The sequence below is a fragment of the Pseudophryne corroboree genome, chromosome 2 (genome assembly GCF_028390025.1).
Source record: "Pseudophryne corroboree isolate aPseCor3 chromosome 2, aPseCor3.hap2, whole genome shotgun sequence".
Classification (NCBI taxonomy): Eukaryota; Metazoa; Chordata; class Amphibia; order Anura; family Myobatrachidae; genus Pseudophryne; species Pseudophryne corroboree.
Window position 1 is genome coordinate 610887798 of NC_086445.1, and position 144179 is coordinate 611031976.

The 144179-nt window shown below is 44.9% G+C and overlaps 2 protein-coding genes across 2 annotated transcripts; both read left to right on the plus strand.

Annotated features, from left to right (window-relative positions):
* Positions 1-26482: 26482 nt before the first annotated feature.
* Positions 26483-27883, plus strand: LOC135003878 (paraneoplastic antigen Ma3 homolog). The gene has a single exon (XM_063951768.1). The coding sequence runs from the start codon at positions 26483-26485 to the stop codon at positions 27881-27883; it is 1401 nt and encodes a 466-aa protein (XP_063807838.1).
* Positions 27884-46173: 18290 nt separating this feature from the next.
* On the plus strand, positions 46174-108097 carry LOC135050428 (uncharacterized). Its single transcript, XM_063956923.1, has 17 exons — positions 46174-46330; positions 46520-46666; positions 63915-64142; positions 71410-71691; positions 73394-73588; positions 87658-87714; positions 91079-91105; positions 94498-94515; positions 95113-95304; positions 95434-95535; positions 101160-101380; positions 102326-102480; positions 102613-102855; positions 105536-105692; positions 106820-106883; positions 107096-107125; positions 107793-108097. Exons 1-17 carry the CDS (start codon positions 46174-46176, stop codon positions 107852-107854), a joined length of 2337 nt encoding a protein of 778 aa, XP_063812993.1. The 3' UTR covers positions 107855-108097.
* Positions 108098-144179: the final 36082 nt, after the last annotated feature.

The following is a 144179-nucleotide window of genomic DNA, read 5'->3' on the forward strand; positions in this document are numbered from 1 at the left end:
CCTAATGGGATACATATGATATCCCGGCAGACAGGATGTCGGCTGTCACTATACCAACAGGGGCATCCTTTCTGCCGGAATCCCGGCTTTACTGGCAACAGGTTCTATTCACACTCGGCTTAGTGGAGTGGACCCACCAACCCAGTGAGAATACACGATGGTGGTCGGGATTCCGGCTGTCTGTATTTCAACGGCTGTCCGGATTCCGGCGTCAGTCTCCTGAATGCTGGGATCCTGACAGCCGGCATGTTGACTGCATCCCATTTTAATGGGTAAGTGCAGTAGTCACATAAACAGGAATATTACATGCCTACAATGCATGCTTAAAAGTGTAAATTCGCTCCAGTAATTTATCAGTTACACCCAGGGGTTAAAGTGAGCCGGAACGTGGCGGAACTGCGTTCCGTCAGTTCCACTTGGAGAGGCAACGCAGTTCCGCCTCCCCCGGCTCACCTAACCCGATGTCCCGGCGCTGCAGGGAGATGCCGGGCGGACGCTGTTATCAGCGGCGCCCGGCTCTCCCCGCACAGCGGCAGCCAGAGGCAGGATCAGTACTGAGCTCCTGCCTCCGGCTCTGTCAGTATGCGCTATGGGAGAGACATCATGACGCCTCTCCCATAGTGCCGAGGAGCGGGCGCCAAGAGAGGACTGCGACGGGAGTGGGGCTTGGTAAGTATGGGGCCTCTCCCCCCCCCTCCCATATGTGCACTACTAGCGGCGCTGTTATTGGGGGTCTATACTACTGGGGGCAAACTACTGGGGGGCTAGACTACAGAGGGGCCAAACTACTGGGGGGCTATACTACAGAGGGGCAAACTACTGGGGGGCTATACTACAGAGGGGCAAACTACTGGGGGGCTATACTACAGAGGGTCAAACTACTGGGGGGCTATACTACAGAGGGGCAAACGACTGGGGGGCTATACTACAGAGGCAAACTACTGGGGGCTTTACTACTGGGGCAAACTACTGGGGGGCTATACTACAGAGGCAAACTACTGGGGGCTTTACTACTGAGGCAAACTACAGAGGGGCAAACTACTGGGGGGTTTTAATACTGGGGACAAACTACAAAGGGGCAAACTACTGGGGGGCTTTGCTACTGGGGGCATTACTACAAGGGGGCAAACTACAGGGGGGCTGGGGCAAACTACTGGGGGCATTACTAACGGGGCTAAACTACATGGGGCAAAACTACTGGGGCCATTACCACTGGGAGGCTAAACTAAAGGGGGGGGGGGGAGTAAATTACTGGGGTCATAACTGCAGGGGCATTACCAGTGGGGGTATGACTACTGGGGCTAAACTACAGGGGCCTAAACGACTGGGGGCATTACTACAGGCAACATTACTACTGGGGGCAATACTACACAGGGGCATTACCATTAAGGGCATTACTGATGGGGTGCACTGCTAATGAGAGCATTGTAAAGGGGGCACTTCATAAGGGGCACCACTCTTGGGGACATAAGGGGCACTACTATTGCAGGTATTGCATAAGGGGCACTACTATTGCAGGTATTGCATAAGGGGCACTACTACTGTGGTCATAGTATAAGGGGTGCTACTGCTGTGGGCATTACTGTATGGGCTGACAAAGAAGCTGAGCTCCTGGTCCGCCCTCCGTCGCTCCGCCCCTACCATCGCCGCCGCACTGGGAGCCCTGGTTCCAGACTCCCAGCTGCAGCGGATCTGGGACCAGGCTGGCTTTATAATCCCTGCAGCCGCATCGCTCTCCTGTGACTGCGGCGCTACTAGTTCAAATCTGTCGCTGATTGGCTGCCGGTCCGCAGCAGTTTTGAAATATTAGCACCGTGGTCACAGGAGCTCGATGCGGCGGCAGGGATACTAAAGCCAGCCTGGTTCCCGATCCACTGCAGCCGCCCTCAGCCTCCTCTGCCGCCCCGCCCTCGGACCTCTGCATGCCCACAGCCTCCTCCTCCGCACTATCTCCGAGGCCCACAGCCTTCTCCACTCCACTCCTACCACAGCCTACATATCCACAGCACCGTAGACCACCGCCACTGCTAAACAGGTAATCTTACCCTGCTGCCTTTCTCTCTCTCTAGTGCCTACTGTATGCCCCTGCTGTCACTCTCCATGTCCCTGCTGTCACTTTGCATGTCCCTGCTGTCATTTTCCATGTCCCTGCTGTCACTCTCCCTGTATCTCTGTCACTCTATAATGAATGTGAATTTAGGCTCATTCTGTATGCTATAATGTGAATGGCGGCTCATACCGTGTGCTATAATGTGAATTTTGGCGCATACCGTGTGCTATAATGTGAATTTCGGCTCATACTGTGTGCTATAATGTGAATTTCGGCTCATACCGTGTGCTATAATGTGAATTTCGGCTTATACTGTGTGATGTAATGTGAATCTCGGCTCATACTGTGTGGTATAATGTGAATTTCGGCTCATACTGTGTGCTATAATGTGAAAGGGATCCTGTTATTGTGGTGTATAAGGGGTATATGGTGTGGTAAACTACACTGAAGGGCACACCCCCTTTTGCGTGGCCATGCCCCCTTTTCAGGAGCGTGCACGCCATCGGCGCGCACATAATTACAACCTTCACTTTTCCATACCCCCACTTCAAAATTTACACTTGGGTGCTACTACTGTGGGCATTATTACTATTGTGTGACCACGCCCCTTTCTTTTTGAGACCACCCCCCCTTTTTTGCCGCGCGCGCCTATGTGCCGTAGGTCCGCGCGGCAAAAAGGGGTGGTGGTCTCAAAAAGCAATACCTTTATTACATGGGCGCCGTGGGGAGGGGGGTGAGTTCCACCACCTCTCTAGGACCACTTTAAGCACTGGTTACACCCATGTCATATGTCACATTTCTAACACTCACAACCCCCCCCCCCCCTCATTTTTCTGTCAGTTAAATGGTAGTTAAGCATTAAAAGCAGTCACAAGCCTGTCTGGAGCAGCATGTTAGTACAGAAGGTATGATATTTAGCTAGAGTCACAATGGACACACCTTACCCTGGCGGCATAAATAAACCAAATAGTTATTATTTTTGTATTTGTCAAAGGCTCTCCTTTATATGTGTGTTTGTGGTGTATATACTTGCATTTATTTATGCCTTCAGTAATGGTTGACATTTTAACAAATAGTTTTCCTCAAGGTGAGGAGTTCTACGTCACTAGAAATTTTTTTGAGATGAGATAAGCAGTGACTTACTTCAGCAATGGCATAATCTATGAATTTGTAATTCTTGTATAAAACAAAATTAAGGGGAAATATTAATGTATAATTTAAGGACAGTTGAGTTTTAACAAATCGAATGTTGTTGGCCTGATACAAAATGGATGTCTGTTAATTTGCATAGTAGATCTTGCTTAAGACTGGTCTGTGCATGCCCAAGAAGAAGGCACACACATACTGTAAATAAGTTTAACTGTACAAACTTTGAGATTCTGAGGGAGATGCATCAAATTTTTCAGAGAAATAAAGTAGAGAGAGATTAAGTACCAGGAAATCAGCTTCTGTCATTTTACAAACTCTGGGGAAGATGCACTAAGCCAATCAGCTCCTAACTGCCATGTTATGGGCTGTGTTTGAAAAAATACAGCTAGGAGCTGACTGGTTTATCCATATCTCCAGTTTATCTCTCTCCAAGCTTCGATACATCTACGCCATACTTGCCTACTCTCCCGGAAGCTGCGGGAGGCTCCTGTTTTTTGGGGTAGCCCCCCGCACCCCCGGAAGAGTAGGCAGGTCTCTCGCATCCTGCTCGCACCTTAGTGATGCGGGCAGGATGGAGACATACTCTCCCGTATTCGCAGGTCCGTGGGGAGGGGAAGGGGTTAAAATGACGCAAATTGCATCATGTTAGCCCCGCCCCCTTCCCGCGGACCCGCAAATTGCGGCATTTTCCCGATGTGTGGGCGGGACTTGATGATGTCACAGCCCACCCCCTTCTCCCGGAGAGGAGTGATTGAAAGTAAGTAAGTATGATCTACGCCTTTGCAACTTATAAACGAGAACGGTAGTTCTAACATAAGTACAGTAAAGTTGAATTTTGACTGGATCTTGTGATAAATGCTGATAATTTCAAAGAATTGTCACTTGATGAGCTTTGAATAAATGAACCTTTATTATTTGGGTCTTAGAGTTGGGCACATATGGGCACAGGAAGTACACTGGGAAAAGACAAGCATATAAGAAGTGCTTGTACATAGATACAGAATGTCGTGCCTTGAGATGTGTCCACCTAAAACAACTAGCATTTGCCCCAGTAGTACATCAGAAGTACCTCTGATGCACTTCAAAACAAAAAACACATGCATTTCTCAATAAAGATATCTCAAAAAGTAAATACATTATTGTCTCTTGTATATTGACATATCATTACATTATATTGCATACATACAGGCTAGTGCTGCATTAACAATGTGTGTAAATTGTGAATTTTGACTAAGTTGTGTCTTTAGTAGTGATGAGCGGGTTCGGTTCCTCGGAATCCGACCCGCCCGAACTTCACCTTTTTTTTACACGGGTCCGAGCGACTCGGATCCTCCCGCCTTGCTCGGTTAACCCGAGCGCGCCCGAACGTCATCATCCCGCTGTCGGATTCTCGCGAGACTCGGATTCTATATAAGGGAGCCGCGCGTCGCCGCCATTTTCACACGTGCATTGAGATTGATAGGGAGAGGACGTGGCTGGCGTCCTCTCCGTTATAGTAGAACACAGAGTGACTTAGTTAGTTATAATTGGGGGGACGGGGAGCAGCTGTTAGGGAGTACAGTGCAGGGTTTTGATTAGTTTAATCCTTTGTTTCTCTGCCTGAAAAAAAGTCTCCACCATATCTGTGCTCACTCAGTGTGCTGCACTGCTGCATGATATATCTGTGCTAAGTGCACTGCTCACACTGCCTAATTGTGGGGACTGGGGAGCAGTTATAGCAGGATTACAGTGCACAGTTTTGCTGACAGTGACCACCAGTCCAGTATACGTTTGTCTGCCTGAAAAACACTGTGGTGTTTTTTTTTCTTCTTCATGCTAGTTTGTTTAGCAGTCTGCTGACAGTGTCCACCAGGTCCGTTATACAGTATATTATATATATATAAGCACTAAGCAGCAGTACGGTAGGCCACGGCTGTACCTACCTCTTTGTCGTCAGTGCACTCGTCGTCCATAAGTATAAGTAATACTATACTGTCCATCCATCTACATTGTATACCTGTGGTGTTTTTTTTTTCTTTCTTCATACTAGTTTGTTTAGCAGTCTGCTGACAGTGTCCACCAGGTCCGTTATACAGTATATTATATATATAAGCACTAAGCAGCAGTACGGTAGGCCACGGCTGTACCTACCTCTGTGTCGTCAGTGCACTCGTCGTCCATAAGTATAAGTAATACTAATACTATCCATCCATCTACATTGTATACCTGTGGTGTTTTTTTTTTCTTTCTTCATACTAGTTTGTTTAGCAGTCTGCTGACAGTGTCCACCAGGTCCGTTATACAGTATATTATATATATAAGCACTAAGCAGCAGTACGGTAGGCCACGGCTGTACCTACCTCTGTGTCGTCAGTGCACTCGTCGTCCATAAGTATAAGTAATACTAATACTATCCATCCATCTACATTGTATACCTGTGGTGTTTTTTTTTTCTTTCTTCATACTAGTTTGTTTAGCAGTCTGCTGACAGTGTCCACCAGGTCCGTTATACAGTATATTATATATATAAGCACTAAGCAGCAGTACGGTAGGCCACGGCTGTACCTACCTCTGTGTCGTCAGTGCACTCGTCGTCCATAAGTATAAGTAATACTAATACTATCCATCCATCTACATTGTATACCTGTGGTGTTTTTTTTTTCTTTCTTCATACTAGTTTGTTTAGCAGTCTGCTGACAGTGTCCACCAGGTCCGTTATACAGTATATTATATATATAAGCACTAAGCAGCAGTACGGTAGGCCACGGCTGTACCTACCTCTGTGTCGTCAGTGCACTCGTCGTCCATAAGTATAAGTAATACTATACTATCCATCCATCTACATTGTATACCTGTGGTGTTTTTTTTTTTTCTTTCTTCATACTAGTTTGTTTAGCAGTCTGCTGACAGTGTCCACCAGGTCCGTTATACAGTATATTATATATATAAGCACTAAGCAGCAGTACGGTAGGCCACGGCTGTACCTACCTCTGTGTTGTCACTCGTCGTCCATAAGTATAAGTAATACTATACTATCCATCCATCTACATTGTATACCTGTGGTGTTTTTTTTTTCTTTCTTCATACTAGTTTGTTTAGCAGTCTGCTGACAGTGTCCACCAGGTCCGTTATACAGTATATTATATATATAAGCACTAAGCAGCAGTACGGTAGGCCACGGCTGTACCTACCTCTGTGTCGTCAGTGCACTCGTCGTCCATAAGTATAAGTAATACTATACTATCCATCCATCTACATTGTATACCTGTGGTGGCTTTTAGTTGTGCGCAAAATATGGAGAACAAAAATGTGGAGGTTAAAAAAATAGGGAAAGATCAAGATCCACTTCCAACTCGTGCTGAAGCTGCTGCCACTAGTCATGGCCGAGACGATGAAATGCCATCAACGTCGTCTGCCAAGGCCGATGCCCAATGTCATAGTAGAGAGCATGTAAAATCCAAAAAACAAAAGGTCAGTAAAAAAATGACCCAAAAATCAAAATTAAAAGCGTCTGAGGAGAAGCGTAAACTTGCCAATATGCCATTTACGACACGGAGTGGCAAGGAACGGCTGAGGCCCTGGCCTATGTTCATGGCTAGTGGTTCAGCTTCACATGAGGATGGAAGCACTCATCCTCTCGCTAGAAAAAAGAAAAGACTTGCGGCAAAAGCACAGCAAAGAACTGTGCGTTCTTCGAAATCACAAATCCCAAAGGAGAGTCCAATTGTGTCGGTTGCGATGCCTGACCTTCCCAACACTGGACGGGAAGAGCTTGCGCCTTCCACCATTTGCACGCCCCCTGCAAGTGTTGAAAGGAGCACCCGCAGTCCAGTTCCTGATAGTCAAATTGAAGATGTCAGTGTTGAAGTACACCAGGATGAGGATATGGGTGTTGCTGGCGCTGGGGAGGAAATTGACAAGGAGGATTCTGATGGTGAGGTGGTTTATTTAAGTCAGGCACCCGGGGAGACACCTGTTGTCCGTGGGAGAAGTCAGGCACCCGGGGAGACACCTGTTGTCCGTGGGAGGAATATGGCCATTGACATGCCTGGTGAAAATACCAAAAAAATCAGCTCTTCAGTGTGGAAGTATTTCAACAGAAATACTGACAACAGGTGTCAAGCCGTGTGTTGCCTTTGTCAAGCTGTAATAAGTAGGGGTAAGGACGTTAACCACCTCGGAACATCCTCCCTTATACGTCACCTGCAGCGCATTCATAATAAGTCAGTGACAAGTTCAAAAACTTTGGGCGACAGCGGAAGCAGTCCACTGACCAGTAAATCCCTTCCTCTTGTAACCAAGCTCGCGCAAACCACACCACCAACTCCCTCAGTGTCAATTTCCTCCTTACCCGGGAAAGCCAATAGTCCTGCAGGCCATGTCACTGGCAAGTCTGACGAGTCCTCTCCTGCCTGGGATTCCTCCGATGCATCCTTGAGTGTAACGCCTACTGCTGCTGGCGCTGCTGTTGTTGCTGCTGGGAGTCGATCATCATCCCAGAGGGGAAGTCGGAAGACCACTTGTACTACTTCCAGTAAGCAATTGACTGTCCAACAGTCCTTTGCGAGGAAGATGAAATATCACAACAGTCATCCTGTTGCAAAGCGGATAACTGAGGCCTTGACAACTATGTTGGTGTTAGACGTGCGTCCGGTATCTGCCGTTAGTTCACAGGGAACTAGACAATTTCTTGAGGTAGTGTGCCCCCGTTACCAAATACCATCTAGGTTCCACTTCTCTAGGCAGGCGATACCAAGAATGTACACGGACGTCAGAAAAAGACTCCACAGTGTCCTAAAAAATGCAGTTGTACCCAATGTCCACTTAACCACGGACATGTGGACAAGTGGAGCAGGGCAGACTCAGGACTATATGACTGTGACAGCCCACTGGGTAGATGTATTGCCTCCCGCTGCAAGAACAGCAGCGGCGGCACCAGTAGCAGCATCTCGCAAACGCCAACTCGTTCCTAGGCAGGCTATGCTTTGTATCACCGCTTTCCAGAATACGCACACAGCTGAAAACCTCTTACGGCAACTGAGGAAGATCATCGCAGAATGGCTTACCCCAATTGGACTCTCCTGGGGATTTGTGGCATCGGACAACGCCAGCAATATTGTGCGTGCATTACATCTGGGCAAATTCCAGCACGTCCCATGTTTTGCACATACCTTGAATTTGGTGGTGCAGAATTATTTCAAAAACGACAGGGGCGTGCAAGAGATGCTGTCGGTGGCCAGAAGAATTGCGGGCCACTTTCGGCGTGCAGGCACCGCGTACAGAAGACTGGAGCACCACCAAAAAAACCTGAACCTGCCCTGCCATCATCTGAAGCAAGAGGTGGTAACGAGGTGGAATTCAACCCTCTATATGCTTCAGAGGATGGAGGAGCAGCAAAAGGCCATTCAAGCCTATACATCTGCCCACGATATAGGCAAAGGAGGGGGAATGCACCTGACTCAAGCGCAGTGGAGAATGATTTCAACGTTGTGCAAGGTTCTGCTGCCCTTTGAACTTGCCACACGTGAAGTCAGTTCAGACACTGCCAGCCTGAGTCAGGTCATTCCCCTCATCAGGCTTTTGCAGAAGAAGCTGGAGGCATTGAAGGAGGAGCTAAAACAGAGCGATTCCGCTAGGCATGTGGGACTTGTGGATGGAGCCCTTCATTCGCTTAACCAGGATTCACGTGTGGTCAATCTGTTGAAATCAGAGCACTACATTTTGGCCACCGTGCTCGATCCTAGATTTAAAACCTACGTTGGATCTCTCTTTCCGGCAGACACAAGTCTGCAGGGGTTCAAAGAACTGCTGGTGAGAAAATTGTCAAGTCAAGCGGAACGCGACCTGTCAACATCTCCTCCTTCACATTCTCCCGCAACTGGGGGTGCGAGGAAAAGGCTACGAATTCCGAGCCCACCTGCTGGCGGTGATGCAGGGCAGTCTGGAGCGACTGCTGATGCTGACATCTGGTCCGGACTAAAGGACCTGCCAACGATTACTGACATGTCGTCTACTGTCACTACATATGATTCTCTCACCATTGAAAGAATGGTAGAGGATTATATGAGTGACCGCATCCAAGTAGGCACGTCAGACAGTCTGTACGTATACTGGCAGGGAAAAGAGGCAATTTGGAGGCCCTTGCACAAACTGGCTTTATTCTACCTAAGTTGCCCTCCCTCCAGTGTGTACTCCGAAAGAGTGTTTAGTGCCGCCGCTCACCTTGTCAGCAATCGGCGTACGAGGTTACTTCCAGAAAATGTGGAGAAGATGATGTTCATTAAAATGAATTATAATCAATTCCTCCATGGAGACATTCACCAGCAGCAATTGCCTCCAGAAAGTACACGGGGATCTGAGATGGTGGATTCCAGTGGGGACGAATTAATAATCTGTGAGGAGGGGGATGTACCCAGTGAAAGGGGTGATGAATCAGACGATGATGATGAGGTGGACATCTTGCCTCTGTAGAGCCAGTTTGTGCAAGGAGAGATTGCTTCTTTTTTGGTGGGGGCCCAAACCAACCAGTCATTTCAGTCACAGTCGTGTGGCAGACCCTGTCGCTGAAATGATGGGTTGGTTAAAGTGTGCATGTCCTGTTTATACAACATAAGGGTGGGTGGGAGGGCCCAAGGACAATTCCATCTTGCACCTCTTTTTTCTTTCATTTTTCTTTGCGTCATGTGCTGTTTGGGGAGTATTTTTTGGAAGGGCCATCCTGCGTGACACTGCAGTGCCACTCCTAGATGGGCCAGGTGTTTGTGTCGGCCACTTGTGTCGCTTAGCTTACTCACACAGCTACCTCATTGCGCCTCTTTTTTTTCTTCTTTGCGTCATGTGCTGTTTGGGGAGTATTTTTTGGAAGGGCCATCCTGCCTGACACTGCAGTGCCACTCCTAGATGGGCCAGGTGTTTGTGTCGGCCACTTGGGTCGCTTAGCTTAGCCATCCAGCGACCTCGGTGCAAATTTTAGGACTAAAAATAATATTGTGAGGTGTGAGGTGTTCAGAATAGACTGAAAATGAGTGGAAATTATGGTTATTGAGGTTAATAATACCATGGGATCAAAATGACCCCCAAATTCAATGATTTAAGCTGTTTTTTAGGGTTTTTTTGAAAAAAAACACCCGAATCCAAAACACACCCGAATCTGACAAAAAAAATTCGGTGAGGTTTTTGCCAAAACGCGTTCGAACCCAAAACACGGCCGCGGAACCGAACCCAAAACCAAAACACAAAACCCGAAAAATTGCCGGTGCACATCACTAGTCTTTAGCAGGTCTTTGATCACTGTAATTACCCTGTTGTGTGTTACTTATGTATCTCATACATCATTACTTTTATACAGTGGGGGTCATTCCGAGTTGATCGCTCGCTAGCAACTTTTTGCTATGCTGCGCTCAGATAGTTGCCACCTATGGGGAAGTGTATTTTCCCTTTGCAAGTGTGCAAACGCTTTTGCAGCTGACGGTACAAAAAAGTTTGTTACAGTTTCTGAGTAGCTCTGGACTTACTCAGCAGCTGCGATCACTTCAGACTTTTTGGTCAGACACCCGCCCTGCAAACGCTTTGACACACCTGCGTTTTTCCAAACACTCCCAGAAAACGGTCAGATGACACCCACAAACGCCCTCTTTCTGTCAATCACCTTGCGATCTGCTGTGCGAATGGATTCTTCATTAAATCCATCACCCAGCACCGATCCTCTTTGCACCCATATGACGCGCCTGCGCATTGTGGTGCATACGCATGCGCAGTTTTGCCGAGTTTTAACCTGATCGCAGCACTGCAAAAAGTTGCTAGCGAGCGATCAACTCAGAATGACCCCCAGTGTTCTACTCAGGTATTCTACTCCTACTTGGGTATTGCAAGGTATGCAACTCTAAATCACCAACTCACTGTATTTATACTATTCGCTTGTGCATCTCATACCTTATTACAAATACACTTTTTCAATTTGGGTATTGTGATGTATGCAGTTCTATTATGTTAGCCAAGTACTATAAAGTAATGTACAGTACTGCATGTAAAAGAATAAAATCAGATTCGTACTGAAAGAAGACCTTTTATTAACAAAAAACAAATAAATTAATACAAAAATAATTATTACAATTTACAACATAGAACTTTGGCCAGCAGAAAACAAATTACACATTCTCAGGGCCAGCAACATAATTCTTGAGGCCCGTCAAACTCATGTTTTTTGAGCCCCCTATACATTCCAAGTAGATATATGCAGGTTGGCCATTGGCTCAACCCTCTGTGTCTCTTTAGCCTCATCCTTACCTGTGTCTCTCCACACCCATTGAGTCTCTCCAGCACCATCCTTGTGTTGCCAGCTTCATCCCCACCACTCCAGTCTCATCCCCCTTGTACCTCTCCAGCCATACATTCATCCCCTGCGTTGTTTCTCTTAGCATCACCCAGCTGCCCCCCTTCCCAGTGTCATCACTCCCCCATCCTCCGGTGCCTCATTCTCCACCCCCTGTGTCTCTCAGTCTCACCCCCCTCTGCCTCATCCTCCCCTGTGTGTCGCAACCTTATCTTCCCCCGTTCTATGAGCCCCATCATCCTGTGTCTCTCCAGCACATCCTCCTGTGTATCCCTAGCCCAGTGTCTTCAGCTCCATCCCCCCAGTGCCACTTCATCTCCAGCCCCCCAACCCTCAGCCAACCAGTGTCTCTCCAGACCAGCTCAGCCTACACTTACCTACTACTGCCTGCCGAGGCTGCTGCTTCTCTTCGCAGGCAGTTTGGCTCTTCTCTGACCCATCAGCGCAATGTCATGACATCACATGTGTTGTGGTGGCACCAAAAAAAACTTTATTGTGCCAGGCTCCTTCTCTTTCTGACTGTGGCTGTAGCTGCTAAATACAGCAGCAGCACAGGCAAGGGGGACACATGAACTGGATTCCCTTAATTTCTGAAGGGCCAGAGTCCCGCAGAATCTCGGGGCCCTGTATAAGTGTTGGAATTCCCTGTTGCCAGACCTGCACATACTCTAGGAGCTCCTCCAAATACTAATTGCCTAATTATAGACCAAAGCCCTTTCTTTTTCTTTGTAACCAATATACAAGCACCCAGTGGCATAACTCCCAGACAAAATGGAAGCATTGGCTTCCAGGCACCAGCTGTTGGAGAGCACTGAGGACTCTTCTCTGTCCATGTCTACTATTGCCCCGGTATCGCTCCTTCAGCTGCATGGATGATGAATCCGACTCTTGGCTTTGCATGACAGTGGCTTTGATAAATCCCTGGCAGAACAGTCCCTGGTTCCTGCTGCATTATGTCATGTGACTGCTGCAGTCACATGGTAAATAGCGTGCAGGGCAGGGTGGCTGTGTGATCTCCTGGTATTCCTGTAACTGAGGGGCAGATGTATTAACCTGGAGAAGGCATAAGGAAGTGATAAACCAGTGATATGTGCAAGGTGATAAAGGCACCAGCCAATCAGCTCCAATATGTAAATTAACAGTTAGGATCTGTTTGGCTGGGGCCTTTATCACCTTGCACATATCACTGGTTTATCATTTCCTTATGCCTTCTCCAGGTTAATACATCTGCCCCTGAGAGTGGGTTGCTACCTGTTTCAGGTATAAGTCCACTGACAGAGCACTGCAGGAAAACCAGGTAAAAGTAAATGAAGGCTAGTGTGGTGTTTAACAAAAGTTGGTGTGCAGCAGTAAAGTGTGGTGGGGAGAGGCAGGTGAGGCAGAGCCTTTCCTGTCATACTAACGTTTGTGCCAGAGTTTTCACTGTATAAAGTATATGAAAAATACAAAGACTGTATTAGAAATACAATATCTTCTTTACATTATTCTAATCATATTTATAGTCAAAACTCTGAAGTAAAAAGTCTTATGGCAGGGGAAGCAGCGCCTTCCCTGCCTATCTTTTCTGCACATCACTAATCAAACCTCATCAAATTTCCAGCAGTATACAGTATACTGTACTGCTGCTACTGGGTATAATGCCCACATGAACACTTTGGCTCATAAACTGTGTGTAAATCTGGGTCTGGTGCTAGCCAGTGCCTCTTGAGCCATTTACCTCACCGCACGTCCCTGGTGTGCAGAGGGGCATGTTTTCTAAAAACTGCTGAGTAGGTGGATAAAATGGGGGGCATGTTTCTTAAAAGCTGCTGAGTGGGTGGGGAGGGGGGGTTGGGTGTGCATTTTTAATAAGAGCTGCTGAGTTGGGGAGAGGCATGTTTGATAACTCTGCTGAGCAAGAGGGCTTTTTTGAGAGCATTTGGTGAGCAGAGGGGTAGGGGCAAGTGTATAATAGGTTGGTGGGCAAGCATGGCATACTTGTAATAGTCTGGTGTTAAGGAGGGCTTTTAAAAAATAAAGCTGGTGAGTAAAGGGATGTGTATAAGAATAGCTGGTGAGCAGGAAAGACGTGTGAAAATCTTGCTGGGTAGGGATTCATGGGTCATATGTGAGAAACGCTGCCTGCTGTGCACTGCCCTTTGCTAGATTATTTAAAGCTAAAAAGGCAGTGTAGGACTGGAGCGTGAAGGGCCCGCTGAGGGAATGCAGTGGTAGGGGCCCATGTATATAGGTGTGGCCAGTCTATAGAGGGAGTATTGCCAGCCACCACATATTTGATATATTTATTTTTTGACTCACTTGCCTCAGGCATGGTTCCCAAAGACTGGCGTATAGCAAAAGTAGTGCCGATATTTAAAAAGGGAAGTAAATCTGAACCAGGTAATTATAGACCAGTAAGTCTTACATCTATAGTGGGGAAAGTACTGGAAGGTATTTTAAGGAATAGAATACAGGATTTCCTTGAAGCCAATAAGGTTATTAATAGGAACCAACATGGATTTGTGAAGGATAGATCATGTCAAACTAACTTAATAGGCTTTTATGAAACAGTTAGTGTGAACCTATATCAGGGTAAAGAGGCGGATGTAATATTTGTAGAATTTGCTAAAGATTTCCATACAGTACTGTACCTCACATGAGACTTACAGTGCATCTGGAAAGTATTCACAGCGCTTAACTTTTTCCACATTTTGTTATGTTACAGCCTTATTCCAAAATGGAATAATTTTATTTTTCCCTCAAAATTCTACACGCAATACCCCATAATGACAAATGTGAAAAAAGTTTTGTTGAGATTTTTGCAAATTTATTAAAAATAAAAAAATAAGAAATCACATTTACAAAAGTATTCACAGCCTTTGCTATGAAGCTCAAAATTGAGCTCAGGTGCATCCTGTTTCCACTGATCATCCTTGAGGTGTTCCTACAGCTTAATTGGAGTCTACCTGTGGTAAATTCAGTTGATTGGACATGATTTGGAAAGGCACACACCTGTGTATATAATGTCTTACACTTGACAGTGCATGTCTGAGCACAAACCAAGCATGAAGTCAAAGGAATTGTCTGTAGACCTCCGAGACAGGATTGTCTCGAGGCACAAATCTGGGGAAGAGTACAGAAAAATATCTGCTGCTTTGAAGGTCCCAATGAGCACAGTGGCCTCCATCATCCATAAATGGAAGAAGTTCAGAACCACCAGGACTCTTCCTGAAACTGGCCTATAGTAGGTCTAGAGAGAATAGTGTCAAAGAAGTGAAAAAGAAGTTTACAGCTTCAGGATATCAAAAATGCCAAGTGGAAGAAACTATTAATTGGGTAGCCGAAGTAGATAGGAGGGATCTACTGTTAAATAAGACAAAATCAACCACGAATTTGCCAATACACAACGGGGCATTCATCACAACCTTCAACAGTCAATACAAAAATTTAGAAGAAATAATAAAAAAAACATTGGGGAATTTTGAAGAATGACCCCATTATAGGGGATCACTTACCTAATATACCTAGGTGTATATATAGAAAAGCACCCAATATAGGTTCCAAGGTGGTTAAAAGCATGCTTCCACCAAAAAGTATGGGATCAAATGGAAAGTCGAAAGGATTTTACAGATGTGGGACATGCATTGCGTGTAGATAAATTAAAGGTGATAATAAAAAACTAACTGAGGTTGTGATCAATAGAAAGACTAAAAAGATTTATGAGTTTATAACTTGTAATGTAAAGAATGTAGTGTATGGAGTGGAATGTTCCTGTGGGCTATTTTATATTGGCCATACGTCCAGACCAGTGATCTCCAACCCGTAGCTCGCGAGCTACTGTTGCTCGCCGTAGTATTTTCGGTAGCTCACAGAGCGCACGGGCTTGGGTAGTCACTGGCACTCCTCCTCCCTTCAATTTTAATATGGTGCCAGCCATCAGCCAAACAGAGCTCGTGGACCAGTAGTGGCGGCACCTGATTGGCTGCCGGATCGCGAGTTTGGATTGGCTCACTTTCCGGCACCATATTTTAAATGCCACCGCCGGATACTCTGTCACATTCACCGCAGCCGCTCCCTGGACTTTACAGGAGAGGAGCGCACTGCGCTCTCCTCCCCTTCCGTCCCTCATGCAGGAGGAGCAGCACCAACAGCAGTAGAAGAAGCCAGCAAGGGTTAGCACTGTGTGGGGCACTGTATCGGACACTGCGTGGGGGGGCATTTTATCTGGCACTGTGGGGGGAATTGTATCTGGCACTGGTGGGGGCATTGTATCTGGCACTGCTGGGGGGCATTATTTGTGTATCTGGCACTGCTGGGAGGTATTATTTGTGTATCTGGCACTATGTGGGGGGCTTTACTTGTAGTTGTGAGGCCACACCCACTTTTGTGTGGCCACACCCACTTTCGCGGGAACACACACGCATTGGGGGGAGGGGGTAGCTCCTTCAGAGGTTTTATTTTCCGAGAGTAGCTCACACCCCAATTAAGGTTGGAAACCACTGGTCCAGACCATTGAAGGTACGTCTGGGCGAGCATTTACGCAATATCAAGAAGGGCTTACAAACCCATGCCCTCTCTGAACATTTCAGACAAAAACATGATAAAAATACTGCAGAAATTAAAAGTTTTTTTGGCATAAAGTGGATATCAGGTCACTAGAGGCAAATGGACCTAGCTAGCCAATTAGCTAAAGCTGAAATGAGACTTATTTTTGAATTAGGCACCTTAAAACCAGGGGGGTTAAACTCAGAGTTTGAAATCAAATGGTTTTTATAATTCTTCCATCTTTTATCCATTTAGATTTATTTGTGCTGTTCATGTATAGATTTTATCCTTTCAGATTGCTATTTCCTCAGTATCTTATCGAGACATCCTTTTTGGAACTTTTGTTATAGCTTATTTATTTGCATTGTGGTTTTTATAAATTCTTTTTATGTTTAAGGGTGGAGCTAACATATGGATATGTTTAACGTTTGGAATCCCTGTGATCATGTGTTGAATACTTAACAGAGACAGCTACATTATTTGAATGATATGAGGTGCTGGAAAGCATACGTATATTAATGAACATCTCGGTCGCGTCACCATGGCAACGATACCGGACGTGACGTATCGGGAGTAATTTACCGGATATGTCATGACATTGCCATGGAAATAGATGCCAGCCGCAGCTAAGGGTCATGGGACATGTAGGAAATCATTGTATAGGATAGGCTGTGGCTGGCGCCTCTCCATTGGACCAGACTGTCTTTAAATACGTTCTTGGAAAGAATGTTCCACATACATATTTGTGAACAAATTGGCCGCGGTATCTTGACAACAATACCGGATGTGATGGAACTCACCGGATGTGACATGACATTGCCATGGGAATAGACGCCAGCCGCAGCTAAGGATCATGGGAGATGTAGTAAATTATTGTATAGGGATCAGCTGCGGCTGGCGCTGCTCCATTGGTCATGCTTTTGGAAGGAATGCTCCACATACATACAACCAGGACTCCTTGAAAAAGACCTCAGTGCCGGGGTAGACGCATCGGAGGCAGTGACGTGCGGTGGGGTGAGGCAGAGCCTTTCCTGTCATACTAACGTTTGTGCCAGAGGTTTGACTGTATAAAGTATATGAAAAATACAAAGAATATGTTTGAAATATCTTCTTTGCATTATTATAATAATTTTTATAGCCAAAACTCTGGAGTAAAATATCTATGGCAGGTGAGGCAGTGCCTCACCTGACTAACTTTTCCGCTCATCTCTGATCTAAACTCAACAAATTTGCAGGAGTTTATACTGCTGCACCTGTGTATAATGCCCAGATGTACGTTTTGGCTCATATGTTGCATGAAAATCTGTCTCCGGTGCTAGCCAGTGCCTCCTGAGCTATTTAGCTCACCGTACGTCCCTGGTCAGAGGTAATAATGAACGCCCGCCGGCAGTTGCTGTGAACAGTGGACCCAGGGGATTGAAAGAGGTGTGAATAAGATCAGTGTATAACCGGGACACACTTCAAACACGCTGATTGTGAACTGATGCATCAGTTCATAACCCTCTGGTAATTTCATGTGACACAGTTGCTCCGGCGACCTTCTAAGTTATATGTATATGTGTGGAGCAAGATTGTGTTACTTTTTATTGTGGTTTTTTATTGTGATTTTATGGTGTTATACCTGAGTGATTTATTGTGATATACCAATGTGAATTAAAATTGTACTTCACTATATATAATTTTTTCACTTGTTTTTGGGTTGATCTGGACTGAACCCCGTTAAACAGAGGGATTACTACAGGATAACTATACAAGGACATCATCCAGATAGTAAGTCTTACCAATTTTTCTTTTTTGCACATTGTGGTGGAGGTTTTGAGGAATCCTCTTTGCGGTATAGAATATATCTGGCTGCATACTATTAAGCACACCTGTGTTAATTTCAGCTTTTTTTGGTATATTTTTTCTACTTGCACCACTGTATATAATGTATAATTCAAGTACACAGACTGGAACCTGATCCCTAGAGGAGGAGGAGGAGGAGGGGCCCCGGGCAGTGTGGCCCACCAGGGGTTTCCCCTGTACACCTGTGGGCCAGTCCAACCCTGTAGAGAAGGGGGTCATGACGGGGCTCTAATGCCAAAAAAAGCAGCATGGAATATGTGGGTGTGTGAGAGAGTCATATCTTAGCAGCACCGAAGCAGCCATCCGCGGCGCCAAGTAGAACTCAAACAGTGCACATAATACAGAAGATTTAAGTATTACATCAAAAGATAAACCACACAGACAAAAGAAAAAAAAAGGACACAGAAACAATAATGCATGATCGGTAAAATACTATATATTTTTGCAATGACACACAGATACAGTACATGCAATTAATCGCACAAAATTTGTCCAGATAACAAATTCCCCTGTTTTCTGGGCTTTCTCTGGCCCTAGCTGTTATTCAATCGCTGCCAGATGCCCAACTTCTTTAGGTGTAGTTGATGCAATTCACAGAGCAGTAAATGCTGGCTCTTTGGCTGTCTTCTGTGGTTCCTGTCCTTTTCTGCATCTGCAGTGTCTTTGTCTTTGTCTTTGTAAGTTGTTGTGATTACAACTTCACCAGCTTGTGTCTTTTCTGTTCCTGCTACGTGTCCTACTTATTCCATATCTATAGTTCCAGGAACTGCAGCTGCACTTGACCAGGGTTCCTATGCCAATATTGTCAGTCGGGGAAAGCCTGGTGCTTTTTACATGCTAGTCTTCCTCCACTAATTGCTCTAATTCTTGGTAGCTTGGTTTGCATGAAACAAAGAGAGTAAAGCATTACAGGGGTGCTACCAAGTCACAATCTATAAATGCCCAGGGGCTGGCTGGCAACTTTTAGCCTGGGGAGTGGTGGGGTGGGGGGGGAGGCAAGTCCAGAGAACTGGCCCGTAAGTAATGGCGCCATCTTAAATGGAGGGTTTTTTGTTTAAAAAATATTTATTAATAAAAAAAACATTAGGCCTGGTGTAAATTATCCCAAAGATACTTTATTATAAATTTGTCAGTGCGGCTGCGGCTTCAGCAGAGCTGTGTAGTGCAGGGGTGGCCAACCAGTCAGTGGCAAAGAGCCAGAAAAGATCTGTAGGGTAAGAGCCATAACATGCGTGCGCCGAAAACCACGGAGAGTTGAAACGGCCGTCGGGCTGTAGTACTAGGATCATGTCCAGATGTTTCTTCTGTAAGGAATAAACCCCTTTTTTCTTTTCATCATCAAAACGTGAGTGCTGGTCTTTTTTTCTTATCTTTTGCAAAAGTGAGTGTCCGCAAGCAAAAACGGGGGCATGGCATAGTTGTAACAAAGCCACACCTCTTTTTTATGCGCACACCTTTCGGTTTGATGTTTGTGGGAGTATGACCTTGTGTCATAACCCCATTTTTAGTCATGTTGTACAGTGCCACATACAAATAAAGCCCCTGTACAGTGCCACATACATATAAAAACACCAAAAAATGGTTGCCTCCACAGTGCCAAATACATATATGCCCCCACAGTGCCAGATACATATATGTCCCCACAGTGCCAGATATATATATTCCCCCACAGTGCCAGATACATATATTACTCCACAGTGCCAGATACATATATGCCCCCACAGTGCCAGATACATATATGTCCCCATAGTTCCAGATATGCCCCCACTGCCAGATACACATCTCCCCAGTGCCAGATATGCCCCCACTGCCAGATACACATCTCCCCAGTGCCAAATATGCCCCCAGTGTAAGATACACATGTCCACCCAGTGCCAGATACACGTCTCCCCAGTGCCAGATATGCCCACAGTGCCAGATACACATGTCCCCCCAGTGCCAGATATGCTCCTAGTGCCAGATATGCCCCCAGTGCCAAATATGCCTCCAGTGCCAGTAACACGTCCCCCCAGTGCCAGATACACATGTCCCCCCAGTACCAGATATGCCCCAGTGCCAAATATGCCCCCACTGAAAGCTACACATCTCCCCAGTGCCAGATATGCCCCCACTGCCAGCTACACGTCTCCCCAGTGACAGATATGCCCCCAGTGCCAGATACACATCCCCCCATTGCCAGATATGCCCCCAGTGCCAGAAACACGTCCCCCCAGTGCCAAATATGCCCCCAGTGTAAGATACACATGTCCCTACACTGCGCCCCCCCCCCCCAAGTGCTGCTTACCGCCGCGCTACTGCTCTGCTCAGTCTGCTGCTTGTGAGGGGAGGAGAACGCAGCATGCGCCTCTCCTGCCCCTCAGTCTCCCCTTTCCGGCGGCGTTGATTCTCTTTAATTAGGCGCCGGTCCGTGAGCGTCAGAGTTCATGGACCAGCAGCTAAGACGCCTGATTGGCTGCCAGTCCGCGAGCTCTGATTGGCTCACAGGCCGGTGCCGGGCACTGCAAACTAGGGCAGCGGGAGGTGCCGCGGGAGCTTACGAGCTGCATGCGGAGATAGAAAGAGCTGCATGCGGCTCAAGAGCCACAGGTTGGCCACCGCTGGTGTAGTGGAAGGTGGCGGCCGGCCTGTGACCCTTGGCAGTAGTGTGGCCCGGGGGGCACATGGCACCCTGCCTCCCGGGCCAGCCCGCCTCTGTAAACACCTGTCCAAACCAAACCCAACCCTCAGGCGTGACATCCATCACTCATATGTCTCTAGTAGAAATGGAATGTCGAAGTATCTTCTTCCTCTCTTTCTTGTTCATTGGTGTGGTATAGCTGTGGTCACTGGAAGAAGACTGATCATTGTAACTGTGCTTCCCGTCTGGGGCCCTGACATTAGTGTGGCTTGGACAGTACAGTAGTTGCACTAGTGACGTAACTAATTCAAATTGTTACACCTCAATGTAACATGGTTTGAAGTGGAGGGTGCACAACAGAATTCGTAAGGGAAAATATATTGATCTACTGCTAAAAAAAAAAAGGTAGGGGCATAAATGCCTCTTTTGTCTGTTATCTGGAAACAAGGCCATGAGCATATGATTGTGCTCTGTTATTTTCATATAATTCACAGACTCTTCCACTTGACTAGATGTTTAGCATGGTATGCTTAGGACAAGGAGTTATGTCGAAAGCAAGATGGGATGATGGTGAAGGATTTTGTCTATTAGCATGTAGCGTGATATTGTTCATCCTTCTCAGCCCCTTCTTGAATCATCTGGCACATGGAGCTTTGCTGGTCCATATAGGCCAGTGTAATTTCTCACACCACAGGAGACACTGTCATGTATTTAGCAGTGGCCACTGCCTCAGATGAGTGGGGTCTTATTTTTTTATACCTACATGTCTGCTGTTAGGGAATGAATCTTACTACAAAGTTAATGAAGTTGGAGAGGCCAACCATGCTCAGGGGTCCTAAGTAGGGAGGACACCATGGGGTGCTAGCTGTCTTGGTACCCTGCATGGGATGATTCATGGTTCTTGTATGCTGGCTTTGAGGAGAGTTTCAGTTGCCTATATAAAGTTTATCACTAGGTTTGCTGCTGTAATTTATGCTCATCAGTTAAATTGCCATTGGTACTGAAGGACAATATTATGAAGGAAGTACAACTGGGCCATATGGGAGTCACATCTAATAGTGTACTTAGGGCTTTTGCTGGTAAGCTTCATTCCCAAAAGGTGCCAGGTGAGTATCACCTAATATAGTGATCCCAGCAGAGCTGTGTTGAGTTGGCTTTCAGACCTTTTGATAATGTGCTTAATATGTTCAACTTATTCAGCATCAGTACTTTCCTGGATCCCCTGCATCCTAAAACTTTCAAATTCATGGCTTTCAGCCTGGACGACAGCTCCGTTTTCTTCTTATATTGAGAAATTCAGTATATTTCTCCATTGATGCAAAGTTACAAAGGACCGGAGAGCACTGGGTAGCTTACTACCTTGATGATTTCCTTTTTTGTAGCGCTTTCCAGCTCCCTCTGTTGTGCAAATCTTTTTTCAGGGCAGGCTTTGTAACATTTTGTGTCTGCATTACGAATGATGGAAAGTCAGGCTTCTGTGGTGTGCACCTGTGCATCAAAATCAATACTCATAAAATGTCTCTTCCAACAGAAAAATAATTGGGCAAATTGTGGCTAGCTATCTTTGCTTGGCAGTGCTGAATTTCACCTGTTGGGTGTTCCCTATGGTGAAAATCTTTTGTAGGAAGCTTAAGAAGCTTGATGTGGCCATTGCTGGTGTGTCCTTACCATTACATTCATTTGTCTGCTGAAATAAACCTTGATTTGATTGCTTGGGATGCCATTTTGATAACAAATTTAAATGGTATCCTATTCTGGCTGTCTCCTGTACTTCCTATCACTCAACTTTAGCTCCATATTTAGGCTAGCTTTGGGGCATATTGCATTTGGCTGGTACTTGGTGTGCTGCATTTTGGTAAGCTAAGTGGGTGCATGAAGGGTTGGCCAAGAACTTGCTCATGCTTGAGCCTTTTGTTATTATAGTGGCACTGAAGCTATGAGGCAGTCAGTTGGGGAATGAGAGCAAATATCTGCCAGTATTTAAGGCTTAGGCTCCTGATATCACACCCAATGTACCTCCCAGGTGTATCAAATCACTTGGTTGTGATAAGAGAAGTTTGGGAGTTCAGATGATATAGAGGTGGAAGTGGGGTGAGCAGTTAGTTTCCCGGCTGTTGGGATCCCAGCGGTCAGGATATCCACGCCAGAATCCCGACAGCAAAGGGAAACCCAATGGTTGGAATCCCGTGAGGTGACATGCTGTACTCGCCGTCGGGATTCTGGCTTTTATCTTATGACCGCCGGGATCCCTACTGTCAGGATCTCATACTAAATCTGTAAGTGTGCATCCACCAATACAAACTTTTATTTGAGGAGTCTTCAGGTGGCCTCTCTACTCATTTGTCAGGGTTTATTTTCTCTGCACTTTATATTTCCAAGCAGACCAGACCAAACCTTTTTCAGTGGTAAAGGTCTTCAAGTTTTGGATTAGGAGCCACCCTGTTCCCCCCAGACACTCAACTGCTCATGGTTGTTGTCTTTTTATCCTTGTTTGCATGGTCGTGGCTTCCCCCTTTGAAATTTTGTAATTACAATTGCTTTGTGCTGGTGTTCCATGGGGTGCAGCATGCATCATTTAAGGTTGTGGTTTTGTAATACATTTTCACAATGTTCTTTGGGGTTCTGATTTTATTTTGTTTAGCCCAACCAGTTGGGTAGAGGCATATTTTTTGCACTGTGGATTAGGCTAGTAGAATTTGCTGCTTAGGTTTTCAGGGGTATTGTTGGGATGGTTTGAGGGATAGATTGAGTGTGGCTACCTTAAACTTAGGCCTCTCTACCTTGTTTGACATTCAGCCTGTAAGATAGCCTGTTCCAAAATTATCCCATGTCAGTTTTGGCAGTGATGTCAAGGCAGGGTTGCTAATGATGAGGCTAGGTGGAAAGTAAAAGCTGCCATGCCTCACTTTGTGAAAGACAAAGGGTACATCGTGGAAAGACACCTCACATTCTGTTTTGTCATCTAACTTTATCACCCTTGCCAAAGTCCACGCTAATGAGAAGGGTCATTTTATTTTCCTCTTGCATTTTTTTCAGGATTTAGGTTTTCTAGTTTAGTCAAGTGTTTAGCTTAGTATGTTGGTTATGATCCGATCAGTCACCCTTGTTGTACTGGACAAGTGCGGCCTGCCTGTAGCATTATTATTATTATTATTATTATTATTGTAACCATGTTGGCTGAGTTAGAAATATAAATTATTTATTTATTAAATATATAGTGTTTTTATAATAAATGATAGAATTGATATAATTGTATATTTAACTCAGGAAAGTTAGTGTCTTTATTAAGAAAAAAAGGGACATGTATATAGTAATATATTAAATATGGTGGTTTAATCACATTGGTGGGCAGTGTGTTGGTGGAAGTTTCCAGAAGCCAGCTGCGGGAGCCAGGGCACGTGAACGGTAGCCTGAGAGAGGAGAAGGACAGCGCGCGGGGAGAGCGTTGGTGACGAGGAGAGAGGGCGCATGAAGAAAGAAGACGGGGACAGTGGAGCCGCTGAGGGAGATCCGAGAGCCGGGGGAGAGAGGCTGGACGGACTGGCCTGATCGGGCGGAGAATCACGGAGAACCAGGGTGGTGAGTGACAGCCGGCTGTTCCCAGTGGGTCCGGAAGAAACCCCCACCTGCAGTGACGAGTCGCATGGAACGACAAGCGACTACTGGTTGAAGACGGAGGGGAGATGGTGAAGACGCTGGAGAGTGCAGGGCGGACCTGAACAATGACGCAGGTGGTACAGAGGCGGACCTCAAGCGATGTAAGGTACCGATCCCCTGCCCCCAGAATAAACAGGCCGCATAGCACTACATTAATTAGGACGGACAGAGCAGTGAACAGACAGTGCAGCACCGCAGCATACTGCATGGAGACATTGGCAGCAAATATTAATTAATAATAGTTCATCTACCATCTATACTATATGCCATACTGTGACCCCTGGGAATAATACCACTATTGATAGTTACAACGTACTAAATTCCTATCCTCAGTATCAATAGACAGAATATGAAGGGTGAATTGGACAATTGAACTCATTTACCTCAACAGACACCTTTATTATAATAGCTTCCCTAGCAGTAGTGGTCCTGTGAGGGAACCGAGCCTGAGCCAGTGACAGTGGCTGGGGGAGTGAGGGTACCTGAACCTCCAAGGCTCTAAGGGACTCTAAAAAAATTATAAGCGTAATACAGACATTGCTTCACGTTACTGTCAATCTATAAAGTTTACAGAGTGAATCGCCGCTCACAGATCAGCCAGAAGTGTCCGAGGCATCCGTCCACTCTAACGCTATAGAAAGAAGAATACACTGCTTACTTTTCAGATGTTATAGTCGTAATAGCCACTCAAATGGACTGTGCGAGTATGCTGAAAGGAGACAGCCATTGTTAGGCAATGTAATGAAATGACTTTTCTGAACAGAGGCGCTTTGAGAATCTGTCACAGTGGAAAGCATACAGTGTATAGAAAGGAGAAGCGGTCAATATAAATTGTCCAAGATATTTCGTTAATCAAACCAAGAGAATAACCGTAGCCTATTAGGTCTGATTGCTTCAAAAGGTAGATCTCAGAAATCCCTCATCTAAGCCAGTAGAAGTTGTCATCGATTAGGTCACAAGTCGATAGACCTCGTCTTTCCCACTTAAAAGAATTATAAGATTACCGTCATGGTATCTGTTTCCGGAGAACCAAAGTACTAAGTAAGGGTACCGACTCAACTGAAGGCAGTGACCTTCAGGTATTATAGTTACAGTAGTGATGGTGACAGTGGTGATGGTACATGCTAATTGCAAGGGAATGTATGGCACAGCTCTATATGCCAGCGATTGCCCTCATTGCTCGTGTGATATATAGGGAGAGACTGCCAGAGATCGTCAATTGTTACTAAAAAAGGCTAAAGAGTAGGGACTACAAGGACCGCATCAGTCCTCCCCACTGATTGGGTGAGGTGTCATCGGAGGGTTATAAACACGCCACTTACCTGAGTAGGATCATTACAAAGTTCAGACTACGGCATAGAGTTGAGCTCAGGTAAAAGACGCTATTGATCAGATAATATAAGTTAACAAGAAACAGTCTACAGAGGATCCACTATTGTCTAATAGCCCATTAAGGGTGAAGGGTAATACAGGAGGAGCCCAGGAAAGACTACTGCATGAGATAGATTATATCAACCTTTCAGCCAAGCAAGGAGCTGTCATCTGTCATAAGCCCATTGTGACATTAACTGCTACTAGTACACAGTACAGCCTTGTTCACCATTTCGGAAGGGTATTGGCAGTATTTGCTAAAGTATACACACTTTTGAGATATAATGAACTCTACTTGATGTGGATATTAGTAATAACTGCCTCTTAAGCGGAACAAGGTATTTTCCGGTTTCAGAGTTAGGTTGCTCAGAGGGAAATTTACAAAACCCCGGGTCCATAGTCATAGTGAATATGGCTATGGTAAACTACATTTTTTTGTAATGCATGCAGAACTATTGTACATTAGAGTCATAGTGAATAAAACACAGTATGTACCTGTATGTGATGAATATAGAGAAGTGGTGTTGTAGAAGCTCAGTAGTCATTTAAGTTATATTCTGAATATTTACTATATAAAGAGATTTTACTTACCGACTGTAGTTGGTTTTTTCCATCTTGGGAGGGAGACCTAGAAAGGGAACCTAAAGTAACGAGAAGAACAAAGGACGAGGTCAGTCAACTGGGAGATTCAGGTGAGGACAGTTACCTATGTTACACTAATTATATACCTATCATTATTACACTTGAGTTGTACATTACAATATTACCATCTACACTCAATATCCAAAATTGGAACGGCTTACCCAAGCAAGCCAGAGTGTATACCCGCTTGGGTGGAGGCATGCCAGCGGAACTAGAAGGCTCGACCCGGGCGGTAGTGCTACATTTTGGAGGCACTGCTGAGATCCCACCGTGAAGTGACTCAGAGGGATTTCCTGAATATTATCACAGAGACAATATGGAGGAAGTTACTTCGGCTGACATCTATAGTTGGTGTAAGGAGAAAGAAGTGGAACCCTGGTGCAGTTTTGGACTGGTAGGGCCCCTGTCTTTTGCAAGTGACAAAGTTGTGCTAACCTCCCTGGAGAAGTTGTACGGACTTAGTCAACCCTGTGTGGTAGATAGGTGGAAAGGGCAGACGGGTGCCACATTTGCCATACTTATTAGTAATCGGAATCCCTTAGACCCAACATTACTTCCAAGTATGATTATTATGGAGGGAATTCCAGGAAGAAAGATACACTTGATTTGGCCCGAGGGGAGGGATAGTGTGGAGGAAGAAGCCCCATATGAAGAGGATCACGGTGATACCGCCCTTCCCACAGGGGAGTGTTTTCACACTACCAGTGTGAAAGTGGGAACCTCATTAAATAAAGCAGGAGCTACGGATCCAGGAGTCGATGCAGTGGTAGATAAGATGGTCAGTCAGATGGAACGATGGCATTATGAAGGTGGATATCGGAGGTTAAGGATATTCTCTGGGATCACTCCGGTGCCCGCGGGTGAAGAGACTTATGATACCTGGCGGGAGGCCGCTGTGCAGCACTCAGAAGAGTGGCAATGCCCGGAGCATATCAAGAAACAACGTATTGTGGAAAGCCTGCGTGGACCAGCCATGGGGGTGGTACAGGCCACCAGGCGGAGTAAGAAGACCGCGACCCTCAAAGATTATATTGAAGCATTGGACTTTTCCTACGGAACACTCGAGGATGTGGGGGATCTACTCGCCCGATTGACCCGCACTTACCAAGAGCCAGGTGAGACCCTGACTCAATATATCTATAGAGTGGACCGCCTGCTGTACAAAATTGTAGATAAAGGAGGAATTGATAAGGACGCAGTCGATGCCAGTAGGATGAATCAAGTGCTTAAAGGAGCGTTGACCACCAATCCTGTGGCGCAGAGGCTCAGATGTACACGGGCGACTGGGCCACCACCTACTTTGACTGACCTGGTAAAAGAAGTTAAGCTGGAGGAGGTCCAGATCGAAACTCGGGAGAGAAGTATAAAAAATGTCAAAGTTGTGATGCCAACAGTCACTCCTCCACCGATAGATGATAGGTTACTGAAGTTAATTGAAGAGCAGAATAAAAAAATTGATCAGTTGATTGCCCTGCAAACCCAGAATGATACCATTCCCTATTGGAACCAGGGAACCGGGAGGGGAATAAGTCGGGGCAGGGGAGGACGAAATCCCATTATATGTTACAGCTGTGGGCAGCCAGGACACCGGTCGTTTGAATGCCCAGGTAATGGGTCACAGAGAAGGGAATACAGTGGATTTGTGAGGAGAAGAACAGCACCGTTGGAAAACCCCCTCGGGAGCTCTGTGACCCCCGCACAGACTCCCCAATCATAAACGTTCGAGCAATGGGGAGCGCCCAGTGGTCAGCTACAATTCCAGACAGCATAATGGGCCAGACACCACTGGTTAGAGCGATGATAAACGGCCATGATTGTAATGTACTAATGGATAGTGGGTCCCAGGTTTCCATTATTTTTGAATCCTGGTATCGCGAGCACCTGTATGACATACCCATTCATCCACTTAGCGGCCTTACGGTATGGGGGCTAAGCGAGCAGAAGTACCCGTACTTAGGATATGTCACTACGCAGATCACTTTTGAACCAGGGCTAATTACTCCCAATGAAACCGTCCCCCTTATAGCCCTGGTTTGTCCTGATTCTCCAGGGGATAATGGGCAGCTTCCGGCTATTGTGGGCACTAATACCCAAATGTTCAAGAATCTTATTCGCTGGTGTGACAAACAGGATAACGATAATAAACGTCACTTGGTTGACCCGCCCAGAGAAAGGGATTACAGATGCCTTCTGATAGAAAGCCACATGGAAGACAGGAGTGGGAACCTGGCACAGAGAGTAGATGAACAACCTAAGACTTTTGATATAACCTCATGATTCCAGGGAAGTGATATCTCCTGTGAGAATAAGAAAAGATTGATAGAGCAGCTCCAGTTGAGGAAGGCTGTTTTTTCCCAAAGCGACTGAGATCTAGGGACGGCCACTGGGGTCGAGCATCATATTACCTTGACTGATGACACCCCCTTTCGAGAATGATCGCGAAGGCTAGCACCAGCGGATTATGAAGATGTCCGAGCACACTTACGCAGTTTATTGGAGAACAATGTAATAGCTGATTCACAGAGTCCCTATGCTTCACCCATTGTGGTAGCACGCAAAAAGAGTGGAGAAATACGGTTATGTATAGACTACCGCACATTAAGTAGTCGGACCGTGCCTGATCAGTACACGGTACCGAAGGTGGATGAAGCTCTGGATTGTCTACAAGGAAGTACATGGTTTTCGGTACTTGACCTGCGTTGTGGATATTACCAAATACCCATGAGTGTGGATGATAGAGCTAAAACCGCTTTCATATGCCCCATAGGATTCTTTGAATTCCTCAAAATTCCGCAAGGTATTAAAGGAGCCCCCGCCACTTTTTAAAGGACAATGGAACAAACGGTAGGGGACATGTGCTACCGGGAAGTACTGGTGTCTTTAGACGACATCATTGTCTTCGGAAAAGATCTGGAAGAGCACAATGAGCGCCTCCTAAAGGTGCTGGACCGGCTCCAGGCACGAGGACTGATGCTGTCTAAAAATGTAAATTCTGCCGGGCCTCTGTCAAGTACTTAGGGCATATTGTGAGTAGACATGGGATAGCTACCGACCCAGACAAGGTGGTCACCATGAAAAATTGGCCAAGACCGGATAACCTCAAAGATCTGAGGTCCTTTTTAGGGTTCTGTGGCTATTATCGGAAATTCGTGCCCCATTACTCCAAAGTAGCTCAGCCTTTAATGGAATTAACCCGAGGGTATCCTCCTATCAAGAAGAATAGTAGCAGTTGTCTTATTACTGGAGAAGGACAGAGACATTATTATAAGCCCCGGGAATCTTTTGGAGCCTGATGGACCGACCAGTGTGAAGACACCTTTAATAAATTCAAAGACAGTTTAACAACATCACCAGTACTAGCCTATGCTAAACCTGATCTTCCCTACGAAGTCCATATAGATGCATCTTTCGAAGGATTGGGGGGAGTGTTATATCAAATGCAGGAGAAGCAATTGCGGCCCATCTCCTATGTCAGCCGGGGTTTATCTAGGAGTGAAAATAACTACCCGGTCCATAAATTGGAATTTCTGGCATTGAAATGGGCCATCAGCGAGAAGTTCCACGACTACCTGTATGGAGTCCTGTTTATAGTGCAGACGGATAATAATCCCCTTACCTACATCCAAACTACGGCTAAGTTAGATGCCACTGGGCACCGATGGCTGGCTACGTTAACAAATTATGATTTTACTATCAAGTACCGACCGGGAATTAACAACCAGGATGCGGATGCATTATCTCGGATACCAAGGGAAGATTGTTATGGTGTCGGAGATGAATGGATCGAGGTACCCGCCGCTGCAGTTAAAGGATTATGCCAACAGATAAGCATCACTAGGCAGGTTGAGTCGGCAGCTATAGTGGCATTAGGCGCTTTGGATACAGCAATTCCCCCTGCCTATTGCAGATTAAGTCGCTTGGACCTCGAAGGAATTGATTTTATTCCCAGGGAACAAATGGCGCAGGCACAACAAGAGGATCTGATTATTGCTCCTATTCTGAGGATGCTAGAAAACCCCACCGTAATGGTACATCGATCACAGCTGTCCAAGGAGTCAAGAGTGTTATGGCAGCAACGAGGAAAATTGACCTTAAAAAAAGGGATTCTATATCGAAGGGTTCAGCGGAGTGAGGGAGACTGTAAATTTCAACTAATATTGCCCAATAAATACAAGCAGATGGTATTGGAGGCGTTGCATGACCAACATGGGCATCTGGGATATGACAAGACTCAAGGATTGATTGCAGATAGGTTCTTTTGGCCATTTATGAACAGGGATATCGACCACTTTTGCCGGACTTGTGGAAACTGCATCCCCAGAAAAACTTTACCAACAAAATCCATTCCACAAGTGAATATTCAGAGCTCTGGACCATTGGAGTTGATATGCATCTATTTCTTAACATTGGAGGGCCCCGGGGGGAAAGACAGTCATATCCTGGTGGTAACCGATCACTTTACCCGGTACGCACAGGCATATATAACGGCTAATCAGACAGCCGCCACTGTTGCAAACACGTTATGGGGAAAATTCTTCGTCCACTATGGGCTACCTGCGAGAATACATTCAGATCAGGGGTGTGAATTTGAGAGCCGGTTGATTAAAAAACTGTGTCAATGTTGTGGCATAAAAAAATCCAGGACCACTCCGTACCACCCTCAAGGCGATCCTCAACCTGAGCGCTTCAACAGGACCTTGTTGAACATGCTTGGTACCTTGAGCTCCAAACGGAAACAGCAATGGAGATGCCACGTATCACCTCTAGTACATGCATACAACTGTACCAGAAATGAAGCCACAGGATTCACGCCTTATTATCTTATGTTTGGCAGGGAAGCCAGGTTACCGATTGATGTATGTTTAGGAACGCACATTAAATCGAATGCAGCATCGTCTCACTCTCAATATATACAGCAACTCCGACAACAGTTGAATGAGGCCTATCAGCTGGCTCAGACTTCTGCGCATAGGCTGGAGTCAAAGAATCGGTCTCAAGGAAAAGGTAAAGTTAAAGAACAGTGCTTGAAGTCAGGGGACCGAGTGCTCCTGCGATCCCTCGGATTATCCAAGAAACAGAAATTGCATAACCTATGGAGGTCGGAGCCGTTTATTGTTGTAAAACAGTTGTCTAATATTCTGGCATATCAACTGGTGAGGGCCTATGGGTATGGACCCATGGTAACCTACCATAGACAGCATTTACTCCCCATTGCACAAGATATCCGCTGGGAGGATAAGGAGAACCCAGAAGCTGTGGAGGAATGGGGAGATAAGATTAGAGCTCGAAACCCGCGGAATAATAGGATCAAGGATGAGAAGGATGAGGCCAACTTAGATGAATATACTTATGGCTACTACTATAAGGATAATGACTGTTGGGGGGAAGATCAAGTGGGGTATCAGGATACCCCTGACCCTAGTTCTGAGCCTGGGCTATCAAGACTCACCCAGCAGTGGGAGTCTGCTGCTGAAGAGAGAAGGGCCACTGAGGGAGATTGGTATCCTGGTAGTGATACAGAATGTATAGATAGTTTTGACAAGGGCGAAGGAGTTAGGTTGGATCAAGGTGAGCAGCCACACCCTAGGCCTCAAAGAATTTGTAAGCCCCCCAAAATCCTGACCTATGAGAGATTGGGAACGCCGATGGACATCCCGTTGGTAATACATCCTAACATAGTGATGTCATGGCCATCTTTTGGGTATGTTATGTGACATGGGTGCACAAAAGGCTCCAAAGATATAAAATGAATAAGTGGTGATATACACCAGAACTATAAGTGTAGCCCTGTGTAATAACCAGGGGGAGAGTGTAACCCTGTTGGCTGAGTTAGAAATAGAAATTATTTATTTATTAAATATATAGTGTTTTTATAATAAATGATAGAATTGATATAATTGTATATTTAACTCAGGAAAGTTACAGTGTCTTTATTAAGAAAAAAAGGGACATGTATATAGTAATATATTAAATATGGTGGTTTAATCACATTGGTGGGCAGTGTGTTGGTGGAAGGTTCCAGAAGCCAGCTGCGGGAGCCAGGGCACGAGAACGGTAGCCCGAGAGAGGAGAAGGACAGCGTGCGGGGGGAGCGTTGGTGACGAGGAGAGAGGGTGCATGAAGAGAGAAGACGGGGACAGTGGAGCCGCTGAGGGAGATCCGAGAGCCGGGGAGATAGGCTGGACGGACTGGCCTGATCGGGCGGAGAATCACGGAGAACCAGGGTGGTGAGTGACAGCCGGCTGTTCCCAGTGGGTCCGGAAGAAACCCCCACCTGCAGTGACGAGTCGCATGGAACGACAAGCGACTACTGGTTGAAGACGGAGGGGAGATGGTGAAGACGCTGGAGAGTGCGGGGCGGACCTGAACAATGACGCAGGTGGTACAGAGGCGGACCTCAAGCAATGTAAGGTACCGATCCCCTGCCCCCAGAATAAACAGCCCGCATAGCACTACATTAATTAGGACGGACAGAGCAGTGAACAGACAGTGCAGCACCGCAGCATACTGCATGGAGACATTGGCAGCGAATATTAATTAATAATAGTTCATCTACCATCTATACTATATGCCATACTGTGACCCCTGGGAAGAATACCACTATTGATAGTTACAACGTACTAAATTCCTATCCTCTGTATCAATAGACAGAATATGAAGGGTGAATTGGACAATTGAACTCATTTACCTCAACAGACACCTTTATTATAATAGCTTCCCTAGCAGTAGTGGTCCTGTGAGGGAACCGAGCCTGAGCCAGTGACAGTGGCTGGGGGAGTGAGGGTACCTGAACCTCCAAGGCTCTAAGGGACTCTAAAAAAATTATAAGCGTAATACAGACATTGCTTCACGTTACTGTCAATCTATAAAGTTTACAGAGTGAATCGCCGCTCACAGATCAGCCAGAAGTGTCCGAGGCATCCGTCCACTCTAACGCTATAGAAAGAAGAATACACTGCTTACTTTTCAGATGTTATAGTCGTAATAGCCTCTCAAATGGACTGTGCGAGTATGCTGAAAGGAGACAGCCATTGTTAGGCAATGTAATGAAACGACTTTTCTGAACAGAGGCGCTTTGAGAATCTGTCACAGTGGAAAGCAGACAGTGTATAGAAAGGAGAAGCGGTCAATATAAATTGTCCAAGATATTTTGTTAATCAAACCAAGAGAATAACCGTAGCCTATTAGGTCTGATTGCTTCAAAAGGTAGATCTCAGAAATCCCTCATCTAAGCCAGTAAAAGTCGTCATCGATTAGGTCACAAGTCGATAGACCTCGTCTTTCCCACTTAAAAGAATTATAAGATTACCGTCATGGTATCTGTTTCCGGAGAACCAAAGTACTAAGTAAGGGTACCGACTCAACTGAAGGCAGTTACCTTCAATGTATTATAGTTATAGTGACAGTGGTGATGGTACATGCTAATTGCAAGGGAATGTATGGCACAGCTCTATATGCAGCGATTGCCCTCATTGCTCATGTGATATATAGGGAGAGACTGCCAGAGATCGTCAATTGTTACTAAAAAAGGCTAAAGAGTAGGGACTACAAAGACCGCATCAGTCCTCCCCACTGATTTGGTGAGGTGTCATCGGAGGGTTATAAACACGCCACTTACCTGAGTAGGATCATTACAAAGTTCAGACTACGGCATAGCGTTGAGCTCAGGTAAAAGACGGTATTGATCAGATAATATAAGTTAACAAGAAACAGTCTACAGAGGATCCACTATTGTCTAATAGCCCATTAAGGGTGAAGGGTAATACAGGAGGAGCCCAGGAAAGACTACTGCATGAGATAGATTATATCAACCTTTCAGCCAAGCAAGGAGCTGTCATCTGTCATAAGCCCATTGTGACATTAACTGCTACTAGTACACAGTACAGCCTTGTTCACCATTTCGGAAGGGTATTGGCAGTATTCGCTCAAGTATACACACTTTCGAGATATAATGAACTCTACTTGATGTGGATATTAGTAATAACTGCCTCTTAAGCGGAACAAGGTATTTTCCGGTTTCAGAGTTAGGTTGCTCAGAGGGAAATTTACAAAACCCCGGGTCCATAGTCATAGTGAATATGGCTATGGTAAACTACATTTTTTTGTAATGCATGCAGAACTATTGTACATTAGAGTCATAGTGAATAAAACACAGTATGTACCTGTATGTGATGAATATAGAGAAGTGGTGTTGTAGAAGCTCAGTAGTCATTTAAGTTATATTCTGAATATTTACTATATAAAGAGATTTTACTTACCGACTGTAGTTGGTTTTTTCCATCTTGGGAGGGAGACCTAGAAAGGGAACCTAAAGTAACGAGAAGAACAAAGGACGAGGTCAGTCAACTGGGAGATTCAGGTGAGGACAGTTACCTATGTTACACTAATTATATACCTATCATTATTACACTTGAGTTGTACATTACATTATAACCACCTACACTCAATATCCAAAATTGGAACGGCTTACCCAAGCAAGCCAGAGTGTATACCCGCTTGGGTGGAGGCACGCCAGCGGAACTAGAAGGCTCGACCGGGGCGGTAGGGCTACATTATTATCCTTTATTACGGTGAATTACTTGGGTCCACTCTCCTTCCATTACGTGTGTGGCTGATATCACCCTGCCAGAGGGTCAAAAAATCATGGGTTGACATCCACGGGCATGGGCCCTGCCTCTCTATTTTTTTTAGTCCCCTTTACATTTTTCCTTCCTCAACACATCTGATAGCTTATTGAGGTGCAACTACTCTCACAATGAATGCAACAATTGTATTGATACTTGAACCCTGAGTCACTCCTGGTGCAACCGTCCTATATCTGTCACCATAGTTATATTATAAATAAATATTACTTATTTCATTCCACACTGTGTTGTCTTATTTATTTTAGTAGTTAATTGTTAGGTTGAAATTGAATATGTGACGATTTGTTAGTGTGCACAGATTATATAATTTTTATATCTTTAAAATGTACATTTTTTTTGTCACAATAATCTTATTGTGATTCCTTTCTTATCAGTGAATATAGTGTTCTCATTCATTAGTAAAGCACCTTTACATGAATTTTTTAACATCATGCTTCTTCAATGTAAAGTAATTTTTATTTAATTTACTGCTATTATTCTAATTACATGAGTTATTGTAAAATTTCATAACAGAAACATAGAAAATCATAACATTTTGTATACTAAAGCTTCCCGTACACTTTAAGATGATCAGTCCAACCATACAACTAGCTGGCTGGTTGTAACGAAAATACGGTAATGCACTGAAGTAAATGGCAATAGACCATATGCTCTCATACACCAGTACAAAATGGTTGTTAAGACAAACTTCCGACAAGTTTTGCGACGTTTTTTCCGACAAGTCGGAATTGCCGACCTGTCGGAAAAACGTCAGCTCCATTAAATAGGTCGAATCACTATTCGACCTGAAAAAGTCGGAAACTGACGTCTTTCCGACAAGACGGCAGTTCCGTCAAGAATTAAATACACCCCATTGTTTGTTTTCCAGCGTTTGGGAGCAAATGGGCAATTGTCTTTTGTTCACATACATTGCCAGATTTAATTTCAACCATCTATTATTATCATCTGTTTAACCAACCAATGGTTGGACAGATAATCCTAAAGTATATGGCCAGCTTAATTTATGGTCTCTCTAAATTATAAGGTAACATTTTAAGATGGTTTAAGATGGTCCCGAATCGGGTCTTCCTGCCTCACCTCCAGCTCTAGGCAAGCATCAATTATCCTGCAGTCGGATCTCACATGTTTTAGATTTTTCCGGAGTTGGATCATGAGTTTCAGATATCATATAAAGGTTCCTCCCTTGTGATCAGGCAACATTTCACACTGGAGAGTGGTGGAAGAGGATTTGGGGCGGGTCTGGAACAGTGTCTTACAAAAAAAACACAGCAATAGCACACCAAAGGGGGCCATGAGGGTGCTATTAGGAGTTTACACAGGAAGTTTAGCTTTACATTTTTATTTGTACAATACTTACTACTGTAGGTGCAGGTTTTCGGGAACCTGGGAAGGGTGAGTGGCTGGCTTCAGGCATCATTGTCAGTGTTTGTCTCACACACCCACACACACAAATGGCAAACTATGGGCCTAATTTAGACCTGATCGCAGCAGCAAAATCTTTCTCTAATGGGCAAAACCATGTGCACTGCAGGGGGATTGCAGATATAACATGTGCAGAGAGAGTTAGATTTGAGTGGGTTATCTTGGTTCTGTGCAGGGTAAATACTGGGTGCTTTATTTTTACACTGCAATTTAGATTTCAGTTTCACCCACCCATATCTAACTCTCTTTGCACATGTTATATCTGCCCCACCTGCACATGGTTGTGCTGCTGCAATCAGGTCTGAATTAGGCCCTACAGTATGTACGGTACTGCAAAAGACAAGTTAAAAAACTAAAGGTGAACCTGCACTTTTCTTATTTTAACAAAAAGAAATGATTCTGCAGTATTTGCTTGTCACTTGTATATGATCCTGGGCAGAGATTGTGTTGATTAGCTTATATGTCAAAATATTTTGTTGTGCCGGAGCTGCACCCCAAGAAGCCATCTTTTTAGTGTTTTCCTGAATTTTATAAAAAAAATATTTTTTATTTATTTCTGTAAAAAAAACAAAAACAAAGCTTATCATTAAGAGTGATACAGCGCATATTGCAGGGCCGTGTTACCGGATGTCTACCTGTTATGTACCACCTATGTGTACTATAGAATAGTTCTTATAATTTAATGTTAAAGAAGACCAATTATTTCTGCTGTTTAAAATGTAAACAATAATTTTCTGTCATCTTTTTTTCTCATATTCGTATCAATAATTCACACAGTGTGTTATAAAGAGTGGCACATCATATATTAGCTGGGTTGTGTTACAGGGTACCTGCCTGTTACGTACCCCCTATCTGTACTACAAAATAATTCTTATCATTCATTATTAAAGACCAATTGTTCCTACTCTTTTAACATTTAAACAATTATAGCCTGTCATGATATTTTTTCTCATACTCAAATTAAATAATAATTTCCACAATGTGTTATATTATTAATGTGATGTAGCATATATTAGCTGGGCTGTGTTACTGGATATGTAGTATCCCCACCACAAAATTATAAGTGTAAAAGAATTAAATGAGTTCAAATATTGCCACACTAAGGCAAGTGATTCCCTTAATTAATCTACTGGACAAGCAGCTAGAGAATCTGAAGGATGAAATGAAATATAGTGATTCCGCTAAGTTTGTTGGACTTATAGATAGTGTTCTTTTTCAATTTGCCAGGACATAAGGGTATGCGACATCATGACATTGGATGATTACATTTGGGCAACCAAGCTAGATCCTAGGTTTAAGCCCTATATAACATCTTTCTTTCAGAATGACCCAGACTTTAAGAGATGCAAAGAGCTCCTTGTAAGTAACCTGTCATCTTGAGTAGCACATAACATGATGATGTCTCCTGCTTCAGCTTCTCCTGCTGTAACTGTTGTTGCCAGGAAAAAAAACGGACCTTTTCCAAGAGTGGTGATGATGAGTCAACTCGGCACACCAGAGTGAAGCAAAATTATGACATCTGGTCAGGATTAAGATAATTTCCCAATCTTTTTGACCCCTCTACAGTGACTCAATCTGATACAGTCAGCATCAATAGGATGGTGGTGGATTATTTTAATGACAATGTACAAATTAGCATGTAACACAGGGGGTCATTCCCTTTGCACTGCAAGAGTAGCTCCCGGCCAGCGCAGCTTTAGTGTGCTGCCCGGGAGCTACTTATCGCTCCTTGGCCCACAGCGGCTGCGTGTGATGTCACGCAGCTGCTGCGGCCCGCCCCCGTTCAGTCCGTCAATGCCTGCGTTGGCTGGACCAAATCCACGAAACGGCGGCCAAACGCCACCGTTCTGCCCCCTCCCACCCAGCAATTGCCTCTGCCTGTCAATCAGGCAGAGGCGATCACATCCCTGCTATGGCCTTCGGCCATCTGGCATGCGCCGGCGCACTACGGTGCTGGCGCATGCGCAGAAGGGACCCGTTTGCGCGACTGCGTTAAAACACAGTGGGCGAACGGGTCAGAATGACCCCCAAAGTCTCTTTGAATACTGGAAGAAAAAAAAAGCCATTTTTAGCCCCTTATACAACTTGCTTTGTTTTAATTAAGCTACCCACCTTCCAGTATGTATTCAGTAAGAGATTTTAGCACAGACGGAAACATTGTGAGCAATCAGCATAGGAGGCTACTTCCAAAAAATGTGGGAAAACTGATATGTATTAAAATGAATTACATTTTTATGAGGAAGAATTGTGCTGCCAATTAAAAAACAAACATAAACTTCTTCTGTAAGGGTGGATTCCAGTGGGGATGAGTTATATTGTGTGATGGTTACACTGATATTAATAACAGTGAGGATGATGATGATGATGATGATATGATGAGTCTGACATGTTCCAAATGTGACTATGAATAACAACACTGTTATATGCCTTAAACCGATTGGCAGCTTCTTTTACCCAAAACACAAGGATGTGTTCTTCTATGAGAGCCTAAACAAACCAAGCACTTCAGCTACAAAGTGGCTGTTCCTGTCGCTGAAGTACTTGGTTTGTTAAACTGTGCATGTTCTTTTTAATATACAATATAAGAGGAGTGGGAGGGCCCAAGCACAATTCCATCATGAACCACTTTCCTTTTAATTATGGGCTATATTTTTTAAGAGTATTGTTGACAGTCTTCTGTCTATCCCAAGACCATTTGAATCTCTTGTATTGTTCTGACTCCTGAGGCTTGTGATTTACTGCATGGATAAGTTTGCAATTACTTTAGAATTTAATAATTTAGATATCAAACCTAACATTGGGAAGCTTGTTTTTTTTACTTTCCTAATAATTTGTTACAGAACTCTAATTTTCTCTTTTAAATTTTAATAATTATTCAATCAAAGTCCATCAAATTTAATAAATAAAAAATCATCAATCAAAATTATATTTTAATAAATAAGATTTAATCAGCAATTAATTAAACAATAAGAATTAAGCAATGAGAATTAAGCAATCAAATCTCATGTCTGGATGATTGTTTTTTATAATTTGCTTCACATTTCTCTCTTTTAGTTTTCTTTTTTTAATCAATCAATCGATCAATTCATTGAATAATCAATCAATGCATCACCTATCTTCTACTACATACTCCAACTTTATTTCCTTGTAGTGCCCTCTGACCTCTGATCTAGTTCTTGGTTAACGAAAACATTCTATGGGGTTGTACAGTTTATTTAACTGCCATCCTGTCTGCCACTGCTGTGCCACAATGTTTGATCAATGTGCTATATACTTTAAAAGTAACTGCTGTAACAGCCAGCTCACTGCAGCCTTTGCCCAATATTGTGATGTGGTCAAAATTACCTGCACATGAGTGGAAATTAATTATATTGATGTTAAGTAGGTACAGAAATATGTCCAAATTACAAGATTATATCTGTAATCTTGTAATTTGGACATATTTGGACATGTAATTTGGACATAATTTTCAAGAAATCCAAACCCAAAACCAAATCTGAATGGAAACCAAAACACTTGAGGGTGGTTTTACCAAAACTGAAAAACAAAAAAATAAAACCACTGAGGGTGGTTTTGGCAAAACCAAAAAGCCAAAACCAAAATGGGAGTCAGCACACATCTATACACATGTATACAGTATATGTATTTTTAGTGTGCATGGGCAGTACAACTATACATATCATATGCAAAACAATTGACATATGTCGAACTGTAAATGAGGAACTATATGTGAATATCTGAAAGTTGTTTTATGTTGTATTTCCTGAGTGGCAATAGGAGAAACACAATTTTAAAGTGTGTGCTTAATTCAAACAACTTTTAATTTGCAGCACTCAGCAAGGATGCCCTTGATCCACCCAACTGCACCCAATAACCAGTGCATAGCTTTTGTAAACCCCTTGATTCAGGGCTAAATTAAGGCCGGTTTGGGGTTTTGGGTCATTTTTCCACTGGTTTTCAAAGTGACCATTTACTAAAGGCAAAAAGATGGAAATTAAACAAAAACTCAACTTTAGAACATCAGACCATAAAACCAGCACTAGGCTAAACCAGCCAGTGGGGACAATGTTATAGTAGGGAGACACACAGCATGGGGTCCCCCTGCTAGAAATCCTCGGAACTGGGGCCTCCAAAAACTAAACTGGAGTTCCTCCTCCTGAGGAACTACTAGCCCTGGCCTGAAAGCAAGTAACTTTGCACCTACAGTAGATAAACCATCTTACACTAAGAGTGAAAAGGGTAGGATTACCACCCGTCCGGGATTAATCCAAATAGTCAAAAAACAGGAAAATCTGTCTAGAGTCCGGGCAAACCTGGATGACAGTGTTCAGAAATCACAGACATCTGTCCCTGCAGTAGCTGATCAGCCTCTGCCTGCCCTACAATCTGTCTCCTCTAAACCTTCTGGAACCCACAGCTGACAAGGCAGTACTGCAGTGGATAGATTGTCCACAATCTGGAGATGTACCTCTGAGTTTTTGTGACTCAGCAGGTCAAGTGACAGGTCAGAGTCAGGGGTGTAAGTTGATGCTGATGATGCTTATGAATAAACCTTCAGTCTGATGCATATTTTAACACCCCTTCTCAACAGACTAGGTTTCTTCAATTAAACCCATCTTTGCTGTAAGTTTCCAATGTCTCTCTCTGGCAAGAGGCTTAGTCAGGATATCACCAGTCATATCCTCAGTTGGCCAATAGTTCAACTCTATAAGACCTTCTTCTTGTAGAGCCCTCAGAAAATGATGCTGGCCATCAACATGCTTGGTTCTTGGATTTACTCTCTGTTTGTGCTAACTCAAGGCATCCTTGATTATCTTAATTTATCTTGATAGGTTCATCTTGATGCATTCCTAGGTCTGATAGTAGTTGATTAACCATATCATTTCTTGACTAGCATGAGCTGCCGCGATATATTCAGCTTCTGTAGATGACAGCGCCACGGAAAACTGTTTCTTGCTTGTCCAGCTGATATTCCTTCTCCAATTGAGAATAAATATCCACCTGTGGATTTTCTGTCATTTGTGTATCCAGCCTAGTCCGAGTCAACATGTCCTGTTAACTTGTGACTTGTGCTTGCTGAGAGTTTAAGCTTCTTGTTAATCATTCCTGTTAAATAACAAATTACTCTCTTAACTGCGTTCCAGTCCATCTGTGTTGGTTTGGAAACCTTTCTGCTAAGGATCCCAACTGCTTTGGAAATGTCTGGTCTGGTGACAGTTGCAATGTATAGCAATTTACCTATAGCTTTTCTGTATAGATGATTATCTTGTAACTGTTCACTCTGATCATTTGATTTCTTTACATAACTTGTCTCCATGGGAGTGCTTGATATCTTTGCATCTTGCATACCAAACTCCACAATGGTTTCCTGAATCAAGCATTTCTGATTTAATGTGAATGTTCCATCATCTTCTCTTGAGATTTGCAATCTCAAATAATGTGTTACGTGACCTAGGTCTTTTGGTTCAAATTGACTGTTTAGTTCTTGTAGTAGTTCAATTTCATCCCCTTCTTGTTTGAAACAAACTAGTAAATCGTCCACGTAAATTAATACATAGATCCATCTTTCTTCTATTAACTCTGTATAAAGATAGGGGTCTGCTTACTTCTGTTGAACCCATTCTCCATCAACACTTCATTTATCTTTGTATTCCATGCTCTTGTTACTTGCTTAAGGCCGTATATCCTTTTGTTAAGCTTACATACATGATCTGGTTCTTCAGAATTCACAAAACAAGGTGGTTGTTTCATGTTTATGTCTTCCTTTAGTTCGCCATGTAAGAAAGCTGTCTTCATGTCTAAATGTTTCACCTGCATAACTTTTATGGCTGCTGTTAGAAGTAAGGTTCTAATGGTGGTGTGCTCTACAACTGGAGCAAACGTTTCATCATAGTCTCTTCCAAATTTCTGTGAATATCCTATTATTCCCTGTTACTGAAGTGCTTGGTTTGTTTAACTGTGCATTTCCTTTTTAATATTAAACATACAAGTGGGTGGTTGGCACCTCTTTTCTTTTCTTGGGCTGTAATTTTTTGGGGGTATTAGGGATGGTCTTTATGCATAGATATTTTTATTGGATATACTCGGACATATTATTATGACCACCATATTATGATGGGCTGGGAGTGACGAAATAAGGTGCTTATAGGTTGGCACAGGTTCATTTTGATGTTGAGCTGCTCTAATGTAGCGTATTGGTTGGCCTTCAAGCACCTTTGTAGCTTACATTCACCTCTCAAATCAATGGCATGTGGTGCTTTGCAATTGTTGGTTATTCACAATGGTGCAGTTTGTCCAGTCACAATACACCTTCACCACATCAGCACGCGCACAGTTCACAAACTGCGCTGTTTCAGATATACTGCCACCCTTAGCTCGAAAGCCGATAATCATCCCTTTTTGCAACACAGATAAATCACCCCTTTTACCCATGAAAGCAACGAGTGATATGTGTGCAGACGGACTGTCACACACCTTATATACAGGGCCGGTATGAGCCCTTTTTGTGCCCCGGGCAGGACATAGGGGCGTGGCGTCATACAGGGGGCGTGGTCAGTTACGCCCCCTGTACAGTAGTAGCGCCGCTGAAACGCTGAGCGGTGCACGATGACGTCATTGCGCACTGCACAGCAAAGGTCCTCTCCACGAAGGGAAACTAGACGCATAGTGTCTAGTTCCCTTCGTGGAGAGGACCTTTGCTGTGCGGGGTGCGATGACATCATCGCGCACCGCACAGCAAAGGTCCTCTCCATGAAGGGAAACTAGACGCGTAGCGTCTAGTTCCCTTCACAGGGGGACACAGCCGGGGGACACAGGGGGCAGCGGAGGGCACAGCAGTTGCGGATCTTGCCATGGTGCGGCGCCCTCCGGATGGCGGTGCCCCGGGCAAAAGTCCTGCTTACCCGTGGCAAGATCCGCTACTGCTTATATACCCACTAAACCAGCGCATAACATGTGACATACTTCATGGACTACTCGTTGCCGACGTCAAATGTAGGAGGTGGTCATAATAATGTGACTCGATCATGTATGTAGCTCTATTTTCATTATGGGCTGCATTTTGGGGGGGGAATTTGTGACTGTCTTACTCTTTTGCTGTCTATTTCCTGCTAGGCCTCACCTCACAGAGAATATGGACCACACATTTGCCAGTGCCTACCAGAATCAATTAATTTATTCTTCTTTTAGTGTCTGTTTGTTGCTAGGCCTCATAGAGAATAGTTCATTCACATCAAGGTCTTCCCTAGTGGACCGTACAGTTGCCAATGCCTACCATAATCAATCTTTTTTTTATTTTTATTTTATTGTTGACATAATAAATATAAGCAGGGTGATTCATCGCTGTGAGTTTTCATTTGCAAAAAAAGTAAAAAAGAATTCCTTTTTTTAATTGTACAACTTGTGTATGCTGAGTTCATCGATATTGATAACGTGTACCATATAGTTGCCTACCATAATCAATTAAACAATCAATCTTTTTTTAATACTCCTTTTATTGTCTATTTGCTGCTAGGCCTCACCTCGCTGTCACTTAACTTACTCAGCCAGCTAGCTCAGTGCAGCCTTTTGGCCTAAGCTGTAGCAAAACAATATTGTGAGTTTTGAGGTGGTTAACATTGAGTGGAAATGACTGGAAATTAATGTAATTGAGGTTAATGATACTCTTTTTGAAAAAAATGCAAAACCAAAACCATTCACAGCAAAAATCTAAACCGAATCCCCCCAAAAAATGGATGGCAAATTAGAGCCAAAACCAAAACCAGCAAAAATGTCCAGGAGCACATTTCTAGTGTTGACCCTATACAGCAGGGGTGGGGAACCTTTTTCTACCGAGGGCCATTTGGATATTTATAAAATACTTCGGGGGCCTACAAAAATTCTCAACTTAAAAAATTACCCTGCCCCCCAGTAGGTCTGCCTCTTAGAAGTACAAAAATGGGTGTGGCCAGTTAAAATGGGACGTGAATCACATATGCCCCCAATAGTGCAGTGCCAGATCCACAATTGCCCCCACAGTGCCAGGTATACAAATGCCCCTCACAGTGCCAGGTATACAAATGCCCCTCACCGTGCCAGGTATACAAATGCCCCCACAGTGCCAGGTATACAAATGCCCCCCCACAGTGCCAGGTATAAAAATGCCCCCCCCCACAGTGCCAGGTATACAGATGCCCCCCCACAGTGCCAGGTATACAGATGCCCCCCCACAGTGCCAGGTATACAGATGCCCCCCCCACAGTGCCAGGTATACAAATGCCCCCCACAGTGCCAGGTATACAGATGTCCCCACAGGGCCAGGTATACAGATGCACCCCCCTCCCCCCCCCCGTGCTGCTTACCGCTCCATTTGGCGGCGTTTCTCATGTGTCAGGAGTGGACAGGGAGGAGAGCGCGGCTATGTCGGGTGGTGGCGGCAGCGTGTAGAACTTCAAACCAGCCGCCGGTGCGAGAGCCAATCAGAGCTTGCGGACCGGCAGCCGCGGCTCCTGATTGGCTGCCTGTCCACGAGCTCTGATTGACTCACGAACCGGTGGCTGGTTTGAAGTCCTACACGCCGCCCCCGCCACCCGACATAGCCACGCTCTCCTCCCTGTCCTGACAGCTGAGACACGCTGCCGCCAGACTGAGCAGCGGCGTGTCTCGCTGACAGAAGCGGGTGGGCCGGAGCAAACGGAGGTTCCCCACCCCTGCTATACAGGATAAAAGCTGGATGCTTTTGCATGTAACCCACAATTGCTGGACAGCTTTACAGTATGTTTACACTGCAGTTTAGTTTGGAGTTGAACATGGCCCCTGTAATATATAAATCTCTCTGCACAATTCTGCCATATCTGCAGTCTAAGGGGTAAATTTACTAAGGTGGGATTTTTTTTTTTTTTTTTTAGAACTGGTGATGTTGCCCATAGTAACCAATCAGATTCTACCTATTATCAACTAGAAGCAGCTAGATAAATGTTAAGTAGAATCCTATTGGTTGCTATGAGCAACATCACCAGTTCTAAAAAACTCCCACCTTAGTACTGTAAATTTACCCCTAACATGGGTTTGCACAGGTAAGAAGTTATTTGTTTTTGTTTGTTTGTTTTTGCTTTGTTGGCAACACCAATACCTTTTTGCAGTCCAGAATTTTCTGTACCTTAAATTCAGGCTAACCACCTACTAATACAGCTGGATATTTATGAGCAATTCAATCAGGATTTTTTTTAGAAAGTCTGCAAGTCTATCTGGTAACACATGATTTATTTTTCTGACAATATTAAAGGGCTAAAATATTTGCAAGTTTAGCTATTGGTTTTCACAAGCTAATATTATGATTGGATGCCACATCATGTCACCAACTATAAATATGATAGGCTGTCTTGGACTGGCTAGTGGGACAGGCCAGTGGCCATTTTGGGCTTGGCAACCTTTTTGTCCACAACATATGTGTTTCCATATGTGTTTCTTTCCCTGCCCCCTGACGCCATTTTTTTGCAGGGTCCTTCCTTTCTCCCACTCCTGGGTCTATCATGGGAAGGTTGCTAGGGGTGCTGGGTGGTTCCTGCTCCTTGTCGTGTCCTACTCCATGGGTCTCCGTGGGTTCAGTATGGTCCAGTATTCCTCCTTTCCTCACTTTGCCCTCCTTTTTCCTTTTTTATGCTTCAGACCTCTTGGAGTTCAGGTTTTGTGTCTCTTGTTTTCTCTTTGCCTTCTGTTGCTCCACCTTATGCTTTTTACCCCCATTATTCATCTTCCAATTCCATTATTGTTCCTCTATCTTTTTCCCCACTTCCCCCTTTGATTTTACGTAGACACCCTCTTCCCCAGACTTGCAGATTCTGCTGTCACTTGGGCCTGGGCCCCACTTATGCCACCCTTTGTCTGCCCCTGGTGGGGTTGTTCCACAGCCTTATTTTCCCTTTTGCCCCACCCCTGCTTCTTTCTACTTCAACCCCCAATTATGGCCTACTTCTCTACTATGGTTCCCCCGTTGCCTACACTTTATGTGTCTTCCATGCATTCAGACAACTACTTGCCTTCTAATAGTGCTGCCATGAGTGGGAGTACCAGCATTCCAGAACACTATGAGGTTGGGGTTCCATGTGATGTTGAAGAAGGTTGGTCCTGGATCTGTCTGTAGTCGGTGAGTATGAGCCGATGTATGTTGTGGATTCCTTTTCTATCCTAGACTGATTGCATGACAGCTGGTTAGAAGACCTGGTGTGATGGTTGAATGGACTGATAATGCTGGACTGGTTGAGTCTGAATTAGCTGCTGATGTTATACAGTGCATTCTGTTAATACAGCTGTAACTAGAGGTCTGCATAAGAGTGTCTGGGACAAAATTCTCCAATGTAACATTGTGGAACTTTTTACACTCACTGACAAGATGAAATGGGTTCAGAACATGGCAAAACGTCATGGGGCATTAGGAAAGATGCTTTCCATCATTGGTTAGAGGGTATGTTTTTACAGTTTGTTATTTGTAGATGAAGCCTAATGAACATAGGACTGTACATATATTTGGTACGTGATATGTTTCACATGGCATTATTATCATTACATATGAGCGCCTGACTCGGATCCCAAAACTAGGCAAAATGTCATCCTCTCGCTGTCAGATTCTTGCAGGATTTGGATTTTATAAAGGTGACCCGGTGATCTCGCCATCTTCACTCCAGCTGTGGAGCTTGTATTGAACAGACGTGTCTGTGCGTTGTCTGTCCAGGTGTGCTGTGTTGCCCAACCAGGGGTGCGACTAGTACTCTCTCCATCCATAAAGGGGTGCTGTGCCCTCCAGGGCTACTCTCTCCAACCATAAAGGGGTGCTGTGTCCTCCAGGGGTACCCTCTCTGTACACAAGGGCATAGCTACCATAGGAGCAGGGAGTGCAGTTGCTCTGTGGTCCAAAGCTGAGAGGGGACCTCCATCCCTGTCAAAGTTACATGCTTCATATGCATTTTTTCAGCATTGGGTGATACATAGGGGACCTTACACACGTTAGTATTGGTGCTTAGATTATATCTAGTTATGCCCCTGTATCTGCTCATTGTAATGTGGTATGAAATTAACTGGAAGGCATTATAATATTACATAATATGTAGTGGGGCACTGTAATGTGGCATAATATGAACTGGGAGTACTGCATGTCATAATGTGAATTGGGGGTACTGTGTTGCATAATGTGTACTGGCAGCCCTACAATATTACATAATATGATCTAGGTGCGCTGTGATGGTTCATAAAATAAAGTAGGACACTAATTTTGTGCATAACATTAACTAAGGCTCTACTATGGTTCAGAAAATGAACTAGGACGCTATTTTTAGGGAATAAATGAACAACTCCTGCAGAGAGGTTTTTCTTTAGCGTCATTGTAACGGGCTGCTTCAAAATGTTGCTATGGGGCCCACAAAGTTCTGGCTACGCCCCTGTCTGTACATAATGGGGTACTGTGTTCCCCAGGGGTGCTTTGTCAATCTAGGGGTGCACTGCCCCAGTTTAAATAAAATTAACGCTAAATATCTAGTTTAAAAATATTTTTTTTGGGGTGATATACCCCAGTGTACTAAACCATTATTTTTCTGTGACACTGCCAGTCAGACCGCAGTGTATAATCAGCAGTGTATAGGCAGTGTATAATCATACACTTACTGTATTGCAGCACTATAGATGTTCCGTGCTTTGTTGTACATAAAGGGGTGTTGCGTCCTTCAGGGTGCTCTGTCAATCTAGGTGTGCTCTGCCCCAGTTTGAACAAAATAAAAGATAACTATCTAGTTTAAAAAAAGTATTATTTTTTGGGGTGATATACCCCAGTGTACTATACTATTATTTTTCTGTGACACTTCCGGTCAGACTGCAGTGTATAATCATACACGTATTGTGACACTGTAGGTGGTCCGTGCTTTGTTGTACATAAAGAGGGTGCTGTGTCCTCTGGGGGTGCTCTGTCAATCTAGGGGCAGTGTGCCCCAGTTTAAACAAGATAAAAGCTAAATATCTAGTTTAAGAAAAAAAAAAATATATATATGGTGGTGATGAAGATCAGTCAGTAAAACCTTATGACATCTGGTCATGCCTACAACTAGTGACATGTCTACAGTGATTCCATCAGATATGGTCACCATTCAAAGAATGGTTGATGATAATTTTAGTGATGGCATCCAAATAGGCATGTCCGGTTCAATACTGGCAGGGAAAAAAAGGCACTTTGGAGGCTCTTGCACAAACCGGCTTTGTTTTACTTAAGTTGCCCACCCTCCAGTGTGTACTCAGAAAGAGTTTTCAGTGTAGCCGGGAACCTTGTCAGCGATTGGTGTAGGAAGGTACTTCCCCAAAATGTGGAAAAGATGATGTTCATCAAAATGAATGACCAATTCCACGAGGAAAACCTTTACCGACATGTACGTCCACAAAATACAGACGCACATGTAATGGTGGATTCCAGTGGGGACAATTTAATATTGTGTGAAGAAGATAATGAACACACTAATGGGGCTGAGGAATCAGATGATGATGATGATGATGATGTAATCTTGTCTATGTAGAGCCAGTTTGTGTACGCAGAGATCATTGCTAGCAATGTTCAGTGCCCATTCGCAGCTTGTTTTGTGGGGGCCCAAACAAACCAATCATTTCAGCCACAAGTGGCAATCCCTGTTGCTGAAGTGATTGGATTGTTAAACTGTGCATGTCCTGTTTAATATATACAACATAAGGGTGGGTGGGAGGGCCAAAGGACAATTCCATCTTGCACCTATTTTCTTTGCATTATTTGCTGTTTGGAGCATTGCTAACTTCAAACATTTTCATAGTATATTAAACTGCCACCCTGTCTGTCACTGCAGTGCCATTCTGTTTCCTAGATGTGTCATGTTGGAAGTTTAAGTGCCAAATGTTTGTGCCGCCTACTGCTGTCGCTTAGCTTAGTCATCCAGCTACCTTGATGCAACTTTTAGGCTAAACTGGATAAAAACAATATTGTGAGCTGTGAAAGGTCAAAATTGACTGGAAATGACTGGAAATTAATTTATTGAGGTGAATAATACTGAAGGAACCATTACCAAACATGCTGAAATTGTGTAATTTTAACTGTTTTATGATTTTATTTTTTTTTACAAAAATACAGATCCAAAACCCAAACAAAAACACACAAGAGCGGTTTTGCCAAAACCAAATACAGATCCAAAACACAAGGGAGATACAGATCCAACACCAGAACCAAAACACAGGGTCAGCGCACATCTCTAATTATCATGTTCAGTTTCAGCAGTTTCAGAAGCAGGATTTAAAATCTGTTAAAGATGTTGAGTTCTGGTGGAAGGCATGCAGCAAAGGAGGCTCCATCTTATGTGTGGCGCTGTTGTGCTAGAGGGTAGGTCAAATTAGGCTGTATAAATGTTTTGCATTTAATGATTACCATTGTCACAGGAGAGTTGGTGTTAGGGTCTCCTGCTCTGTGCTGCCACGTCGTCATGGCAACCGGGAGACAAGTGCTAGCAGAGTAACCTGAGCGTAGCTGATACTCCGGTTCGGGTCTTTTGCTGTGCAGTGGTTACAGGCTCTGTGCACGGCAGGGGATCCGGTGCTGGTTTTTGTGCTCACAGTCTGTGAGGTCTAAGTGGGGCGTGGACAGCACCTGCTATATAAACCCTCTTCTCAGGTTAGGCAGATGCTGCTGAATCTTTGTTGGTTAGTCAGTTCCTGAAAGCTAGCTAGTACTGTGTAAACTTTGTATTTGTTTGTTGCTTACTGCAAATAGGCCTTGGGATTTTGTATTACACTCTGCCAATCCAGACCTAGCAGTAAGACTGGAGTCAGTCGTTTAACCTGCTGGGGTTCTTTTGCTACTCTGTGAACCTAGCAAGTTTGCGGCTGTATTCTCAGACTTGCCTGCCAAAATCCTTTCTCACTGTGCAAGGTGTTCAGGTGTCAGTTTAGTGGCAGTAAGCTGAACTAGTGCACTGCAAGTGAGGACTAGGATTGTGGAGACTCTCCTTGTGTCTATTATTCCATCTCTGACCAAGGAGTTTACTGCCACATAGAGATGAGCGGGTTCGGTTCCTCGGAATCCGAACCCGCCCGAACTTCATGTTTTTTTTTCACGGGTCCGAGCGACTCGGATCTTCCCGCCTTGCTCGGTTAACCCGAGCGCGCCCGAATGTCATCATGACGCTGTCGGATTCTCGCGAGGCTCGGATTCTATCGCGAGACTCGGATTCTATATAAGGAGCCGCGCGTCGCCGCCATTTTCACACGTGCATTGAGATTGATAGGGAGAGGACGTGGCTGGCGTCCTCTCCATTTAGATTAGAAGAGAGAGAGTGAGATTGATTTGAGACAGAGACACTTGATTTACTGGAGCTTAGGAGTACTGTAGAGAGTGCAGAGTTTAGTAGTGACTGACCACAGTGACCACCAGACAGTGCAGTTTTATTTAATATAATCCGTTCTCTGCCTGAAAAAAATGATACACAGTGACTCAGTCACATACCATATCTGTGTGCACTGCTCAGCCCAGTGTGCTGCATCATCTATGTATATATCTGACTGTGCTCACACAGCTTATAATTGTGGGGGAGACTGGGGAGCAGTGCCAGTTATAGGTTATAGCAGGAGCCAGGAGTACATATTATTAAAATTAAACAGTGCACACTTTTGCTGCAGGAGTGCCACTGCCAGTGTGACTGACCAGTGACCTGACCACACTGACCACCAGTATAGTTAGTAGTATACTATATTGTGATTGCCTGAAAAAGTTAAACACTCGTCGTGTGACTTGTGTGGTGTTTTTTTTTTTATTCTATAAAAAACTCATTCTGCTGACAGACAGTGTCCAGCAGGTCCGTCATTATATAATATATACCTGTCCGGCTGCAGTAGTGATATATATATATTTTTTATATCATTATTTATCATCCAGTCGCAGCAGACACAGTACGGTAGTTCACGGCTGTAGCTACCTCTGTGTCGGCACTCGGCAGTCCATCCATAATTGTATACCACCTACCCGTGGTTTTTTTTCTTTCTTCTTTATACATACATACTACATCTCATTATCAACCAGTCTATATTAGCAGCAGACACAGTACAGTAGTCCACGGCTGTAGCTACCTCTGTGTCGGCACTCGGCAGTCCGTCCATAATTGTATACCACCTACCCGTGGTTTTTTTTTCTTTCTTCTTTATACATACATACTACATCTCTTTATCAACCAGTCTATATTAGCAGCAGACACAGTACAGTAGTCCACGGCTGTAGCTACCTCTGTGTCGGCACTCGGCAGTCCATCCATAATTGTATACCACCTACCCGTGGTTTTTCTTTCTTTCTTCTTTATACATACATACTACATCTCATTATCAACCAGTCTATATTAGCAGCAGACACAGTACAGTACGGTAGTCCACGGCTGTAGCTACCTCTGTGTCGGCACTCGGCAGTCCGTCCATAATTGTATACCACCTACCCGTGGTTTTTTTTTCTTTCTTCTTTATACATACATACTACATCTCTTTATCAACCAGTCTATATTAGCAGCAGACACAGTACAGTAGTCCACGGCTGTAGCTACCTCTGTGTCGGCACTCGGCAGTCCATCCATAATTGTATACCACCTACCCGTGTTTTTTTTTTCTTTCTTCTTTATACATACATACTACATCTCTTTATCAACCAGTCTATATTAGCAGCAGACACAGTACAGTAGTCCACGGCTGTAGCTACCTCTGTGTCGGCACTCGGCAGTCCATCCATAATTGTATACCACCTACCCGTGGTTTTTCTTTCTTTCTTCTTTATACATACATACTACATCTCTTTATCAACCAGTCTATATTAGCAGCAGACACAGTACAGTAGTCCACGGCTGTAGCTACCTCTGTGTCGGCACTCGGCAGTCCATCCATAATTGTATACCACCTACCCGTGGTTTTTTTTCTTTCTTCTTTATACATACATACTACATCTCTTTATCAACCAGTCAATATTAGCAGCAGACACAGTACAGTACGGTAGTCCACGGCTGTAGCTACCTCTGTGTCGGCACTCGGCAGTCCGTCCATAATTGTATACCACCTACCCGTGGTTTTTTTTTCTTTCTTCTTTATACATACATACTACATCTCTTTATCAACCAGTCTATATTAGCAGCAGACACAGTACAGTAGTCCACGGCTGTAGCTACCTCTGTGTCGGCACTCGGCAGTCCATCCATAATTGTATACCACCTACCCGTGGTTTTTTTTTCTTTCTTCTTTATACATACATACTACATCTTTTTATTAACCAGTCTATATTAGCAGCAGACACAGTACAGTAGTCCACGGCTGTAGCTACCTCTGTGTCGGCACTCGGCAGTCCATCCATAATTGTATACCACCTACCCGTGGTTTTTTTTTCTTTCTTCTTTATACATACATACTACATCTCTTTATCAACCAGTCTATATTAGCAGCAGACACAGTACAGTACGGTAGTCCACGGCTGTAGCTACCTCTGTGTCGGCACTCGGCAGTCCATCCATAATTGTATACCACCTACCCGTGGTTTTTTTTTCTTTCTTCTTTATACATACATACTACATCTCTTTATCAACCAGTCTATATTAGCAGCAGACACAGTACAGTACGGTAGTCCACGGCTGTAGCTACCTCTGTGTCGGCACTCGGCAGTCCGTCCATAATTGTATACCACCTACCCGTGGTTTTTTTTTCTTTCTTCTTTATACATACATACTACATCTCTTTATTAACCAGTCTATATTAGCAGCAGACACAGTACAGTAGTCCACGGCTGTAGCTACCTCTGTGTCGGCACTCGGCAGTCCATCCATAATTGTATACTAGTATCCATCCATCTCCATTGTTTACCTGAGGTGCCTTTTAGTTGTGCCTATTAAAATATGGAGAACAAAAATGTTGAGGTTCCAAAATTAGGGAAAGATCAAGATCCACTTCCACCTCGTGCTGAAGCTGCTGCCACTAGTCATGGCCGAGACGATGAAATGCCAGCAACGTCGTCTGCCAAGGCCGATGCCCAATGTCATAGTACAGAGCATGTCAAATCCAAAACACCAAATATCAGTAAAAAAAGGACTCCAAAACCTAAAATAAAATTGTCGGAGGAGAAGCGTAAACTTGCCAATATGCCATTTACCACACGGAGTGGCAAGGAACGGCTGAGGCCCTGGCCTATGTTCATGGCTAGTGGTTCAGCTTCACATGAGGATGGAAGCACTCAGCCTCTCGCTAGAAAAATGAAAAGACTCAAGCTGGCAAAAGCAGTAGCACCGCAAAGAACTGTGCGTTCTTCGAAATCCCAAATCCACAAGGAGAGTCCGACTCCAATTGTGTCGGTTGCGATGCCTGACCTTCCCAACACTGGACGTGAAGAGCATGCGCCTTCCACCATTTGCACGCCCCCTGCAAGTGATGGAAGGAGCACCCGCAGTCCAGTTCCTGATAGTCAGATTGAAGATGTCAGTGTTGAAGTACACCAGGATGAGGAGGATATGGGTGTTGCTGGCGCTGGGGAGGAAATTGACCAGGAGGATTCTGATGGTGAGGTGGTTTGTTTAAGTCAGGCACCCGGGGAGACACCTGTTGTCCGTGGGAGGAATATGGCCGTTGACATGCCTGGTGAAAATACCAAAAAAATCAGCTCTTCGGTGTGGAAGTATTTCACCAGAAATGCGGACAACAGGTGTCAAGCCGTGTGTTCCCTTTGTCAAGCTGTAATAAGTAGGGGTAAGGACGTTAACCACCTCGGAACATCCTCCCTTATACGTCACCTGCAGCGCATTCATAATAAGTCAGTGACAAGTTCAAAAACTTGGGCCGACAGCGGAAGCAGTCCACTGACCAGTAAATCCCTTCCTCTTGTAACCAAGCTCACGCAAACCACCCCACCAACTCCCTCAGTGTCAATTTCCTCCTTCCCCAGGAATGCCAATAGTCCTGCAGGCCATGTCACTGGCAATTCTGATGATTCCTCTCCTGCCTGGGATTCCTCCGATGCATCCTTGCGTGTAATGCCTACTGCTGCTGGCGCTGCTGTTGTTGCTGCTGGGAGTCGATGGTCATCCCAGAGGGGAAGTCGTAAGACCACTTGTACTACTTCCACCAAGCAATTGACTGTCCAACAGTCCTTTGCGAGGAAGATGAAATATCACAGCAGTCATCCTACTGCAAAGCGGATAACTGAGGCCTTGACATCCTGGGTGGTGAGAAACGTGGTTCCGGTATCCATCATTACTGCAGAGCCAACTAGAGACTTGTTGGAGGTACTGTGTCCCCGGTACCAAATACCATCTAGGTTCCATTTCTCTAGGCAGGCGATACCGAAAATGTACACAGACCTCAGAAAAAGAGTCACCAGTGTCCTAAAAAATGCAGCTGTACCCAATGTCCACTTAACCACGGACATGTGGACAAGTGGAGCAGGGCAGGGTCAGGACTATATGACTGTGACAGCCCACTGGGTAGATGTATGGACTCCCGCCGCAACAACAGCAGCGGCGGCACCAGTAGCAGCATCTCGCAAACGCCAACTCTTTCCTAGGCAGGCTACGCTTTGTATCACCGGTTTCCAGAATACGCACACAGCTGAAAACCTCTTACGGCAACTGAGGAAGATCATCGCGGAATGGCTTACCCCAATTGGACTCTCCTGTGGATTTGTGGCATCGGACAACGCCAGCAATATTGTGTGTGCATTAAATCTGGGCAAATTCCAGCACGTCCCATGTTTTGCACATACCTTGAATTTGGTGGTGCAGAATTTTTAAAAAAACGACAGGGGCGTGCAAGAGATGCTGTCGGTGGCCAGAAGAATTGCGGGACACTTTCGGCGTACAGGCACCACGTACAGAAAACTGGAGCACCACCAAAAACTACTGAACCTGCCCTGCCATCATCTGAAGCAAGAAGTGGTAACGAGGTGGAATTCAACCCTCTGTATGCTTCAGAGGTTGGAGGAGCAGCAAAAGGCCATTCAAGCCTATACAATTGAGCACGATATAGGAGGTGGAATGCACCTGTCTCAAGCGCAGTGGAGAATGATTTCAACGTTGTGCAAGGTTCTGATGCCTTTTGAACTTGCCACACGTGAAGTCAGTTCAGACACTGCCAGCCTGAGTCAGGTCATTCCCCTCATCAGGCTTTTGCAGAAGAAGCTGGAGACATTGAAGGAGGAGCTAACACGGAGCGATTCCGCTAGGCATGTGGGACTTGTGGATGGAGCCCTTAATTCGCTTAACAAGGATTCACGGGTGGTCAATCTGTTGAAATCAGAGCACTACATTTTGGCCACCGTGCTCGATCCTAGATTTAAAGCCTACCTTGGATCTCTCTTTCCGGCAGACACAAGTCTGCTGGGGTTGAAAGACCTGCTGGTGAGAAAATTGTCAAGTCAAGCGGAACGCGACCTGTCAACAACATCTCCTCCTTCACATTCTCCCGCAACAGGGGGTGCGAGGAAAAGGCTCAGAATTCCGAGCCCACCCGCTGGCGGTGATGCAGGGCAGTCTGGAGCGACTGCTGATGCTGTCATCTGGTCCGGACTGAAGGACCTGACAACGATTACGGACATGTCGTCTACTGTCACTGCATATGATTCTCTCACCATTGAAAGAATGGTGGAGGATTATATGAGTGACCGCATCCAAGTAGGCACGTCACACAGTCCGTACTTATACTGGCAGGAAAAAGAGGCAATTTGGAGGCCTGTTATGCACACCAGTGCCAGCAGGAAAGTACTGGTGTCAGAACTGTTATGCACTCCAGTGTCTGCAGGAATGTACTGGTGTTTGAACTGTTATGCAAAACAGATGGACTCACAGACAAACTGGGGGATATGACATAACGTACACAGAAGGTGATAGGGTAACAAAATACACACAAAGTGAACAGAGAAGCCCAGAGGCTAAGGAACTGGGTATCTCCCTTGTATTAGAACTGCTAAGATGGAAAAAGCAAGATGTTGTGTTTTAATACGTAGAGTACCCGAAATGCTGTTGCTAAGGGCAACAGCAAAACCCTAAAGGGTTACCAACGGGTGTGGCAGTAAACTCCTTGGTCAGAGATGGAATGATAGACACAAGGAGAATCTCCACAATCCAAATTCTCACTTGCAGTGCACAGGTTTTAGCTTACTGCCACTAAACTGACCCCTGACACCTAGCACAGTGAGACAGGATTAGACAGGCAAGTCTTAGAATACAGCCGCAAACTTGCTAAGTTCACAGAGTAGTAACAGAACCCCAGCAAGCTAAACGACTGACTCCAGTCTTACTGCTAGGTCTGGATTGGCAGAGTGTAATACCAAATTCCCAGGCCTATTTGCAGTAAGCAACAAACAAATACAAAGCTACACAGTACTGGCTAACGTTCATGAACTGACTAACCAACAAAGATTCAGCAGCATCTGCTTACCCTGAAAAGAGGCCTTATAAAGCAGGTGCTGTCCACGCCCCACTCAGACCTCACAGACTGTGAGCACAAAAACCAGCACCGGATCCCCTGCCGTGCACAGAGCCTATAACCACTGCACAGCAAAAGACCCGAACCGGAGTATCAGCTGCGCTCAGGTTACTCCACTAGCACTTATCTCCCGGTTGCCATGACGACGTGGCAGCACAGGGCAGGAGACCCTAACAGTACCCCCCTCTGACGAGGGGTCAAAGAACCCCTACCACCGGGTTTATCGGGGAACTGCGAGAAGAAAGAGCGTATCAGTCTGGGGGCATGAAGATCACAACTGCGCACCCACGACCGCTCCTCCGGGCCATACCCCTTCCAGTGCACCAAAAATGACAGCCGACCCCGAACCACCTTGGAGTCAAGAATCCTTTCAACAACAAACTCCCTCTGGCCACGTATCAGAAGAGGGGAAGGTCTTCCACTGGTAGAAGGATTACTAATCGCCCGTTTTAAAAGGGAACAATGAAATGTTTTATTGATACCCAAAGAACGGGGCAGATCTAACTGAAATGCCACCGGATTGATAACCCTGGTGATCTTATAAGGGCCGATGAACCGGGGCCCTAACTTATGAGATGGCTGTCTCAACTTCAAATTCTTGGTAGACAACCAGACGAAGTCTCCTAATTTGAAGCTGCAGGGTCTTTTCCGCTTATCAAAAACCCTTTTGGTCACTAATGACACAGACACAAGGGCTTTCTTCACTTTCCGCCAAATACCTCTAAGGACCGAAACCACAGAGGAACCACCAGGCGTGGAGTCCACGGGGTCAAAAGAATTGGCCTTAGGATGATGCCCATACACACAAAGGAAGGGAGAGATCCCTGTAGCAGAGTGAGCCGCGTTGTTATAGGCAAACTCCGCCATGGACAGATGAGCAACCCAGTCAGTCTGACACTTGGAGACATAACACCTGAGGAACTGCTCCAAGGACTGGTTCACCCTTTCAGTCTGCCCATTAGACTGCGGATGGTAGCCTGACGACAAGCTGACAGAAATCTGGAGATCGGAACAAAATGCCCTCCAGAATTTGGCCACAAACTGGGATCCGCGGTCAGAGACCACATCAAGTGGCAACCCGTGGAGACGCACAACATGCAGCATAAATAATTCAGACAGGCGTCTGGCTGATGGCAGCCCAACCAGTGGAACGAAGTGCGCCATCTTCGAAAACCTGTCAACGACAACCCAGATGGCTGTCATCCCCGAGGATTTGGGCAAGTCCACCACAAAATCCATTGAAATGTGGGTCCATGGCTTAGATGGGATAGAGAGTGGATGTAATGGGCCAACAGGAACCCCTCTAGGAGTCTTATTTCGGGCACAGATGTCACATGCCCGAACCCACTGATCCACATCCTTAGCCACCGAGGGCCACCACACCGCCCTAGATAGCAACTCCCGAGTTCTGGCAATACCCGGGTGACCTGCCGACTTCTTGGCATGGAATTCCAGGAACACTCGCTGTCTTAACCTAGGAGGCACAAACAAAAGACCTACCGGAAGGTCTGGAGGAGCCTGCTCCTGTGCTCTAAGGACTAATGATAAGAGGTCCTGGGTAATGCCCACTTTAATACATGATGGGGAAACAATGGGCAACGGCTCCTCGGTGGTCTCCTGGATTGGAGCAAAACTCCGCGAGAGCGCATCAGCCTTGATGTTTTTTGACCCAGGGCGATATGTTATCAAAAAATTAAAGCGAGCAAAAAACAAAGCCCATCGTGCCTGCCTGGCATTGAGACGCTTCGCTGACTCTAAATATGCCAGATTCTTATGGTCAGTGAGAATTGAGACCACAAACTTAGCCCCCTCAAGCCAGTGTCTCCACTCCTCGAGTGCATCCTTAATAGCCAACAATTCCCGGTTACCCACGTCATAATTCATCTCGGCAGGCGAAAATTTACGGGAAAAGTAAGCACAGGGATGAAGGCGATTATCAGACACTCCCATCTGAGAAAGCACTGCCCCAATACCCATCTCAGAGGCATCCACCTCCACCACAAAAGGACGCTCTGGATCTGGGTGTCGCAGCACCTTGGCCGAAACAAATGCCCTTTTGAGACGGGCAAAAGCCGCTTTAGCCTCACAAGACCAGTGAGCAACATCCGCCCCTTTCTTAGTGAGTGCCACCAAGGGCGCCACTATAGACGAAAATCCAGCGATAAATCGTCTATAAAAATTCGCAAAGCCCAGGAAACGCTGAAGCGCCTTCAAACTAGTGGGCTGCACCCAATCCAGGACTGCCTGTACCTTGGAACCCTCCATTTGGAAACCTTCTGGGGAGATAATATATCCTAGAAATGCGATTTGCTGAACTTCAAATTCGCACTTCTCCAGCTTTGCCCCAAGCCGGTGGTCTCTGAGTTTCTGGAGGACTAAGCGTACATGCTTCCGATGTTCCTCCAGGGAATGGGAGAAGATTAGGATGTCATCTAAGTATACAACTAAGAATCTATCCAAATATTCCCTGAGCACATCATTCATGAAATCCTGGAAGACTGCCGGGGCATTACAGAGCCCAAAAGGCATCACCAAATATTCATAATGCCCTGAGTGGGTATTAAAGGCAGTCTTCCATTCATCCCCCTCTCTTATTCGGATTAGATTGTACGCACCGCGTAGGTCAATCTTAGAAAAAATGGTGGCAGTACGAAGCTGGTCAAACAAGACCGAAATGAGAGGCAGTGGGTATGAGTTTTTAATCGTGATACGGTTCAATTCCCTGAAGTCGATGCAGGGTCGCAACGAACCGTCCTTTTTACCCACGAAGAAGAACCCCGACCCAACTGGAGACTGTGAAGGTCTGATAAATCCCTTAGCCAAGTTCTCCTGAATGTACTCTGCCATAGCCTGAGTCTCAGGACGTGACAGGGAGTACAACCTGCTCTTGGGAAGCTTAGCATTTGGCAACAAATCAATGGCACAGTCATAGGGGCGATGGGGAGGTAGTACCTCTGCAACTTTTTTGGAGAACACGTCCGCAAAATCTGCATAACACCCTGGCAATCCTGGCAAACTTAGCTGCGAGAGCCTGACTGGAAGGCTCAAGCAACTCCTGAAACAATCAGTACCCCAACTAAGAATCTCCCCAGAGACCCAGTCAAATTGAGGATTGTGGGCCCTTAACCAGGGTAACCCCAACACCAATGGGGCAAAAGTACAGACAGTCACATAAAAGGACAATTTTTCAGAGTGTGTGGCTCCAATAAACAAAGAAATCTGGCTAGTGCAAGAGGTAATTTTACCTTGGGATAATGGTTCCCCGTTTAACCCACAAATCTCAATTTCCGATGCCAAGGGTACTAAGGGAACAGAGTGTTTCAGGGCGAATTGGCGGTCCATAAAAACCCCGTCGGCCCCACTGTCCACAAAGGCCTCAGTCTTGACAGTTTGACCGAGGATCTTCAAGGTCACCGGAATGATAAAAGTCTTCTTGGGAAATTCTGACTTCTGGCCTGACAGGATATTTCCCATCACCCTCAGGCCCTGAAGTTTTCCGGCTTTTCTGGGCATGATACTACCACATGACCTTTATTCCCACAGTACAAACACAACCCCTGCTGTCTCCTCCGCGTCTTCTCACGCGAGGAGAGGCGGGTAGCCCCAATCTGCATAGGCTCCTCAGAAAATTCCTCAGAGTCTGAGGTTCCCTTGGGAAGGAAGGAAATCTCAGTCTCCCTTTCAAGCCTACGCTCTCTCAGCCGTCTATCCACCCGGATGGATAACTGCATGAGCTGATCCAAGCTATCAGGCAAGGGATATTGTACCAGTTGGTCCTTTATCTGGTTAGAAAGACCTCTTCGGTACTGGTGTCTCAGGGCAGGGTCATTCCACTGGGTATCATGGGCCAACCTCCGAAACTCCGTACAGTAAACCTCAACTGGCCTGCGCCCTTGCTTAAGGATCGAAATCTGAGCCTCGGCTGAGGCCGTCTTGTCAGGGTCATCATACAACATGCCCAGTGCCGTAAAAAAAGCATCAACACTTTTAAGCGACGGACAGTCAGGCTGCAACCCATATGCCCAGACCTGTGGGTCTCCTTGTAGCAAGGAAATCACTATGCCCACCCGCTGAATCTCCGACCCAGAAGACTGAGGCCTAAGCCGGAAGTATAGCTTGCAGCTCTCCTTGAAACAAAAGAACTGCGAGCGATCTCCAGAAAAACGATCCGGGAGATTTACTTTCGGCTCCTTAACCCCTGCAGGTGCTGCTGCTGCGGGAGCTCCGCCAGCAGCCTGGGAGGTGTGCATTTTAATGGACAAATCATTAAATTGTCGAGTCAGGACCTGCACCTGATCGACCACCTGTTGCAACGAATTTTGAGGGGTATGCTCCATATTCCCACAAAATTTCAACAGGAGTATTAGGCTGCTGAATATGTTATGCACACCAGTGCCAGCAGGAAAGTACTGGTGTCAGAACTGTTATGCACTCCAGTGTCTGCAGGAATGTACTGGTGTTTGAACTGTTATGCAAAACAGATGGACTCACAGACAAACTGGGGGATATGACATAACGTACACAGAAGGTGATAGGGTAACAAAATACACACAAAGTGAACAGAGAAGCCCAGAGGCTAAGGAACTGGGTATCTCCCTTGTATTAGAACTGCTAAGATGGAAAAAGCAAGATGTTGTGTTTTAATACGTAGAGTACCCGAAATGCTGTTGCTAAGGGCAACAGCAAAACCCTAAAGGGTTACCAACGGGTGTGGCAGTAAACTCCTTGGTCAGAGATGGAATGATAGACACAAGGAGAATCTCCACAATCCAAATTCTCACTTGCAGTGCACAGGTTTTAGCTTACTGCCACTAAACTGACCCCTGACACCTAGCACAGTGAGACAGGATTAGACAGGCAAGTCTTAGAATACAGCCGCAAACTTGCTAAGTTCACAGAGTAGTAACAGAACCCCAGCAAGCTAAACGACTGACTCCAGTCTTACTGCTAGGTCTGGATTGGCAGAGTGTAATACCAAATTCCCAGGCCTATTTGCAGTAAGCAACAAACAAATACAAAGCTACACAGTACTGGCTAACGTTCATGAACTGACTAACCAACAAAGATTCAGCAGCATCTGCTTACCCTGAAAAGAGGCCTTATAAAGCAGGTGCTGTCCACGCCCCACTCAGACCTCACAGACTGTGAGCACAAAAACCAGCACCGGATCCCCTGCCGTGCACAGAGCCTATAACCACTGCACAGCAAAAGACCCGAACCGGAGTATCAGCTGCGCTCAGGTTACTCCACTAGCACTTGTCTCCCGGTTGCCATGACGACGTGGCAGCACAGGGCAGGAGACCCTAACAAGGCCCTTGCACAAACTGGCTTTAATCTACCTAAGTTGCCCTCCCACAAGTGTGTACTCCGAAAGAGTGTTTAGTGCCGCCGCTCACCTTGTCAGCAATCGGCGTACGAGGTTACATCCAGAAAATGTGGAGAAGATGATGTTCATTAAAATGAATTATAATCAATTCCTCCGTGGAGACATTCACCAGCAGCAATTGCCTCCACAAAGTACACAGGGTGCTGAGATGGTGGATTCCAGTGGGGACGAATTGATAATCTGTGAGGAGGGGGATGTACACGGTGATATATCGGAGGATGATGATGAGGTGGACATCTTGCCTCTGTAGAGCCAGTTTGTGCAAGGAGAGATTAATTGCTTCTTTTTTGGGGGGGGTCCAAACCAACCCGTCATATCAGTCACAGTCGTGTGGCAGACCCTGTCACTGAAATGATGGGTTGGTTAAAGTGTGCATGTCCTGTTTATACAACATAAGGGTGGGTGGGAGGGCCCAAGGACAATTCCATCTTGCACCTCTTTTTTCTTTTCTTTTTCTTTGCGTCATGTGCTGTTTGGGGAGGGTTTTTTGGAAGGGCCATCCTGCGTGACACTGCAGTGCCACTCCTAGATGGGCCCGGTGTTTGTGTCGGCCACTAGGGTCGCTTATCTTACTCACACAGTCAGCTACCTCATTGCGCCTCTTTTTTTCTTTGCGTCATGTGCTGTTTGGGGAGGGTTTTTTGGAAGGGACATCCTGCGTGACACTGCAGTGCCACTCCTAGATGGGCCCGGTGTTTGTGTCGGCCACTAGGGTCGCTTATCTTACTCACACAGTCAGCTACCTCATTGTGCCTCTTTTTTTCTTTGCGTCATGTGCTGTTTGGGGAGGGTTTTTTGGAAGGGACATCCTGCGTGACACTGCAGTGCCACTCCTAGATGGGCCCGGTGTTTGTGTCAGCCACTAGGGTCGCTTATCTTACTCACACAGCGACCTCTGTGCAAATTTTAGGACTAAAAATAATATTGTGAGGTGTGAGGTATTCAGAATAGACTTAAAATGAGTGTAAATTATGGTTTTTGAGGTTAATAATACTTTGGGATCAAAATGACCCCCAAATTCTATGATTTAAGCTGTTTTTTAGGGTTTTTTGAAAAAAAACACCCGAATCCAAAACACACCCGAATCCGACAAAAAAAATTCGGTGAGGTTTTGCCAAAACGCGGTCGAACCCAAAACACGTCCGCGGAACCGAACCCAAAACCAAAACACAAAACCCGAAAAATTGCAGGCGCTCATCTCTACTGCCACACCCGTTGGTAACCCTTTAGGGTTTTTCTGTTGCCCTTAGCAACAGCATTTCGGGTTCTCTACGTATTAAATCACAACATCTCGCTTCTTTCCATCTGAGCATTCCTAATACTAGGGAGACACCCAGTTTCTTAGCCTTTGGGTTTCTCTGTTAACTTTGTGTTTATTTTGTTACCCTATCACCTTCTGTGTATGTAATGTCATATTCCCCAGTCTGTCTGTGAGTTCATTTGTTTTGCATCCCTCTCCGTTCAGACACCAGTACATTCCTGCTGGCACTGGTGTGCATAACAGTTGGGTCTCATTTTTTCAACTTCTACAACATTTATGGGGAAGTCACCCAGTCAAGGAGTGTAGGGGTAGACCTGGTAATGAGTCTACTGGGAGATAAGATCGTTCCTACCCTAGATAAGGCCTTTTACCCAGTAAGTTTGGTAACACCAATTACAGTTTGCTTGGGAATTGCCTAAGCTTGTTTGAACAAGGATGATGCTGAGGTACATTTAGAATATGCAGCCCTTTCCCATTTGCTGGTTTGCAGGATATATGCATTTCTCCTTTTGGGGTGGTTTCCAAAATGACCCCATGAAAGAACATGCTTATTCAGCTTTTGTCTTATCAGCAAGGTGGTTCTGTGAATTCTGCAAGTCCTGCATCGACTTGGAGTTGCTTGATGATGCCCTTGGACCGATTCATAGTTTTGGCACAAGTGCATTGTTAGAAAAGCTTGATACTGACTCATCCTTTAAACTGCTTCTAATGCATCCAGGGGCCATGCAGTATATGGGCTTTAAGTTGAATGGGCAGTTTTATGTCAATCTGCCAATTCTGGCTACACTATGCTGTGACTGTGAGTAATACCAGGTCTGCATAATTATATTCAGCTGATAATTTGGACTGCTTGCTGGTGCTTTCAACTATTCCAATTTGTTCTATAACTTGACTGTTATATTTGAAAGTCTATACTTGATTCAAATATGTACTATAGAACAAGAACAGAGGTTGTCTTGGTACTTTTTTCAGTATTACTCAATTTTAATATGAAGAGGCCCAACCTACTACCACAGCATATACAATCCAAATAACAGAAAAATGGTAATTGCATGGTGCACTTGTCAAGTTAAAATCTATAATAGTCATTAATAATTATGTTTTATATTTTAACTTGACTAGTGCACTGTCACAAACAGAAGCCAAGCTCCCCAGTGCAGCTCCCAGCACTTGCCTGTCTGCATGCTGAGTGGTCTCTCCCACGGCAGCTTGGGGTCTCATAGGCAGTGTCCTCCTGGGGTCCATCCTATGCATTTCCACTGCCTGAAGGGTCTGGGTGCAGAGATGAGAGCTGACATTCCATGTGGCAGGAGTTCCACCAGCTCTAGAGTATGTTGCCTCCAAGCACTTGACCCAGTTTCCTTCAATGCCACTACAGACTCCCAGCCTTCGGGGCCTTCAGATTGCCAGCGCAACATCTATCACAGTCCAGTCCATGACCAGACTTCCTGTGCTCTTCAGAGTGTACACCCTGAGTTCTTTCTGTAAAGCATGATCATGCATTCTGTATTGTTCCTGATCAGCCGCAGTCCAGTTCAATCACAGTCCAGTGCCAGTTTAGTTGAGTCGCAGTCCAGTGCCAGCCTGGTTCAGTCATAGTGAAGTGCCAGTCTGGTTTAGTTACAGTTCAGAGTCAATCCGGTTCAGCCCAAATCCAGTCTCAAGCCCTGTACTAACCCAGGGCAGAGCTCCAGAAGAGGCATGGTTTTTCATCGTACCATAGTCAGAGGATCTCAGTGCTACAGATCGAGAACATTTGTCCATTACTCTAGGACCCACTGAACCTATCTTGTTATTCTCCGTGAGAACTCTTAATTCTGTTTGCTCTCCAATGTGGAGGAACGTCATTAGACCAGCAAGCTTTCAACCATCAGAATCCTTTTCACCAGCCACCTCTGAATCAAGCCGAGTTCACAGACAATAACTAGTGTGACATGAACCTTGCAATTACCCTTTTTCTGTTCTTTGGATTTTACAAACTAGTTCTACTAATAACTAAAAGTGGATATCCTTAAGGATCAATTCACCTGGGTAAGTCCCAATCTCTGGTAAGAAACATCTTTTTGGATTAATCAGGAACTGAAAATGGTGGATTAATCCTATTGAATCCATTTATATATTTTTAATTTTAGAACTAAACTAAACAAAGTTGTTTCTTTATATGTATGTGAATGTTTTAAAAGGTGTTCATTTATTCTAGATGTAGAGATGGGCAGTTCCGATTCCTTGGAACCTGAGCTTCTCCGAGCACTGGAGTTCTGAATCCACCCGAGCCGCAGCTCAAGTGTTCCCACCAGACTCGGATCCCACATCAAGGCAGAATGTCATCCTTTCCAGCGTCAGATTCTCATGGTACTTGGAATCCATATAAGGCGTCATGGCTGGGACTCAACACATGCTGCTGTTTGCTTCATTATACTCTGCTGTTTTGGCTGTGTTTTGTCCAGACTCCAGACTTCACTAAGTGGATGTGCAGTATAGTTACAGTGTAAAGTATATAGGGGCAAGCTGTATGCTGCACTATACTCTGCTATTTTGGCTGTGCTGTGTCCATCCAGAGACTCCAGACTTCATAAGTGGCTGTTCAGTATAGTGGCAGTGTATATAGGATCATGCTGCGCTGTACTCTGCTGTTTTGGCTTTGCTGTGTCCAGAGACTCCAGATTCAATAGTGGCTGTGCTCTGTATAGTGACTGTGTATAGGAGCAGGCTGCTGTATGCTGTGCTGTACTCTGCTTTAAATTGTACTATTTGGTGCGCTTACCCTAGTGTGTTTTGTTCACAGGCATCTATAAACCCTGTGATACACACAATTTGTACTAAGCTGCAAGTTACAAAAAACATGGGGGGGGGGGAATTGTTGTTTGTACTGTTTTGTGCGCTTTACCCTAGTATGCTTTGTTCACGTGCATATATGAGCCCTGTAACTCCATGTAGTTTGAACTGAGCTGCAAGTTAAAAAAAGACAAAAAAATAGGTCTATTGTTTGCACTGTTCTGTGCATTGTACCCCAGTACACTGTGGCAATGTTTTATAGATGTGCTATAAATTGCTGTGTGATTGTGCCTCTGCTCTGTGCTTAGTAACCAGCCAGCTTGCTGCAGGCTTTGGGGGTAATTCTGAGTTGATCGCAGCAGCAAGTTTGTTAGAAAATGGGCAAAACCATGTGCACTGCAGGGGAGGCCGATATACCATGTGCAGAGAGAGTTAGATTGGGTGGGTTATTTGTTTCTGTGCAGGGCAAATACCGTCTGCTTTATTTTTACACTGCAATTTAGATTGCAGATTGAACACACCCCACCCAAATCTAACTCTCTCTGCACATGTTATATCTGCCCCCCCTGCAGTGCACATGGTTTTGCCCAACTGCTAACAAAATTCCTGCTGCGATCAACTCAGAATTACCCCCCATTTGTACTGCAGGTGGAGCAGATGCAACATGTGCAGAGAGAGTTAGATTTGGGTGGGTCATTTTGTTTCTGTGCAGGGTAAATACTGGCTGTTTTATTTTTACACTGCAATTTAGATTTCAGTTTGAACACACCCCACCCAAATCTAACTCTCTCTGCACATGTTATATCTGCCCCCCCTGCAGCGCACATTGGGGGTAATTCCAAGTTGATTGCAGCAGGAAATTTTTTAGCAGTTGGGCAAAACCATGTGAGTTCAATCTGCAATCTAAATTGCAGTGTAAAAATCAAGCAGCCAGTATTTACCCTGCACAGAAACAAAATAACCCACCCAAATCTAACTCTCTCTGCAAATGTTATATCTGCCCCCCCCCCCCCCTGCAGTGCACATGGTTTTGCCCAACTGCTAAAAAATTTCCTGCTGCGATCAACTTGGAATTACCCCCATGGTTTTGCCCAACTGCTAACAAATTTGCTGCTGCGATCAACTCAGAATTAGGCCCTTTGGCCAATATTGGTGAAAACAATATAGTGAGCTGTGAGGTTGTCAAAATTGACTGGAAGTTAATATTATTGAGGTTAATAATACTCTAGGAACAAAAAAAGACCCAAATTATGTGATTTTAGCTTTTCTTTAAAATGTTTGAAAAAAAAAAACCTTGCAAATCCAAATCCAAAACCAGTCATGGTGGTTTGGAAATTCCAAATCCAAAGCAGGATGAAAAATCAGAGCCAAATCCAAATCCAGCAAAAATGTCCCTGTGCATCTAGTTAGTTGTTTATCAGATAAATGAATAAATTGGTTTTTAGTAATATATAATGTGTTCCTATAAGTGATTTATTAATCATATCTGATTCTTTTTATATCAATAAATGTCTGCCCATGGGCTGTGCAGTCTCCTGTACTTATTTTGTGAAATCCGGTTCATTCGTACATTGGGTGCATACATACAAGCTGCACTGCACATGTAAGCATTGCTCACTATATGTATGATTTTCATTTTTAGGCCCAGGAGGAATTGATGTCAGTGCAGATATCTTTCTCATACGTCCTAGAGGATGCTGGGGACACCAATAGAACCATGGGGTATAGGGGGTCATTCCGAGTTGTTCGCTCGTTGCCGATTTTCGCAACGGAGCGATTAAGGCAAAAATGCGCATGCGCATGGTACGCAGTGCGCATGCGCTAAGTAATTTAGCACAAAACTTAGTAGATTTACTCACGTCCGAACAAAGAATTTTCATCGTTGAAGTGATCGGAGTGTGATTGACAGGAAGTGGGTGTTTCTGGGCGGAAACTGACCGTTTTCTGGGAGTGTGCGGAAAAACACAGGTGTGCCAGGATAAAACGCAGGGGTGGCTGGAGAAACGGGGGAGTGGCTTGCTGAACGCAGGGCGTGTTTGTGACGTCAAACCAGGAACGAAACGGACAGAGCTGATCGCAGTGTAGGAGTAGGTCTGGAGCTACTCAGAAACTGCTAAGAATTTTCTATTCGCAATTCTACTAATCTTTCGTTTGCAATTCTGCTAAGCGAAGATACACTCCCATAGGGCGGCGGCCTAGCGTGTGCAATGCTGCTAAAATCAGCTAGCGAGCGAACAACTCGGAATGACCCCCATAGACAGGATCCGCAGGAGACATGGGCACTTTAAGACTTTCAAAAGGGGTGTGCACTGGCTCCTCCCTCTATGCCCCTCCTCCAGACTCCAGTTTTAGAGTTGTGCCCAGTGAGACTGGACGCACTACAGGGGAGCTCTACTGAGTTTCTCTGAAAAAAGACTTATTGTTAGGTTTTTTATGTTCAGGGAGACTGCTGGCAACAGTCTCCCCGCTTCGTGGAACTTAGGGGTGAGAGGTATGACCAACTTCCAGTGAGTTAATGGCTCTGCTTCTGGCTAAAGGACACCATTAGCTTCTGGGTGCTGATCGCTGGGTACGCCTAGATGCTCACTCCCGCAGCGGGCTGTCACCCCCTTACAGAGCCAGAAGTCAGAAGACAGGTGAGTAGAAGAAGATAAGAAGACTTCAGTGATGGCATTCTCTGAGGTACCGTGCAGCGAACGGACGCTGCGCGCCAGGCTCCCACACACACACAAAGCACTATTGGGTGCAGGGCGCGGGGGGGGGGGGGGGTAGGCGCCCTGGGCAGCTAAAAATCGTCAGCATAAACTGGCAAGAAGGGACATTAGTGCAAGGGCACTGTCCCATACCCCCGCCAGTATAATCAGTTATTAAAAGAAGCTGGACGGAAGCGCTCCATTAAGGGGGCGGAGCTTCATCCCCACAGCTCACTTGGCGCCATTTCCTCTCCGCTGGCTGCAGAGACGCTGGTCCTTCCTCAACACTACTGACAAGTATCAGGGTGCAAAACGGGGGGGGGGGGGGGGGGGGCAGGCTATTTAGTGCAATATACTTCAATATAAAAAGCGCTACAGGTCTGGGGCATTTATTAGGCGCCTCAGAACCGCTGATTGAGCACTGGGGTGTGAGCTGGCAAATTCCCTCTGTGTCTCTCTGGAAGGCTTTCCTGTGGGTCTGTCCCCTATAAGCCCAGTGTGTCTGTTGGTGTTTCTGACTTGTGTGTCGGCATGTCTGAGGCTGAGTGCTCTTCACAGGAGGAGACTGTATTAGAGAAACAAAAGGCGATGGGGGTGACCATGTCGGCACCGCCGACTCCATATTGGGTAAATGTGTTTTGAATGCTTTGAATGCTAATGTAGCTCGTATTAGTAAGGGATTGGACAAGTATGAGTCTCAGACCCAGGCATGGAAGAAATCTGTGGAGGATATGTTTTTACAAGTCCAGGTCACAGAAACGTACGTTTGCCCAGTTGGCAGACACGGATACCGACACGGACATTGATTCCAGTGTCGATTATAGCGATTCCAGATTCAGTGGCGCACCCAGGGGGGGATCCGAGCACCCAGAAACCCCCCTCCACTAAATTTTTTTTTAATTTTTATATATGTGTAGATATGTATTATATATATAGATAGATAGATAGATAGATGGATAGATAGATAGATAGATAGATAGATAGATAGATAGATAGATAGATAGATAGATAGATAGACAGATACCCTTGTAGTAGCCGGCACTCGGAAGGCCTCCGTGGGCTTTCTGGCTCAGGTGCCATCCTATGAGGTTTCCACCTCCATCACTATCCCATGTAAAGAAGGCGACACTCAGAGACTTGAAGGTGCAAAAGAATATTTAGTAAACAAGCTGCAGAGTTACATCAACGTTTCGGGGCACGCAGCCCCTTCATCATCCTGATGAAGGGGCTGCGCGCCCCGAAACGTTGATGTAACTCTGCAGCTTATTTACTAAATATTCTTTTGCACCTTCAAGTCTCTGAGTGCCGCCTTCTTTACATGGGATATATATATATATATATATATACACAGACACACTAGTTTTACGGAGCCAGCATATACTGGGTCACCTCAGTCCCCACCCCCGTGATTGGCTCCACCCAGTTCTGGACCCCCCCATGCAAATCCTGCGTTTGCCACTGAGATTAGATCCGAAATTGGCAAAGAGCATTCAGTACATGATTGTGGCAGTTAAAGAGGTATTACATATCACTGAGGACCCTGCTATTCCTGATACAGGTTGAGTATCCCATATCCAAATATTCTGAAATACGGAATATTCCAAAATACGGAATAGTGGTAGATCTATAAAAACAGACACTATCTGCGCAAATCCCCTTAGTATAAATGCATGTTGATTTCGAAAAGAAAATAGAGAAAAGAGTGGGATATAGTTGGAATGGGATGTAGCTGGAAAGATTTTGGAAATGGTGCAAGCCAACAGGTAGACTAGTACCCTTACTAGTATGAACTGAATCAGAAATAGAAAAATACCTTGGCGCACCAGGGGTTAAAGAAAAGAGTGCCAGAAGGGAATGGTCAGACTAATTTGAATTAGAATTTATTTATGCATTAAAACACATTTGACATATTTATAAAATCATATAAAAGTTAACACAAGTTATCTTTGCATAACCTATTAAGTACAACAATAAAATGATTATGGCAACTTGATGTCTTTCGCCAATAATTGTATCAATGTGCCAATACTTATAGTTATAATTTCATATTCGTCCCAAAAAGCATAGGGCACAGGAAAAATAAAAGGTCCCGAAATCTGTTTATCCCACACGGGTGACACTAAATGTCTTTTAGAAAAGCAGTCTTTAAATGATAGGGACTTCCCTATAAAGGCATACAGCCGTGTGTGACCTTGTCCCAGCAGCTCAATTGAATAGCTGATGGACTTTTTGGGATGGTCACTGAACTTAAATGTCTAGGTGGCTCCCAGCCCTCCTCTTTCCTACACACCTCAAGTGTGTGAGCTGGTGCTCGTAAGATGACAGTACCTGTGGATGAGCAATGTCCAGAGTCCTCCGTGCCTTCCTCTCCCGGGTCCGAATCTCGTGGACCTCCGGTGAAGCCGGGCAGCCGATTCCCAGAGCTACGATACGGCTTGTACCGTCTGGCCCGCAAGCGTGGAACGGAGGCCAGTCGCTTCCGGTTTCGCGGCTTCCGACTTCCGGGATAGCGAGTCGTCAACGGGTCAGTTGAAGTTAGAATTGAACTCCTATTCCTTCGTTCAGCATGCAGTGATCCAACGCGTTTCTCCCATACAGGGCTTCGAAGCCCTGTATGGGAGAAACGCGTTGGATCACTGCATGCTGAACGAAGGAATAGGAGTTCAATTCTAACTTCAACTGACCCGTTGACGACTCGCTATCCCGGAAGTCGGAAGCCGCGAAACCGGAAGCGACTGGCCTGCGTTCCACGCTTGCGGGCCAGACGGTACAAGCCGTATCGTAGCTCTGGGAATCGGCTGCCCGGCTTCACCGGAGGTCCACGAGATTCGGACCCGGGAGAGGAAGGCACGGAGGACTCTGGACATTGCTCATCCACAGGTACTGTCATCTTACGAGCACCAGCTCACACACTTGAGGTGTGTAGGAAAGAGGAGGGCTGGGAGCCACCTAGACATTTAAGTTCAGTGACCATCCCAAAAAGTCCATCAGCTATTCAATTGAGCTGCTGGGACAAGGTCACACACGGCTGTATGCCTTTATAGGGAAGTCCCTATCATTTAAAGACTGCTTTTCTAAAAGACATTTAGTGTCACCCGTGTGGGATAAACAGATTTCGGGACCTTTTATTTTTCCTGTGCCCTATGCTTTTTGGGACGAATATGAAATTATAACTATAAGTATTGGCACATTGATACAATTATTGGCGAAAGACATCAAGTTGCCATAATCATTTTATTGTTGTACTTAATAGGTTATGCAAAGATAACTTGTGTTAACTTTTATATGATTTTATAAATATGTCAAATGTGTTTTAATGCATAAATAAATTCTAATTCAAATTAGTCTGACCATTCCCTTCTGGCACTCTTTTCTTTAACCCCTGGTGCGCCAAGGTATTTTTCTATTTTTCAAAATCCGGAATATTCCGAAATACAGACTTTTTTGAGTAAGAGTGAGATAGTGAAACCTTTGTTTTTTGATAGCTCAATGTACACAAACTTTGTATAATACACAAAGTTATTAAAAATATTGTATTAAATGACCTTCAGGCTGTGTGTATAAGGTGTAAATGAAACATAAATGAATTGTGTGAATGTAGACACACTTTGTTTAATGCACAAAGTTATAAAAAATATTAGCTAAAATTACCTTCAGGCTGTGTGTATAAGGTGTATATGAAAGATAAATGTATTCTGTGCTTAGACTTAGGGGGTAATTCCAAGTTGATCGCAGCAGGATTTTTGTTAGCAATTGGGCAAAACCATGTGCACTGCAGGGGAGGCAGATATAACATGTGCAGAGAGAGTTAGATTTGGGTGGGGTGTGTTCAATCTGCAATCTAATTTGCAGTGTAAAAATAAAGCAGCCAGTATTTATTTACCCTGCACAGAAATAAAATAACCCACCCAAATCTAACTCTTTCTGCACATGTTATATCTGCCTCCCCTGCAGTGCACATGGTTTTGCCCAATTGCTATCAAAAATCCTGCTGCAATCAACTTGGAATTACCCCCTTAGGTCCCATCACCATGATATCTCATTATGGTATACAATTATTCCAAAATACGGAAAAATCCGATATCCAAAATACCTCTGGTCCCAAGCATTTTGGATAAGGGATATTCAACCTGAAAAAGGGTCTGTATGTATAAGGAAAAGAAACCTGAGATAGCGTTTCCTCCCTCTCATGAATTGAACGCTCTATTTGAAAAAGTCTGGGAAAGCCCTGACAGAAGGTTTCAGATTCCCAAAAGGATTCCGATGGCTTATCCGTTTCCCTCTGGGGATAGGGAAAAGTGGGAGTCACCCCCCATTGTAGACAAGGCCCTATCGCGTTTGTCAAAAAAGGTGGCTCTTCCGTCACCTGGCACGGCAGCCCTTAAAGACCCTGCGGATCGTAAGCAGGAAAGTACGTTAAAATCCATTTATACGACCACAGGTACACTACTCAGACCGGTCATTGCATCTGCGTGGGTGAGTAGTGCTATCGAAAAGTGGGCAGATAACTTGTCATCTGATATAGACACCCTAGATAGGGATAGCATCCTCTTGATGCTGGGTTATATCAATGATGCTGCAGCTTACCTGAAGGAAACTGCGAGAGATATTGGCCTTTTGGGATCAAATGCCATGGCAGTCTCAGCTAGGCGAGTATTATGGATTCATCAATTGAATGCTGATGCTGACTCCAAGAAGAATATGGAGTCTCTACCATATAAAGGTGATGTCTTGTTTAGTGACGGCCTCGCTGATTTGGTATCTACGTCTACAACGGGTAAGTCATCTTTTTTGCCTTATGTGCCTTTACAACAAAAGAAAACACATCACTATCAGATGCAGTCCTTTCGGCCCAATAAATACAAGCAAGGACGAGGTTCTTCCATCCTTGCTACTAGAGGAAAGGGAAGGGGTAAAAGATTGCCAGCCGTGGCGGGTTCCCAGGTGCAGAAGTCCTCCCTGACTTCTGCCAAATCCAGCGCATGATGCTGGGGCTCCTCTGCGGAAGTCCGCACCGGTGGGGGCACGTCTCAAACTCTTCAGTCAGTTCTGGGTTCGTTCGGATCTGGACCCCTGGGTTTTACAAATAGTATCCCAAGGGTACAAACTGGAGTTTCAAGACGTTCCCCCTCGACGATTTTTCAAATCGGCCTTACCAGCTTCTTTTCCGGACAGGGAGGTAGTTTGCGAGGCAATACGAAAGTTGTGTCAAAATCAGGTCATCGTCAGGGTTCCCCAGTCACAACAGGGAGAAGGCTTTTATTCAAGCCTGTTTGTGGTCCCGAAGCCGGATGGCTTGGTCAGACCAATACTAAACCTGAAATCCCTCAACTAAAGAAATTCAAATTGAAGATGGAGATCCCCTTCCTCGCAGTGATCTCCAGTCTGGAGGAAGGGGATTTTATGGTGTTGGTGGACATAAAGGATGCCTACTTGCATGTTCTCATTTATCCTCTGCATCAGGCTTACCTGAGATTTGCAATTTAGGATTGTCATTACCAATTTCAGACGTTGCCGTTTAGGCTGTCCACGGCTCCGAGGATTTTAACCAAAGTAATGGCAGACATGAGGGTTCTTCTTCGCAAGCAAGGAATCACAATTATCCCATACTTGGACGATCTCCTGATAAAGACGAGATCCAGGGATCAGTTGGTGAAAAACGTTGCACTATCCCTGACAGTTCTTCAACAACATGGTTGGCTCCTAAACTTGCCGAAATCACAGTTGATTTCGGTGACGAGGTTGTCATTTTTAGGAATGATACTAGACATGGAACTACAGAGAGTTTTTCTTCCAGTGGAAAAGGCTCTGGAAATCCAGAGAATGGTCAAACAAATTCTGAAACCAGCAAGAGTATCAATCCATCAATGCACTCGGTTGCTGGGGAAGACGGTTGCGGCCTACGAGGCCATTCAGTTTGGCAGATTCCATGCCAGAGTGTTTCAGTGGGACCTGTTGGACAAGTGGTCCGGATCCCACCTGCACATGCACCGAAGGATAATCCTGTCTTCCAGGACCAGAATCTTACTCCTGTGGTGGCTGCACAGCTCTCACCTCCTAGATGGGCGCAGGTTCGGGTTCCAGGACTGGATCCTAGTAACCACGGATGCAAGTCTCCGAGGCTGGGGAGCAGTCACACAGGGGGAAAACTTCCAAGGAAGATGGTCAAACCAGGAAACTTGTCTCCACATAAATGTTCTGGAGTTAAGGGCCATTTACAACGGCCTTCTACAAGCGGAATATCTTCTTCGCAGTCTGCCCGTACTGATACAGTCAGACAATATAACAGCAGTAGTGTACATAAACCGCCAGGGCGGAACAAAAAGCAGAACGGCAATGGCAAAAGCCACAAAGGTTCTCCGCTGGGCGGAAAAGCATACAAGCGCTCTGTCAGCAATCTTCATTCCAGGAGTGGACAACTGGGAAGCAGACTTCCTCAGCAGACACGATCTCCATCCTGGAGAGTGGAGCCTCCATCAAGAAGTCTTCACAGAAGTGACAAGTCAATGGGGAATTCCTCAAATAGACATGATAGCGTCTCGCCTCAACAAGAAACTTCAGAGATATTGTTCCAGGTCAAGGGACCCTCAAGCAATAGCAGTAGATACACTGGTGACACCATGGGTGTTTCCGTCGGTGTATACATTCCCTCCACTTCCTCTCATTCCAAAAGTTCTAAAGATCATAAGAAGAACAAAGGTTCAAGCGATCTTCATTGCCCCAGACTGGCCAAGGAGGGCTTGGTATCCAGATCTTCAGGAATTACTCATAGGGGATCCCTGGCCTCTTCCGCTACGCGAGGACCTGTTACAGCAGGGGCCGTGCGTATACCAAGACTTACCACGGTTGCGTTTGACGGCATGGCGGTTGAACGCCAAATCCTAGCACGAAAGGGTATTCCCAGTGAAGTCATTCCCACACTTCTTCAGGCTAGGAAGGGGGTTACGTTGAAGCATGACCACCGTATTTGGAGAAAATATGTGTCTTGGTGCGAATTCAAGAAGGCTCCTGCCGAAGAGTTTCAGCTAGGACGTTTCCTCCATTTTCTACAAGCAGGTGTGGATGCGGGCCTTAAGTTGGGCTCAATCAAGGTACAGATTTCAGCCTTATCGGTTTTCTTTCAAAAACAATTGGCCTCCCTTCCAGAATTCAGACGTTCATGAAAGGTGTGTTGCACATCCAGAGTTTCAGCTAGGACGTTTCCTCCATTTTCTACAAGCAGGTGTGGATGCGGGCCTAAAGTTGGGCTCAATCAAGGTACAGATTTCAACCTTATCGGTTTTCTTTCAAAAACAATTGGCCTTCCTTCCAGAATTCAGACGTTCGTGAAAGGTGTGTTGCACATCCAACCCCCATTTGTGCCTCCAGTGGCACCGTGGGATCTTAACGTGGTGTTGCAGTCCCTTCAATCACATTGGTTTGAACCTTTACCAAAGGTGGAGTTGAAGTTCCTCACTTGGAAAGTGGCCATCCTGTTGGCGTTGGCATCTGCAAAGCGGGTGTCTGAATTAGCAACCTTATCTCACAAGAGTCCTTATTTAATCTTTCATGAAAATAGAGCAGAGTTGAGGACTCGTCAGCATTTTCTGCCGAAAGTGGTTTCATCTTTCCACATGAACCAACCTATTGTGGTGCCAGTGGCTACTGACGCTTTCGTTGAGTCAAAGTCTTTGGATGTGGTCAGAGCTCTGAAAATCTATGTCGCCAGAACGGCGCAGATTAGGAAAACCGAGGCTCTGTTTGTCCTGTATGCTCCTAACAAGATTGGGTGTCCTGCTTCCAAACAGACCATTGCACGCTGGATCTGTAACACGATTCAGCATGCTCATGCCACGGCCGGATTACCGTTGTCGAAATCAGTAAAGGCCCATTCTACTAGAAAGTAGAGATGAGCGCCGGAAATTTTTCGGGTTTTGTGTTTTGGTTTTGGGTTCGGTTCCGCGGCCGTGTTTTGGGTTCGACCGCGTTTTGGCAAAACCTCACCGAATTTTTTTTGTCGGATTCGGGTGTGTTTTGGATTCGGGTGTTTTTTTCAAAAAACCCTAAAAAACAGCTTAAATCATAGAATTTGGGGGTCATTTTGATCCCAAAGTATTATTAACCTCAAAAACCATAATTTACACTCATTTTCAGTCTATTCTGAATACCTCACACCTCACAATATTATTTTTAGTCCTAAAATTTGCACCGAGGTCGCTGTGTGAGTAAGATAAGCGACCCTAGTGGCCGACACAAACACCGGGCCCATCTAGGAGTGGCACTGCAGTGTCACGCAGGATGTCCCTTCCAAAAAACCCTCCCCAAACAGCACATGACGCAAAGAAAAAAAGAGGCGCAATGAGGTAGCTGACTGTGTGAGTAAGATAAGCGACCCTAGTGGCCGACACAAACACCGGGCCCATCTAGGAGTGGCACTGCAGTGTCACGCAGGATGGCCCTTCCAAAAAACCCTCCCCAAACAGCACATGACGCAAAGAAAAAAAGAGGCGCAATGAGGTAGCTGACTGTGTGAGTAAGATAAGCGACCCTAGTGGCCGACACAAACACCGGGCCCATCTAGGAGTGGCACTGCAGTGTCACGCAGGATGGCCCTTCCAAAAAACCCTCCCCAAACAGCACATGACGCAAAGAAAAAAAGAGGCGCAATGAGGTAGCTGACTGTGTGAGTAAGATAAGCGACCCTAGTGGCCGACACAAACACCGGGCCCATCTAGGAGTGGCACTGCAGTGTCACGCAGGATGTCCCTTCCAAAAAACCCTCCCCAAACAGCACATGACGCAAAGAAAAAAAGAGGCGCAATGAGGTAGCTGACTGTGTGAGTAAGATAAGCGACCCTAGTGGCCGACACAAACACCGGGCCCATCTAGGAGTGGCACTGCAGTGTCACGCAGGATGTCCCTTCCAAAAAACCCTCCCCAAACAGCACATGACGCAAAGGAAAAAAGAGGCGCAATGAGGTAGCTGACTGTGTGAGTAAGATAAGCGACCCTAGTGGCTGACACAAACACCGGGCCCATCTAGGAGTGGCACTGCAGTGTCACGCAGGATGGCCCTTCCAAAAAACCCTCCCCAAACAGCACATGACGCAAAGAAAAAAAGAGGCGCAATGAGGTAGCTGACTGTGTGAGTAAGATAAGCGACCCTAGTGGCCGACACAAACACCGGGCCCATCTAGGAGTGGCACTGCAGTGTCACGCAGGATGGCCCTTCCAAAAAACCCTCCCCAAACAGCACATGACGCAAAGAAAAAAAGAGGCGCAATGAGGTAGCTGACTGTGTGAGTAAGATAAGCGACCCTAGTGGCCGACACAAACACCGGGCCCATCTAGGAGTGGCACTGCAGTGTCACGCAGGATGGCCCTTCCAAAAAACCCTCCCCAAACAGCACATGACGCAAAGAAAAAAAGAGGCGCAATGAGGTAGCTGACTGTGTGAGTAAGATAAGCGACCCTAGTGGCCGACACAAACACCGGGCCCATCTAGGAGTGGCACTGCAGTGTCACGCAGGATGTCCCTTCCAAAAAACCCTCCCCAAACAGCACATGACGCAAAGAAAAAAAGAGGCGCAATGAGGTAGCTGACTGTGTGAGTAAGATAAGCGACCCTAGTGGCCGACACAAACACCGGGCCCATCTAGGAGTGGCACTGCAGTGTCACGCAGGATGTCCCTTCCAAAAAACCCTCCCCAAACAGCACATGACGCAAAGGAAAAAAGAGGCGCAATGAGGTAGCTGACTGTGTGAGTAAGATAAGCGACCCTAGTGGCTGACACAACACCGGGCCCATCTAGGAGTGGCACTGCAGTGTCACGCAGGATGGCCCTTCCAAAAAACCCTCCCCAAACAGCACATGACGCAAAGAAAAATAAAAGAAAAAAGAGGTGCAAGATGGAATTGTCCTTGGGCCCTCCCACCCACCCTTATGTTGTATAAACAGGACATGCACACTTTAACCAACCCATCATTTCAGTGACAGGGTCTGCCACACGACTGTGACTGATATGACGGGTTGGTTTGGACCCCCCCCCAAAAAAGAAGCAATTAATCTCTCCTTGCACAAACTGGCTCTACAGAGGCAAGATGTCCACCTCATCATCATCCTCCGATATATCACCGTGTACATACCCCTCCTCACAGATTATCAATTCGTCCCCACTGGAATCCACCATCTCAGCTCCCTGTGTACTTTGTGGAGGCAATTGCTGCTGGTCAATGTCTCCGCGGAGGAATTGATTATAATTCATTTTAATGAACATCATCTTCTCCACATTTTCTGGATGTAACCTCGTATGCCGATTGCTGACAAGGTGAGCGGCGGCACTAAACACTCTTTCGGAGTACACACTTGTGGGAGGGCAACTTAGGTAGAATAAAGCCAGTTTGTGCAAGGGCCTCCAAATTGCCTCTTTTTCCTGCCAGTATAAGTACGGACTGTGTGACGTGCCTACTTGGATGCGGTCACTCATATAATCCTCCACCATTCTTTCAATGTTGAGAGAATCATATGCAGTGACAGTAGACGACATGTCCGTAATCGTTGTCAGGTCCTTCAGTCCGGACCAGATGTCAGCATCAGCAGTCGCTCCAGACTGCCCTGCATCACCGCCAGCGGGTGGGCTCGGAATTCTGAGCCTTTTCCTCGCACCCCCAGTTGCGGGAGAATGTGAAGGAGGAGATGTTGACAGGTCGCGTTCCGCTTGACTTGACAATTTTCTCACCAGCAGGTCTTTCAACCCCAGCAGACTTGTGTCTGCCGGAAAGAGAGATCCAAGGTAGGTTTTAAATCTAGGATCGAGCACGGTGGCCAAAATGTAGTGCTCTGATTTCAACAGATTGACCACCCGTGAATCCTTGTTAAGCGAATTAAGGGCTCCATCCACAAGTCCCACATGCCTAGCGGAATCGCTCCGTGTTAGCTCCTCCTTCAATGTCTCCAGCTTCTTCTGCAAAAGCCTGATGAGGGGAATGACCTGACTCAGGCTGGCAGTGTCTGAACTGACTTCACGTGTGGCAAGTTCAAAGGGCATCAGAACCTTGCACAACGTTGAAATCATTCTCCACTGCACTTGAGACAGGTGCATTCCACCTCCTATATCGTGCTCAATTGTATAGGCTTGAATGGCCTTTTGCTGCTCCTCCAACCTCTGAAGCATATAGAGGGTTGAATTCCACCTCGTTACCACTTCTTGCTTCAGATGATGGCAGGGCAGGTTCAGGCGTTTTTGGTGGTGCTCCAGTCTTCTGTACGTGGTGCCTGTACGCCGAAAGTGTCCCGCAATTCTTCTGGCCACCGACAGCATCTCTTGCACGCCCCTGTCGTTTTTTAAAAAATTCTGCACCACCAAATTCAAGGTATGTGCAAAACATGGGACGTGCTGGAATTTGCCCATATTTAATGCACACACAATATTGCTGGCGTTGTCCGATGCCACAAATCCACAGGAGAGTCCAATTGGGGTAAGCCATTCCGCGATGATCTTCCTCAGTTGCCGTAAGAGGTTTTCAGCTGTGTGCGTATTCTGGAAAGCGGTGATACAAAGCGTAGCCTGCCTAGGAAAGAGTTGGCGTTTGCGAGATGCTGCTACTGGTGCCGCCGCTGCTGTTCTTGCGGCGGGAGTCCATACATCTACCCAGTGGGCTGTCACAGTCATATAGTCCTGACCCTGCCCTGCTCCACTTGTCCACATGTCCGTGGTTAAGTGGACATTGGGTACAACTGCATTTTTTAGGACACTGGTGAGTCTTTTTCTGACGTCCGTGTACATTCTCGGTATCGCCTGCCTAGAGAAGTGGAACCTAGATGGTATTTGGTAACGGGGGCACACTGCCTCAATAAATTGTCTAGTTCCCTGTGAACTAACGGCGGATACCGGACGCACGTCTAACACCAACATAGTTGTCAAGGCCTCAGTTATCCGCTTTGCAGCAGGATGACTGCTGTGATATTTCATCTTCCTCGCAAAGGACTGTTGGACAGTCAATTGCTTACTGGAAGTAGTACAAGTGGGCTTACGACTTCCCCTCTGGGATGACCATCGACTCCCAGCAGCAACAACAGCAGCGCCAGCAGCAGTAGGCGTTACACGCAAGGATGCATCGGAGGAATCCCAGGCAGGAGAGGACTCGTCAGAATTGCCAGTGACATGGCCTGCAGGACTATTGGCATTCCTGGGGAAGGAGGAAATTGACACTGAGGGAGTTGGTGGAGTGGTTTGCGTGAGCTTGGTTACAAGTGGAAGGGATTTACTGGTCAGTGGACTGCTTCCGCTGTCGGCCAAAGTTTTTGAACTTGTCACTGACTTATTATGAATGCGCTGCAGGTGACGTATAAGGGAGGATGTTCCGAGGTGGTTAACGTCCTTACCCCTACTTATTACAGCTTGACAAAGGGAACACACGGCTTGACAAATGTTGTCCGCATTTCTGGTGAAATACTTCCACACCGAAGAGCTGATTTTTTTGGTATTTTCACCAGGCATGTCAACGGCCATATTCCTCCCACGGACAACAGGTGTCTCCCCGGGTGCCTGACTTAAACAAACCACCTCACCATCAGAATCCTCCTGGTCAATTTCCTCCCCAGCGCCAGCAACACCCATATCCTCCTCATCCTGGTGTACTTCAACACTGACATCTTCAATCTGACTATCAGGAACTGGACTGCGGGTGCTCCTTCCAGCACTTGCAGGGGGCGTGCAAATGGTGGAAGGCGCATGCTCTTCACGTCCAGTGTTGGGAAGGTCAGGCATCGCAACCGACACAATTGGACTCTCCTTGTGGATTTGGGATTTCGAAGAACGCACAGTTCTTTGCTGTGCTTTTGCCAGCTTAAGTCTTTTCTTTTTTCTAGCGAGAGGATGAGTGCCTCCATCCTCATGTGAAGCTGAACCACTAGCCATGAACATAGGCCAGGGCCTCAGCCGTTCCTTGCCACTCCGTGTGGTAAATGGCATATTGGCAAGTTTACGCTTCTCCTCCGACAATTTTATTTTAGGTTTTGGAGTCCTTTTTTTACTGATATTTGGTGTTTTGGATTTGACATGCTCTGTACTATGCCATTGGGCATCGGCCTTGGCAGACGACGTTGCTGGCATTTCATCGTCTCGGCCATGACTAGTGGCAGCAGCTTCAGCACGAGGTGGAAGTGGATCTTGATCTTTCCCTAATTTTGGAACCTCAACATTTTTGTTCTCCATATTTTAATAGGCACAACTAAAAGGCACCTCAGGTAAACAATGGAGATGGATGGATACTAGTATACAATTATGGATGGACTGCCGAGTGCCGACACAGAGGTAGCTACAGCCGTGGACTACCGTACTGTACTGTGTCTGCTGCTAATATAGACTGGATGATAATGAGATGTAGTATGTATAAAGAAGAAAGAAAAAAAAAACCACGGGTAGGTGGTATACAATTATGGATGGACTGCCGAGTGCCGACACAGAGGTAGCTACAGCCGTGGACTACCGTACTGTGTCTGCTGCTAATATAGACTGGTTGATAAAGAGATGTAGTATGTATGTATAAAGAAGAAAGAAAAAAAACCACGGGTAGGTGGTATACAATTATGGACGGACTGCCGAGTGCCGACACAGAGGTAGCTACAGCCGTGGACTACCGTACTGTGTCTGCTGCTAATATAGACTGGTTGATAAAGAGATGTAGTATGTATGTATAAAGAAGAAAGAAAAAAAAACCACGGGTAGGTGGTATACAATTATGGATGGACTGCCGAGTGCCGACACAGAGGTAGCTACAGCCGTGGACTACCGTACTGTACTGTGTCTGCTGCTAATATAGACTGGATGATAATGAGATGTAGTATGTATAAAGAAGAAAGAAAAAAAAAACCACGGGTAGGTGGTATACAATTATGGATGGACTGCCGAGTGCCGACACAGAGGTAGCTACAGCCGTGGACTACCGTACTGTGTCTGCTGCTAATATAGACTGGTTGATAAAGAGATGTAGTATGTATGTATAAAGAAGAAAGAAAGAAAAAACCACGGGTAGGTGGTATACAATTATGGACGGACTGCCGAGTGCCGACACAGAGGTAGCTACAGCCGTGGACTACCGTACTGTGTCTGCTGCTAATATAGACTGGTTGATAAAGAGATGTAGTATGTATGTATAAAGAAGAAAGAAAAAAAAACCACGGGTAGGTGGTATACAATTATGGATGGACTGCCGAGTGCCGACACAGAGGTAGCTACAGCCGTGGACTACCGTACTGTACTGTGTCTGCTGCTAATATAGACTGGATGATAATGAGATGTAGTATGTATAAAGAAGAAAGAAAAAAAAAAACACGGGTAGGTGGTATACAATTATGGATGGACTGCCGAGTGCCGACACAGAGGTAGCTACAGCCGTGGACTACCGTACTGTGTCTGCTGCTAATATAGACTGGTTGATAAAGAGATGCAGTATATATGTATAAAGAAGAAAGAAAAAAAAACCACGGGTAGGTGGTATACAATTATGGATGGACTGCCGAGTGCCGACACAGAGGTAGCTACAGCCGTGGACTACCGTACTGTACTGTGTCTGCTGCTAATATAGACTGGATGATAATGAGATGTAGTATGTATAAAGAAGAAAGAAAAAAAAAACCACGGGTAGGTGGTATACAATTATGGATGGACTGCCGAGTGCCGACACAGAGGTAGCTACAGCCGTGGACTACCGTACTGTGTCTGCTGCTAATATAGACTGGTTGATAAAGAGATGTAGTATGTATGTATAAAGAAGAAAGAAAAAAAAACCACGGGTAGGTGGTATACAATTATGGACGGACTGCCGAGTGCCGACACAGAGGTAGCTACAGCCGTGGACTACCGTACTGTGTCTGCTGCTAATATAGACTGGTTGATAAAGAGATGTAGTATGTATGTATAAAGAAGAAAGAAAAAAAAAACACGGGTAGGTGGTATACAATTATGGATGGACTGCCGAGTACCGACACAGAGGTAACTACAGCCGTGGACTACCGTACTGTGTCTGCTGCTAATATAGACTGGTTGATAAAGAGATGTAGTATGTATGTATAAAGAAGAAAGAAAAAAAAACCACGGGTAGGTGGTATACAATTATGGATGGACTTCCGAGTGCCGACACAGAGGTAGCTACAGCCTTGGACTACCGTACTGTACTGTGTCTGCTGCTAATATAGACTGGATGATAATGAGATGTAGTATGTATAAAGAAGAAAGAAAAAAAAAACACGGGTAGGTGGTATACAATTATGGATGGACTGCCGAGTGCCGACACAGAGGTAGCTACAGCCGTGGACTACCGTACTGTGTCTGCTGCTAATATAGACTGGTTGATAATGAGATGTAGTATGTATAAAGAAGAAAAAAAAAAAAAACACGGGTAGGTGGTATACAATTATGGACGGACTGCCGAGTGCCGACACAGAGGTAGCTACAGCCGTGGACTACCGTACTGTACTGTGTCTGCTGCTAATATAGACTGGATGATAATGAGATGTAGTATGTATAAAGAAGAAAGAAAAAAAAAACCACGGGTAGGTGGTATACAATTATGGATGGACTGCCGAGTGCCGACACAGAGGTAGCTACAGCCGTGAACTACCGTACTGTGTCTGCTGCGACTGGATGATAAATAATGATATAAAAAATATATATATATCACTACTGCAGCCGGACAGGTATATATTATATAATGACGGACCTGCTGGACACTGTCTGTCAGCAGAATGAGTTTTTTATTTTATAGAATAAAAAAACACCACACAAGTCACACGACGTGTGTTTAACTTTTACAGGCAGACATTCACAATACAATATAGTATACTATATACTGGTGGTCAGGTCACTGGTCAGTCACACTGGCAGTGGCACTCCTGCAGAAAAAAAGTGTGCACTGTTTAATTTTAATATGTACTCCTGGCTCCTGCTATAACCTAACTGCTCCCCAGTCTCCCCCACAATTAAGCTGTGTGAGCACAGTCAGATATTATACATAGATGATGCAGCAGCACACTGGGCTGAGCACAGATATGGTATGTGACTGAGTCACTGTGTATTGTTTTTTCAGGCAGAGAACGGATTATATTAAATAATATAAAACTGCACTGGTGGTCACTGGTCAGTCACTAGTATAACTAACTAATACTATCAGCAAAATTCTGCACTCTCTGTCTGAGTACTCCTCCTAAGCTCCAGTAAATGAAGTGTCACTGTCTCACTCTGTCACTAGTATAACTAACTAATACTATCAGCAAAATTCTGCACTCTCTGTCTGAGTACTCCTCCTAAGCTCCAGTAAATGAAGTGTCACTGTCTCACTCTCACTCTCCTATCTATTTCTTCTCTAAACGGAGAGGACGCCAGCCACGTCCTCTCACTATCAATCTCAATGCACGTGTAAAATGGCGGCGACGCGCGGCTCCTTATATAGAATCCGAGTCTCGCGATAGAATCCGAGCCTCGCGAGAATCCGACAGCGTCATGATGACGTTCGGGCGCGCTCGGGTTAACCGAGCAAGGCGGGAAGATCCGAGTCGCTCGGATCCGTGTAAAAAAAGCTGAAGTTCGGGCGGGTTCGGATTCCGAGGAACCGAACCCGCTCATCACTACTAGAAAGGTGGGCTCGTCCTGTGCGGCTGCCCGAGGGGTCTCGGCATTACAACTTTGCCGAGCTGCTACTTGGTCGGGTTCAAACACTTTTGCAAAGTTTTACAAGTTTGATACCCTGGCCGATGACGACCTCAAGTTTGGTCAATCGGTGTTGCAGTGTCATCCGCACTCTCCTGCCCATTTTAGAGCTTTGGTATAACCCCATGGTTCTATTGGTGTCCCAGCATCCTCTAGGACGTATGAGAAAATAGGATTTTAATACCTACCGGTAAATCCTTTTATCTTAGTCCGTAGAGGATGCTGGGCACCCGTCCCAGTGCGTACTGTATCTGCAGTTATTAGTGTGTTTACACTCATGTTGTGCTACGTTTATTGTCAGCCTGTTGCTGAAATCGTTCATGCCGTTGGCGTGTGTTCTGTTGTTTGCCACGTTGAGCGGCATGCTTGAGGTGTGTGCTGGTATGAATCTCACCTTAGTTTAACAATAAATCCTTTCCTCTAAATATGTCCGTCTCCCTGGGCACAGTTCCTATTACTGGAGTCTGGAGGAGGGGCATAGAGGGAGGAGCCAGTGCACACCCCTTTTGAAAGTCCTAAAGTTCCCAAGTCCCCTGCGGATCCCATCTATACCCCATGGTTCTATTGGTGTCCCCAGCATCCTCTACGGACTGAGAGAAAAGGATTTACCGGTAGGTATTAAAATCCTATTGTTTCTCTATGCAAGCGCTGTTTCAGGTGCTGTGTCTGGTGCTAAAACAGCACAAGATGGAGGGCCCTACTTTATGTTCATCCTATTTAGGTATTGAGATTCATAATGTTTGTTGTCATCTGCCATCTAACAAGGTAGCCAAATTACTGGGGCAAATTTATGTATGTGTATGAATACAGAAAGTTTCATTGCATATGGATGCATTTTTCCCATTCCTGAATTTTTTGTAGGAAGTTAGAGAGGGCCATGGCCACGGCAATTAATCCATATCATCAGATTCACTTGTCTAAAGAAACAAGGTTTGGGCAATTTTTTTTTGTCCATTTTAATAGTGATAGGACCTTGCTTTCACTGCCAATGCTTAATGCTACACTGCTGATTTTAATTGATGTGGCTGGGTCATCCGGTTTTGCTGCCATAACAAAATTAAGGGGGCACAGGGCATACTGTACCCTAGGACTCCTCTCTGTCAAGGGCTCCCCCCAGCTGGAGTACACTGACATCACTTGCACTCCCTCTTGTGCAGCAGCAGAACCAGGATGCCAGAATGTGAGCAGGATAGTATGCATTGCAGGCAGAGACACAGCAGTATCAGGTTTGATGAGATAGGAGACCAGACCAGAGGAGAGACAGGGGGAGGGAGAGAGCTGTAAGTGATCCCAGCTTTCCCTCCTCCCCGCCTGGGTGTCATGGGTCTGTTTAATCTGTTATTTAATGAGAGCATTTGGATTTAGATTGAGAGAGAGAGAGAGAGAGAGAGAGAGAGAGAGAGAGAGAGAGACAGACAGACAGAGAGTCCTTCTGAGTCCTACATCAGTGTGTAAGTAGTACATAGATTTGTGCTATTGCATTTTTGCTAAATAAATTATAAATTTTATTTTATATGTGTATTTTAAGGTTGTTTAAGATGTCTTTGTTCCACTACAGGAAAACGTTATAAAATAGTTCTCTCAATTAGGTGGAGCTATAAAAAGTATGCAGGCATTACTAAACTATTAGTTTAAATCTAATGTACATCATTGGTTTATATTTAATATAAACAATACATACCTCTCACCATGACCCATCCCAGGAGGGACAAAATGCTCTCTACCTGGACTTCCTTCTTAATTTATGATTGTAATCATCTCTGTTGAAATACCTTTATTATCAATTATATGTGACACCAACCATATATTACGGGGTAAGTCCAGGTAGAGAGCATTTTGTCCCTTTTGGAATGGGTCATGTTGAGAGGTATTCACAATCTAATATACACACGCCCCTTCCCCCTTTTTTAAAGGCCCAACACCCCCCATCCCCCTTCACCCACTTAATCCATCCTTTTTCTGTGTCTATTTCAAATTGGAATGGTGTGTGGCACCATGTTCTCTGTCTTGGAATGCTGAGGGTTTTGCTGCCAATTTGTTGTAGTTGGAAATTTTTACAAAAATAGTGGCAGTAGAACTTTGGGTAGCAAAATTGGCTAATCACAATATTGTTTTCTGGTGTGGCAAATTAAGGATTGATCATGCAGTTTATAATCAGTGGGCCCTCTTCCTCTGGCTTTGTGGCTGATGAGGCAAATTGGTCCTGCATTATCTGGTAGGGTTTTATGCACTGTCTCCTACAGTCTCTGCTTTTGGTTTACCTTGTCGTTCTTCTGTCTGGAAGATTATCAGGCAGACGTATAAGGTCATTCACATAAGTTGTTTGCCCTGGCGACTTTAAGGACTTTTAATGTGGCCTGGTGTGTTGTGAAGCTTTCCTTGCCAGGGGTAACCAGGAGCATGAGCTTGTTTAACAGAGTTTGTTGTCTTTTGTTTCAGAGCATTATAAGCAGGGTTACTCTAAGGCATCCATGTCCATGCAATGGTGATTTCTTTATTTTGAAAAATATGTAGTTTGCAGTAGATGCTCATAAACGTGTTGATTAGCAACTGTTGCAGGCTTTGCACACTGGGGGAATGCAGCATTAAGGACCAGTCACCAACCCATGGTCCTGTTCCGCCAAGTAACTGACCCACTTTATAGAGTAACAATGTAATATTTGAGATTATGGCCTGAAACCTGACTCATAAGGGAGGAGGAGGGGCCCTCCAGGGATTTCCCTTGTCTCCCTGTGGGCCAGTATAATACTGTTTGTGGGCATTGATGGTTGTTTTCAAGGGCGTAGCTACCATAGGTGCAGCTGCTATGGGGCCCAGAGCTGAGAGGGGCCCATCTTCCCTGTCAAAGTTACATGTACCCTAAATATTTTCCACCATTGGAGGTATATAGTGGCACAAATGTTTTCCTTGGGGCTTACAAATATCTACTTTTGCCCCTGTACCCTCTCTTTGTAATGTGGCTTAAAATAAGATGGAGAGCACTATATTGTGGCAAAATATGAACTGGCACTGTATGTCATAATGTGAAATAGGGGTACTGTGTGGCATAATGTGTACTGGCAGCACTACAATATGGCATAATGCAAATTAGGGCACTACTATGGCTCATAAAATAAACTAGGGCACTACTATGGGACATAACATTAACTAAGGCATTACTATGGTTCAGAATATGAACTAGGACATTACTATGGGCATACAATTAACACCTACTGTGGAGAGGTGTTTCTCTAGAAGCATTGGGACAGGGGCCCCTTCAAAATGTTGCTATGTGGCCCACAAACTTCTGGCTATGCCCCTGGTTGTTGTCAAGCTACTGCAATACCTTTATTTGGGTTGGGTATGGATGACCGGCATTTGGGATCCCACCGATCACCATACCAATGCTGGGATCCAGGGGTTTAGAATGCCAGCGAGGGGAAGAACATAATGAAGCCCCTTGTGGACTTGGTGGCGAGCTGAGCTCACTGCAGGTTCTATTCCCACTCTATGCAGAGCCGGCCATAGGCATAGGCAAACTAGGCAATTGCCTAGGGCATCTGGTATGCCTAGGGGCACAAGCAGCTTCTGCTTATTAAAATGATATGCGGCATGCCTATATTCTGTGTGTAGCATTTCGGATGCAGATACAGCCACAGTCGCACACAGTATCTAGGCTAGCCTCATATCATTTTAATCAGCAAAAGCTGCTTGTGCATCCTAGCCACATGCAATGCAAATAAGATGCATTTTCATAAAAAATAGGCACCCGACGTTAGCAGAGCTGCCAGTTGACTCACGCCAGGAACTATATGTGTCATTAATAATGTGTAACATATGTGTAAGGGGCACTATGTGTGCCATTATGTGTATAAGGGCACCAATAATGTGCGGCATGTGTGTAAGGGACATTATGTGTGTCATTATGTGTATAAGGGCATTAACAATGTGCGGCATATGTGTAAGGGACATTATGTGTATAAGGGCATTAATAATGTTCGGCATATGTGTAAGGGACATTATGTGTATAAGGGCATTAATAAGGGTTGGCATAATGTGTAAGGCGCATTATGTTTATAAGGACATTAATAATGTGTGTCATATGTGTAAGGGGTATTACTGTGTGGTATTATGTATATAAATGCATTACCAATGTGTGGCATAATGTGTATAAGTTGCTCTACTGTGTGGCGTAACGTATAGAAAGGGCACTACTGTGTGGTCAAATGTGAATAAAGAGCAATATGGTATGGTGTACTGTGAATAAGGTGCAATATGGTGTGGTGTAATGATAATAAAGAGCAATATGGTGTGGTGTAATGTAAATAAGGAGCAATTCAGTATGATGTTATGTGAATGAGGGGCACTACTTACTGTGAGGAGTAACGTATATAAGGTAAAGTGGTACTACTGTGTGATGTAATGTGAATAAGGGACACTATCGCATTATAAATTGTGAATAAAGTTGCACTACTGTGAGGCAAAAGTTGAATTGGGGGTACTAATGTGTGGCCATGCCCCTTGCCAGCAAAAACACATACCTTTTTGGTCTGTGCGCCGAATGTGCACACTGTTCTTATTTAAATTACAGGGGATAGGAAAACAAAAAAAAGGACTGCTATGGGTGGGGGGTAATGGTGCTGGGAAAGGGGTGCAGGGTCACAGGCGGCGGTGCTAGGGGGCACCAGCCAAAATCTTGCCTAGGGCATCATATTGGTTAGGGCCGGCTCTGACTCTATGGGTATCACAAGTGGGAATAGTCCATGTTAGTCGGCATACCGACTGTCGGGATTTTGAGGGGTCGGGATGCAGGTGTCGGTGTTGTGACACATTACTAGATCCCCTTTATTTGTACGTATTACTGGGATGTCACCTAGTACAGCCCCTGCATGTGATTCTCGACACATGCTAGCAGTACATCGTTTTATTTGCTACTATAAGCAGCAATGACAAATTCTAATTATCTTTCTAAAACACGGTGAGTAATGAATGGACCCCTTAAGGTACATACACACTAGGTGATTTTGAGCTCAAAGTAGCTCACTTTTGGCGGTTTGAGCTACTTTGAGCTCAAAATCTCCTAGTGTGTATGGCTGGGCGATGTGCGGTGAGCCCTGATGCACGCTACCACATCATCGCCGGCCGTCGTCCTGTTTTGCGGGCCAAGTGAACCACTTTCCACAGTCTCCTACTGTGGAAAGTGGTTCACCCCCGTGAAAATCGCTGGCCTGTACACACTGGGCAAAAACAACCTGTGTGTATGCACCTTTAGAGATATCATGTAAAAGACATTAGTTATATATAACAGCTAGTTTGTCCTGACCCTCATGTTACCTCATCCCTTTCATCACATCCTTAACCAAAAAAAAATGACGTGCATGTTGTTTTCTACTAAAAAAACATAGCACACCTTTTCTCCTTACAAATTGAATCCAATCCATTTAGATGTCAATGAACACATGTATTGAATGGAACTCCCCTCCCACCTGTCCCTATATAATGCCACTATTAAGGTACGTTCTACCTGAGTGGGATTGTTTTCATAGACATATCCCGCTAGACGTTGCAACCGCCTAACATGATTTTCATTTATGTCTTAGTGCTTACAGCTGTAGTCATACAGAAAGGTAAGTCATTTCAGTGTATTTACCATTTTTGATAATTTTCTTTATTAATATTGTAATACTTGGGTATCACTGCACTTAAACAACTTGGCATTGTAACAGTTTGTAACTGTTTTTACTTGTGTGCATAATATATCTCTGGTACTCTGAGTAAAAGGAAAACAACACGCAGAGCTGGTTTACTGGGCTGTGTTACCTGCTGCTATCTAGGGGCAGTGAATCTCATGTAAATGTAAAAAGAAAAGAAATAATAGAAGTGCTGAGAAAATAGCTACTGTATGGTTCACAAGCTAATACATTTCTATAAAAAATAGCTGTATGCAATCAATACATTCAATCTATGTCCACTGTAAAATGACACTATGTAAATCATCAGCACTCAATCACAGCTTTTTATTACACTACTAATACATTTTTAAACCTAATCATGTGGTTTTTTTTTTCAAAAGTAACAGTGGGCCTAATTCAGAGTTGAACACAGCAGCAAATTTGTTAGCAGTTGGGCAAAACCATGTGCACTGCAGGGGAGGCAGATATAACATTTGCAGAGAGAGTTAGATTTGGATGGGGTGTGTTCAAACTGAAATCTAAATTACAATGTAAAAATAAAGCAGCTAGTATTTATCCTGCACAGAAACAAAATAACCCACCCAAATCTAACTCTCTCTGCACATGTTATATCTGCCTCCCCTACAGTGCACACGGTTTTGCCCAACTGCTAACAAATTTGCTGCTGCGATCAACTCTGAATTACCCCCAATATCCTTACACAGATTCTGTTTTTACTATTGTAACTTTTTATACTGTAGTGGTGGGAAAATTGTGCACATTCGTACATACTGTAAAATAAAATAACTACTTCATTTAATTGTTTTGTTACACGTATTTAAAAACTATCATTACATATTCAATTGTAACAATTTTGCAGGCATTGCACCAAACAGACCACTTTTAAAAGTGTTTCTGATTACATGGAAAAATTACTTTTTCTATTATGAGACCACAGTTATGTAGAGAAATCTTACTCATAGCTCAGTATCCTTCTCTCTGGTCCTTGCGAATAAACTTCAGAGGCAATTAAACAGAGGCAAAAATGAATACGACAAAGAACCAGAATATCTACTTTACTACAATAAATAGACTCTTTAAGCTTAAATATACTATCTTACATGGACACCTTTACGCTCACTGTGTCCCCGATGTTACTACTAAAACCCTACCCTACTGTAGATCTACTGGAGATCTACCTATAATACACCTTTCAGACATACACCCTGGCAAATACACAGAATTTTCAACCCGAGTGCAATCCGGGTTTTTGTTCACAGACCCCCTTTCACACTTCACCTCAGGCCCGGGAAATTCCCAGGTCGACCCCATACAGACATAAGCTGGGTCTGCCCTGGTTTTTCAGTAAAGTAATGCTGCTTTCAGACATGTGACCTGGGAATCTGCAAGGGTCTACCAAGCCAGCAAATTCCTGGGTTTCCTATCCATGGCCCTTGTAGGCAGCAGGGTTGTGGACCTGGGACTTAGTCCTGGTTTGATTCCTTTCACACATGCAGAAAGCTCAGGTTGATGCACGTACACATGCAAAAACCCACGTGCAAAAACCCAGGGTATAGCTGCATGTGTGAAAGGAGTATTAAGGAGAAGGAATAGTTTTTCAGTGATTTTCAGTAAAGTAAAGAACATGGGGGGTAATTCCAAGTTGATCGCAGCAGGATTTTTTTTTTGCAGTTGGGCAAAACCATGTGCACTGCAGGGGAGGCAGATTTAACATGTGCAGAGAGAGTTAGATTTGGGTGTGGTGTGTTCAATCTTCAATCTAATTTGCAGTGTAAAAATAAAGCAGCCAGTATTTACCCTGCACAGAAACAAAATAACCCACCCAAATCTAACTCTCTCTGCAAATGTTATATCTGCCACACCTGCAATGCACATGGTTTTGCCCAACTGCTAACAAAAATCCTGGTTCGATCAACTTGGAATTACCCCCATGAACATATAAAGGACAAGTTTTTTGGTTCTAAAACATGCTCTATTGAAATAAAATAAAACTTTCTTAAAATCTTAATCCAATTTCCTAACTAAAAACCTGGGTCGCACCATTCAGACATAAGCCATGTCACAAGCCCTGGGAAAATCCATTGTCAATTTGTGTGTCATACTAGGTTAGTACCTTTCAGACATATGCCTTACCCAGGTCGTTATTCTATGCACCAGCAAATTCCCCAGTTTCTCTATATGTCTGAAAGAGGTATTAGCGTGCTCTGTAATGATATTGCCCTCATTTCTGGCATTTCACACACATTACCAGCTGCAACATGACTTCACACTTCACATTTCTCTAAACCAAAGACCCTAATAGTGCATTAATATTACATTGATAATGGTAAGCAATAATTAACACTTTTCAAATCGTAACTGTAATTGATTGAAACCTGAAGATCAGGATACTGGAACAATGTACCTTAAATATAAATAGGTATAGAAACAGTGTGTACAAATAGTACTGCGTGGAATATTTATAATTAGAGCTGTGCGCAGACCCCCATATTTTTGTTTTCGTTTTGGCAAAACCTCCCTCAAGTGTTATTGTTTGGATTCGGTTTTTGGTTCAGTTAAAAATCGATAATCATTTATAAAAATCAATAAAAACAGGTAAAATCATGTAATTTTTGTAATCCAAAACCCAAAATTTGGATTTACTTGGTTAGGATCAGATCTCCTCGGGAGATCCACCCCAAGTTTTGGTTTGGCTCGGATCCACAAATTTTGAGTGGATTCAGATTTTTGGAGAACCGAACTGCACATCTTTATTTATAATTGGAGGATTCTTCATTTCACATAGACAAAGATGTATGTTCAAATCAGACATATAGAATATTCACTATATTGAGCATCAATAAAGTGTTGGTGGGGTTTATTATTAATAATATAATTTTTATTATTATTATTATTATTATTATTAATTTATTATTAATATTATACAAAGAATTTGATTTTTTTTTATGTGATTCTGATGTCAAAGTACCTGAATGATGCATCTATGTAGCTCTACTACTAGGTGAGCCATATTGTGGCTTTCTATATTCATTTCTGTGTGTTATCATCCCATGTTATACATTTCCTATATGCAAGTGAGTACTGTATGCTGTCATACAGAGTATAGCTGCAATAAAGAGTTTGTTATCAGATGCAATGGCAAGTGAAATGATTATATATGTAGCCTTCTATAGGGTCCAAGGGGCGTGCATATACATAAAATGGCTAGTATCACATTGATCATCAGTAATCCTGTATACATAGAAATCTGCATACTGTATGTACAGTATAAAAATATATAATCATTTATAATTTATTAATTTCTCTGTGAATTTCTTTTTCTCTAGGAGATGCAATCTGCTACAGTAAGTATTTGATTATAATAATAACTGAAGCAATGTTTTCAATAATGGTTTCATTAAAAACTATCTATAAATCTGGTGTACAGAAAGCAGAAAAAATATGCTGTAGCTGTAATTATGTTGTAAAGTAAAAATTGGATGTAAAAAACTTCCAAATAGATGCCACAAACTTCCATTTACACTTTGGCAGCAGCCTCGGAGACTCTCTACTTTGTGTTATTGGAGACCCTGCCTCTTCTTCTATTTAACTTGTCTCCATTTCACGCCTCACATCATGACTCTGCCACACACTGCCTTGTCCTTACTAACATCGCAGGAATGTAAGGTCACTGCCTCCAATCCAGATCTGATGGTTTATAGAGAGTATAGAAAAGGATAACCAAGATTTGCTGTTCTATAAATTATAAGGTGCTCCCATCTCAGCCAAATGGGCCTTAAAATAGATGACGATAAACATGTAACATGTTGTACAGTAGACTACTTAGACTTAGTTGCTTATGGATGAAGAAGAGAAGCTGAGTGTTAATATAAATAATGCAAATCAGAAATGTGCTGCTGAAACTTCAGAATTTTGTAATCCTTCTCTGTGTCCTATTTCAGGTCCATCTGCTACTGGCACACAACTGTGCAGCACATGTAGTGGAGGTGGATCCTGTACACCAGACAATGGATGTTCATGTGTTAATGACCCAGCCACCATCTGTGTTCCCACCACTGAGTGCGCCAGTGTAGATTCCAACATTTGTTGTCCTAGAAATTACTATTGGTCTGCAACTGACAACTGCTGCACAGGTAAGTTCCTATATAGAGTACTGTATATATAATGGGGTCCTTTCCTTTGAGTTTTGATGTAGAATCATTCTGCCATGTTATATATCATAACTCTCCTACAAATGACAATTCTACTTTTATCCGTTACAGACGTACTGATCTGCAATCCTGCCTGTAAGAATGATCTGATTTGCACAAATATCAGCAGCGTAGCAACTTGTAGCTGTAACACCACTCTTTACAGTGGACTGAGTAAGTACTTCAAAGAGCTAAGTGATGTATGTATAGCTTTATATTTATTTGCAACATGTTTTATGATATGTTTTTTGATAATTAACATACAGTACAATAGTTTATAGTGACCTATATAGTCAAACATATATATTTATATAGGATGGGTCTGCCGGAAGCCAACAAATTATTCACATTTGACACAGTTGAGTAACAACCACTTTTTGGGCTTCTTCCTAGTCACAGAGAAAGATCAGTTCATTTACACAGACATGGGTTTACAGTGTGGACTATGTGATTCATTCTTGCAGTTCTTCGGATATAATTCTTTGCTCTATATAAAGGAAATGTATTGTCCCTTTGATGCCACTGAAATATATTTCACCCAACATTGATTATTTAATCCAAGTAATTTTAGATGTATAAGGCTGGGTACACACTTGCCGATGTTAGTGACATCATGCAAGGTCCCCTGCAAGCAATATTGTTCATACACACTGAACAATATAATTTGCGTGTCATCAGGAACGGCATGCACCCACATCCAGGTGCATGCCATCTCGTACAATGGTGGTCATTCCGAGTTGATCGCAGCCAGCAACTTTTTGTTGCTGCTGCTATCAACTAGTCCACACCTATGTGGGAGTGTATTTTAGCTTAGCAGGGCTACAAACGCTTCTGCAGCCCTGCTAAGCTAAAAAAAATTCAAGTAAAACTAGACCAGCCCTGGACATACTTACCCTGTGCGACGATCTCAGCGATGCTGGGGCCGACTTCCGCCCTCCATTCTCCTGGACACGCCTGCGTTTTCTTCTCCACTCCCCGAAAACGTCTGGCAACGGTCCAGTGACGCCCAGGTACGCCTTCTATCTGTCAATCTTCTTGCGGTTGGCTCTGCGACCGCTTTCTTCGTTGTCCTAGACGTAACATCGCACATGCGCAGTGCGGCCACCGCGCATGCACATTCCGGAACTGTTCGCACTGCAGCGACAAACGTGCGAACGGGTCAGAATGACCCCCAATATCTTTAGATTTCAAGTTAAAAACTAAAGATATTGTACCTTGTTTATGTCCTGCGGGAGCACGCATCGTTATCGATATTGATGTGGGATTCATCTCACATAAAGGATGTGTGGGGAATTATGAAGGGCTTTCAGTCTATGTGGTGTCCAAATGTGATATTATGTAGTCTGGCTTTATGTCCCAATTGCCAAAACTGTTTCCCACACATGGGCTAAGCCTTACAGTGAACAGCAAATCTATCTCTACATACATGCTACTAAATTGTCTAAACATTCAACTGATATATACTAGCCTATTTTATCTATTCCCTACTACAAAATATATGTACAATCCTAATCATGGTTGAATATCACACTTATTATATTCGTTAGAATTTTGATCCAAATCTAGTACCGATTAAATGATGTTTTTCAGATTTGATTACATATGTGGTAACAGGTATACACATTTGCCGATGTATACGATATATTGCCCGATCCACCGGTTCGGATGATATATCAGGTGCACATCGGCAAGTGTGTACCCAGCCTAAGAGTATTATACATGGAGTTGTAGATTGTTCTTCCAATCCTGCATTTTATTTTTAAATCAGACCAGTAGTAAAGTGTTACCTAGCTGTTCTTGGTGTTGGTATAGACGCAATGCATGAATTGTGGGAAGGAAATGCTCTCTGAATACGGTATGAGATTTCTGTCGTGGCATCTATTGTTATCAATTACAATAAAAGGCTTGTCTATCAAACAGTATGGTACATTTCACATTGCTCTTTAATCAAATATCTTAAGTAAAAAATGTTGCTAAAAATAGATACTAAATGAAAACTGTCCCTACACAGTTACTGTGTGGTATCCAATTTAATCATAGCAATCTCATGCCATAATTGATGTAATTTATGGGAGTATTGCCCATCAATATGCATAATGAATTGCCAGTACATGCCTATTTGAAAATATAAATAAACCAGTAATATATTATTGATGCTATGCTGTGCATTACAATTTCAGTGATTTATTCCGTAGATTTAAAGCGGAAATAACTTAAAAAGCAAAAACAATCTTACATAGAAAAATTGGGTGGTATCCTATTAGCCGCAGTAAAACATCAGGCGCGAAAAACGTCCTTTTGCAACAGTAATTTACTGCGGCTAATAGAATACCGCCCATTGAATTTGATGGCAGAAATGTCATGTCTGCCCTAAACACATGTACATGCAAACACTTACACCCTAGGGCTATTTTTTTTTGTCAGGAGCCAATTTACATACCAGTATATTTTTTATTGTGGGAGACAACCGAAGTACCCAGAGGAAACCCACACAAGAACGGGGAGAATATACAAACTCCACACAGTTAGGCAGGGCCATGCAGTCAAGGTAGGCAGGGGAGGCAGAGCCAAACTAGCAAAAATCTGCAACCAACTCTGAATAACCCCCATTGTACATATAGGCTGGAATGCATGCATGTTTCCTATACATGCTGTAATATATGTATTTTTACATCCTTGACATTTTCTAATTGCTGTAAAATGAAAAATGCTGATATTGAGTTACAAGGCAGTAACCTATAGAACCCTATAATGTATTCTCAATAAAGGAAAACATACATTAGGAAACCATTTAGTATTCCCTATACATTTACCCCTATAATAAATTCCATCATAGACTAAGGAGCTTATGTAATAGGATCTGAGTTTAAGAAACCAACGTGTCTTCGGCGAGTTCGCCTCAAATTTTAAAGCAACATTTACTTATAAGGCAGTTTTTTCCTTATGTACTATACAAAAATAGAAGGAAGACAGTGCGCTACCACAGCTGCTATCCGGGTAAACTAAAAGGAGTTTCACCACTCTCCACTTCCAATTAGACACACACAGACATATAGGATACCACTGAACCAGCGCTGCGAGGAGGTCAATAAATTCGTGTTCATGCAATTTCCTTCTTTTGGCTCAATGTACCCAAAAAAAAGAAAATATAAAGGAACATAGTGTAGTACCTTCTAATAAAAACAGATTTAATATCACAAAATCACATATAACAATTCAATAAAAATTGAAATAAAAATAGTGGTCAGTTGAAAAAAACCACTTTCTATCACTATGTTTAGACAGCAATAGATGTATTGGTATATATCCACCGGGGCACCCACGCGTTCCGACCCTGCCTGGGTCTTTTTCAAGGTCAGCTCCCTTCAGGGAGCTGACCTTGAAAAAGACCCAGGCAGGGTCGGAACGCGTGGGTGCCCCGGTGGATATACCTGTGAAAGGAGGTCGTGGTACGATCAATGCCAAAGAAGGGAGGCGGTCGGACACCAGAGGAACTCTCCTGCTGCAGCTGGGAAGCCTGATGTCCATACGTCTGTTAAACTGTTATGCCAGTTTTCAACCTGCATTTGGTAATTACCCATTGCCTACCTGTTCAGGATTTAGTCCACCATTGAATGCCAATACATCTATTGCTGTCTAAACATAGTGATAGAAAGTGTTTTTTTTCAACTGACCACTATTTTTATTTCAATTTTTATTGAATTGTTATATGTGATTTTGTGATATTAAATCTGTTTTTATTAGAAGGTACTACACTATGTTCCTTTATATTTTCTTTTATTTTGGGTACATTGAGCCAAAAGAAGGAAATTGCATGAACACGAATTTATTGACCTCCTCGCAGCGCTGGTTCAGTGGTATCCTATATGTCTGTGTGTGTTTTTTCCTTATGACTGATGATTGCTGTTTTAAATATAGTGACAAACTTTCCAAAAACATGCCAGTTCCTTATCCTCAGAACCTATTACATAAGCCCCTAAGGGTCTGATTCTAAATAGTGTTCCCTGTCATGGCCATCTTATAACAGCAGTGTAGGCCCCTGGGCACAGCAATGCTCTGGCCCCCCTACCTATCCTCCAGTGGTAGGGGTGGGGGGTGCTATCAGCGGCAGCTTTGAGGTCCCGCGGGCGGTATGGGGTGTTCTATCTTCCGCTGAGCATGTAGGACCTGGAGCAGTAATTTCTTCTAATTACTCCATTTACTGCACAGATGGGGCTAAATTGTAGAAGGGGGCATTGGGCTGAATGAAGGGGCCCCGGTACCTGACTTCCAGGGCGGTAGGGGGTGTTTAATATGTAGGTGAGGGTGGATAGTGGAGTGGGCTTAATATTCATAATTTTCCAGTAGGAGGGCAGCTTGCTTAACTGCAGATATCTCAAGTTCCTGAAAATAGATTTCTTAACTTTGAATGGGATAAAAAACTAGAGAGTCACAACTTTCAGGAGATACTGGGGACTTGGGGATCAGAATTCAGAAGCCAGAGCAATTCACCAACGAAAATCTAAAACTGCATTTTAGGTGTGTGTAGCTGGAGCAGGGACCAGCTGCTGGAAGGCTGATATCTCTGGTTATCGGCATAGTAGAGACAAGCTGTCAGTGTCCACCAAAAGGGGAGAGTCCCAGCTTTTGGATTATACCCTCAGAAAAACTCTATGTCTGACAGAACCTGAGATATGTGGCTGGGAAGAGCAATTAACAGGCTCAGATGGGGACCACAGATTTCACGTTGAATATCTCCTGTTTCCCAGGGCCGATTTTCAAATATCTGGTACCCCTGGAAAGAGGGGACCCTCAGCTATCAACCTATGGCCCTTATACTTCTGGCACCCTTGGGCAAGTGCCCATTGAGCATATACGAAAAGACGGCCCTGTTCCCTGTCATATGCATTTATACAATTGCCCGTCCCCCAGCAGTCCATTAGTAAGAGCAGCCATAAACACTATCATCAGCATTTGCATCCACTCCACCCTTAAGGAATGAGATCCAGCTAAAATTGGACAGTTCTCAGCATGTGTACACTTCAAAATAGCAACCATGGGGTTTATTCAAAGATGAACGCAGATTGCTGCATACACAGGCACACCTGCATTCCTCTCTGCACATGCTATGGGCCGCCCAGTGCAAGGCAAGGCTGCCCAGCATGTGTAAGGCCGCCCCCCGATGCATCTGCAATTAGATTGCGAAGGCATCAGATCTAAGGTTGACCCCTGCACTGTCAAGTGGTCAACAGCCATTTTTTTGTTGTTGGAGCGGCTGTGTGACATCACGCAGCCACCCAGAAAACTGTCCCGACCCCGCAAAAATGCCCCCCAACGGCCGCCACTGTCACTCAAACGGCGGCCGCATCCTTCCTGGATGCGTCCGCAATGTGTAAGGTTGCGCACATGCACAACGGCCGGTGAACGTGTGCAGACCACCTAGATGCGGCCGCTGCGAGTAACAGCGCTTCTGCATCCAGGTCTGAATCAGACCCTATGTGTTCATGCCAACAGCAAATTTATTCTATGTGGGAACATCCTTGTGACTCTCCGTTGCAACCCAGTAAGACCCATTTACAAGTAAGAGGCGCCCGAGGGGCATATGAGTATTTTAAGATGAGTTCTTTAAGATGTGTATGCAGCCCACAATGCATGTACAGTAAACTTAAAATTTCTTATGGGTTTGCATTAACAATTTTTAAATTGTGTGATGTGAAAAACTTTGATATGGGGCTTTTCTTGAATATGCTCTCACAGTCTAGGAATCCTTCAAATAAAGTATTCTAATATATTTCTGTTTTTGTTTTTTGTTCTCATAGACTCATCAGCCCTCTCTCCAGTTATACAATGTGGATCAAATACAATTTCTGTCTCCCTCAGTAAATGCTTATTAGAATCTCTTGGGTATGATGTAACTACCATCGAGCTAAACAACAGCTCTAGTTCCTGCGTTAACATCTATGAACAGACGGTGAACAACACCACTATGGAGGCCGTCCAGGTTTTACCAGAGACAGGATGGTGTGGTAACACAGTGCAAGTAAGAATTTATATTTCATAGATGACACCTATGTATGTATCATTATTATACAGTATATGCAAGATACTTTAGCTGTGTAATGTCATTTATATTACAGTATGCGCAATCTTCTCAAATTGCCTTACTGCCAAAGGGTCTGATTCAGAGGTGCTTACAGTACCAGTGTTTGTAGAGTTGAGCGATTTATTGCTATCCTTACTGCACACGCGCAAACCAAATTGTGCAATGGCATATGTAATTGTGTATAACATTGCCATTGTATAAAATGGCTTCTGAGCTCCATGGGTAGTTTAGGGTGGAGATTAGGTGGGCTATGTACTAAGCCTTGGATGGAGATAAAATGGATTGCGATAAAGTACCAGCCAATCGCTTCCTGTTATTTTTCAAACCCTGCCTGTGACATGGCAGTTAGCAGCTGATTGGCTGGTACTTTATCTCCACCCAAGGCTTAGCAAATTGACCCCTAGGTGACCTAAAGTCTTTTCATAAAGGGGAGGTGTCAGGGGCGTGCCATGGGAGTATCATGGGCATGTTTTTTGCATGCAGCATTGATCATTTCACAGCACTGCAACCACAGTGGTCATAACTTAAGAAAATCACAAGGTAGGCTCTGCACCAGGCAGGACTTGTTCGAGGGGTCAATGCTGTGACCAATGGTGCATCAATGGAGGAGTAATCGGATCCTCCTGCGCACCGGAGTATTGCTCAGATGTGCAAAGTGGGCGTTGCAGGACTTGTGAAGTCTGTCACACGATAGCGCACAAGGATAACGCTTAAACCTCTTTTACATATTTTCACACTTGAGTATCCCTGAGTATCCATGAAAAATCATTGCCATGCATGATTAGCGCCCACCTCTGAAACAGACCCAATGTCATTAACCCTAGGGTAAACTTCTTTTTGTGAAAGGTTTTACCAATTTTTGCAATGCTTCTTATTTTTCAGACAGATTCTTTAAAAGTATATTACTCAAATGTTCTGCACATCGGCCTTAAGAATAGCATCATAATTACATCTAACCCTGTGAACATCTCCTTCTCCTGCTCTTACAACCTGACCATGCAGACCAGTCTGGCTGCTGCTTTCAATGCTGTGGTAAAGTAAGGAAAAAGTACTGTAAAAGTCATGTTGGTTCTTAGATACTAATGCGGTGGTGGATCAGATACAACTTGTGCTCTTCCAAATAAAGTTTGCAGTGTATATTTTATTTTTATTTCTTTGTCTATTTACAGTACTATAAACCTCACCGCAAATGGGGAAGGCTCAGTGCTGACTACAATGGCTGCATATTGGGACCAAGCATACGCTGTGCCAATACTGAGTACTGAAGATGTTCCAGTCGGATCAAACATCTACTTGGGGATATTTTCAGACTTTGTGGATGTAACCAAGTTTGTTCTGAGAGTAGAAAGCTGTTATGCCACACCAGATAATAACGCCAACAATGTGAACAAAGTGGCTATTGTGACCAGTGGGTATGTTATCTCTGCTTCCATATCTTACCGCTGTTTCACAGTTGACACCCATCAAATAGATTTTGCAATAGTTAAACAGCCCTGTTATACATACTTCATAATCCCATAATTTGGGCAACCGTATTGTGGACAGAGTCATGGCAATTCAGACTATCAGCATAATGACATACAGTATGCATAGCCAAGTTCTAATGCAATCTTCTGCATTTTGAAATGATGTGTTTGCCATATTTCAGTAATAAAGTAAAATGATGGCTTCCTTAAATGTCACAAATCTAGTAATTTTATGTATATTAGATGTGACTCAGTGACATATATAACATACATGGATTCTGCTTCGGATTGATATACTAAACAAAATAATTTGCTAATTTTATAAATCAATTCGCAAAAGAGACAGTAATATTGGGTGTGGTTCATCAAATCGACAGTATCTAGGTCGACAATGTTTAGGTCGACCACTATAGGTCGACAGTCACTAGGTCGACATGGATGGAAGGTCGACAGGGTTTCTAGGTCGACATGTGCTAGGTCGACAGGTCTAAAGGTCGACATGAGGATTATATTTTTTTTTTTGTGTCGTTTTCTTCGTAGAGTGACCGGGATCCCAAATTAGTGACCGGGATCCCAAATTAGTCCCCTCGCATGGCTCGCTTCGCTCGCCATGCTTCGGGCATGGTGCCTTCGCTCCGCTACCGCTTCGCTCGGCACACTTTACCGTTCCAATCATAGTCCACGTGGATCGTTAAGTATGAAAAAATTCAAAAAAAGAAAAAAAATGTGAAAAACTCATGTCGACCTTTTGACCTGTCGACCTAGCACATGTCGACCTAGAAACCCTGTCGACCTTCCATCCATGTCGACCTAGTGACTGTCGACCTATAGTGGTCGACCTAAACATTGTCGACCTAGATACTGTCGATCTTCAGACCGGATCCCAGTAATATTAGCCATGTAGCATAAGTAAAACAATGGAAGAGAGATGTATAAAACTTTGGAAAGAGATAATGTGAAGTGAGATAAAGTACCAAGCAATCAGCTCCTGTAATTTTTCAAACACAGTCTGTAAAATGGTAGTTACTGTAGAAGCTAATTGGCTGGTACTTTATCTCTCTCCAATGTTTGGTATATTTCCCCCTGGATGAGTTTTAAACATTTTCAAGCTACACTATGAAGGATCTATATGTAAATAATAAACTATACACTATTGAGCGCTCTGCTATTGTCTAAACATCTACAGTTTCCACATTTCAAAAGATTTATTTGCATAATTAGGGCAGTAATAGGCCCTACACACTGGCCAATTTGTTTGAAAGATATGAACGATCTCGTTCATAAATGAACGAGAACTCGTTCATATCTTACAGTGTGGAGGCTCCAGCGATGAACGATGCGCGGCCCTGCGCTCGTTCATCGCTGGTCCCCCGTCGGCTGTGCATGCAGGCCAATATGGACGATCTCTTCCATATTTGCCTGCACTTCAATGGAGCAGCGTGACGGGGGGAGTTAAGAAACTTCACTCCCCCCGTCACTGCTCCCCCGCCGTCGGGTCGCTCGTCGGCCGTATCCGCCGTCGGGCAGCTCGGCGGCGGATCGGCCAGTGTGTAGGGCCCTTTAGGTCATCAGTACAATGGGGATAATTCAGACCTGATTGGTAGGCTGCGATTTCTCACAGTCTGCGATCGGATCCAAACTGTGCAATGCACAGGCGCGATGGACGGGTACAATGAGAATTGGTGCCCTGCGACGGGATTGTGTGAGAAATCCATTTGCACGGCCGTTCGCAAGGAAATTTACAGGAAGAAGGCGTTTGTGTGTGGCAACTGACCGTTTTCAGGGAGTGTTTGGAAAAACGCAGGCGTGTCCAATTGTTTGCAGGGCGGGTGTCTGATGTCAGTTCCGGCCCCGAACAGGCTGAAGTGATCGCAGCGGCGCAGTAAGTCCTGAGTGAGCAGACGCTGCACAAAATCAGTTTGTGCAGCTCGGCAGCACATGCGATCGCACACTTGCACAACTAAAATACACTCCCCCTGTAGACGGCGACTATCTGATCACAGCAGTGTAAAATTTGCTGCCTAGCGATCAGGTCTGAATTACCCACATTGTTTACTAGTAAACTGCTAAATGTGTATTCTCATAGAAGTATTACATTTTCATACCTCCCAAAAAAGGGGCATGGCCTAAGAAAAGGGGGCATGGCTTCGTGGGAGGACCCGCGATCGCGAGCCACGCCCCCGTTTTCGTGACTGAGGGGGCATGCCCAGCGCTCTGTGAGCCGCTGGCATGCCCCTTCTCCCTCTGACTCCACAGCATCTATTCACCAGGGCAGCGCGTACAGGAGCCTCCCAACTGCCCCCCCCACCACCACGGGACACTGTGGCCCGCAGGTGGGACAGCGGGACAATCCCCAAAAAACGGGACTGTCCTGCGAAAATTGGGACAGTTGGGAGGTATGCATCTTGGATACGTCTTTTGTATGCAGTACACAGGGGCACTATACGAATTCATGATTTCTAAATGAGTAATACGTTATCATTTCAATTTTATAGCAAAATTGTGAGTGGGGTGAAAGCAAAGAGTAAAAAAGAATCCTAGTATAGTTTTTGGACATGTATCCTTGCATAAAATGTTTCAACCCTGTATTCCATATAAAGAATACTACTATTATTTTTGTTCCCAGGTGTCCTGCTAACCAGGGAATCACTGCAGTGGTACAGGAGAATGGAGTATCTTTGCAGTCCAGGATTGAATTTAGTTCATTTGCATTTCAAGGACAACCATTAGTTTATATCACGTGCACTGTACGACTTTGTGACACCAACACAACTTGCACTGGGGTAAGAGATGGATTTATTTAGATTGTCATGTTACAAATTTTGAAAGTATGCCTGTCTGCAGTGTTCTCATATACCTAGTACAGTATATATAGCTAATGTCCTCTTCATTAGATTGGTTGCGTCTAAAATAAAGGCTGTAGTCATTCAGTTATAGGACTTTTGGAGGGAATTCCTTATTTCATTGAACAAGACAGTCTACTTGCCTCCAAACCTTCATGTACAGTATTCCATGAAAATAATTCCAAAACGTATTAAAAACGTATCTTATTAACCTCCATAGTCTTTTTTGTTTAATTTCCATCCCTCTACACCAGAGTCTCCCAAACTCTGGTGTAAAATTACGTAATTAGTAGCTCAGTCACTTTGATTTAACCACCAGGGCTCAAGCAAGGATATCCTTAAAACCCGTACTGCAATGGTGGAGTTTGGGAAATTCTGGTCTACGCAGTTTACAGAACATTTACATGTATTCTTTTTCGATACTTAAATAACCCTCTGACCCCCAAACAACTTAACTGTGGGCAAGGATTATGGAAGTGTTGATGCTGATTGAACATAGGCCTATTGGCAGAGAGTATCTTGCATGTTTTTGAACTGCGCATGTTCCAGAGCTCTCAACATGAAAGTGCAGGCAATGCAGTACTTATTTCGATAACATTTACATTTATGGCCAGAAAGGCTGAACTCTGCTATAACATGGTGTTCTTACGTTGGCAAAGCTCTAGTATAAGGATAGGTGCATGTTTGCCCTAATGATGATGACTACTAGCAAATAAAGCATACATGTAGGGGGCAGGCACATTGGAAGATGCATGCAATTCTTCATGTGGGCACACGTTTTTCCAAGCACAAAGTTCCACAGCAACATAATCACAATTTACTAACTTACTAACAGCTACATATTATATAATGCTAAATGATTTTCCCATCGTATTGTGGCCGGACCAATATTCAACCTGTGCCTATAGACTCTAGACTTGAGCCAGGGCTCACTTACCTCTTTATCTATTTATTAAGACTCAGCCATGTCTTATTGCTCTGTAGGTTCCCAATTATAAAATGTTGATTTATATTCATTAATGTTAATATTTAGCTTCTAATAACATAACATGCTTTCTGTCACATAGTGTAATGCTGCTCGAGACAGTAATAATGGACAGGCACAATTACAGATCCCACTGAATTTAATAGGTATGTATATGATTAATAGTCTGGTACCTCTATGCAATATGTCTAATCATGTCCTATGTTGCATTTTCCCATTATTGTGTTGGTTTTTTTGTTGCATGTTTTTTTTTGTTTGTTTCTCACATTCAGTGTACCCCTAATATATTTGAGCTAGTATTTACATCCATTGATGTTTTTGTAAGATGTATTAATTAAATTCCTATCATTGCTTCCAGATGTCTTCAGCAGTTCCGAATCCAATACAGGTGAGCTTAAAAAAACGTAACAAATAAATAAAATAAAGTGCATATTTATTTGGAACGAGGTTAAATAATGTTAAAAAAACAAAAGAACATCAGTGTCATGATATATCAAGTGATTGTTCTGTAGTAGCTGATTGTCTGTGTAAGATTGTACTATTGTCCATACCAGAGTGTACTATTGTCCGTACCAGAGTTGCTATTGTCCGTATCAGAGTGTACTATTGTCCATACCAGAGTGTACTATTGTCCGTACCAGAGTTACTATTGTCCGTACCAGAGTGTACTATTGTCCATACCAGAGTGTACTATTGTCCATACCAGAGTGTACTATTGTCCATACCAGAGTGTACTATTGTCCATACCAGAGTGTACTATTGTACATGTCATTGTTCCAAGCAAACTACACTTGAGTCATAGAAATGGGAGAAGGTGCATATATATTTCTATATAATTCTATATTATTATACAGTAAGTGCATTTCTCAAAGCTGTTTTGTGAAATAAGTTATTTGGAATTACCTTTATTACAGGTAAGTAGTGATTGCAGAGTAATTCTATGCAACAGTATTTATAAACCAACTTTTGCCTATGTGCAACGCGTATGTAGGATTATTTCAGCTGTATGTAAGTACAACCTGTGTAATCTCCTCTTTATCTTTTGTTGTCTCTAGCGGTATCATGGACAGTGATGACCAGCTCTCTGTTAGCTCTCCTGACCACTAAGCTTTTCTGAGGAGAATCCACTGAGTGAGCCATAAAAGAAACTGGTCTTGGGGTTTACTACTTATATTTAATGCTGTATTCTGTGGGACTATACATAATTTATTTTTCTTCACTATTCTAGGAACATTTATTTAGTATACAGTGCTGCGATGTGGCTTTTGCAAATGTGGCCCCTTACTTGTATGCAGTCATTTATCCTTCCATGTTTTCATGCTACAATTAACTTGCATTAAATAAATATATTTCTAATATATTATTTTGGTGTTTTACTCCAATGAATAGCAACAGTATAACAAATAAAGTGGTCATGAATGTGTATGTAACTATTAAATGCTTATTGCAAATGGTTCTGGCATTTGAAAGTGACATTTATGAAGATTCTTCCTTGGCTTGCCTGGTGAAGCTTATTTCAAATTAAAATTTTGAACTATATTTTTGCAGACCAATTCGCTTTCAAAGAATATTGACTACCAATAACCCCACTGAAATTTAGACCCTGGTCTCCCAAATATTTGTTATACCTTACGCCACTAAAATGCCTAGCAATTTGGCTGCCAACTAATACATGTATGTTACATAGCAAAAGTGACATTTTAGTTATTACATATAGAGCCCTGTATTATGTCACCTCCTCGCTCATATAAATGTATGAGCTCTGCCATTACTCTAAATAAAACAAAACTGCAATATATTAGTTGCCTTTTGCTGAGATTTTCTGCATGAAACATTTTATGTTTTATTATTTATTTATTATTTATTAACAGTTTCTTATATAGCGCAGCAAATTCCGTTGCGCTTTACAACTGGACACAATTAGAAGACAAAACTGGGTAAAAACAAACAGTCAGAGGAAGGAGGGCCCTGCTCGCAAGCTTACAATCTATGGGGAAATAGACATTTGATACACAAGGATAGGTGCTATCTATTGCATAGTTGTCCACCAGATTGTCAAGGTTCTTGGTGGGCTGCATGATATCACATCACAGCAGTGATGAACCAAGTTCAGGGGAAAGGACAGTGAAGAAAGAAAATATGTGGGGGATGTGTGGACTGTCAAAGTCAGAAAAATGTCTCAATGCACGTTGCCATATTTGCACCGCACACTGGTCCGTGCTGCGCATGCGTACGCTCTCCCGTGGAAGCGCATACCCGCAATAGCGTGCACTCGCACGCGCAGTATGCGCATTTACGGTAGAGTTTATGTGATCGTAGCGTGCGACTCATTAGTTACAAATGTTCACAATTAATGTAGTTTATAGATCATGATCCCTTTGATAGTTTCTGTAAGTTTGGTTAAAGTATAATGTCCCAGAGCTGAGGAATCCCTCTTTGCATCGTACGAAGGGTTTAACAGGAATCATACTGCAGTGTTTGGTACCCATCGGAAGAGTATTTAATTAGCAATATTCCGGTGTTGGTTTGGAGCGTATTAATCGCTCGTGCGAATAGTTATGGACATAAGAAGTTTATGTCCATTTCTATGATTTGCACATACTCAGGTATGCGGCGGGAAACCCAGTTCCCCACCCACCTGAGCTGTTGGAAATCAGCACAGCCCACCTGTATGAATCAACCTATGACCTTTGGTTACAGTACAGGGCCGAATTCCTTCGGCCAATGGACAATGGGATTGTAGGACCAGGAGATTGCATTGTGTGTGGAGCATAAATAGGCAGGCCGACCACATCCAGCACTCACTCTCTCATCAACGGTTATCTGCTGATAATCGGGAGCTGGATATCGAGGCGCTGGCGATCATACCCTTTGTGCGTAAGTTCTCTCCATAATCATTGTCTTTCTGCGAGCCAATCTCTCTCTCTCTCTCTCTATCTCTCTCCTCTTTTCTCTTAAATACTTCATAGTAGTATTGTATTGTATTGCATTTAGGTCAGTGTAGTATTGTCTTTTTGTATTTATTGTTTAGTTCTGTGGTTAGGAAGTCTCTGTTATATTGTAGTGTATCATATGTACTGTTATCCCCTTTTACAAGTATATTAGACATAATACAGATAATAGGCTTTGGAACCCTAAACAAGTATCTGTGTATTTTCTATAGTGTTAAGTGTTCACTTGAGCGTCGGTGACGTTCAATCAGCTTTGTAGTTAGTCAGGTTACACAAGGTTGCACTTACACCCTGTATTCACATTAAGATATATAGCGCATTACATTGTTAAAAGGTTTAAATATAAAGGTATTGTGCTGTGAGCGCCTGCACCGCTGGTGACCTCCTCGTGGTCTCGAGCGTACGCTACGCTACAGCGAATCATTCCCCTAGACATAACCAATAACGTGTCCTGTGATCACTGGGCCGTGAGCGAACGTGACGCTTGAGCGTCTCGCCTACGGCTGAGCGATCGCTACGCAGATAGCGTACCATTACGGTACTTCTTAAGTAAACAGCGTACAGTGTTCTTAGCTTCATAAGGGTTGTTTATACGACAAAGGAATTTAGCATTGTCAATTGCGGGCTCGTCCGGTCCTTTTCACATCTGCACTAGGTAGATCAGCAGACGTTATCCCCCAGCAAAAGGGTGGGAGGTTGTCTCGCAGTTGCTGACGGGATAAGCGTCTGCTTCGCTTAGGTAAAGAGTGCTGAAGGAATCCGGTAACCGGAAGTAAGAACAAAACGCTTGTGTCTTTTAAAACTGTTTATTTTTCTTTTGTCTTGCGTACGCACGCATATATCTGCATTTCTATTTCATTTTTTCGTATATCACTATTCCTGTTTGCCAAATTTTATAGTTGATAGAAAGGGCTAAAAGGAGATTTGCTGTTATTTAATAGTAGAGGTAATAGTTAAAGTATAGAACAAACACACGGTTTGTCTGAGATACAAGGCAGTCAGTGTGGATTGCGGTAGATGATCAGGGATCATCTACATTGATAAATAAATATATTGTGTTACGGTGGATCCTTTGCATTGCGTACACGTGTCGCTAACAAAGACTAGCGTACGCAATCCAAAAGGCAGACGCACGCAGCGTTCACTACGCAACGTAGCGTCTGGTTACGCCCACGTAGCCCAAGTCACGAAAAGTTGAATTAGCGCAAAGCGATAATTAGCGCAAAGCGATAATTAGCGCAAAAGCGATAAGTAACGCACAGCGGTAGATAACGCGACGCGGTAAATAACGCAAATCTATTTTTGGAAAATCTGAAATTTAGTTTAACAGATCCTGCTCCTAATTGGTAACACTCTTGGCCTGAAGACAATTTCTGCGCAGAAATAGATATAGAAACAAAGTGTACATGTGTTGAGTGAGTGTGTTTTGTATACAAAAGTTTATATAACTTTAAGGTGGAACCAAAAGGAAAGTCGGGTACTCGTTAAGGAACATACGTGTAAGTGACATATACGGTGGCCAGGGAGGCATCTCTGGTTAAATAATATTTGAGCATTAGAGTATAGCGGACCATAAGGTAACAAGACCAGGAGGTCATAAGGAACAAGACCAGGAGGTCGTAAGGTAAAAGGTCCGCTATAAAAGTCCAGTGGCACAACGCCTGGGGTGTTGGTGCAGAACCCATATAGGCCATACAAGCTCTGGTTGAAGGAATCGCAGCCGAAAACATCGATTCCATTGATCTTTCAGTACATGACAAGTAGTGCTCGTATACTGAACGATTGGACCGCACGTTATTGTGTGCAGTAGTTAGTAATCTGACCTAATACCATTAGAGTAAAGTGGTCACAAACGCTATCTGTACATTCTGACGTGATTTGTGTAATTTTTTATTTTTGGAAGGGAAGTTCGCTGGTCACTCAGGAACTATCTAACAACCCCAACTTTACTGGAAAGAGTAAGTGTCCTGCGGGTAACCCTCATATGTTCCAGTAAACTAAAGGTTCACAGGGGCCCTGGGTTGGGTACCACAGCTCTGGTTTACAGTGATTGCGGCATAGGCCAACGTGGGGGAGAAGTAAGTGGGGTACTTGATAAACCACCACCGCCGGCCTGCCCAAGGACATCTTGGTTTGTTTGTAAGGGTTCGCTGAAAACCTTGAGATAAAAGATCCAAGGAGGAATAAGCAACGCCTACAGATTATGGGGGCCATTTGTTCCGGTAGGGGGCGATCAACCCAGGTTCAGGTTGATTCGGAGGACCGACCAATTGGGTCGGCAAGATACATTATGTGTGAAAAATACGGTAGTCACACAGAGGTTTTATGTGATGAATGGCAAAGAATGACTGTACAAGACAGGGACAAGTTCCCAAGAATAGGTAGCTTCAGTCCAGAGGTGTTACAAAATTTAAGGAGGAGGATAAGTCTCGTTGAACTAACGAAGAGACAAAATAAACATTATGAATATTTACAGTTATGGCAACAGGAAAGTGAATTACAAAGAGAGTCTATTGACTTTTCTGACTCTTATCTTGAGAGGAGAGACATGGCATCGGGAGAGGAGTTGATTGCGGAGAGAAAAGCACAAGGGTGGAACAATAAAAACGCTCTTAGCAACTGTAATATAGATTATAAGAATAAGTGTAATAAATGTAACAATGATTATTGTAATACTGTTGAATGTACAACTATTAACCTGTGCCAGTTGCACCCCATGTCAAACCTCCCTCAGGAATACAAACAAGACAGTGAGCCCAGAACGATGTCAGCACCTCTTCCAACAACCATCACAGAAGCCATCCAGGTGGACACGACCAAATGGGTAAAGGCAATAATCGAACCCCCTAACGGAGGGTCAGGTGAGGTCGTGTCCACAGGTACGTACAATGTTTCATATCACGCACAAACAGATGTACCCCATATTGTAAGGCCAACACAAGATGATGGAACTGAGCTCAATCTGGCCAGGGTGATCTCAGTCCCCAATGGGAAGACTGACGATCAGGGAATCATTCCCGTCAAGGACAGTGCAATGCGCTGTCTCTTGTCCCGGACCGAATTGAGATCAATTGTGTCTGAATTTCCTGATCCTAGGAAAAATCTAGCCAAATGTCAAAGGTTTATAAAAGAACTAGGAAACGCCACAGAACCCACCAACAAAGAGTGGCGGACAGTGCTGAGGGCATGTTTGCCCTCCAGGGTTGACCCTGAAAAGTTCATTGCTGATTGTAAATTAAACACAGAGGTACCTTGTACGGAGGAACACAATCAGGAATGTATTAGGCAGATTAACCGACAGTTAGGAATATATTTCCCAGCTGCTGTCAAGTGGAATGAAATTTTCTCCATAAGACAAAACGAAAGGGAAAATGTTTCTAATTATTTCAATCGAGCACTGCAAATAATGTCTGGAAACACTGGGATCACGGACATCAAGACAAATGCACAACATAGAAGAATAGCGGTTAAGGTATTAATGAATGGTTTAAAAGATGAATTAAAAACAAGGGTACAGACCACCAACCCAAACTGGAGAGATATCTCGGTGACTGCACTAAGAGAGGCCGTCATCAATCAGGATCAGAATATCACCAGATACAGAGAGTCACAAAGAGATAAGTTAATGGCAGCAAAAATACAGGCCCAAACCACAAGACCACCCCAACAAAAGCCCCACACCCCTGCGAGAAATCCAGATATGGTAGTCTGTTACCATTGTCATAGAAAGGGACACATTGCAAGAGATTGTAGATCACGAGAAAGACCACACCATAATCATAAAAACCAAGGAACCAGGGAAGCACAGGGGAAACGATTGATGATGATGAGCATCCGAGCGTTTGAGGAGGCATCAAATCGGCCAAGACCCCATTTCACTGACACTTGGAGGAAGCCCAGGATTTGTTACCATTGTAGGAGAGAAGGGCATTATGCCCACAACTGCAACAGCCCACATAAAGTTAGACCCCCTAGACCAAGAAATGAGCAAAATTACAACACACACCATTATAATCAAGAATCACATAGGCAGGAAAGGTGATTGTTAGGAATGGAGGCAAGCCTGAGGTAACGGTTAATGAAGTGGGAGGTCATTCACTGAAGACACGGGAATGACCAGGTTAAACGTTGTAAATGTATTTGTGAAAAATGTTTTTCCCTTTTCTCTCTCTATCCCCATCTCTGACGATTATTGGTAAGAATTCAAACATTGCATATTCGCTTGGTCCTTGCAGAAGTCTACCAAACCCCAGCATGACCTATCCACCACAATGTATTCTGGCCAGATACAGACAGTGGAATAATGCAAGTGCTGGTGGGGAGGGACTGCTCAAGGAGACCATTAGACACGTAGATACGACAGCCTAATAAGTCTGACAATGTTTTTCTAATACTAACAATGTTTTCTTACAATGTTTAAAAATGCTTTGTTTCTCTTTTCTTATTGATGGTTATTGTCGAGTTATGTGATGTATATATGCACATGAATTGTTCTCTATCTCTTTTGTTTTTTTTTTATTATTTTCTCTCTCTTCTCACTCATGTTTCCATGATTTAAAGATGCTATGTCACCCCTCAGTTGGACCAATGGTAATGCCAGATTTTTGCTCCTTACAGAAAGATCGTCGGTTAGGAAGGAATATTGCGTCACCAGAATGATCATTTTTGAAGACTGAGAGACAGCACCTTTGGAGAGGACAGCAGAACAAGAAGAACAACAAAACGAGAGAACTTATTATCGTAACGAGTTCTCTCCCCCTCAAACTGATTATCTTATACCCCCTTTACAAATTTCTTCTTTTCTCCTCCTGTAAGATGGACTTGCCCCAAGAGACTGTGATATGGATTTTCCCGTTAACCATGATGTTGACCAGAGCAGTCTGTTTCGGTGAGAGTACCAGTGAGGTCGAGAAAGGATCCAGAAAGGTCCTGATGACTGAGACGGAGGTGTAAATTTCCAATAGCAACCCAATCACCAAGCAAAGGCGAGTACCGGGCACGATCTAACAACCATGTTATTTGTAAACAACTGTGAAGGAATGTTAGTTCAAAAAGAAAGTTGTATCTGTAGGCTCTGTAACAAAGTAATGCCAATCCAGTTTTAATATCCATATGGACCGGCATCCATTGAGTGACTATCACTCCTTAGTGGGTAATGTGTTAAATAAGACCGATTGTTGGGTATGCTCTCAAGTACCTCAGGGACACAGCAAATCAGGGCTAGTACCATTTCCTTTAACGTTAGGGGAGGTACTTGAGCTAAGTGGTGGGAGACCGGTGGACCGGAGGTTTAACATCTCCAGCCCTCCTAGTTTGAAGCTCCACCAATACCATGTGGATAGGTCCCTCATATGTTTTAACATCTCCAATCCCAGAAAACCGGGAAATTGGGAAGTGTCATGGAGCAACCTTACCATGACCTTTTCACACAGAGCAGATAGAATGCCTACAGATACAGAGCTCGTACGCCACATAGCCAGTAGAGGAAAATCTTTCCGGTATCGATATACCTTAGGAAATAGGATTACTAGAGTTGGAGAGGTATCACCAGGATACTGTGCACATATCGTACAAACCGATACGTGCATTAGGCAGATGGAAGAATTAGGGTCAGGAGATTTCACCTGGAAGGTTTGTAACATGGTCATGTCCTTCTCCGTCCCCTATGTTCTCCCCGATGATGCATATTTCATATGCGGGAGAAAGGCGTACAAGTGGCTTGCCCCAAACTCTGAAGGATTGTGTTATATTGGAAAAGTATTGCCTGAAGTAATGACTGTTACACATGACAAAATGAAGGACATACACCGTGGTGCCCAAACTCCTTATACTCACACTCACTACGAGCACCTTGTTAAAAGACAACTGTCAGAAAGGTTAGAGCATCCGGCCTCTGATCTTATCCATGAATCCACCGGGATTCAGGTTCTGGTAGCGTTAGATTTCACTCGCACCGCTCGAGGTGTGATGAATTATAGATACATTTCCGCACTCGCCAATTTGTTAGATAATATCACTGAAATGTATGATGACACGTTTAGATACACTGGAAGAGAACTTCAAGCTTACAAAACAGAACTAGTTCAGCATAGGATGGTTCTTAATTATCTTACAGCAGTAACAGGCGGATATTGTGTTACATTGGCAACACAGTACGGCATAAAGTGTTGCACGTATATCACAAATAGCACCGAGGATCCGGTAGAGGTCATAGACCAAAAGATGGACGATATTCTGCAATTAAAGTGGGAATTTCGTCGAAAACACAATCTCACCCTTGCTGCTGTAGGTAATGAGCTGACTGGTTGGGTGTCATGGTTGAACCCGCGAAATTGGTTCTCCGGTTTAGGAGACTGGGCTCAAGGAGTCATAATGGATGTTGGAAAGTTTCTCCTATGTATTTTGGGTGTCGTTATATCGTTTGGATTGATATTTAGATGCGGGCAGGCTTTAATAAGGTGCAAACAAAGTACAAAAGTGATGAGCTTAAGGAGTGAGGAAACTGTAATTAACCTGGATTTGATTTATGACCCAATGCTAGAAACCATGACGTAATGATGTAATGAGTATACGGTCCGTCTTTCACCCATTTCTATGTTTTCCTCCGAGGTACAAAGACCCACGTAGACGAAGGATTTGATGAGCCAAGGGGCCGACAACGGAAAGATGGAAAGAAGAAGAGCAGTCGACCTGATATACAAGATTTTGATGGACAATGCCATGGGTACCCCAGTTTCCCTAGGAACTTTAAAATCACGATAGCCCAACATTTTTTGTAAATCCATGGACGTTGTTTGCTTTACTCACGATTTATGAGCAAAAGCACAAAGAAGAAGACTCCAATCAACCGACACCAATCAAGACCTCAATCGACGAACGTACATTACCCTGACATAGAATATCATTGCATTTTTCGTAAGTGTTCTTTATCTTCATCTCTACAACCCTCAGGTAATGACACACATAGACGATAGGGAATTCAGGCACAGATATCAGCAACCACATACCTCCCCCATTCATGTATCATCAACTAAAATGTGCATCCCCATTTTGTTACAACTACAGCCGAAATGAGCTCGGTAAAGTTTGACAGCCCATCCACAGACCTGTACCACAGGATAAGAAGGAATTCAAATGTATACTTCGCAATACCTCGAAGCTTGATCTACCACACGTACGGCACGATGATACATGACCCTCCAAACATGGACTCATACACACATGCTCCTGCTTTCTCACTAGGTCATACCCTCTTCACACCTTCTCCTCTCTCCTCCCCTACCCAACCATGGAAATCAATTAACCCCTGACTTACATTTTTCTCCTTAAATGTTTTGTGGCAGTTATTATTGACTGCCAAAGGGTGGACTGTCAAAGTCAGAAAAATGTCTCAATGCACGTTGCCATATTTGCACCGCACACTGGTCCGTGCTGCGCATGCGTACGCTCTCCCGTGGAAGCGCATACCCGCAATAGCGTGCACTCGCACGCGCAGTATGCGCATTTACGGTAGAGTTTATGTGATCGTAGCGTGCGACTCATTAGTTACAAATGTTCACAATTAATGTAGTTTATAGATCATGATCCCTTTGATAGTTTCTGTAAGTTTGGTTAAAGTATAATGTCCCAGAGCTGAGGAATCCCTCTTTGCATCGTACGAAGGGTTTAACAGGAATCATACTGCAGTGTTTGGTACCCATCGGAAGAGTATTTAATTAGCAATATTCCGGTGTTGGTTTGGAGCGTATTAATCGCTCGTGCGAATAGTTATGGACATAAGAAGTTTATGTCCATTTCTATGATTTGCACATACTCAGGTATGCGGCGGGAAACCCAGTTCCCCACCCACCTGAGCTGTTGGAAATCAGCACAGCCCACCTGTATGAATCAACCTATGACCTTTGGTTACAGTACAGGGCCGAATTCCTTCGGCCAATGGACAATGGGATTGTAGGACCAGGAGATTGCATTGTGTGTGGAGCATAAATAGGCAGGCCGACCACATCCAGCACTCACTCTCTCATCAACGGTTATCTGCTGATAATCGGGAGCTGGATATCGAGGCGCTGGCGATCATACCCTTTGTGCGTAAGTTCTCTCCATAATCATTGTCTTTCTGCGAGCCAATCTCTCTCTCTCTCTCTCTATCTCTCTCCTCTTTTCTCTTAAATACTTCATAGTAGTATTGTATTGTATTGCATTTAGGTCAGTGTAGTATTGTCTTTTTGTATTTATTGTTTAGTTCTGTGGTTAGGAAGTCTCTGTTATATTGTAGTGTATCATATGTACTGTTATCCCCTTTTACAAGTATATTAGACATAATACAGATAATAGGCTTTGGAACCCTAAACAAGTATCTGTGTATTTTCTATAGTGTTAAGTGTTCACTTGAGCGTCGGTGACGTTCAATCAGCTTTGTAGTTAGTCAGGTTACACAAGGTTGCACTTACACCCTGTATTCACATTAAGATATATAGCGCATTACATTGTTAAAAGGTTTAAATATAAAGGTATTGTGCTGTGAGCGCCTGCACCGCTGGTGACCTCCTCGTGGTCTCGAGCGTACGCTACGCTACAGCGAATCATTCCCCTAGACATAACCAATAACGTGTCCTGTGATCACTGGGCCGTGAGCGAACGTGACGCTTGAGCGTCTCGCCTACGGCTGAGCGATCGCTACGCAGATAGCGTACCATTACGGTACTTCTTAAGTAAACAGCGTACAGTGTTCTTAGCTTCATAAGGGTTGTTTATACGACAAAGGAATTTAGCATTGTCAGGACTATACTGTGAGGATATAATTGGATAGAGCTATGAAGGTAATGTGATCGGTTCTGGAATTTGAAAAGCTTGTCTGAATAGGTGAGTTTTCAGGGAACGCTTGAAGGTTTGAAGACTACAGGAGAGTCTTATTGTACTAGGTAGGGCATTCCACAGAGTGGGTGCAGCCCAAAGAAAGTCCTGTAATCGCGCATGGGAGCAAGTAATGAGTGTGGATGAGAGACGTAGATCTTGTGAATAGCGAAGGGGCCGGGTTGGGAGATATTTTGAGATAAGTGAAGAAATGTATGTTGGTGTAGTATGGTTAATAGCCTTGTGTGTCAGTAAATTCAAGGACAATTCCACAGTAGGTAAATATTTAGAAAAATCATAAACATACAACCACACAATATAACTTAATTTAAGCCAATAGAATTCCTGATAACATAAGGCCTACACACAGTATGATACTAGCCATGCAGGCTACAGTACAGTGTAAAGTTGAATTCATTCCTCATATAGTTTTGCACATATAAACACTAGTGATGAGCGGGTTCGGTTCCTCGGGATCCGAACCCCCCGAACTTCACCCATTTTACACGGTTCCGAGGCAGACTTGAATCTTCCCGCCTTGCTCGGTTAATCCGAGCGCGCCCGAACGTCATCATCCCGCTGTCTGATTCTCGCGAGATTCGTATTCTATATAAGGAGCCGCGCGTCGCCGCCATTTTCACTCGTGCTTTGGAGATGATAGCGAGAGGACGTGGCTGCGTTCTCTCAGTTTCTGTGTTCAGTGTGCTGCAAATATCTGTGCTCAGTGTGCTGCAAATATCTGTGCTCAGTGTGCTTGCAAATATCTGTGCTCAGTGTGCTGAAAATATCTACATTCTCTGCCTGAAAAACGCTCCATATCTGTGCTGCATTGCAGTATATAGTAGGAGGACAGTGCAGAATTTTGCTGTGACCACCAGTATATATATATAGCTGTACGGTACAGTAGTCCATTGCTCTACCTCTGTGTCGTCAAGTATACTATGCATCCATACCTGTGCTGCATTTTAGTTGTGCGCAGCATATAGTAGGAGGACAATGCAGAATTTTGCTGGCCACCAGTATATATATATAGCAGTACGGTACAGTAGTCCACTGCTCTACCTCTGTGTCATCAAGTATACTATGCATCCATACCTGTGCTGCATTTTAGTTGTGCGCAGTATATAGTAGGAGGACAGTGCAGAATTTTGCTGACCACCAGTATATATATAGCAGTACGGTACAGTAGTCCACTGCTCTACCTCTGTGTCATCAAGTATACTACAAAAGTTCAGTAAAATGACCCAAAAATCAAAATTAAAAGCATCTGATGAGAAGCATAAACTTGCCAATATGCCATTTATGACACGGAGTGGCAAGGAACGGCTGAGGCCCTGGCCTATGTTCATGGCTAGTGGTTCAGATTCACATGAGGATGGAAGCACTCATCCTCTTACTAGAAAACTGCAGTGCCACTCCTAGATGGGCCAGGTGTTTGTGACGGCCACTTGGGTCGCTTAGCTTAGTCACACAGCTACCTCATTGCACCTCTTTTTTTCTTTGCATCATGTGCTGTTTGGGGACTATTTTTTAAATCTTCCATCCTGTCTGACACTGCAGTGCCACTCCTAGATGGGCCAGGTGTTTGTGTCGGCCACTTGGGTCGCTTAGCTTAGCCATCCAGCGACCTTGGTGCACCTCTTTTTTTCTTTGGAATGGGCCTTCACCGACGTCGGTAACGGCAATCCAGCCGTAGTATGAGCGTGCTGAATTGTACTTCTGATCCAATGCACAATAGTCTGCTTGGAAGCAGGACACCCAATCTTGTTGGGAGCATACAGGACAAACAAAGACTCTGTTTTCCGTATTCGAGCTGTTCTAGCGACATAAATCTTCAAAGCCCTAACCACATCTAGAGACTTTGACTCAGTGAACATGTCAGTAACTACTGGCACCACAATAGGTTGGTTTATGTGGAAAGATGAAACCACCTTTGGAAGAAAATGTTGACGAGTACTCAACTCTGCCCTATCTTCATGGAAGATCAGGTAAGGGCTCTTGTGAGACAAGGCCCCCAATTCAGACACCCGCCGCGTGGATGCCAATGCCAAAAGCATCACCACTTTCCAAGTGAGAAACTTCAACTCTATCACTTGTAGAGGATCAAACCAATCTGATTGAAGGAACTGCAACACCACGTTAAGGTCCCATGGTGCCACTGGAGGCACAAATGGAGGCTCGATGTGCAGAACCCCTTTCACGAAGGTCTAAACCTCTGGAAGAGAGGCCAATTGTTTTTGGAAGAACACTGACAAGGCCGAAATCTGGACCTTGATTGATTCCAATCGTAGGCCCGTCTCCACACCAGCCTGCAGAAAATGGAGAAAACGTCCCAACTCAAACTCTTCCGTCGGAGCCTTCTTGGATCCACACCAAGACACATATTTTCTCCAAATATGGTGGTAATGTTTCGACGTTACTCCTTTCCTGGCCTGAATAAGGGTGGGGATGACTTCCTTGGGAATACCCTTTCAGGCTAGGATCTGGCGCGGTAAGTCTTGATACACGCACGGCCCCTGCTGCAGCAGGTTCTCGCAAAGAGGAAGAGGCCGAGGATCTTCTATGTGCAACTCCTGTAGATCTGGGTACCAAGCCCTCCTTGGCCATTCTGGGGCAATGAAGATTGCTCAAACTCTTGTTCTTCTTATGATCCTGAGCACTTTTGGGATCAGCGGAAGTGGAGGGAAGACATACACCGACCGGAACACCCACTGGGCCACCAGTGCATCCACTGCTATTGCTAGAGGGTCTCTCGACCTGGAACAATTTTTCTGAAGCTTCTTGTTGAGATGAGATGCCATCATGTCTACTTGAGGAACTCCCCAAAGACTTGTCACCTCTGTGAAGACTTCTTGGTGTAGGCCCCACTCTCCTGGATGGAGATCGTGTCTGCTGAGGAAGTCTGCTTCCCAGTTGTCTACTCCCGGAATGAAAATTGCCGACAGAGCCTTTACATGTCTTTCTGCCCAGAGGAGGATCTTCGTCACCTCTGCCATTGGTGCTCTGCTTTTCGTTCCGCCCTGCCTGTTTATGTACACGACTGGATCTGCACGGAATGATCGTGAAGAAGATGTACCGCTTGTTGAAGGCCATTGTAAATGGCTCTCAATTCCAGCACGTTTATGTGACGGCAGGCTCCCTGACTTGACCATTTTCCCTGGAAGCTTTCTCCCTGAGTGACAGCTCCCCAGCCTCAGAGACTTGCATCCGTGGTTACCAGGAGCCAGTCCTAAATCCCGAACCTGCATCCCTCTAGTAGGTGAGAACTGTGTAGCCACCACAGGAGCGAAATCCTGGCTTTTGACGATAGGATTATCTTCCGGTGCCTGTGTAGGCGGGATCCCAACCACTTGTCCAACAGGTCCCACTGGAATACCCTGGAATGGAACCTGCCAAACTGTATGGCCTCGAAGGCCGCCACCATCTTCCCCAACAACCGAATGCACTGATGGATCGACACACTCGATGGTTTCAATATCTGTTTTACCATTTTCTGGATTTCCAGAGCCTTTTCCACCGGAAGAAATACTCTCTGAACTTCTGTGTGCAGAATCATCCCGAGAAAAGACAATCTTGTCGTCGGTTCCAACTGTGACTTTGGATAATTTATGATCCAACCGTGTTGTTGGAGTATTGACAGGGAGAGTGTGATGTTTTGTAACAACTGCTCCCTGGAGATCGTCTAGATAAGGAATTATATTGACTCCTTTTTGACGCAGGAGAACCATCATTTCCGCCATCACCTTGGTGAATACTAGTGATATGCACCGGAAATTTTTCGGGTTTTGTGTTTTGGTTTTGGATTCGGTTCCGCGGCCGTGTTTTGGATTCGGACGCGTTTTGCCAAAACCTCCCTGAAAATTTTTTGTCGGATTCGGGTGTGTTTTGGATTCGGGTGTTTTTTACAAAAAAAACTCAAAAACAGCTTAAATCATAGAATTTGGGGATCATTTTGATCCCATAGTATTATTAACCTCAATAACCATAATTTCCACTCATTTTCAGTCTATTCTGAAAACCTCACACCTCACAATATTATTTTTAGTCCTAAAATTTGCACCAAGGTCGCTGGATGGCTAAGCTAAGCGACACAAGTGGCCGACACAAACACCTGGCCCATCTAGGAGTGGCACTGCAGTGTCAGGCAGGATGGCACTTCAAAAAAATTGTCCCCAAACAGCACACGATGCAAAGAAAAAAAGAGGCGCACCAAGGTCGCTGTGTGACTAAGCTAAGCGACACAAGTGGCCGACACAAACACCTGGCCCATCTAGGAGTGGCACTGCAGTGTCAGACAGGATGACTCTTCAAAAAAATAGTCCCCAAACAGCACATGATGCAAAGAAAAAAAGAGACGCACCAAGGTCGCTGTGTGACTAAGCTAAGCGACACAAGTGGCCGACACAAACACCTGGCCCATCTAGGAGTGGCACTGCAGTTTCAGACAGGATGGCAGATTTAAAAAATAGTCCCCAAACAGCACATGATGCAAAGAAAAAAAGAGGTGCAATGAGGTAGCTGTGTGACTAAGCTAAGCGACCCAAGTGGCCGACACAAACACCTGGCCCATCTAGAAGTGGCACTGTAGTTTTCTAGCGAGAGGATGAGTGCTTCCATCCTCATGTGAATCTAAACCACTAGCCATGAACATTGGCCAAGGCCTCAGCCGTTCCTTGCCACTCCGTGTCGTAAATGGCATATTGGCAAGTTTACGCTTCTCATCAGACGCTTTTAATTTTGATTTTTGGGTCATTTAACTGAACTTTTGTTTTTTGGATTTTACATGCTCTCTACTATGACATTGGGCATCGGCCTTGGCAGACGACATGATGGCATTTCATCGTCTCGGCCATGACTAGTGGCAGCAGCTTCCACACGAGGTGGAAGTGGATCTTGATCTTTCCCTATTTTAACCTCCACATTTTTGTTCTCCATTTTTTAATGTGTGGAATTATATGCCAGTATCAATAGCAATGGCCTACTACTATATATACTGCGCACAACTGAAATGCACCACAGGTATGGATGGATAGTATACTTGACGACACAGAGGTAGGTAGAGCAGTGGCCTTCTGTACCGTACTGCTATATATACTGGTGGTCACTGTCAGCAAACTGCAAAACTAAAATGCACCACAGGTATAGAATCTAGATGGATAGTATACTTGACGACACAGAGGTAGGTAGAGCAGTGGCCTTCCGTACCGTACTGCTATATATACTGGTGGTCACTGTCAGCAAAACTCTGCACTGTACTCCTCCTATATAATACAGCTGCTCCCCAGTCCCCACAATAAAGCAGTGTGAGCACAGATATATGCAGCACACTGAGCACAGATATGGAGTGTTTTTCAGGCAGACAACGTATACTGGTGGTCACTGGTCAGCAAAACTCTGCACTGTACTCCTCCTATATAATATACTGGTGGTCCCCAGTCCCCACAATAAAGCAGTGTGATCACAGATATATGCAGCACACTGAGCACAGATATGGAGTGTTTTTCAGGCAAACAACGTATACTGGTGGTCACTGTCAGCAAAACTCTGCACTGTACTCCTCCTATATAATATACTGGTGGTCCCCATTCCCCACAATAAAGCAGTGTGAGCACAGATATATGCAGCACACTGAGCACAGATATGGAGTGTTTTTCAGGCAGACAACGTATACTGGTGGTCACTGTCAGCAAAACTCAGCACTGTACTCCTCCTATATAATACAGCTGCTCCCCAGTCCCCACAATTAAGCAGTGTGAGCACATATATATGCAGCACACTTAGCACAGATATTGAGTGTTTTTCAGGCATACAACGTATACTGGTGGTCACTGTCAGCAAAACTCTGCACTGTACTCCTCCTATATAATACAGCTGCTCCCCAGTCCCCACAATTAAGCAGTGTGAGCACAGATATATGCAGCACACTGAGCACAGATATGGAGTGTTTTTCAGGCAAACAACGTATACTGGTGGTCACTGTCAGCAAAACTCTGCACTGTACTCCTCCTATATAATATACTGGTGGTCCCCATTCCCCACAATAAAGCAGTGTGAGCACAGATATATGCAGCACACTGAGCACAGATATGGAGTGTTTTTCAGGCAGACAACGTATACTGGTGGTCACTGTCAGCAAAACTCAGCACTGTACTCCTCCTATATAATACAGCTGCTCCCCAGTCCCCACAATTAAGCAGTGTGAGCACATATATATGCAGCACACTTAGCACAGATATTGAGTGTTTTTCAGGCATACAACGTATACTGGTGGTCACTGTCAGCAAAACTCTGCACTGTACTCCTCCTATATAATACAGCTGCTCCCCAGTCCCCACAATTAAGCAGTGTGAGCACAGATATATGCAGCACACTGAGCACAGATATGGAGTGTTTTTCAGGCAGACAACGTATACTGGTGGTCACTGTCAGCAAAACTCTGCACTGTACTCCTCCTATATAATATACCGGTGGTCCCCAGTCACCACAATAAAGCAGTGTGAGCACAGATATATGCAACACACTGAGCACAGATATGGAGTGTTTTTCAGGCAGACAACGTATACTGGTGGTAACTGTCGGCAAAACTCTGCACTGTACTCCTCCTATATAATACAGCTGCTCCCCAGTCCCCACAATTAAGGAATAAGCACAAATATTTTTGCATCAAGATTAATAAACGGAGAGGACTCCAGCCACGTCCTCTCCCTAACATTTCCAATGCACGAGTGAAAATGGCAGCGACGCACGGCTGCTTATATAGAATCCGAATCTCCCGAGAATCCGACAGCGGGATGATGATGTTCGGGCGCGCTCAGATTAACCGAGCCATACGGGAGAATCCGAGTATGCCTCGGACCCGTGTAAAATGAGTGAAGTTCGGGGGGGTTCGGTTTCCGAGGAACCGAACCCGCTCATCACTAGTGAATACCCTCGGCGCCGTGGAGAGATCGAAAGGTAACGTCTGGAATTGGTAATGGCAATCCTGAGCCGCGAATCTCAGATAAGCCTGGTGAGGAGGATAAATGGGAACATGCAGGTAAGCATCTTTTATGTCTACCGACACTATGTAGTCCCCCTCCTCCTGACTGGAAATCACTGCCCTCAGTGATTCCATTTTGAACTTGAATCGTTTCAAGTAGAGATTCAGTTTTTTCAGGTTTAGGATCGGTCTGACCGAGCCGTCCGGCTTCGGAACTACAAAAAAGGCTTGAATAAAACCCCTCCCCTTGTTGTGACAAAGGTACCAGGACTATGACCTGATCCTGACATAATTTTTGGATTGCCGCTGTTACTGCTTCCCTTTCTGGAAGAGAAGCTGGCAAGGTCGATTTGAAAAATCGGCATGGGGAAACGTCTTGAAACTCCAGCTTGTATCCCTGGGACACTATTTGCAACACCCAGGGATCCAGGTCAGACAGAATCCAACCTTAGCTGAACAGTTTGAGACGTGCCCCCACCCGAGCGGCCTCCCGCAAAGGAGCCCCAGCGTCATGCTGAAGATTTGGCAGAAGAAGGGGTAGAGTTCTGCACCTGGGAACCTGAAGCTGCTGTGGACTTCTTTCCCTTTCCCCTTCCCAAACCCGCAAAGATGGGGGAACCTCTCGCTTTTTTGTATTTATTGTGCCGAAAGGACTGCATGTGCGGGTGATATGTCTTTTTTGCCGGTGCAGGCGCAGAGGGCAAAAATGTTGACTTACCTGCGGTAGCCTCCGAGACTAACGCATCCAGTCCATCGCCACATAAGGCCTCACCTTTATATTGGAGAGCCTCCATATTTCTTTTGGAATCTGCATCCGCGTTCCACTGGCGAATCCGCAACGCCCGCCGAGCCGATACTGCCATGGTAGCAGCTTGTGAACTCAAGAGTCCAATATCTTTTATCGCTTCTAGCATGTATGCGGCAGCGTCTTTGATATTCCCTAACTTAAGGAGTATCACATCTTTATCAATCGTGTCAATTTCTGATAGTGATGAGCGGGTTCGGTTTCCGATAAACCGAACCCACCCGAATTTTACCTTTTTTACACGGGTCCGAGCCATACTCGGATTCTCCCGTATGGTTCGGTTAACCCGAGCGCGCCCGAACGTCATCATCCCGCTGTCGGATTCTCGCGAGATTCGGATTCTATATAAGCAGCCGCGCGTCGCCGCCATTTTCACACGTGTATTGAGATTGATAGGGAGAGGACGTGGCTGGCGTCCTCTCCGTTTCGAGTCGAGACAGTTGATCTGATTGCTTTGCTTGTTTATTTTACTATTGTGGGGAGGATTGGGGAGCAGCTGTTAGGAGGAGTACAGTGCAGAGTTTTGCTGATAGTGACCACCAGTTTTTTTTTATCCGTTCTCTGCCTGAAAAAAATGCTCCATACCATATCTGTGCTCAGTGTGCTGCATGATCTATCTGTGCTGAGTGCTCACACTGCTTAATTGTGGGGACTGGGGAGCAGCTATAGCAGGAGTACAGTGCACAGTTTTGCTGACAGTGACCACCAGTATACGTTTGTCTGCCTGAAAAACACTCCTGTGGTGGCTTTTTTTTTTATACTAGTAGTTTAGCAGTCTGCTGACAGTGTCCACCAGGTCCATTATACTGTATATAGCAGTACGGTTGGCCACTGCTGTACCTACCTCTGTGTCGTCACTCGTCATCCATAAAGTATACTATCCATCCATCTACATTGTATACCTGTGGTGGCTTTTTTTTTTATACTAGTAGTTTAGCAGTCTGCTGACAGCGTCCACCAGGTCCATTATACTGTATATAGCAGTACGGTAGGCCACTGCTGTACCTACCTCTGTGTCGTCACTCGTCATCCATAAAGTATACTATCCATCCATCTACATTGTATACCTGTGGTGGCTTTTTTTTTTTATACTAGTAGTTTAGCAGTCTGCTGACAGCGTCCACCAGGTCCATTATACTGTATATCAGTACGGTAGGCCACTGCTGTACCTACCTCTGTGTCATCACTCGTCATCCATAAAGTATACTATCCATCCATCTACATTGTATACCTGTGGTGCCTTTTAGTTGTGCGCATTAAAATATGGAGAACAAAAATGTGGAGGTAAAAAAATAGGGAAAGATCAAGATCCACTTCCACCTCGTGCTGAAGCTGCTGCCACTAGTCATGGCCGAGATGATGAAATGCCATCAACGTCGTCTGCCAAGGCCGATGCCCAATGTCATAGTACAGAGCATGTAAAATCCAAAACACAAAAGTTCAGTAAAATGACCCAAAAATCAAAATTAAAAGCATCTGAGGAGAAGCGTAAACTTGCCAATATGCCATTTACGACACGGAGTGGCAAGGAACGGCTGAGGCCATGGCCTATGTTCATGGCTAGTGGTTCAGCTTCACATGAGGATGGAAGCACTCATCCTCTCGCTAGAAAAAAGAAAAGACTTAAGCTGGCAAAAGCACAGCAAAGAACTGTGCGTTCTTCGAAATCACAAATACCCAAGGAGAGTCCAATTGTGTCGGTTGCGATGCCTGACCTTCCCAACACTGGACGGGAAGAGCTTGTGCCTTCCACCATTTGCACGCCCCCTGCAAGTGCTGGAAGGAGCACCCGCAGTCCAGTTCCTGATAGTCAAATTGAAGATGTCAGTGTTGAAGTACACCAGGATGAGGATATGGGTGTTGCTGGCGCTGGGGAGGAAATTGACAAGGAGGATTCTGATGGTGAGGTGGTTTGTTTAAGTCAGGCACCCGGGGAGACACTTGTTGTCTGTGGGACGAATAAGGCCATTGACATGCCTGGTCAAAATACAAAAAAAATCAGCTCTTCGGTGTGGAATTATTTCAACACAAATGCGGACAACAGGTGTCAAGCCGTGTGTTGCCTTTGTCAAGCTGTAATAAGTATGGGTAAGGACGTTAACCACCTCGGAACATCCTCCCTTATACGTCACCTGCAGCGCATTCATCATAAGTCAGTGACAAGTTCAAAAACTTTGGGTGACAGCGGAAGCAGTCCACTGACCACTAAATCTGTAACCAAGCTCCTGCAAACCACACCACCAACTCCCTCAGTGTCAATTTCCTCCTTACCCAGGAAAGCCAATCATCCTGCAGGCCATGTCACTGGCAAGTCTGACGAGTCCTCTCCTGCCTGGGATTCCTCCGATGCATCCTTGAGTGATACGCCTACTGCTGCTGGCGCTGCTGTTGTTGCTGCTGGGAGTCGATCATCATCCCAGAGGGGAAGTCGGAAGACCACTTGTACTACTTCCAGTAAGCAATTGACTGTCCAACAGTCCTTTGCGAGGAAGATGAAATATCACAGCAGTCATCCTGCTGCAAAGCGGATAACTGAGGCCTTGGCAGCCTGGGCGGTGAGAAACGTGGTTCCGGTATCCATCGTTAATTCAGAGCCAACTATAGACTTGATTGAGGTACTGTGTCCCCGGTACCAAATACCATCTAGGTTCCATTTCTCTAGGCAGGCGATACCGAAAATGTACACAGACCTCAGAAAAAGACTCACCAGTGTCCTAGAAAATGCAGTTGTACCCAATGTCCACTTAACCACGGACATGTGGACAAGTGGAGCAGGGCAGACTCAGGACTATATGACTGTGACAGCCCACTGGGTAGATGTATTGCCTCCCGCTGCAAGAACAGCAGCGGCGGCACCAGTAGCAGCATCTCGCAAATGCCAACTCGTTCCTAGGCAGGCTACGCTTTGTATCACCGCTTTCCAGAATACGCACACAGCTGAAAACCTCTTACGGCAACTGAGGAAGATCATCGCAGAATGGCTTACCCCAATTGGACTCTCCTGGGGATTTGTGACATCGGACAACGCCAGCAATATTGTGCGTGCATTACATCTGGGCAGAATGTTTTGCACATACCTTGAATTTGGTGGTGCAGAATTATTTAAAAAACGACAGGGGCGTGCAAGAGATGCTGTCGGTGGCCCGAAGAATTGCGGGCCACTTTCGGCGTTCAGGCACTGCGTACAGAAGACTGGAGCACCACCAAAAATACCTGAACCTGCCCTGCCATCATCTGAAGCAAGAGGTGGTAACGAGGTGGAATTCAACCCTCTATATGCTTCAGAGGATGGAGGAGCAGCAAAAGGCCATTCAAGCCTATACATCTGGCCACGATATAGGCAAAGGAGGTGGAATGCACCTGTCTCAAGCGCAGTGGAGAATGATTTCAACATTGTGCAAGGTTCTGCAACCCTTTGAACTTGCCACACGTGAAGTCAGTTTAGACACTGCCAGCCTGAGTCAGGTCATTCTCCTCATCAGGCTTTTGCAGAAGAAGCTGGAGAGATTGAAGGAGGAGCTAAAACAGAGCGATTCCGCTAGGCATGTGGAACTTGTGGATGGAGCCCTTAATTCGCTTAACCAGGATTCACGGGTGGTCAATCTGTTGAAATCAGAGCACTACATTTTGGCTACCGTGCTCGATCCTAGATTTAAAACCTACTTTGGATCTCTCTTTCCGGCAGACACAAGTCTGCAGGGGTTCAAAGACCTGCTGGTGAGAAAATTGTCAAGTCAAGCGGAACGTGACCCGTCAACAGCTCCTCCTTCACATTCTCCCGCAACTGGGGGTGCGAGGAAAAGGCTAAGAATTCCGAGCCCACCCGCTGGCGGTGATGCAGGGCAGTCTGGAGCGAGTGCTGACATCTGGTCCGGACTGAAGGACCTGCCAACGATTACTGACATGTCGTCTACTGTCACTGCATATGATTCTCTCACCATTGAAAGAATGGTGGAGGATTATATGAGTGACCGCATCCAAGTAGGCACGTCAGACAGTCCGTACGTATACTGGCAGGAAAAAGAGGCAATTTGGAGGCCCTTGCAGAAACTGGCTTTATTCTACCTAAGTTGCCCTCCCTCCAGTGTGTCCTCCGAAAGAGTGTTTAGTGCAGCCGCTCACCTTGTCAGCAATCGGCGTACGAGGTTACTTCCAGAAAATGTGGAGAAGATGATGTTCATTAAAATGAATTATAATCAATTCCTCCGTGGAGACATTCACCAGCAGCAATTGCCTCCAGAAAGTACACGGGGACCTGAGATGGTGGATTCCAGTGGGGACGAATTAATAATCTGTGAGGAGGGGGATGTACACAGTGAAAGGGGTGATGAATCGGACGATGATGATGAGGTGGACATCTTGCCTCTGTAGAGCCAGTTTGTGCAAGGAGAGATTGATTGCTTCTTTTTTGGTGGGGGCCCAAACCAACAAGTCATTTCAGTCATAGTCGTGTGGCAGACCCTGTCGCTGAAATGATGGGTTCGATAAAGTGTGCATGTCCTGTTTATACAACATAAGGGTGGGTGGGAGGGCCCAAGGACAATTCCATCTTGCACCTCTTTTTTCTTTCATTTTTCTTTGCATCATGTGCTGTTTGGGGACTATTTTTTTGAAGTGCCATCCTGTCTGACACTGCAGTGCCACTCCTAGATGGGCCAGGTGTTTGTGTCGGCCACTAGGGTCGCTTAGCTTAGTCACACAGCTATCTCATTGCGCCTCTTTTTTCTCTGACGTCCTAGTGGATGCTGGGAACTCCGTAAGGACCATGGGGAATAGCGGCTCCGCAGGAGACTGGGCACAAAAAGAAAGCTTTAGGACTACCTGGTGTGCACTGGCTCCTCCCCCTATGACCCTCCTCCAAGCCTCAGTTAGATTTTTGTGCCCGACCGAGCAGGGTGCAATCTAGGGGGCTCTCCTGAGCTTCTTAGATAAAAGTTAGTTTTAGGTTTTTTATTTTCAGTGAGACCTGCTGGCAACAGGCTCACTGCATCGAGGGACTAAGGGGAGAAGAAGCGAACCTGCCTGCTTGCAGCCAGCTTGGGCTTCTTAGGCTACTGGACACCATTAGCTCCAGAGGGATCGAACACAGGCCCAGCCTCGGAGTCCGGTCCCAGAGCCGCGCCGCCGGCCCCCTTACAGAGCCAGAAGCAAGAAGAGGTCCGGAAAATCGGCGACAGAAGACATCAGTCTTCATCAAGGTAGCGCACAGCACTGCAGCTGTGCGCCATTGCTCCTCATGCACACCTCACACTGCGGTCACTGATGGGTGCAGGGCGCTGGGGGGGGCGCCCTGAGCAGCAATATTAACACCTTGGCTGGCAAAAATACATCACATATAACCCCCAGGGCTATATGGATGTACATTAACCCCTGCCAGAATCCATAAAAATGCGGGAGAAAAGTCCGCGAAAAAGGGGCGGAGCTATCTCCTTCAGCACACTGGCGCCATTTTTCCCTCACAGCTCCGTTGGAGGGAAGCTCCCTGGCTCTCCCCTGCAGTTAATACACTACAGAAAGGGTTAAAAAGAGAGGGGGGGTACAATTTAGGCGCAGTATACAATATATATGCAGCTATAAGGGAAAACACTTTTTTATAGGTGCTATCCCTGTGATATATAGCGCCCTGGTGTGTGCTGGCATACTCTCCCTCTGTCTCCCCAAAGGGCTTTGTGGGGTCCTGTCCTCTATCAGAGCATTCCCTGTGTGTGTGCTGTGTGTCGGTACGGCTGTGTCGACAGGTATGTGGAGGATAATGAGGTGGAGGCGGAGCGAATGCCTGTAAATATGTTGTCACCCCCTGCGGGGTCGACACCGGTGTGGTTGAACTTATGGAAGGATTACGTGAAAGTGTCAACTCCTTACATAAAAGGTCGACGACACAGAACAGCCGGCTACTCAGCTTGTGCCTGTTCCAGCGTCTCAAATGTCATGGGGGGCTCTAAAATCGCCCGCTTCCTCAGATAACAGACACAGATGTCGACACGGATACTGACTCCAGTGTCGACATCGATGAGACTGGTGTACCCTCCCAATAGGTCCACCCGTTACAGGATTGAGGCAATGAAAAATGTATTACACATTTATGATTATACCCCAGGTACCACATAGAAGGGTATTGTGTTTGGTGAGAGAAAACTATTAGTAGTTTTTCCTGCATCTGAGAAATTAAATGAGGTGTGTGAGGAAGAGTGGTCTTCCCCCGGTAAGAAATTGATCATTTCTAAAACGGTTCTTGGCAGCGTACCCTTTCCCGCCAGAGGATAGGTCACGCGGGGAAACACCCCATAGGGTAGATACAGCGCTTACACGCTTATCAGAAAAGGTGGCACTACCGTCTCCGGATACGGCCGCCCTGAAGGAACCTGCTGATAGAAAGCAGGAGGTTACCCTATAAGATATAGTCACACACTAGGACATTATATTGCGACCAGCCGTTGCTTCGGCATGGATGTGCAGTGCTCCCGCTGCGTGGTCAGATTCCCTGTCGGAAAATAACTATGGATAGGGACAATATTTTGCTGAAAATAGAGCATATAAAAGACGTGGTCTTATACATGCGTGATGCACAGAGGGATATTTGCCGGCTGGCATCAAAAATAAGCGCTAGATCCATTGCCGCCAGACGGGGGTTATGGACTTGGCAATGGTCAGGCGATGCCGACTCGAATCGGCACATGGAAGTTGCCCTATAAGGGGGTAAAACTGTTTGGGGATGGTTTTTTCAGACCTCGTTTCCACAGCTACTGCTGGGAAATCGATTTTTTTGCCACAGGCTACCCCACAACAAAAGAAAGCACCGTATCATCAAGTACAGTCCTTTCGGCCCCAGAAAAGCAAGAGGGCTAGAGGCTCATCCTTTCTGCCGAGAGGCAAAGGTAGAGGAAAAAGCTGCAACACACAGCTAGTTCCCAAGAGCAGAAGTCCTCCCTGCGTCCGGTAGGTCCACAGCATGGTGCTGGGGCTGCTCAGGCGGACCCGGGTACGGTGGGGGCCCGTCTCAGATATTTCAGCGGACAGTGGGCTCTCTCACATGGATCCCTGGGTCCTTCAAGTAGTATCTCAGGGGTACAGGCTGGAGTTCGAGACGTTCTTCCCCCCGCCGTTTCCTAAAATCTGCCTTACCGGCACCTCCCTCTGCCAGGGAGACGGTGTTGGTGGATATTCAACACTATAATCACAACAAGTGATTGTCAAGGTGCCCCTCCTTCAGCAAGGAAGGGGTTACTATTCCACAGTGGTTGTGGTACCGAAACGGTTCGGTGAGACCCATCTTGAAATTAAAATACTTGAACTTTTATATTAGAAGATTCAAGTTCAAGATGGAATCGCTCAGGGCGGTTATTACGAGCCTGGACGAGGGGGATTACAGGGTCTCCCTGGACATCAAGGATGCGTACCTGCATGTCCCCATTTACCCTCCTCACCAGGGGTACCTCAGATATGTGGTACAGGACTGTCACTATCAGTTCCAGACGCAGCCGTTGGAGTTGTCCACGGCACCGAAGGTCTTTACCTAGGTAATGGCCGAAGTGATGATACTCCTTCGCAAGAAGGAAGTTTTTATTATCCCGTACTTGGACGATCTCCTGATAAAGGCGAGGTCCAAAGAACAGTTGGTAGTGGGGGTAGCACTCTCTCGGGAAGTGCTACAACAGCACGACTGGATTCTCAATATTCCAAAGTCACAGCTGGTCCCGACGACACGTCTTCTGTTCCTGGGACTGTTTCTGAACGCAGACCAGAAAAGAGTGTTTCTTCCAGTGGAAAAAGCCGAGGAGTTGTCATCTCTAGTCAGAGACATCCTAAAACCAGGACAGGTGTCGGTACATCAATGCACACGAGTCCTGGAAAAAATGGTAGCTTCGTACGAAGCATAATTCCATTCGGAAGACTCCACGCAAGGACGTTCCAGTGGGACCTGTGGGACTAATGGTCCGGGTCCCATCTACAGATACAACAGCGGATAACCCTGTCAGCAAGAAACAGGGTGTCGCTGCTGTGGTGGCTGCAGAGGGCTCATCTACTAGAGGGCCGCAGTTTCGGAATACAGGACTGGGTCCTGGTGACCACGGATGCCAGCCTTCGGGGCTGGGGTGCAGTCACACAGGGAAGAAATTTCCAAGGAGATTTCGCTTCACATAAATATTCTGCAGCTAAGGGCCATTTACAATGCCCTAAGCCAAGCAAGGCCCCTGCTTCAGAACCAGCCGGTACTGATCCAATCAGACGACATCACGGCGGTCGCCCATGTAAACAGACAGGGCGGCACAAGAAGCAGGATGGCGATGGCAGAAGCCACAAGGATTCTCCGATGGGCGACCTACACCCAGGAGAATGGGGACTTCATCCAGAAGTTTTCCAAATGCGGGTAAACCGTTGGGAATGACCACGGGTGGACATGATGGCGTCCCGCCTCAACAAGAACTTGAAAAGATATTGCGCCAGGTCAAGGGACCCTCAGGCGATCGCTGGGGATGCTCTAGTGACACCGTGGGTGTACCAGTCGGTTTATGTGTCTCCTCCTCTACCTCTCATACCCAAGGTACTGAGAATAATAAGAAGGCGAGGAGTGAAAACCATACTCGGGGTTCCGGATTGGCCATGAAGAGCTTGGTACCCGGAACTTCAAGAGATGCTGGCAGAGGACCCTTGGCCTCTGCCGCTCAGACGAGACCTGCTGCAGCAGGGATCCTGTCTGTTCCAAGACTTACCGCGGCTGCGTTTGACGGCATGGCGGTAGAACACCGGATCCTAAAGGGAAAGGGTATTCCGAAGGAAGTCATCCCTACCCTGATCATAGCCAGGAAGGATGTCACCGCAAGACATTATCACCGCGTTTGGCGAAAATTTGTTGCTTGGTGGGAGGCCATGAAGGCCCCGACGGAGGAATTTCAACTATGTCGATTCCTGCACTTCCTGCAAGCAGGGGTGACGTTTGGGCCTCAAATTGGGGTCCATCAAGGTCCAGATTTCGGCTCTGTCGATTTTCTTCCAGAAAGAACTGGCTTCACTGCCTGAAGTTCAGACTTTGGTTAAAGGAGTACTACATATTCAGCCTCCTTTTGTGCCTCCTGTGGCACTTTTTGGATCTCAACGTGGTGTTGGATTTCCTAAAGTCGCATTGGTTGAGCCACTTAAAACCATGGAGCTAAAGTATCTCGCGTGGAAAGTGGTCATGCTGTTGGCCTTGGCCTTGGCCAGGCGTGTGTCAGAATTGGCGGCTTTGTCATGTAAAAGCCATTCTCTGATTTTCTATATGGATAGGGCAGAGTTGAGGACTCGTCCTCAGTTTCTCCCGAAGGTGGCCTCAGGTTTTCACTTGAACCAACCTATTGTGGTGCCTGCGGCTACTAGGGACTTGGAGGATTCCAAGTTGCTGGACGTAGTCAGGGCCCTGAAAATTTTATTTTTCCAGGACGGCTGGAGTCAGTAAAACTGACTCGCTGTTTATCCTGATGGCACCCAACAAGCTGGGTGCTCCTGCTTCTAAGCAGTCTATTGCGCGCTGGATTTGTAGCACTATTCAGCTGGCGCATTCTGCGGTAGGATTACCGCAGCCTAAATCAATAAAAGCCCATTCCACAAGGACGGTGGGCTCATCTTGGGCGGCTGCCCGAGGGGTCTCGGCTTTACAACTTTGCCGAGCAGCTACTTGGTCAGGGGCAAACACGTTTGCAAAATTCAATGAATTTGATACCCTGGCTGAGGAGGACCTGGAGTTCTCTCATTCGGTGCTGCAGAGTCATCCGCACTCTCCCGCCCGTTTGGGAGCTTTGGTATAATCCCCATGGTCCTTACGGAGTTCCCAGCATCCACTAGGACGTCAGAGAAAATAAGAATTTACTTACCGATAATTCTATTTCCCGTAGTCCGTAGTGGATGCTGGGCGCCCATCCCAAGTGCGGATTGTCTGCAATACATGTACATAGTTATTGTTAACTAATCGGGTTCTTGTTGTGAGCCATCTATTCAGAGGCTCCTCTGTTATCATGCTGTTAACTGGGTTTCATATCACAAGTTGTATGGTGTGATTGGTGTGGCTGGTATGAGTCTTACCCGGGATTCAAAATCCTTCCTTATTGTGTACGCTCGTCCGGGAACAGTATCCTAACTGAAGCTTGGAGGAGGGTCATAGGGGGAGGAGCCAGTGCACACCAGGTAGTCCTAAAGCTTTCTTTTTGTGCCCAGTCTCCTGCGGAGCCGCTATTCCCCATGGTCCTTACGGAGTTCCCAGCATCCACTACGGACTACGAGAAATAGAATTATCGGTAAGTAAATTCTTATTTTTCTTTGCATCATGTGCTGTTTGGGGACTATTTTTTTGAAGTGCCATCCTGTGTGACACTGCAGTGCCACTCCTAGATGGGCCAGGTGTTTGTGTCGGCCACTAGGGTCGCTTAGCTTAGTCACACAGTTACCTCATTGCGCCTCTTTTTTTCTTTGCATCATGTGCTGTTTGGGGACTATTTTTTTGAAGTGCCATCCTGTCTGACACTGCAGTGCCACTCCTAGATGGGCCAGGTGTTTGTGTCGGCCACTTGGGTCGCTGAGCTTAGTCACACAGCTACCTCATTGCGCCTCTTTTTTTCTTTGCATCATGTGCTGTTTGGGGACTATTTTTTTGAAGTGCCATCCTGTCTGACACTGCAGTGCCACTCCTAGATGGGCCAGGTGTTTGTGTCGGCCACTAGGGTCGCTTAGCTTAGTCACACAGCTTAGTCACACAGCTACCTCATTGCGCCTCTTTTTTTCTTTGCATCATGTGCTGTTTGGGGACTATTTTTTTAATCTGCCATCCTGTCTGACACTGCAGTGCCACTCCTAGATGGGCCAGGTGTTTGTGTTGGCCACTTGGGTCGCTGAGCTTAGTCACACAGCTACCTCATTGCGCCTCTTTTTTTCTTTGCATCATGTGCTGTTTGGGGACTATTTTTTTGAAGTGCCATCCTGTCTGACACTGCAGTGCCACTCCTAGATGGGCCAGGTGTTTGTGTCGGCCACTTGGGTCGCTGAGCTTAGTCACACAGCTACCTCATTGCGCCTCTTTTTTTCTTTGCATCATGTGCTGTTTGGGGACTATTTTTTTAATCTGCCATCCTGTCTGACACTGCAGTGCCACTCCTAGATGGGCCAGGTGTTTGTGTCGGCCACTTGGGTCGCTTAGCATAGTCACACAGCTACCTCATTGTGCCTCTTTTTTTCTTTGCATCATGTGCTGTTTGGGGACTATTTTTTTGAAGTGCCATCCTGTCTGACACTGCAGTGCCACTCCTAGATGGGCCAGGTGTTTGTGTCGGCCACTTGTGTCGCTTAGCTTAGCCATCCAGCGACCTCGGTGCAAATTTTAGGACTAAAAATAATATTGTGAGGTGTGAGGTGTTCAGAATAGACTGAAAATGAGTGGAAATTATGGTTATTGAGGTTAATAATACTATGGGATCAAAATGACCCCCAAATTCTATAATTTAAGCTGTTTTATAGAGTTTTTTTGAAAAAACACCCGAATCCAAAACACACCCGAATCCGACAAAAAAATTTCGGTGAGGTTTTGCCAAAACGCGTCCGAACCCAAAACACGGCCGCGGAACCGAACCCAAAACCAAAACACAAAACCCGAAAAATTTCCGGTGCACATCACTAATTTCTGATGACACGCTTTCTGACCATTTTTCAATAGCACGACTCACCCACGCGCAAGCAATTGTGGGCCTGAGCAGCGTACCATTGGCAACATAAATGGATTTCAATGTAGTTTCCATCTTTCGGTCTGCCGGCTCTTTTAGTGAAGTCGTGCCAGGTGCAGGGAGAATTACGTTCTTTGTCACCCTGGACAGTACACTGTCTAACACAGGGGGTGACTCCCATTTTTTCCTGTCCTCCACCGGGAAAGGATAAGCTATCTGAATTCTCTTGGGAATACGAAATTTATTTTCGGGATTCACCCACATCCCTTCAAACAATGTATTAAGCTCGTGGGAAGGAGGGAAAGTGACCTTAGATTTCTTTTCTTTATAGAAATAAGCCTTCTCCTGAGGTACAGGAGTGGCTTTCATGACTTCCAGAACTTCCCTTATAGCCACAATCATATATTGTATATTTTTTGCCAATTTATGATCTATTTCCCTGGAGTCACTATCGTCGACACAAGAATCAGTGTCCGTGTCGGTATCAGTATTCACAATATTTGCAAATGGACTCTTATGTGACCCAGAGGGGTCGCCTGCTGATGGAAGAACAGAGCCCTGAAAAATCACATCCGCCACAGATTTTCTCCAGCACTCAGCATGAGATTCAGACTTATCTAATCTCCTATTGATATGATGCATACTATCAAGTATTTCTTTCACCCATGCAGGCTCTTGGTGTGCCGGCAGCGTCACCACATTACACTTCTGTGTCCCTAAAATGGTTTCCTCTGGGGAGGAACTCCCTGCCTCTGACATGTCTTACACACGTGTACAACACACACACAGACACACTGGGACTTATTAGGGGACAGACCCACAGTAAAATCTGTTAGAGGGATACAGTTTAGGAGCAGCCAGTTCACAACCCCAGCGCCAGTATCTAATGCCTCTGAACACAGAATGCCCACTGACATGCAACGCTTTTTACACAGTAAAACACACTTGTAAGCACCAAATTCGCTTATGCCCCCCCTGTTTTGCACCCTGATACTTGTAGTCAGAAGTGAAGGAGGACCAGCGATTTCTCTGCAACCTGAGGAGAGAGAACATGGCACTGAGCAGTGTGCTGGCTGCCTGAGGAAGAAGCTCCACCCTTTTTACCTCAAAAACTTGTCATAATATTTATACTGGCGGGGGTAGGGCTGTGCCTGGGCATCTTATGCACCTTTTTTGCCAGTTTATAGAGGTGTTTTTGCTGCCCAGGGCGCGCCTTCCCCCCCGCGCCCTGCACCCTGCAGTGCCTGTGTGTGTGTGGACAGCAATGGCGCGCTGCGCTCCCGCCAGCCGCGCTGTACCTCAGCCGTCACTTTTCTTGATAGAAGATCTTTCTTCGTCTACTCACCTGTCTTCTGACTTCTGGCTCTGTGAGGGGGGTGATGGCGTGCTGTGGGAGTGAGCATCTAGGCACGGCTAGCGTTCAGTATCCTTCAGGAGCTAATGGTGTCCTGTCAGCCAGAGTCATGAAACTCTTGAGGAAGTTGGTTCCTACTTCTATCCCCTGAGTCCCACGAAGCAGGGATTCTGTTGCCAGCAGTTCTCCCTGAAAATAACAAACCTAACACAAGTCTTTTCAGAGAAACTCAGTAGAGCTCCTCAGAGTGCATCCAGTCGACCTGGGCACATTTCTAAAACTGAGGTCTGGAGGAGGGGCATAGAGGGAGGAGCCAGTTCACACCCAATGAAAAGTCTTTAGAGTGCCCATGTCTCCTGCGGATCCCATCTATACCCCATGGTCTTGATGTCATCCCCAGCATCCTCTAGGAAGTATGAGAAATGCACTGTGACCTACAGAAATATGTCAGCTTTGGAGATGTACTTGATTAAGATACAGTACAGTAGTTGATCACCTAGTGGTGAACACGGGCCTCTGGGTCCAGGGGGCCCCACACCGCACACACTGCACCCATATTTAATACTTACCTTTCCGGAGTCCCGCTTTGGGCACTGCAGCAAAAATCCCTTCCAAAATGGCCGCCACCCACATGCGCAATAGTGGATTGGTCTCCGGAACATGGCAGGCACCATGTTTCCGGAGAGATGTGCATGCACAGCAGACTTCGGCATAATGCTGGAGACTTCTGCGCCATGCAGAGCAGGGTGCCCACCTGGAGTCTGCACAAGGGCCCCCTCCTCTGTTAAAATGCCTCTGAGTCGAGAGTTAGACTAGGGATGGCCATGGGTGGGTTATCCATCGATGGTCACCATTGAAGGATAACCTCGATTGTGTAAACCATCTGTAAGGGAACCAATAATGGTTTTACCCATTGATGGTCACCCCAAATATTAATGTAACATGAGCTGCGGGCCAATCAGAGCCTGGAGGCAAGGCTTCACAGGTGTCGTGGGTCATGGCTATGCTCCATGCCCTGACACTTGAAATGGGGAAAAGAAATTTGGTAGCACTAAACCATAGATGGCTGAAAACTATCTGGTTCTACCCCTTCGATGGTAAAAGTATTCTACATTGGTCATAGACCATCGATGAATTCAAATCATCGATGGCAATCCCTAAGTTAGAGTGAGGGAAATAAAGAAGGGCCATTACTTAGGAACTGTTCGGCCACTATATTCAATATATGGATATTACCAATCTATGTAATTAAATAATAAAATGTGTAATTGTATCTATTGGCACATCATCTGCATAATTTTATTGCATTGTTGACTCTTTCAGTTTAGACATTAACATTTTCAACATTTTGTCTAGTGTATCTACAAGTCCTAAAAATAAGTTATGAGACCCTAAAAAATCAAATAGTACACACTTTTTATTGCCCAAAATCACCCAACAGTAAAAACCAATAGTGCAATATTAATATTAATATTAATATTAATTAAATCTTCACATAATATTCATATATAATGTACATGTAGTTGCAATAGTATATCATTAAAAAAAGACCCAGTGAATAAAACTCTAATGATACAACAGAGTGTATAATAGCTCTTAAATAATAGCATGGTTGTCTGGATTCAACAATGACATGTGATGAGGGTAGATGCGAGATCCAAGTGGGCTCAAGGACCTGTGACCTGCCTTCTCATTAGAGGGATGATTCAGCGAATCGAAAGATTCAGCACACCGTGGGAGGTTAGGATTAGGTACAGTGGAAGGCTTTAGCAGTGATCCAGTGCACTGGGGAGTTTACATTTATGTATTGGGGAGGTGTCAGCACACCAGGGTAGTTTAGAGTTAGGTACCGGGGGAGGTTAGGGTTAAGTGGCCAGAGTGGCAATCCAGCGCACTGAGGAGGTTAGGTACCAGGGGGAGATTTGGGTTAGGCTGAGGAGGTTAGGGTTAAGGGGGGGAGGGGGTTTAGGCTTAGGTTGCAGGAGAGGATGTTATGGTTCGGCCACAGGAAGGGAGGTTCGGGTTACGCACTGGGGCGTGCTTAGTGTTATGCTGCAGTAGAGAAGGGTAGGGTTAGGTGCCAGGGGGACAGTTAGGGTTGGGCTGCGTGAGGAGAGTGTAGGGTTAGGCACTGGTGGAAGGGTTAGGGTTAAATTTGAGCAAGGTCCTTTAGCCCACTTGGATTTAGACTCAACTGTGTGCTGAAGTCAATGGCTGTTGAGATACTGGCTAGTATAAGATATACACACACACACACACACACACACACACACACACACACACACACGATTTGTTGGTGATTTTTGAATATAAAAATTATATGAATATTGCAAAAATGATTAGATTAATACAAAGATGATATTTATAAGCTATAAATATGTTCTTTGCATTATTCTAATCATTTTATAGTCAAAGCTCTGGAGTATCCTGGACTCCCCTGCCTACCCTGACTTCATGTCATGGCTACTTCCCATTCTGGCAGTTACTCTAATGCAAAGTTGTCCAACATTATGGCTCCACAGTATTTGCAGCCATCAGTCCCGAAGGCAGAAATGGAAACTGTCAAAGAAGGCTGGGAACATGTGCATTAGGGAATGTGCTAACTGATAATCTCATTGTTGATGCATGCAACTTGGTTGGTTGAAGGAAGTTGTAAAATACAAATATTGTGTAAATGAGCTCAAATTCTGCATGTTCTTGGTTGCAGAACCTAGTCTTTCTGCAGTTTCATAACACCATTAATACTGTTCATGCAGGAATCAACAAGACCATAGAATTTAATGCCAGACAATACTGGGGATCACATAATGTACAACATTATATGAATGATTGCTTAATTTATGCCAAGAACAAGACAGTCCTCCTAATGGCCAGTTGAAACCATTTGTGGTGCCCTCTGGTCTTTGTGAGGATATTTATTTTGATTTCATTCTATATTTACCATCATCATCAATAGGGTTTACAACTAAATCTTTGACCGAGTTGACCAAGTTGCCCTCTGCCCGTCAAAAAAATAATTACATGCTTCAGAGGTGTCCATACTCCATAATCTCAGATTGAGGTCTGCAGGTTATTTCATGCTTCTGGCCAGCACTCAACTATATTTTTTAGATTCATCAAAGTTATTGTCCAGGTACCGTACGTAAAAAAAAATATATAAATAAAACGTGTTACTCAATGTTTGGAACATTAGTTATACATCTATAGCATAGTTGGGTAGACTACTTAATAACATTAGCGGAATTTGCATATATCTCCCAACATTCTTCCACTTTGCATAGTCCATTCTTTGGGAATTATGATTACCATCCACAGTCATTTTCAAATTCAGTTACTTTATTGATGCAGAGATCCAAGCATACCATATATTTGTCAGATATTTGATAAACAATGAATACAAATTTACTTTATATACAGGGTATACATAGGGAGTAAGCCAACAAAAAAGTATTACCAATCGGAAAGGTTTCAGTAGGGATCGGAGTGTGGTGAATGTTGGGAATGTTGTGTGTTGATATTGCAGAGTTACAGTATATTGGCACAAACCAGCGGATGACCTAAACTATGAACAGCCCAGTTATTTAACGAGCATGCACAGCAATACTTTTACACATTGTTTCATATGGAGCAGAGCTTCAGCATAGTGGGATGTCATACAGCTCACCCAGGGCCGGTTCGAGAGCCCTCTGCGCCCCGGGCAGGAATTGGGGGCGTGGATTAATACAGGGGGCGTGGTCAGACATGCCCCCTGTACAGTAGTAGCGCCGCTTAAGTGCTGAGCGGTGCGCGATGACGTCATCGCGCACCGCACAGCAGAAGGTCCTCTCCACGAAAGGAAACTTCTAGTTCCCTTCGTGGAGAGGACCTTTGCTCTGCGGTGCGTGATGACGTCATCGAGCGCCGCTCAGCAAAGGTCCTCTCCTAGATGCTACGCATCTAGTTCCCTTCGCAGGGGACACAGCAGCGGACAGCACACAGCGGGCAGAGGGCACAGCAGTGCGGAGGGCACAGCAGTGGCGGATCTTGCCATGGTGCGGCGCCCTCCGGAAGGCGGCGCCCCGGGCAAAAGTCCTGCTTGCCCGTGGCAAGATCCGCTACTGAGCTCACCAGCTGGCTAGTGTATGTAGGCACTGGGTAGTGGTGCTGGAAAACTGGAATCATTGTGGATTGCAGGTAATCGCAGGTCTCTCTGGAGCTAAGTGGAATAAATGTGTCTTCCACTGTGATGCTCTGTCACAATCTCACACAGTTTTAGTCAAGGTGGCCCATGCACATGCTCAATAGAGTGTCACGATCCGGGTATCTGGACGCCATTACTTGCCTTTCAGATGTCTCCTGAGGCTGGCTCAGCGTTCCAAGGCCGGATCTCATCTGTGTCCACATTCTGCATATCCCTCCTGTCACGCTGAGACGCTGTCACAGCGGCGCCATGTTTGAATCCTGCATGGCGTCTCCTGTCCTCTGCGGCCGGCGCCACCATTACTGTTATGTTTCCACATGGTTTCCAAACCAGCTTTCCCTCCAAGTTCTAACATGGGCGCAGCCATGTTGGATCCAATCACATGTCTCAGTTCCACCAATCCACTGCCTCTGGAAATCTGCATAATTGCCCAGCCAATGCCTGCATTGCTGCAGGTATAAGTATCCTGTGCCTGGGCCTGGAAATCGTCAGTGCTTTGTTTGTCATACCTTGTTCCAGTCTGTCTCTCTCCTGTGGTTGTTTTCCAGGTTCCAGTTCCTGTCTCCAAGCTTCCACTAAAGAGATCCGCACCTGCCTACCAGCCTGCGGTGCAGCCTGACTCTCCAGTCCTCTGGG

What these genes read in the sequence shown, in the direction of transcription:
- LOC135003878 (XM_063951768.1), top strand. Translation starts at nt 26,483, where the DNA reads ATGGAGGAAGTTACTTCGGCTGACATCTATAGTTGGTGTAAGGAGAAA.
- LOC135050428 (XM_063956923.1), top strand. Translation starts at nt 46,174, where the DNA reads ATGGCCTACTTCTCTACTATGGTTCCCCCGTTGCCTACACTTTATGTG. An exon ending in CACTCTTTACAGTGGACTGA is followed by an intron (nt 95,536 to 101,159) that starts GTAAGTACTTCA and finishes TTGTTCTCATAG; the next exon opens with ACTCATCAGCCCTCTCTCCA. An exon ending in GTGGCTATTGTGACCAGTGG is followed by an intron (nt 102,856 to 105,535) that starts GTATGTTATCTC and finishes TTTTGTTCCCAG; the next exon opens with GTGTCCTGCTAACCAGGGAA.